The sequence below is a fragment of the Pagrus pagrus genome, assembly GCF_965226575.1.
Source record: "Pagrus pagrus genome assembly, chromosome: 13".
Taxonomy (NCBI): Eukaryota; Metazoa; Chordata; class Actinopteri; order Spariformes; family Sparidae; genus Pagrus; species Pagrus pagrus.
This window is the reverse complement of record NC_140197.1, coordinates 2,173,625-2,295,520: the sequence shown is the minus strand read 5'-3', so window position 1 is coordinate 2,295,520 and position 121,896 is coordinate 2,173,625. Positions and strand designations below refer to the sequence as shown.

The window sequence follows — 121,896 nt, the reverse complement described above, 5'->3', positions numbered from 1 at the left end:
TCCATTTTGCTGGTTTTACAGTTAAATTATTACTGATAAATTCTGGTGATATGTGCTCTCCTTGGGACTGAAGTTATGTTGCCATTTAGGCAATTGCTGTGTTTGGATTATTGCCTTGCATGGTTTATAGTTACTTGGTGGTAAACTACTATAGTAGTAAAGGCTAACATTGGTGATGTGGGTGTCGTAATCCTGATGTGGCTCTTTTATGAATATTCTGCCTAATTTGCTCAGCTTTGTCTGGCTGGCAGACAAATATCTCCCCCAATATCTAGACTCTAAGCCAGACACACAGACCAACAGTCCCTATCATTGGCTACTGATATCAGCGGAGAAAAGTGCTGTATCATAGCTGCACCCACTGTTGAGGCTGACTATAATGGAACGTATATTATGATATGATAGACTAAAACTAATGTCTGTAAGGTCCATGTAAATACAACAGAAATATAGAATACTATTCAGTACTTTTATATTTCATGTGATGTGTCACTAAAATGAACAGCAGATGTTTAACATTAATCCATTATTGTAGTACTATCAGCCTACACAGGGCTTAAAGTGACCGATGTAGAAGTTGAATGCACAGCCCATTACTGTGGTTATAAACAATATAAGTGATCATATCATTTGGTCATTGGAGAACACAAGCCCACAAAGACAACACAGTCCCACCACTGCAAGCACAGAGAGTCCCCCTGTACATAGAACTCTGAAAATTTGACTTTTCCAGACCATTTCTGCCAACTCTAACAACCTCCACATTCAGGACCTGTTTTGCAAGTTACCTTTGATCCTCTCCCATAACGTTCAATCCTGTTGACACCTACTGCACATGTGCTGCACAGGAAAAAGCCCCTATCATCATGTATCCCTGTGACAAAAGACAGGAGGCGTCATGTTCGATATATGGCATAGTTTTACTTTCACATTTTTCCATTACAGAGTAACTCTTAATTCTAACACAGGTATTGGACATGTTTTAACACCGATACATGAGGCTGCATTAGCTAGTGGATACTGCATGGACAAACACAAACTCACATACACACACTCACAGAATGACAAAATGACTACATTTTCCACTATCAAGTTCAATGTCCTGTGATTGCTGTGCAGCCACAGAATCTAATGTGACCATGTATTAGAAATGTCTTTAGGCTCTTTTTTTCCTGCTTACAACCACACCCACATTCACACATATATACTGAGTCCCCTGTAGTTGTAATGGACATCTGAAGTCATACATCCTGTTCTCTTCCATGACATCAGCACTTGCGTGTGAGGAAGCCTGGGAAGAGTTAGTGATTTCAAACTACCTTAAAATGCTTTGTTTTCTAAACATTTAGTGTAGTGGTTGTGTGTGAATCAGTCTTGTTGGCATTGATCTCTTCTGTAAAGGCTTAGGAGGAGCAGGAATATAAATGTGTACATATGTATATCAGACTCTGGTCAGCCTGGGATGAAATGAGATCATACATATGTTGGTGCTGGATTTAGCTGCTGCAGCAGCAATTGTTAGAGCTTCACTGTCTGTTACAAAATGGTTTCATCCTTTAGACGATTATGGATTTTCTATTTGCGCAATATCCTAAACATAGCTAAGGCTGTGCACATCTCCATAAAGAAAATCAATAGAACTCTATATAGACAGTGGTACAGCAACCTAAGCCAGTAGCAGCATCCTCTGCAGCCATGATGCCTTTAATATGTAGGTGCTTCCCATTGAAAAACTACAGGAAGCAGCTGTGTACTGGTCTTTATCAAAGGTTGGGAACTTAATCAGACAGATTTATACGTCCTCATCACTGAAGTTTTCTCATATGTAAATGTTAAGCATGCTGCTTGGAAATGCTTATAATAAAGCATAAATCTCAACCTTTCCTGTCCTTGAAAAATGATGGACTTAAAAAACTTACTTGGACACACTGCACAAAGGTAAAATTTATGTTTTATCATCAGTGTTTTCAAAAAGAATGTTCCAGTTTTACAAAAGAAAAGCTACAGCTGTATGGTTGGCTTGCCAAGTGTACATCAAGGTTTCTAAAGTGTACAACTTGCCCACCTCTACACATTTCACAGATGCTTCTGTAAGCTTTTCAATGGCTAGCAGTCAAAACCATCTCTCTGTCACTGGATGAGACAGACTCAACGGGTCTGAAAGACTGTTTGAACGCGGAAATTCTAATCCCTGTACCCGTCAACTACAGAGTGTCCATTCTGTGCCATCCTCCTACTCAGGCGGCTTGGGTTAGAAAATCACAGGTGTTCCAAACAAGCAAGATGAGAATGACTTAGAAAGCAATAAAGTAATACACTGCACATATTTACATACACATCAATAACATAAATGAGTGTATGAGTTCATTGAAATTAAGGGCTTCTTACAGGGCTTCAGGAAAGTCAAATCATACAGATACAGTAAGGAGGTTTATACTGGAGGGCCTTGAAGAGGATCCCAATGCCTTAAGTGCATTTTCACTGGGAATGCTTGATAGAAGCGGCAGAGATCTGAGTACTGGACCATCAGGCCATACTTCATCAGTCGGTTCCACCAGAACCGCAAGGAATCGTGGAGGCTATACACGTGTGTGTGTGTGTGTGTGTGTGTGTGTGTGTGTGTAGTGAGGGGATGAGTGCTATAAACAGCTTTGACAATTTTACTTTCAGGAATGTTCTACCAATTCAAATAAAATCTCACACACACACACACAGACACACACACACACAGACACACACACACACACAGCATCAGTAATTCAGAGGAGTCAGGTAGGAGCAGAATGGGACCCCAGCACAACCATAGGACACACACACACACACACACACGCACACACACACACACACACACACACACACACACACAAATATACACCAACAAATTTAAGAATGTAGCATCATGTTAATTAAGATGAACTGGAATCAGAATATGGGACAAGAAGAATGACAATAATATTGCCGCTGCTGCTGCTAGCAGTGACTACTTTTTCCCTTATGTAGGTTACAACTTTTTTTACTCAAAGATTCTTTGTTGGAGGGAGGAGGAAAAGTGTGGCAGGAGGGCTGGAGGGAGAAGTCGCTGGTGGGGATGGTGGGAGTACTGGTCATGGTAGAGGTCTGTACTCTAGAACTGTTCGGCCAGCAGCTCGCATAGACGCCTGGACACAGAGTCCTTGCTGCAGCGCAGAGTCAGACGGTACATCTGTAAACAAACACAAACACAGGAGTTAGGAGAGCCATTCATTCCAAGCCAAATATATGAATATGCACTGTGTTAACTTACTGCAAACTGAACATTTCCTACTGCTGCAGCTTCATAACAAAAGCATTAAATTGGCAAAACGCATGTTGACTTTTATTTTGAAGTACGGCAGTCACAGGATATGTATTGTATTAAGTGAGTTTCCGCTATCGTTCATCATAGATGTGTCTACAGGAGTTGTTACATGAAGAACTGCAGGTGACAGGCTGCATACCTTCAGATTCTCACTAAGGAATCCAACTCCTTTTCCCTCATTAACATTATCAGGTTGCCTGTTACCACAGAGTTTAGATCAGAAATATTGCCAAATAAACACTTTTCTTTTTCACTTTGACAACAAATCCTCTACCGTCACTTGTCAGTCAACTCTCAAATGTCACTCCTGCTACTCTACTACAACTCTGCTGCTGGCACTACAGAGCAGATGAGTTTGTATTTCTAACGCACATCATCCAATTAGGTATTGATTAATAGGCAAAATAATGGTGGGGGCAGTGGGCAAATAAAGATACGGTGTATGTTCAAACACCGATACACCAACTACTGCCGATCTGATCGGCTATATCGGATCGGCCTTTATTTTGCATTTTATGCAATTTGTGAGATCGGCTGTAATGTCTTTAAGGAACTTGGGCAGGATTTGTGAAAAAATAAACATGCATTTTAAGTTTTTTAATGCTAATGGGCAATGAAGCGTTCAAAACCAAAAAGAATGAGCCCACCCACGTATCTCTCCATTGCCCTGAATAGGCTGTGTGCTGCATAATGTACTGCACTTCGTGGTCCGAATTTCCCGCGCCGTCTTGCGGACGTGACGTCCGATAAAGCTGAATGCGCACCCTTGGATACAGGAAGAAGACAAGCGCGATGGATATTGCTACGGCCAGCAAACAACCCACTACCACTCAAAAAGTCCACTAATAAGTCACACTAAGAAGAAAATGAAGGCTTTATCAGTGGCATGTCGTGAGTCAAAAAGAAATTACGACCAAAGCCAGGCTGTCACCTGAATAAACATTGGATACGCGTTCGGCTCATGGAGGCAGCTTCAACTTGAATTGGGACTGAAAACAGATGCTGACATGGCTCATTTCTTAGTAACCAGGTAAGAAAACATTACAGGTCATGTTTAGAGCTTGATGTGAAAATCATATGAGATCACCGAGGACTCGGAGTGACCTAACGTGCAAAGTAGCATTATCTCCAACATGAAACTTAGTCCATCGCTGTGTAACACTGAATAGTTACAGACTGCGCATTTTCCACGCTCCTTTAGTCTGAAACTGAATAGTTAGAAATATGTCCCTTTATATATGGGACCGAAAGCCCAACCTGTTATCCGGGAGGTGACGTTAGCAGCTGGCTGTAGCCACAGGCTAACGGTATGTTTGTGTTTGTGTAGTAACATTAGCCGCTTACACACAGCAATCCCGTATCAGAGACGATATTTCTGTCCCCCAATATGCCGTCTTTGCTTTTCCCTGTGCCTTTCAGACTGCATCAACCGTAACGGTAAATTGCCGTGCTTGTGTGTCGCTACACACAGCGAGCGATGTGTGTAGGGGATAAGGCATCAGCTGCACTGCTGTGAAGAGTTCATGCACGCTCTCCAACAGCTTGGCTGTTGGCTGCAGTAACCCTAACGGCCGCAATGGCCGTCGTGTCACTACTGAGTCTTATTTCTTGATCCTGCCCCAAGTTCCTTTAATTCGCTGACGTCATTGTCGTGTTGAAAGTTTTTGCAGATGCTCCCGTTGCATAGATTGCAGATGGCTTGTGGTTTTATCCGTCTCATTTACTCCGAAGAAGTTCCACACCACCGACATGTTTGTTTGAATCCGACAGCTAGTTTTGAGCCCTGTCACATGACGGACAATAAAGTTTTCTGAATCTTGAATCATTAGCTGTCGGATTCAAACAAACATGTCGGTGGTGTGGGACTTCTTCAAAGTGAATGAGACGGATACAACTCAAGCTATTTACAATCTGTGAAACACTAGAGTACCTCGTGGGGGAGCATCTGCAAAATGTTTCAACTAGACAAATTTAATCAGGCACCTGGATAAGGAACACAAGGAGGAGCATGCCGAGTTCAAGAAATGTAGCGTGGAAAAAGAAAAACAAACACCGAAACGGATGCTAAAGCAAACTACTTTAGACAGTACCCGTCCGTATAGCCGTGACAGTGAGAAGGCAAGGGGTGGCACAAGGAAACTTGTGGAGTTTATTCATGCTGGACGACCTGCCATTTAATATTGTGGAGAACCCTGCATTTCAACGTTTGCTGGCATACTTTGATCCATGCTACCTCCTCCCAGGGCACACATACTGTGGCGATACCAGTCTAAATGAGCTACACCGGGATGTGTATTCGCACGTCAAGAGCCTCCTGAAAGAAGACAGTCCTTCCTGTTAATTTCATGGAGTTATATGAATGTTTGAGGCAGCATCACTGCCCTTTATTTGCAGTATTTACTTGTTACTGTAAAGTAATTTAATTACAATAAAGTCATTTATTTACAGTAAGTTGTTGCGCCCATTATTTCTGTCTCAAGTTATTTTGGTTTGACCTGACTGAACTTTGAACCTATGTCTGGCCAGTCCTTGAATGCCCTCTAGAGGTCATTGATGTTTTACCCTTGCATCTCTGTCAGTTTGGGGCATGGCAAAGATTGTTAAACATTGGCAAAAATGCTTGAGAATACAACTACTGTTGATACTCAAGTAAACAGTACATAAGTATATACAGTAAATTAATACAGTAACTTATCCACTTCAATCAGACCACACTGAATCACATTTAACAGCCACTTCATTCCGGCATGTGTAAGGACCCAAAACTGGTCTACATGTATTGATTGTAGGAGGGATACTGAGCCATAATTATTCATCCATTCCAAACTTCTAGCAGTAACTTTCCAGTGAGTCTGTGTGTTGTACCTGTGCCTGGGCATTTGGCTCGAGTCTTAGCAGACAGCCAACCTGCTGGCCCTTGGTCTGGATCACTCCAGCACACACATAGTTCTCTGGATTTGGATCAACGTTGTCCAGCAGGGCCGTTCCTAGTCCCAGTAGCTACACACAAACATATCACAACAGTATAAGAACAGCTTTTGTTAGTTTATTTTTAATTTTGAATGAAAAGACAACATTATCAGCATTGCTTTAGCAAAGATAACATCTTTTCTGTTTTTTTCCTTGGCTGATTGGTAAAAAAAAAAAAAAATTAAGAAAGATATTAAAATGTAAAGGTAAACTTTCACATCACAAACAAATCTCTGGTTTTAGCCAAGTGTGCTGAAGTGTTGGCACACAGGCAGTTCCAGCTTATATTGTGGAGACCGATAAACATCATTAGCTTAGTGACACTAAAGGTTGCAATCAGGAGAATAAGCAGTTAAATGAAGACGTACCTTAGCCTTTAGTACTTCAGTGTCCATGCTGTTGTTGGCCTTGAATATCTTTTGTGCTTCTTGCTGTGGCCTAAGAAGAGGAGACAGGAGACTTGAGCCTTACAGGGAATCTAAATGCAATGACAAAACCCACAACACATACACGTACTGGCTCAGCTGTTTCCATCGCTGGAAGAAGTCATGTGATGTCATCTCAGTTGGCTGGAAGAACTTGTTGATGGTGACAGGCAGCTTGAGGGTCAGGTTCTGCAGAGCTCCACCATATCTTAAGTACACACACACATTTCAAATAATAGCATCTGAATTAAGTTGATCTAATATTAAAAACGCCACACCTATCTTTCTCACTTAAGACTTTGGAGTCGCTCTGTGTCACAGACAGAAACACTTAATTTCAAAACATGATATTTTACCAAATCTACTTGTGGACCACCTCGACAGAGTACAGGTGCTCGTGTTTAGGAAACATTTAACAACTACGTTTTTTTGTTGAAAGAGAAAGTGGTGTTACAGCCGTGGTCAAAAAGTTTAAAAGGCATGGTGGTTGTAATATTGTGCTGTAGCACTGTTTTGCTGCCAGAGGATCTGGTGTTTTAAAGAAAGTAAATGGTATAATGAAGAAGGATGGGTGTTTAAACAGGACAATAATACCAAATCCGGATCAAATGTGATAAAGGAATGGCTAAATTAGGCTGGAATTAAGGTTTTGGAATGGATTTCCCAAAAGACTTGAACCCATCAAGAACATGTGGACCGTGCTGAAGAAACAAGTTTGTGCCAGGAAGCCAACAAATTTTGTTGAACTTCACCGATTCTGTCAAGAGGAGTGGTTAAAAATGTAGCCAGACGACTAACAAAAGCTTGTGGATGGCGTTCAAAAGCACCTATTTGAGGTGAAAATGGCCAAAGGACATGTAACCAAATATTAGGATTACTGTATATATATTTTTGACCCAGCAGATTTGGTCACATTTTCAGAAGACCTATAATTAATTAATTATTGAACCAAACTTGTGTTTGTGTTCCATTCATTCCATCTCAGAAAAATGAGTTGTTGAAATCACTGGAACTCAAGACTGCCATGATATACATGCTCTTCACAAGTGTATGTAAACTTTTGACCACGACTGTATATTCTTCTAAACTTGAGTACTTGAATCAAGATCAAAGTTTAGAATGGTAGCCCGTCCTTGAGCAATCCTACTTGAGAATCCATGTAGTGACAAAAAAACAATTTACCTACTATTTATCTACTAATTAATGAGTCTCAATTTATAGTTTTTAGTGAATTTACCTGAACTTGATGTTGAGCAGTGGGGCATCAGAGAAGTCAGTCAGACACTCTATGTTGAGGACCTGTTGGATCTGGGCTCCACCCTCTACCAGTGGTTCCACTGGTTTGGTCTGAACATTGAGCTGTGGCCTGTTGTCAAGGACCATCAAGACATCACACACACTGACTTCCAAACACCTCCAACTGTGAGTAGTGCTCACACCTCACAGTGACAGTGTAGTTATAAGGTAACATTACAATGATTAATATAATTTACATGAATTTTAACATACATAGACAGCTATAAGCAGTTGATTGCACAGTTACAATAATTAGTCCTCCATTTTGTATTCCCTGGTATAATACAATTGTGAAAAACAGACATGTTTTTTCTTTCGTGTTTTCCACCATTGATGATTTGAATTGTAGATTCCTCTATTTAACTAGCTTTTTTGATCGTCATCTTCCAAAGCAAGCTGAACTTTAGCAATCCTCATAATAGAAGTGCAAAGTAACAGTGAAGCAAGACTTCCACTGATGAAACTTTGTCATGGATGGCAGCAAGGATCAACAGTGTTTAAAAATAAATGTAGTTGCCTCTCCATTATTATGTGTAAAGAGGACAAGGTGAGAAGTGAGTTACACAGACAAGCTGCTAAAATTGAGCAGTAATATAAATCAAAAATCTTTATAAGGTTCTCATAAATAAACAATTTTGACCAAGACACTGGACAGGGCATTTTTAAGTTCAAGAATAACACAGTTTCAAAACATACACTATATGGACAAAACTATTGGACCACCTACACATTACACCTACAGGAGCTTTAATGACATCCCATTCTAAATCTATAGGCTTTATTATGGAGTTGGTCCCCCCTTTGCAGCTATAACAGCTTCCACTCTACTGGGAAGGCTTTCTACAAGTCTTTGGAGTGTGTCTGTGGGAATTTTTACTAATTCGTCCAGAAGAGCATTTGTGAGGTCAGACACTGATGTTGGAGGAGAGGGTCTGGCTTGCAATCTCCGTTCTAGTTCATCCAAAAGGTCTTCAATGGGGTTGAGGTCAGTGCTCTGTGTGGGCCAGTCAAGTTCTTCCACACCAAACTCATCCAACTATGCCTTTATGGACCTTGCTTTGTACACTTGGGCACAGTCATGCTGAAACAGAAATGTGCCTTCCCCAAATTGTTCCCAAATAGATGGAAGCACAGAATTGTCTAATATGTCTTGGTAAACTGAAGCATTAAGATTTCCCTTCACTGAGTCTAATGCTATGGGGTTGGCCTAGGCCCCAACCAACCCCAGAAAAACAACCCCATAGCATTATCTCTCCTCCACACAAACTTTACAGTTGGCCCAATGCAGTCAGGCGGGTAACGTTCTCCTGGCATTTGCCAAACCCAGACTCGTACGATTCGTACGAGCACGATTCGTCACTCGACAGAACACATTTTCACTGCTCCAGCGTCCAGTGGTGGCACGCAAGGCTTGCATGCAGCTGCTCGGTCATGGAAACCATGCCATGAAGGTCCCGGTGCACAGTTTTGGTGCTGATGTTAATGCCAGAGGTTGTTTGGAACTCTGTTATTGTCAGCAGAGTGTTGGCAGCTTTTACACACTATGCGCCTCTGTACTCTTGGACCCCGCTCTATAAGGGAAGACATTTTATGGACTGACTTGTTGCAACGGTGGCATCCTATTGCAGTACCACCCTCGAATTCAGTGAGCTCTTTAGAATGACCTCTTTCATAAATGTTTGTAAAGGCAGACTGCATTGCTAGGTGCTTGATTTTATACACCTGTGGCAATGGGACTGAATGAAACACCTGAATTCAATGATTAAGAGGTGTGTCCCAAAACTGTTGCCCATATAGTGTATCTTCTTTATCTCACTTTCTTGTCATTCATTGGCTGATATATACTGTACTACTGACATACTTGCAATGAGCTAGTGTGACCTTAGTCGAGCCAGGCTCTACTTTGAACCCAGAGAGACTTTATAATGGCTAAATACCATGCTGTGTCCCAGTTATCTGATTGGAAGCTTTGGTGGTTTCTAAACATACTGAAACATAACTGCACAGAAAGGATATGAGACTGCAGCTCCCCAGGACAGCTGACTGTGGTGGTGAAGCTGGCAAACTGCACCGACGTCTTGTTACCGTAGAATAAGTACATTCTCCCTGAGATAGACATATACAATTGTTAAAGATTTAAGAAATGTACTTGGCTTGTAGTTTATAGAATACTCAATAAATAGTAAAGGTATCAAAATATCCTGTCACATCCACATGGCAACAAATGGAAACAAACAGAATGTCAGGACAGTGCGCAGGAGGTTTCCAGTGAATTCATCAGAATTGCTCAAAGTGTTATTCAGTGAATATGTGATAGGCGACACTTTTGTGCACCAATTAATATGGCGCTTCAGATTTTGGTTAACACTTGCCCCAGAACATAGACACCAACATTGGTGAAATTCTGTCCACTGGATTTTGAGGTATTTGTGGCGTCAACCTATGGGTCGGGCTCAAAATGTTCTACCTAATTCCAGCTCATAGCATTTCGAGTTGCTGCATAATACAAAAAAGATATCATGTTTGGTTTGAAATCAAAACCATCTAAATACTGTATGTAATAAGACTGGATGAAATATGCACATAAAGAAGCTATGGTGACTAAATATGTTTGAATGTGTAACTGTGAGACTGTGATCAAGGCAGGCATAATACCTGGAGGAGGGTATAAATACACTGGCAAGCTTTGGTATGCTCTACTCTTCTCCAACGTAAACAGGAACATTCACATATGATTACAGATGTAATATACCGAATTTCACGATAAAATAATGCTGCGATACTGTTGTGGGACTGTGACTATAACCACCAACCTATTATGTGGCTAACAAGGGAAATTGGTATGTATGCATCCTACTATCTCTCCTTGTCATTGTACTGTTCTGTTTAAACAGCAGAGGGTGCAGTCATACTGCTCAAGAAGACAGACTCATTCTCGTAAGACCCACCCTACTCCGCCTCCTCCTCTGATTGGTCTGCTTCGTTCTCAATGCTTAACCCAAACTGTTATCTCACACAGATGCTCTGTTCATTTCCGTTTTTTGGGGGCGATTGAGCTGTAGTAACACTGAACCTCTTCACACCGATCTCTTTACTTATATTCTGGAGCCACTTTTCACTGCAAGAGTGTCTCTAGGCACGTTAGGTGCAGCAAGCAGGCCAGCTGTCCGTCTGCTTCATTTACGAGCCCAAAGACACTGCAGATGTGACAGCCAGGTGGTGTGTTTACTGGTGAGGAAACTATGGCTCACAAACTGCTGTATCAGCTCTGTGCTGGCTGTTTGTTTTTACAAACCAACTGCAAGAAAAATACAACGTCAATCCATTAACGCCAGACAATTACTGAACATAAAGTTAGGAAATAATAATGTCAGTTATGTTAACAGAAATTTTCTTGGCTGTGGTGGTCCGCTGGACTGCAAGAGGGAGGGAGATTGGTCAGAATCGTGGCTGAGTGCCTGCTCTTTTAATGTCATTGTAAGCTTGTATTGGTAAAAGAAATTTAATTTTAAATTTTGATTGGAAATGGGCCTCAGTAACAACTTTTGCCAAAAGATGCCCATGTGCAAATAAAACCCACCAAGCCACAGCTGCTTTTCTATGAAGACAACTTACCCAGATTCTGACGATACTCTGACTTGATGCCAATCTGTAGCAGCTGATTCTCAAAGAGAACCCCGTTGTTCTTGCATACAAACCTATAGCATGAAGGTGTTTAAAGGGTTAGTCAAAACACTGAACTGTCACTTTTGCTGTCCTATCACACAATGAAAACAAGTAAAAGAAACAATACAACATTTTATATCACTTATTTTCCAGTACAGTCTTTGTTAGTGTTCCTAGGTAGGTCTAAGGTACTGAGTGGTATAAATGACAGATTGTCTGCAACTTTTCCACAGCGCTGTTTTAAGAACTCACCCCCCCCCCCCAGGGTTCGTCATTAATTAATTAAGCATAAACATGCAAGAAGCTGCTGTCCAAGAACCATCCATCCATCGTCCTGAAAAACTAGAAGGGATGCACTGATTTATCAGCCTAACATCGGTATCTGCTGATATGCGCATGGTTGATTGACATCAGCTTATCGGCAAATAACATAAGATGGCCTTCATCAATATCATTGGCTGATGTTAACTATTCATTTTGCGCTGGCTACACACACACACACACACACAGTGAACCGCAGCCATTTTTTTCTCCACAACTCTGGCAACATGCTGTGTGCACGTGCTGTATGTACATGTGGTTTGATTTCAAACAAAAGTAAAAGAAAATGACGGCTGTGTGGGAGTATTATAGGCTACTGTCTTGGATAAAGATCAGCGAATTACAGTCTGCAAGACAATCCAGTGGCCTGTTCTGGCATGATCTCCTTGGTGAGAGAACTGATACGTCTTTTAAATGGACGCGGACACAGACCATTGTGTTAAAACAACAAAGATGGCGTTATTAGTAAAGAAACACTGCACCGCAACATCACTGAATCCCAGATATAAAGACCGCTACTTTGATGTGGATGTTAAACAAGCACAGCAACAGATATATATAGGCCTGCTGCGGAAGCCAGAGATGAGACGGATATGAGACTCACGGCAGAGAGAGAGCTGCTCACCCAAAGAGAAAGAGGGCATGAATGGACAGGGGACATTCCACTGTGCACGACATGTTAATGGAGATTCTGGAGCACAACGGACAAGAAAGCCAAGTAGGAGGGCGTCACAGCAACTTAAGGTTTTCTATATTTTATTGATTTTCTATTTCTCATCATCTTCTTCATTTACATCTAATTACATTAATTTATGTGACACAAAGAGAATGTTTTTGATGGGCTAAATGCTGTAAACTCTCCTCATTGAGTTGTATAGCAGCATAACAAGGCTTCTAAATTAGTTATTTTTTTGGTGAGAAAGGAGGTTGTATTAAAGGTTGAGTTATAAATGTGTATGATCGACTTCCCTGCAAACAAAGTGAGAATAAATTACAACAAGAACAAAAATGGAAAAATAACAGTGTTTTAAATATCGGTATCGGTGCATCCCTAAAAACTAGCATAACCGTCACTAGGTACTGTTAAAAATTAAACTTAGGGTAGAAGGAATAGCAAAGACTAGCCCATCATTGGCAATAATTGGTACTTGTAGCAACTATGGGACTCCTAGTTATACGATCAATCAAATTATATTATTACGATGGACACTAGTTTAGTATAGAATTGTCGATTATATCATGTTTTGACTGAAATCACTAAATTGTCTCTCATACTATGCTGAAATGACTGGTTATCTTAACAATAAGTTTAGTGAATTTTGATGACATCAAGGTAATTTATCAAGTCCAGTCACTGTTTGCAGCTTCGTTACAATGAGGATGTGCACTTTTCGGTTTTTCTCTCACTCTTTCTCTCCCATGTCTGCCCACCTAGAGTCCTGGGCTGCCTGTTAAAAGGCAGGTTTTTTCATCAAACAAAACATAATTGATCAATACAATGAATCACTTTTGAACTAAGCATATATAATATTTTATTAATTTCTTTAATAACTTATTTCAGAGTTTCAGAGTACAGAGTCCAACTATGTAAACAACATGGCTAACAGAGGAGGCAAAAATGGTGGATTTTTGCAGCTTCTCTTATGAGAAAGCTTTTATCAAAAACAGGAAACCATCACTCAAGTTATTACAGGACTATGTTCGTCAGATGGCTGCACTCCACAAAAACGTAAAGCAGTGGATGGTGCTTATTCCCAGTTTACTGAAAGTGCTTCTCTTTCTTGACACATGACAAAGCTTACACACAGAGAAAGACCTTACTTGTTCAGAAGTTCGTCTGCCTCAGACAGAGGAGGAGCAGGATCCTCAGAGGGAGGAGCAGAGCTGAGAGACCACAGGACAGCGCAGGGATGAAGAGAGCCCACAGGACAGAGGAGGGATGGATACAGATATGTAGGCAACAGGACAAAAAAGAAGTAGAGCAGAAATGGGAGGTGAAAAAGCCAACAATTCAACACAGGGCACAGCCACAGTATGATTTAGATTGGTTAAGGGAAACATGAGAGAAGAAGAAAGAAGGATAAAAAGATAAAAATGCAGAGGTTAGTAAAAGCAGTTTATATTAAAATGATAACATTACACCATGAAAGGTTTCTGATTTCCGTGTAACAAATACAGATCCAGTGCAGTCAGTACTGTATGTATTTTGACATTTTCTATTGTTTTGGTTCTATACTCAAGCACACTGAATAAGATTGAAAATACAGCTGTTAGGCCAAAGGTCATACTTTGAGCTTTGATTTCGCAGTGCTTGTTTTCATACTGGGTAAATATGCCATTGCTCTACTGCAGTATTCAAAAATTAGGCAAAAAAATAGAATGGGCCACAACTGAAACTAATATCATGCAGCAAGAATTTTGAAGCCCTTAAGAAACTAAACCAGTGTTTCCCATACATACAGTTTACTTGGGTGGGCCGCCCAGGTATATTTGCGAACCCATTTAAGCATTTTATAGGCTACTTTTATTTTTTTTATGTGTTCAATTCTGTTTGGTGTACGTTGGTTTTGATCGGCTACATAAATAACAAGCAGCTTCCTCCACATGCGGCTGACCTGTGGTTGTGACAATGGAATCGCAGGTGAAAAAAATCCTAGACAGGAGGTGTGTTTTTGGTCGACTTACTGCTGAAGAAGAAAACAGATATGGTTGCTGGTACAGAGAAAATAGAAAGGCATGTGCAAAATCTTTAAGCTATTCTGCACAAAGTAGATTTTTGAGTCTCATTCTCAAGTCTCAGCCATTCTGTGGGAAACACTGTTAAGGTAGCACTCTCACATTAGAAAGTGGTTCATTGAATGCCTGTTAGAAAACTGCTATAGTATAGAGCCAAAACAACTGAAAATTATTCACTGTCCAAATGCCTACAGACTGCACTCTACTTCAAGACACTGTACATGTTAAAAGCACATACATAGTCTACACGTAAAGCTTGATGCAATGAACATTTTGGGTGAGAAAAGTGTGTGTGTGTGTACACAACATTTACTCCACTTTACAACAGGAACAGTACAGCAAAGAGATTTTGCCTTGGATTTTAAGGTCGCAGCTTGGTATTACATTTGTTGAACTATTACAATGAGCTTACGTAGATCCACAATTAGACCATGCATGATGTCCGGTCCTAAGTATAGTTACTAGTCAGTAGGTGTGTTTCTATCCACTTTTTTATCTGCATTTTCAATTGGTGCAACAAAAAAGTAAAGCAAAAAGTAGAGATGCAGAAAATTCGAAAAAACTTGACATATTGCTGAAAGGTTTTTATGTTTGGCAGGTACATAAGGTTGGTGTACTGAAAAGCTAAATCAACAATGTGCAATGGAAACAGTCTTAGCAAATAAATCATGACATACAAAAGCATGTGACTTACATGGCCACTGAAGCTTCTCTTCCAGTGCACAGACAAAAAATAACGGCTGACGAAAAACATTAAAAAAATGCACTTCAATTTACTGACCTGCAGTAATTAGGCAGAAACTAGTTAGGAATTAAGCTGTAACAACTCACTTCAACTTAATGGCGTGCTGAGGGGAAGTCAGACAGTACAGTAGTAGGAAGCTTCCTCAAAATGTGTTGAAAATAAATACCAGCTATTTATTGACTTCTTAATGGACAGTAATAGATTATTATTAAACCATGTTGAGAAATTTCAAATATGTTATCTGGTTATTACTACCTACATGAAATGAAATGCATGACTTTTCTGGACCTGTAAAAATGAAGTGTTACCCTGGAGCTATGAGGAAATTGTAACCTTCCTCAAAATATTGAATGGAACACCTCTTCAACAACGGTTTAAATTGCAGACTAAAAATTAGTTCAACCAGCCTTTTATGTTGCTCAGTTTGTAATAGTATTGACCTAACAGTAGTTAATAGAAACAAATTTTGTTTTGCATTTCCTGTTGCTGGTTTCCTGAAAATTCTGTAGTGAGGTAAAATGTGTTTGCATGGTAGTTTTTCTTTTTGAAATATGGTTAAGCCAGTCCTTTCTCCAACTTGCATTGGAACTTGAGTTTTCAGTTCAGTTGGTCACACCTCTGCAGTGCTGCCTGTTTCTATTTCGTGCAAATGTCCACATGCAGTGCCCTTAATGTGATGTTCAAAAGTATTCCTGAGTAAACAAATCTGTATTGCTGAATCCATAATCATGGCTGTTATATCCAGTTTGCAATTTATACTGCTCACACCAATCTGGCAACTTAATTAACTTTGTCATTGTCAGTGCCTTTTAGCTGCTCCATACAAGAGGCAGAAGAATCCTTCTCTTCAGATGGTGTGATTGGTAAACTTTAGCAGCTCAGACTACTTAACATTAGTTTGACCGCAAGCAGGTCACAATCAGCTATGGATGGCAGTGGATATGCTGTCACACTTGCTTGTTTAACTCCAATGACATCTGTCAGTTCCCATTTTCACCCCACTGCACTCTTTCCACACATGTAAGTTGTGAGTATGCTTGATATATTTTCTATCCAAGAAATGTGTGTTGTATTGTTGTCTGGCTTTATATATTATACAAAAAAACATAAAACAGGGCAAATGTATTGGTAGTAGTTCTGCCTTATTCTACTGTATTCATTTCATCAGTGATTGTATTCATGTTTCAGTTCCAAAATTGTTAAAAAGGCACTGATGTATATATAGAGCAAGTTAGGTGCTTTTGTGTAAAGATAAATGGCTCATGTGCATCAAGCTACCCACTTGGTGTAGAGTATATTACCAATGGCATGTTCAATTTAAGATAAAAAGGCTGTTCTAGAAAATCTATGTGGAGATGCCATATTTGTATTGTTCTAGCTGATTCTGTAGTTTACTACTGGGCCCTTACTCCAAGTCACCAGAACCCTCCACCAATAGGGAATCAGAGGTCTCGGTGGGCTGTTCCAGATCTCTGTCAGTGTCCAATCACGGTAGAGACAGACACACATTCAAATCAAAACACACAATATGCACACACACACCCAAACACACACAAACAGAGGGGAAATGGAGAAAAGGGAAGGAGAGAAAAAGACGAAAGACAGTCACATACACAGCAAGATAAAAAGAACAGACAAGTGTAGCAGACCTGCCAACCGTGAAGAAAACTCTACACCGTCTCCTTTTGCTTTCATGGTCGACCCTTCAGTTTGCCTTGGAGCAGCCTATGCCAAGCCAACACAAACTGACCGTGTTTCCCTCCTTTCAGTCTTACAGCAGCCAGGATACCAGGGGGCCTGTTCCATATAGCATGCTACAAAAAGTGGAGAGTCCAATGCCTGACTTGAACGAACCTAACAAATCAGTTGGGGGTAATGGGGGTTCCATAATGGCCAATCCAAGTTTACACAACCAGACTAATTTAACACAGGTTCAAGTAGTCATTGTGTGTGCATGCTATTCACAAGCAGCCTATGAGGTCAGACACAGATCAAACCAATCCACCATGGCAAAAAACGGTGTTAAAGAGCGAGCAGCAATGTTTACAACCATGCAACAGTGCAAACTTACAAAGAATTTAAACATTTAATCACAAAAAAGGGAAAATTGTTGATAATAAATCCAAGAGGAAGGTGGGTGAGAAATCGCTGGCTGACTGAAAGCGTAGGTAGCAACTAAGTTAAAATTTGATTAACTATTTGTGTGCCCTGGTCGCTCATTTGGTGGAGTGTGTGAGCCCTCATAAGGGACTCAGTTGCAACTTGTGGCCCTTTGCTTATTGGAGAAAAGGAAAGTGCCAGCAGTTGGAATTCAATTTAGTTATATTATATCATTCAGTATGATAAGTATGCCTATAGGCTGCATAAGCAATTATGTAGCCATACTATTTTTGTCTATTGACAGAATACCTTGTCTTATTGCTAGAAGATAAGTAAGTAACATAGTAATAAAAATTAAAAAAAACATACACCCACTAAACACATCTAATTTTACTTGTCTGACATTGTTTTAAATGTATTAGCCAATACAATAATCAATACATTTTTTAACATGGTTTCCTAACAGGAAAAATACAGGATAGAGGCAAATGGATTTAGACACTACATTTCTGGTCAAATTTGAAGTTGCACTACCATTATTGCAAGTTTGATGACATCTCTTAGAGGTATGTTGTAGTATCCTATCAGCTAAAGCTTGCTGCACATAAACGTACTTAATTATACAATCACAGTTTATCCTGAACTTGGCATGTCATACAATAACCTAAATACTGACCTAAACAATGAGCTTCAACATAGTTTGCCTTGTGCCAGCACTGTTACTATATTTTTAAAAAGCATGCAGTATCCGCTACACGTCTCCAGGTTGACAGGTCCATATCAGACAAAGATAAAGCAAAGAAAGACAAAGCCAACTGAGCAACAACCAGCATGGACACATTACATTTACAGTAGCTGCTTAGCGCAAGCACACAACAAACCCCACAACTATTTACAATAAACAGTTTTAGACAGGATACATAAAAATTAAACATTAGAATTCATGGTGCTTCCCCATTAAGGTCCAAGACCAGTTTTGCCCAGTCCAGCATTAGTCGCCTTTGTTTGAATGGATTTGAATTTTGGAGTTTTGATGAAAGAAAAAATCATTACACAAAGCAATGCATCCAAGTATTTAAAATTGTTCCATCTAAAGTCTGTCTGAAACAGAAACTAACAAAGTAGCCTCTAGAAGTCTAAATAACCACTAAGAATTTGGCTTTGTTAAATGTTATACACATTTGTGTACATCTGTTTGTCTGTCCGTCCATCCGTCTGTCTGTCTGTCCATCCTTGCCTACGCAGTCAATCTGCTCTGACATCCCACCACTCAGGTTTCTTGAGTAACCTGGTTACTTGAGTGCATGTAAACGCATTGAGTAGAGGAGCAATACAGTAGAAATAAGATAGGTATCAGGGCTGATCAAGTAATTGTTCTAATTGATTGGTAATGGCTTAGCTTGCTGCTGCAGTGTGGCGCTCCTTTACCACAGCGACTCTACAATGCAGTATTCCCCCGAGGTGAAAAGTGTAGTCACGAGTGTAGCCAAACAATGTTTAACATTCCAAGCTCTGAGTTCAGACAGTAAGGTTTACAAAATTCAGTCTCCAACTGTACCTCTCAGCAAAGAGCAGTGCATGTCAATTTCAGGAGTGGCATCCTCCTAGTAATCTCACATTCATATCATATCATTGGAAAATAGTTTTGAGCCAGGACTGTTAGTATTTGGATCAAGTATTTTTTGAAAAATAAGGTTTGTGAGATTAGGTAGGCTACAGGTGTTATTTCAATGTGTCACAATCAGATACAGCTTTAATAAAATATTGGATTAGATGTACAGTTTGTGTAAACATATTCTAATGCATTTGGGGTTTTTTCCCTGTTGTACCACTCATACTTAACCAGGCTATGAGCCGAACTGTGACTTCTGTGTACCATTACACCTCTAAAAGATACCAAATGTTTAAAAGACATCCTTTGTAGAAATTGAGCTCACCTGGTCAATAAAGTCACAAACTGATGTTTTAATGGTTGCACTTGGGCCCAAAAGTGTTTGATTTACTTCTTTTGTTTTCCTTACTCTTCTCATTTCATAGATGCATAAGTCTAAGACAGGACTTGATTTTGTCTTCCTATTTCATTTCTACAGTACTGCTGTCGCAAACCAGTCAGTCTCTTTCCTCTGGCAGCTAGGCAGCCTCAGGTTATGGTGGATTCCTACATCTGCTAATCAAGAGATTACTTTTTACCTTAGGAAGCCGTCGTCATTCACAGCAGCAGAAGGTGCAGCAGGCCCTGCCTCAGAGAACACATCTACCAATAGGCTGCCAACGCTGGCCGGAGCAGCACCAATCGGAGCTGCAGAACGAATCCCAAGGAGGTCTGCTGATGGTGATGGGGTGGACTGGAAAACAAATGAAATTTGCAGTAGGGCCAAAAAAAAATCAGTACTTTTGTTACAGCTGCTGGTATGCATAAAGGCAGCCCAGCAATTATGTTTGTTTGTGAATACAGAGTCTGCTTACAGCATTGGAGGCAGCCATGGCTGCTGTGTCTTGCCCCCGGTCGCCCCCTCCATTTAATTCCCCACCCTCCCTTTTGCTGTCTTCCAGCTCTGTCACAGACACAGCACCAGGCCCCTTCTTCTTCTTCAGCTTAGCCAGGATTGACGACTCCCTCTCTGGGAAAGGAGGCATCTCCTCCAAGACAGTGGCCTAAAGCAACAGAGAGGACACTCATGCTGTGGGTTTGGATAGAAAGAGCTGCCAACATCTGACACACAACACAGTTTCTGGACATCATGTTCAACAAGAACATAACTGCAGGGCTTCTGTCTGTGTCCATATTTGGAGGCAGTGTATTGGAAATGTATTCTATGTAAATTAGTTCTCCCAACAAATTATATGTGCGTATTAATTACTGGACCTGTGTTGAGTTTGGTCTAATAGGCTCAAAACTAACCAGGACATCAGTGCTAGCAATGGAAGAGAGCTTCAGATACTCGACAGCACGCTGCTGCAGCTCCACGTCTGAGTTGCGGATCTGGCTATCGCAGCGCAAAACCTCTTGGATGGTGGCCTTTGTCTCTGGGAACAGGTTGATAAACTTGATGTAGGCTGACAGAAGAAGGGCACGAGTGGGAACGGAACACAGATGGAACTTGGAGTGCAGAAGGTTGAACTGGACCAGGGGGCTGGAGGACAGGACAGCAAAGTTAACATTTATGGTTTCAACTTTTACCTTGGTGCCCTAGCAGCCAAAAAACCAACATACCTGGAGCGTGGATCACCAGCAATAAGGTTACCAAACTCTCCCAGAATGTAGCCTCCAACCTTCACCATGTTCTCATGGCAGGCAGGGGCCTGCAAGGCCTGGAGGAGACAATAATTCAGCTTAGTGTTTTCTAAATACAGCAATGCTAAAGACACATTTAATATCCTAGTTTCTTAGGAAATTTACTGCTTCACTTTATATACTACATGCCATGATGAGCAGCAATCCTTCAAGCAAGAGACAAGCAGAGAAGCTTCTGGAGTGTTTGTTTCTCATTAATTAGTGAAGTAAAAGAATAATATTTCCTATTGGTTGGGACATTTTCTCACCATTCTCATTGCTTAAATCTGGGATCACAGTGACTTCACCAGAGGTTTCAAACCCACTTTACTACAGTGTCCACTTGGTCAAGCAACACTAATGTTGATACAACTATGCATTTTAAAATATAATGCCCAGAGTAAATAAATAGACTACTTAAATCATAAGTGAACACAGTCAACACAAACCATGATAATCTTTTAATTGATGGTAAAATATGGACAAATTCTGGAACAACGGCAGTTTAAAGCTGCTGTGTGTCATTGTTTTTCCTGTCTATTTCGCAGAAATAGCAGCAAACAGGAGGATCCCACTCTCTACGCTTTCACAGGCACACAGGACCGCCTCATTATAGAGTTCTCTGTCGTGATTGGATAAAGTATACTGCATGACCAGGGGGAGGAGACATGGATTACTGACCAAATACTCCATTTTACTTACTACATTTTCAAACAAAACCCATCATATCATAACAATATTGCAACTTCAAATCTTGGATCTTAATGTAAACATGCATGTTACACGCTGTGATCCTACCCTCTCACTCAACTTACATGTGCAGAAACAAATGTGGTCAGAGTGGCTGTAATACCATTCACCCTATTACAAGACACTGTGCCATAAAAATGATTGTCAAAGCTTTGAGAATTTTGAGATAAAAAGTTAAATAACGTCTAATGCTGTGTGTTGTCGAGTCACTGTGTCCCTCAGGTATGAAGATGGGGAGTTCATGCTATATCATTCAATAAGAATGATATACAAAAATAGGACCCAGGGTCAAAAAAAAAAAGAAGGCTGAAAATTGCGTTTTTGAAACTGAAATGTTTCTCTGCAAACCCCTTTTTCTTATACAATAAGCCAATGTTCTTAAACTTTAAGCCATACAAGATCTGTGTAAATAAAAAAACTGTCTAAAACTGACAACATTTTGATTTACAGAATGAACTACCTGATCAAGTGAGTCAACAAGACTGAATCTGAGCAGACATTCTGTGGCAACTTTCAGTACTTAACAATTTTGATGCAGATATACACTAGTGACATCATAGGTATTCCTCAAAAAGTGGTCTGAAAACCATCCTATCAATCTCAATCAATATGTTCCTCATTTAAATCTACTGCTGCCTTTAAATAGCTACATTATAAGATTTTATGTGGTGGCACCTCAAAGACTGTCTTTGCGGCGTAGCCCTGCACGTCGTCTCGGTTGATGACGATCTGAATGACACGATACCAAACCTCTTCGCTGACGTAGTCACCAGCAATGCGGATGAGGTTGAGAATGGTGTCCACGTACCAGGAGTAATCCACGGCATACTTTTCTGCCAGTATGGCCACTTTCAGCACCTGAATCAGGAAGGCATCAGTTGGTATGCAATATTAAAAAAATTATCCGCAATAAATCAGATAAGATATGTTGCCGAGTTGAAGACTTAAAGTTAACTCAAGTGTTTAGTTTGTAGATTTCTAGTTGAGTGGTGCCGTGTAAAGACGGAGTGTTGTTGCGCTTCTCACAAGAAATACAGAAACAATCATATTGCTCTTTTTTGTGCATTACCGTCTTTAGAGCCGTTTCTATAGGTCTGAAACAAAGTTTTGAATTATTTGGTTTGACAAAAAGCACACTTTACAGGAGGAACTTTTTAAGTGCTTGAAACAAGATGTTAATCATTGGCATCTTTTGGGAATGTACTGTGACAAGTTATTTCTGGTCAGAGACATAAAATATTGGAAACATATTAAGCAAAATTCCATTCCAGTTTACCTATTTTCTCTTAAGAAAAGTTGACTTTTGTTCAGGACACTTAAATGAATATCTATTTGGAGTTCTGACCTCTGCCTGCAAGAAAGCCATCACTAAGCACTTGCTGCATCCTGACTCCTTCACAATAGAGGAATGGAAAGACATAGTTTATGAAATAAACATAATGGAAAATATTACTTGCTTAGCCTACAATTAAACACATTTTCTAAGTTATGGTCTAAATGGGTTTCACTTCCCTTATTAGGGGATCTTCTCTGGTTATGGGTTTGCTTGTTTGTTTTTGTGTGAGTGTAAAATTGTGTTATTGTTGTCCTAACTGTTATTTTTCTTAAATTAGATAATTTACTGGATTATCTTCCAATACGATCATACGCATCTTCTTAACTAAACATCCCCTTCTTTTTTTCCCCCTTATTTTCCTTGTTTATAAAGTAGTTAATGGAAATGTAGGATATAGGATACACATTGTCTAAAATAATAAAGTTTATTATATTTTTTAATTCAAATTGTTATTTTATTCTTTTCAGTATCTCTCTATTATTGTCTATTTTTTTAGACTTACTCTTGTGCTGCTATTTATTTCCCTCTGTTCTGCTGTGTTACCTGCAAATTTCTCCCAAGAGGGATCAATAAAGGAACATCATAATCTTAATCTTAAAGAAGGAGCGATTAATGTGTCAAAGTCATACTGCTAATTTATTGCAGACTTTTAATGCCCTGTTCATGCAAGACTGTTTTTGTTTGTAGTTGGTGAAAACCTCTATAATATTTTAAATAAAGAATTGAAAAAAAATATTTGGTTTGTCATACAGTTTGTGATACAGTTTCTGAAGACTGCTGGTTTGTTGTGGTGGAAAAAAGCATCACCAATTCTCACTTGACATTTAAGAAAGAAACAAACGCTTTCTTGGCACACCAACACCCACCATCTCCTCTCTGATGGAGTAGTCTGCTGTCTCAAGGTAGCTGAGCATCTCGGCTACGATCTGCTTGGCATTGCTGCGATCACACATGGCATACAACAGATCAGCTGCCCTCTGCCGAACGCTTACATCCCTCTCAGTCTGCAGAGACACAGAGACAAACACTTATGAAATGGAAGAAAGAAGATGTGACAGAGGTAGAAACAGACCTACAAACAAGTGTAGAACTATGCGTGGATTGTCATGTGCGACTTGTTAAGTGTAATATACAGGGGATCAATGGAGGTGGGTAAGAAGTCCTTCTTACCTAATCATTTATTAATTTAAGCAAAATATTGCCTGAGCCTGATGTCTGATGAGTAATTGTATTTAGTTCAAAGTGTGAGGCACCACCTTTAGGGCATTGATGACGGTCTCAATGTGCGTCTTGACAGCTTCATGGGAAAACTCAGAGCTAGCCAGCGTACACATGCTCTCCAGAGCCAGGTAGCGCAGGTTAGTCTCTCTGTGCTGCAGGAACTGTCCAAGCTGGTTACAGGCTCGCACCAGAAGGTTTGGCTCACTGCAGAACACAAATTAAAATTTACTTCTATGGTAGCATCAACAAATTTTGAAGAAACATTATAGTAGGTCACAGTTAGGACTTAGCATTGCTTACTGAAATTAATAAAAATAAAAACAAAATTACACTCCTCAAAATTAGTTAGAGATATTTAGAGATTATCGTGTTTCACTTGAATGTTTTATCAATTGTTTATTCCAGAACATTTTATTTTGTGAATATTTTTGGTCCCCAAAAATAATGTGACACGTTTCATTTGACTTTTATTGCATATCCATACACATGCATTTATGCACCCATATTCCAATATCCCCAACTCATTTTGAGTCGTGTAAATACAGCAAAAGATCTGGAAAAAGAATCAATGAGGGACATGATGTCCATCATGTTTGTCATACTGAATACTAACTACTCATACTAACCCTATTTGGCAATATTCTGCAGTCATAAAAGTGTAAACATGCATGTGGGTTAAACTACTATAACCAACCAGAAAGATTTTTTTATAGTTTTATCAAGTGTAAATTGAATAGTCTTCATAAATATCTGTTTCCCCCCTTTAATTAAGATGCTAATTTCTTCTGAGATTAGACCCACATGCAGCCTGACATAATATTGAAGGTCATGTTGTTGCCAAGAATGCTCACCTGTCATAGTGGATGATAAGTGATATAGCCTCAAACAAGATGGCATTCTTGGCATTGGAGTGCTGCACCTTCTTGGACTTTGGTGGTTCCTGGGCCTTATTGAGGATGGTCTCCAGACACTCTACCAGGCGCCCTTTGACAGCCCCATCTTCTGGTGGTGGGTAGCACTGCAACAGGCGCAGCAGCTTGCAGGAGAGCCACGGTGCTGGGACAAAGTAGTAGGTGTAATCCTGGAGGTCAGTGGAAGCCGACGACACAATCTGGAGACCCAACACAATTTTCCTGAAGACTTACTCTGGTAAGTCAAAACTGAACGTGTGCAAGACATTGCCTAACAGACTCAATCACAGACTCACACAGTGCAGCTAACTGTATATGGGAAGCCCAGATATAAGCAGTTATGTTCAGTTACAGAAACATATGAGTTGAGTCAGGTTTCAAATGTTAAACTAGACTGCACAGATAAGACTGTATTGGAAAGGAGCTCATCAGTGGTCTATTCAGCCACCTGGGAACATAATTTACAACACTGATTAAAAACAAAGTTAAAGCAAGTCCACACACACACACACACCCTGCTGAGTCTAGAAACGGCCAGGGAAACACAGGTCTTGAACTCATCTGGATTCTTCTGGCTCAGACAGGTGATGAGAGAGATGGCTGCCGTCACCACACCCTAAACCCGAGGCACACATGCGGAAAAAAAGACAATTAATAATCTCACTCATTCAACAGCCTAGTGAATACCAGTGAAACTGGCTTCACCATTTCATAATCTTGTTGGATGGGAAACTTCTAATTTTGATTGGACTTTAAAAGCTTACAATTTTAACTAATTAAAAGTTTGTAAGCTAATCTACGCCAGTCATCATAATACAGATACCATTTTATCTTTTACAAAACTCTATTTAATATGGAGGTCTGGATTGTGCTTTCACCATGTGTTGGTCGTTGAGCAGGTGCACGACGCGTGATGTCCACTCGCCCATCAGCACCAAGTCAGGAGAGGTCTTATAGAGGCGCAGCAGACACAGGGCAGCTGACTGTTTCACACTATCCATCGTATCACTGTGGTGCATCACATTCACATTACCAGCAGCTAAGTGAAGTCACAGTGATGTAACTCTAGTAACAGTTTTTAGCTTTGTCATTCACAGCAAAACATAAGTAACAGAAAAAGGAAAAATTTGATTTTTTTCATTTTACGTCCTCAACCTTCCAAAGCAGAGGTCAGACTCACCCAGCCACCAGGATTCGAGGGATCTCACTGGCAAAAGCCTCAGCCATTTCACGGCTTCCCACATTTGCGATACAATGAAGTGCCAAGCACATGAAGGTGGGGTTGCGGCTGGACAAGTCGTTCTTGATGGCGTTGTTGATCAGACGGATCAACTCACTGTTGCTGTTTACCAGCACTGAGATGAACAGGTAGCCCTTGAGGAACAGATGACACCATAAAGATTTTTTAAACTGTGGAGGCATTAAAAAAAAAGAAAAAGAAATCAAGTGTCCAGTGGATGTTGAACATGGTCTAATCTGCCCCAAACTTCACACATTTGTTAAGAGTCCTAACCTGAAGAGATTGATATTTATGACTTGAAGACCTGTAGTGTGAAAGGAACAGCAATGGAATATTGAGCAGAAATCCACAAAAGCCAATGAGAGCAAGGTAACTGGTTAGGGTTACACTCATCACCCAGATGTTCCAAACTTGCGAAAGAACATAAACATGGCTGCCAAGAGCACGAGTATGACTTGTCTCCCATGCCAGGTGGACAGTAAAATACTGATTTGATTTTTTATTCGAATTGATGCTTACATGTATGTAAATTGTTTTTTGGAACAAAACGTAGTACGAACATTTGCAACCAGCTGATGACAACATTCCCCTCCATGTTTGTTTTTTTTCTTAAGTAGGGTTGAGTACAGGTTGATGCCATCGCCAGCCACCCCCTACCGAGTTCTGACCATCATAACGTCATGATTTAAAAGCTGCCCCACCAGAGAGCATAATAAGGTGGCATATCCCCTCAGAGTTGCCATAAGGCGAGAGTTGTTGTTTGTGACATGTGGGAGAGAAAATGAAAAGAAGTTTGTCCCTGCTCTGTCCCTTTTTTTTTTTTTTTTTTACTCAGTTAAGTAAACCCAAGAAACTCTTAAATGTGTTGCAGTGGTGCTTCTTATCTGCAGGCAGCTGTTAATGTGCTTCTTTTAACCATGCTGGGTTTTTATTCGCATTTTCTTGGCAAAGCTTCATCAGTATAGCTAGCTGGCTAACTTTGTTTCAAGCTTCTGTGGCTGAACACAGCTAAGTTACAGACATGTGGGGCGAATCCTGGCTACGTTAGGAGACGTGCGATTGGTGACATTTTCTAAGGTTCGGGAGGCTCCATCCTGCAATAAAGCCATTCGGCCATTTGGTCTTCTTGAGTCTTTTGATGTCTTCAGAAGTTCTGATCTGTTTGGAGTCAAATGTATTGTCAGGCTGGCTGAGAGGTTTCTCAGTCCACATACCAAATTAAAACAGGGTCAATAATCCAACAAACGTCCTGCATCTTGACTGAACAGTCTGGTGTATTCATTCTCACATTTAAAATAAATAAGTTAAGATTTGAAAATCTTCTAGTGTGCAACAGGAGTTATTGAACAGCCCTGTATAAAATCCTACCTTCATGAAGGTTCTAATGTGTAGTTCTTGCTGAAACTGCTTTGAAGAGTTAGTTGAGGGAAAATGCCCATTTTGGTAACTGTAGTTTATGCCACTGTTTAACTGTACTTACCAATAGTCAGAAGTTTATATTTTTCCAATACTTACCATAGTTAACTATCACTTATATTATGGGCAGACTAAACCACCCAGACTCCAGGCATATATACAGAAACCCCAAGTCCCTACAGTTCCCACATGATGAACCTATTCTGGCTTGATGCAGGTCGGAATACGTTCAGTAAGTGGTTATTGTGATAAGTGGAATTAACCAATTACACATCACGCTGCAGAGCCATTAAGTATTTAAGTCTGTTGCTAATTGTTTTCTTTCCTTTAAAAAGGTGCGTTTCTGGACATTTGAGCCCACATATATATCGTACATATTGATCAAGTCAGGGTTTTGGTATTTCCTTTTCTCTCTCTTAGGATGTACAGTAAACGTAATGTTTAAACATAAACATTATCAAATTAATACAATAATATTCATATTTTAGGGCCAGCACTATAGTATGTAGTTTTAGTATTTTACATCGTATTTCCGTTCTAAAAGTAAACTAAAAACTAAACTTGTATATCAATTCATGGATTTTAGACTACCCCAATAATATTTTAGGTTGATTTATCACTTTTAACATTATTTCTTAAATGACTGAGGTTACTGTTTTATCTTGTTGTGCGTGTGTGCTGTGATTTAAATGAAGGAAAAAAAAAATTTGTCTGCACCTTTATTCATGGCTACAATATTTACACAATGTGTTAAGCAAGACAGCAAGTTAAAATCAGGGCTGCACATTTAATCGCAATATTATCAAAATCGCAATATAGCAAAGTGTAATATTGCAGGTGTGGCAATTTTTTTGATAAAGGCAAACTGCCTATAAATCTTGTTCTCCAGATGTAAAAAAACATGTTTGTTTGGTACAGACTCCAACAAATGTCACATCATCATGATTTTAATGAATTACTCAGTTAAAAAGGAAAATTGTGCTGCCAAAATTATCATTCCCAATTATCGTGAACTAGGGGTGTCAACGTTTACAATTTTTTCTACATGTGTACACTGGGCTTCTAACTGACGTGTACCCGGTTACACGTTGGAGATTTATGATCTCTTTCTATCGCAGTTGCGCTTCATAACCACTAGAGGGTTCTGTCTCCATTCAACCGCCTCCTAATCATTAAATCAAAGCCATTCCAGTAGTTATCAGACAAAAACGTTTATTCAACGTTATTCTTGTAGACCTATTTCAAATAGGTACTAAATTAAAGCCAACATAACAGATAAATCACAGAGCTTCATTTAACATTTTAGGGCTTAGGCCTACTTATGACTTATGAAAGTAAAATGAGTTGAAAATCATCATTTTGACAGACAAGAAAACGTGAGTGAAAGCTGAAAAAGGTTTAACCTTCTTTTTTAATCATTGTTTTAACTATTTCTCACAGTTGTACAATTTGTTTTTAAAGTTATAGTTCAAACTGCATCCCTCTCTCGCAACGGGAGCTGCGTCTGAATTTTAATATACGTATCATAGTAAAAGTAATCTAGAATTGGCGAAAGAAAGAAACTAAAAAAGAAGAAGCATGCTGAAGTGAGAGGAAAAAACTTCACCTTTATATCCACAAAGCTAAAAAAGTAGAGGGGGAATCTCACAATTATTCACTAAAACTGTCGGGAAAAAAATGTTTTTTTCCTCCTCTTTAGATGTGAGGATATGTGATCAGGTCGTAAAAAGCCGACACAGAACACCAATCAACAATATAGTGTACAACAACACGTAACAATAAAGGCTAAAATAACAAGCCATTAACAGTCTTTGTTTTGAGCAGGACGACATTTGCGCATGGAGAAGATGATGAGCGCCACGCTCTTCTCAAGTCCTCCGCAGCCTATTCTACACAGCAGCTGTCTTGCCTTTAAGTGGTCTCGCTGGTCTGAAAAACACAAATGGCTGTGGCCACGGGTTTTTTTATATATCAACATAACATTGTGCCCCATGCATCTATTATGTATCTGGATAACTGCGGTGGGAACATTTAATTGTATAGTTAGTTAATGTTATTATCTGAAGCTTTCAGGCAACATTATCACCCCTAAAAATACTATAGGTCTATATATTGGTGAGAAATAAATGAGGAGGAGAAAAAATGACGTGTAAACGGTTATTGATTTTTCTAAACGGTTATGATTTATTATCCGTGTACCCGTTTACACGTGTAGATGTTGACACCCCTATCGTGAACCATATTGCAATCGTCAATCTGTCAAAATAATCGCAATATACTATCTTCTTAAAATGAATTGGGTGCAACTAAATTATCTGCTGGTGCACCTAAATTGAAAAGCTAGGCACACCCAGGCAACAAGTGTAAACAGTTAGTCTAGAGGCCTGGCGTGGACAAAATATTAGAAACACTAAGTATACCACAAGAAACTACAGCCTCAACAGTGACCTTAAAGTTAAATCAATACCTTTCTAAATCAGATTCGACAAAAACTGAGCATTACAACCTTTATGGTTAGACTGTATTAGTCTTTCCCCCTGTCATCTATCTTTAGACAGAAGACAGATGATAGGAAATGAGTGTGAGAGAGAGATGCAGCAAAGGTCCCTGGCCAGGCTCAAAACAGGGATGTTTCATGGTACTTGGAGTGTCTTGGAGTTTTCTTGTAAAAAATGTTTTTAACTAAAAAGTTTGAAGCCTCTACTGTCCATGTTTACCATCAAGCAATTTTCTTTTTTTGTTTTATTGCAATATTGGTCAAAGAAATTCTAAACTGAAGACAAGCCACAATGCCAAATTGGTGAGTACGGTAAAATGGAAAACATAACATGAGAAGTTATTTGGCAAAACAAGTGAACTGTGCTGGATCTAGGGATGGGCATGATTAATCAACTATCGATTAATTGATCATTAAGAATTTCGTCGATGACGTTAATTTTTTATCGATAAAACTAATGCAGGTTCTGTTGGGTAGTGTGAGTCTTGAGGAATGCAATGAATTTCGCTCTGTGGCAGCAATTAAACATTTTACCACACGGGGGCAATATTTGAAAAAAATGCCACAGGCCTACTCAGTTACCTGCGAGTTTCCGTGTATTTCAAAAGTAATCATGAAGAGGTCACAGCTTAGTGTAGTTCACTGCCAACACTAGGAAGCTGTGTATAAGTACAACTTGTCCACGACTCAAATGATGTACCACTTTAACAATGCGCATCCAACACTGGTTAGTGGCGGTGCATCCTGCTCTCAGTCTCAACCTAGCATCAACTCAGTGTTAGCACGGACACTGAGGAGCTGCGATGCACAACGAGCAGACCTGTGCATCACGACAACGTCGGTCCCCTCAGAGTGGGTGTTTTCGGCGGCTGGACTGGCGGTCACCAGGCTGCGGTTGCGTCTGACCCCAGAGCATGTTAACATGCTCATCTTTCTCAACAAAAAACAGTAGACTGGTGCTGAAGTTGTATGTGAGTTACTGGTTATTTTTTATGAAGCTTTCTTAATAAGCCTAATTCATTGTTAGGTAGGCTAATCTCTCTCTCACCCTCTTTTTGACTCGGTTATTGTTTAACATGATTGTTTTTTTATATTATTATTATTATTTTGGGGAAAAAAACAAGGGTCAGTTGTGTTTATGAGCACTGGCTTCTAGCTGTAGGCTCCGCTGCTTTAGAGCACAGCAGTGCATATCTTCAAGTGTAACCATTGAACGGATCCGGTTTAACTGCCACAAGAGTTGTAATTTTAATATAAAAATATTAATGATTAATCGAAAATCGATCGTTAATTCTCCCGACGATCGATTAAGACAATTTAATCGAATGCCCATCCCTAGCTAGATCTACACAATATGCCAAGCCAGGGTCTGTCCCTGCCTGTCTAACTCAAAAGCAGGCCATAATTGTATTGTTGGGAACAGTCTTTGAGGAAAATTCCCACAACACAAGAAATGTTTTGGACACAGAAATGATTGTGCCTTTTATCAGCAACTGCTTTGATTCCAAGCATGTGCACATTATAAATGGCACTTGACTGTGGTGGCATTAGAGGAATTGCACGTAACTTGACTCTCAGCTGAACTTTATTTATATAGCACCTTGTGCAATATAAACATTATAACACTGTTACCTAGTGCTTTACAAACAAAACAGTTAAAAATAATAAAAGAAGGCAGAGTAAGTAACAGTACTTTTATATAAGGGAAAAGAAAGTGATACGTAAAAAGCAAACTAGAAATTATAATAGCAAAATTGGTTAATTATTCAATAGCAATATGTATTGGCGATAAATACTTTTTCTAGTTTCATGTGTATGCATTAAACGCAAACCAAGGGAAAGCACATAAAGAATACGCCCCAGCTCATATGCAGCCTGTCATATTCCTTGATAATGGGAGCATGCTACGATAGGGCTGGGCGATATCTCGAATATACTCGATGTATCGCGGCTTGTTCTCTATGGGATGTAGAAAATGACTATATCGTGAATATTCGAGTATACATTCAATTGTCACGCAGTTGCTTTTAGTCGCAGGCATTGAACTACAGGTTTCTCTCACTCTTTCTCATCTCTCCACACAGGGAGTTAAAACAAGCGCACCTAGTTACGTACATCACATTCTGTCGTGCGTACAACGTCATACGCCCGGCAGCATGTAGCAGCAGAGATCTCAGGTAGCGGCAGCAGCAGGTGCTATGACAAATGGCGGTGGTTTGGGTACAAGAGGGAGGACGTTGAACAAATAACCGTAATATGTAAAGTATGCCGCAAAAGCGTCGCCACAAAAGGTGGTAGTACAACGAACTTATATTACCATTGGAGAACCACCCGCTAGAAAACGACGAGTGCTTGAGACTCCTCCGGCCAGTGCCATATCGAAGAAAGTGCCGAAGCAACCAGCACTGACGCAGTTGAGTCTGGCGTTACTTTTTCCAGAACAACACCATAGGACAAAAATAGTCAAAAACAGAAGTAGATCACGTCCGCAGTAACCCACCACATAGCAAAAGACATGGCCCCAGTGAGTGTGATTGAAAAGCCCGTATTCAGAAAGCTCATCAACACACTTGACCCAAGATATAAAATACCTAGTTGAGAATATTTTGCAGAGAAAGCTCTGCCTGAGTTGCACATTAAAGTGAGAGAAGGGCTGGCCAATACATTTCATACAGAAGAAACCAAAACTAAAGCTGTGAACTTTTCATTTTCACCATTTGATTTCCTATTATGCAGCTTGTTTATATTTTACTGTTGTTTGAAATAACCTGTGTGACATCCTGCACAAAAGTGCATGTATTTCTTTTAAAATATCCTAGTGGCATTATGCACAAAATGTGCACTTTAATTTAGTGTTATTTTGATACGTCATATTAGTTACATCATGCATTAAAGGCACTTTATTTGTTTTGAAATGCCATGGTGTTTGTGCCACTGCTTAATAACTATTTAATAAATACAGTTTTGATAAATTTGTTCAGTTGTGATTTCACCCTTTTGGCATGAATGTTTAAAATCAGCATATATTAATGCAGTATGAACAAGAATGTTTTAATGTAGACACGTAGAATCATCATACTGGCATGATTGTATGTATTAAAGTGTTATCGAGATATATATTGTGTATTGTGACATGGCCTAAAAATATCGGGATATTAGTAAAAGGCCATATCGCCCAGCCCTATGCTACGAGTTACATGCTAACAGCCAATCGTTTAACAGGTGTGTAAATCAGTTGCACCATCCCCATGTTACTGACAACAGAAAAGTGTGGAGTGAGGTGTGATTATAGATCCCAATGGCGTTCTCAAAAGACCAGCCCTTTTCGGGTGCTTTTGTTGCGGTTTGATACAGTGGTGTACGAGTATGTAGTTTTGTTGGTAAACATACCGATCTCGGCTGCCTCTTCCAGGGCTGCTCTTCGCTGCAGGAGCTTCTCTAGGCTACCCTGGCTAGTATTAACAAGTGCTGATAACATTCTCTCTTTTTTTTTTTTTTTTTTTTTTTTTTTACAAAAGTAATGTACAACATTAAACATTATATAGTTGACCTGTTTCAGCTCACTTCTCTCATGTCTTGTCCCACTGAACCATAAACAACAATTTCGCATTGTGGCTGGTGTGATCCCTTTGCAAGACAGTTCCTAGCCTGACCTTATGTCTTAAAATGGACAGGAATGATTGAAACTAGGATACAATGATGAATTGTATGTACAATTGTATGTACAATACAATGTGAGCTAGCTCCTTTACTCTTACACAGTGTCCCTATTTCAAGGCATTAACAATCTGAAGGAACTTTTCTGAGGGTAGTTCTGCTGCTTTTGAATGTATGGGATTCAATCCTCAAACCACTTGAAATACAGATTCCGACTCAACATTATTCTGCTTACTCAACATTTCCTGAGAAAACAGCCCACAATAAAAAAAAATTAAAAATCAGGAACTAGTCACAGTGGCGGTGCTTTAATGTTTAGAGTAGTTAGGTTACAAAAATAGCTAATACCTATCATGGTACTTGGGTTTGTGATTCTGGCCACCATGTGAGTGATGACAGACTGGTCATTGATCTCTCGTTCTGTCAACACTGACAGTCAGCACACCTTAGCTCTTGTGAGGTTCAATAGAGCAGGAATGGTGTTTGATATGCTGTCGTAACAATGACTCCACCATGATCACATAATTTGGGACAAGGGTTCTTTGAGTACCAGCTGAACTGAAGCCTGTCAGTATCAAAGTATCACAATTTGGCAATGAATGCATGGCCAGATTGTTCACCCACTTTGAAATCTGCACTATTAGTTGGCTTCATCTACTTGTTAAATTAATTAATTTTAAGCATAGGCCTTTATTACGCAAATGTTCTACAATGATTCAGTTTGAACTTGCGATACTACCAATTTAGGATAGAAGAAAACATGTACAAAACAACAAAAACACATACAACATAACCAGTGGAAGACTTACAATCTGTTTCTCTGTGTACTTGTTGGAGCTCAGCAGGTTGACTGCCTCCATGTGTCCAAAGTCAATGTCATGGCCAAGCAGAAAAATGAAGAGCAGCTTGCAGACATACTTCTTCTTGCTGTACCCATCCAGAGCCTTGTCCCCTTTAAACTTGGAGCGTATGTTGGCCAGCTCCTTGTTGATACGTTTGATCTCAGCTTCCTTGCTCTTACCTGATGGAAAAGGAAGTAGTACAATGCCAGCATTTACAACATGGACATGATGGACCTAGGTAGTGCTTGAATTGAGTTTATGTTCTTTGATATATTTTCTTTTAAAAATCCAGTGTATTCGTCTAATTCTGTTATCATAGCAGTACCCCTAAATCCCCAAGTTTCTTCACAGCTTCAAATTCAAATGATGTGCATTGAAATAAAAAAATTGTTAGGAGCACAGCAGGAGTGCATGACTCTCTGATATAGAGAAATCATGCGTGGCCCCGTGGGAAGAAGCATTCAACTGTAATACGTTTCATTTTTGGATACCGTTTCTGGTACAGTGAATTTTGCTCTTAGTTTAAAACGCAGCATTTTTTGTCAGCAAGTGTGTTCTGTGCCCAGTTACACTGGTGCATCTGTTAGTTTGGAGTCAATGGCAGGCCTCTATGTTGACAATAAGTCAGAATACATGATTTTGGATAAATGTTGTCACAAAAGAATAATAGCACAAGTAGTGATGCACGCGTAAATAAGCAAAACATTTATAATAGACCTGAAAACGACCTAAAGACAGTCATATCAACATCATACCAGCATTTGACTACAGTTTTAATGTCTGTATCTGTAGGATATGTCACAGACATGAAGAGAATACACACAAAAGGTGAAGGGCAGTTTTATTTCCTGTGCACTCCCTTTTTCTTTCTCTCCCTCCCTCTCTTTACCCCTCCCACTTTCTCACTCTTTCAACAGGGGTAAAGGAAAATTACATCATCATTTTTAGTGATAATTATCAAAGACAAACTCCATGTAAGCAGATAGGGTAGGCAGGAACCCCGCTGCAGCAGCAACGTGTGGACACACACACACACACACACACACACACACACACACACACACACACACACACACACACACACACACACACACACACACACACACACACACACACACACACACACACACACACGAGTGAGCAGCATCAGCTCAGCAACGCAGCTGCCACGCACAACATAAGTATCAAATGTGGCCAGCCTGTTAGTATGTGATGGGCCCCGTGACAATTGACAGAATCCCTCATAGATATTAATGATTATTATTCATAATTATTCATAAAAGATCATCATTAAAGTATGCTATTTTGTCATTGAAAAGGACGTTAAATTAAATTAACACTAATAATACAACACTGTGGTGATGCAAGTAAATTCTAGAAAAAAGGAGAGTTAAAAATTAATAATCCAAGAATAACTGACAACTAGCTTACTTTTGGTGTCCAACTCAGGAGTTCATCTACTTGTGCCCTCCAAAGTTGATATTAAAATTTTCACCCCAGCAGGTTTGTATTTTCAGATGAGTAAAAAAAGTCTGGCTCATTACACCTAATGTGCGCTTTACAGCCAACTTTTCAAACGTACAAAAAAACATTTGCATGCGTGACACCTCTGCTGCTACAACTTAATCAAAGGAGAAACACTGGACACACAATTGAAGAATTACCATTTATGTTTCAAAAACTACTAGCATATATCAAGTGGCACTTGTCTGACATTCCTAAGCAAAATGTCAAAAGGTCACTAAATCTCCAGTAATAGCCAGTCTTATTTCAACTGGAAAATGACAGAACAGATGTAGTTTACAACTGCTCACACCTCAATTTTTTTATGCAAAATCAAATAACTTCTGGGTCCAATAGAAGTATAGCTGGGTAATATATACAATATATATAAGTATCGCAATATGATACTATATCTCATCTTGGATATACAGACATTAGATATTATACGATAATATGGCATAAGTGTTGTCTTTTTCTGGTTTTTAAAGGCTGCATTATATTAAAGTGATTTCATCTAAACTTACCAGACTGTTCTATTTGTTCTAATACTTTACCCAGTTAGTCATTATATGCCCATTTTTGATGACTATTTATCAGAAAGCATGCACACACATATATATATAATATACATATATATATATATATATATATATATATATATATATATATATAAAATATACATATATATATATATAATATACATATATATAATATACATATATATATATATATACATATATATAATATACATATATATATATATACATATACACACATATATATATACACACATATACATATATACATATATATATATATATACATATACATATATATATATATATATACATATACACATATATATACACACATATACATATATATATATATATATACATATACATATACATATATATATATATGTATATACATACACACACACATACATACATATATATACATACACACACACACACACACACACTACACAGAATGCAAATTTGGTTGCAACAAAGTGAAGAATAGAATACACATATCAAGAATAACAGAATTGATAAAAAATCTAGCTCTAAGGCCAAAACATCAAAAAATCAAAAGCAAAAAAAAGTGTTTGGAGTACATCTGTAGGACTGGAAAGTTTACTAGAGGTTTTTGATAAAATCCATGACATGCACTGAGCGGGTCTTGGTGAGCTGGCTTGGAATGGTCCAAACACTTTTGTCAGCTGCCAGAGATTTTGCCATATAATTTCTACTAGGCATCTTACCCTGTCTCTGTGTATTTTATCATTGTGGGCAATATTGTAAATCAAAATATATCATTTTGTATCAGGTATTTTATTCAATGCACTAGCCAATCTTTTTAATTTATCCCTCAACATTTTCTCACTAGATTTCCCAGAAATCTATTCTATTCTGTACTATATAAAAAATGTTAAACAGTAGCCACAATCTTTATTCACTAAGGGGTATATTTGGCTTATATTAGTAACAAGCCTCTGAGTCTAATTTCAATTGTTTCCTATACAAACTCACAACAGGTCCAGGTAATTCCACCTCCCTCAGTGTTTTCTTACCAAGCCTTTATCCGCGACCAGCCCTTCATTATATTGGCCAGTATTTGAATACTGGTTTATATTGAAAAAATTCATTGGATATCAGTATCGCAATATAAAATGACACATACCTTGATAGAAGATTTTATGTACAACATAGAGGATGGAGAGTTTCATGAAGAGATCAGCTGATTGAATCATACCAATTTACTTCAGTTGGAATCTCTTAATTAAACATTTATGCATAAATGATCAATCATTTGGTTTATCGGCTTAATAGTTCTAAACTTTCTCTATAGCAACTAGGTCTGGCCAACACAGAGGAGTATCTAATATTGCAAATGCATGCACACGTATTTAATCATTAACTTTAAGAGAAGCACTAATGACTATTTCTACAGCTATGCCTTATTTACTTGATATTGGCAGCTGGTTTGTGCTTATTGGTGGATTATGACAGGGAGTTCAGTCCGAAGACATGTAAAGTTGAAGTCCTCCTTCCTGTATTCTCCTGTTAAGCAGCCACAGTTATGGAGCTGTGTGGACTGTCTGGTGTCAACCTAGTATAATAACAAACACAGCTTTCCAACTTTTAAATTAAGCTCCATTTTCTCAATTAGTGTAACATTAGAGACCAGGGTTTCTAGTATTGTACAGATGTTTGTGGACTAAGTTTGACCAAAGCAACAGCCAAGACTGAAAAACAAAAGGCCTCGTTTTCTGCATCCAAGCATCAGTCCATTTTTTCTGTTGCAGTATATACTGGTAAAACCGCCATGTTACAGGCAAAATCTTGAAGTACGAATTGTTACATTACTGAGTAGACAGCGGTTAATAAAAACTACAAGTGTTACAGGCGAGTATCGCCCTCCCTTTGTACCCCCACGTCATTACAACACGCTAAAGGGCACGGTCAGCAACAACTCAGTTATGTCAAATGATGCTAGTGGCATCTAATTAACGTCAAACAAATAAGTAAGTACATTGAGTGAAAATGTTACTTACAATTTCTAATGTCCGAAATGAAAACAGCTAATCCACGCATTCCATCTCCTTTCGATACAGCCGGCATTTTTGCAGGTTTCTGTCCTCACTCCGGCCTTATTCGTAAAAATGAACTGACGTCGGTCAGCTTTTCACACTGGACTGAAGTGGAAGATGGCCAACTTCACGTTTGGTAGTAGCTAGCTACTTCGCAGGTCCGGTCGTCCACTATAATTGTATGATAGACTGTTATCTACCTAGTTCACTGTAGGCTAAGCCTGTAGGTGACTAGCTCCTATTGCACTTGCTAGATTAGCTGTATAGCGGTGGATCAACCAGCAGCAGGATAAGTTAACGTTATCCCTGTTAACTGGCTCGTTTCCGCTGGCTATGCCAAGCTAACGTTATTTCATTCAATCCTTATCTAGCTAGGACGAGGACCTCCGCGCATAACACCTACAGTAATAATTCACTTCAGTTAAAACCACCCAGTATTTGAATGTCTAATGCAATCAGATGTGCTAATGAAAACAACGTCCGAGAATATAACGTTAAGTTACTTCGAGTCACGCACCGTAAAGCTAGCTTAACAGCTAGCTAGCTAGCTGGCTAGCAGTATCGTTCAAATACTGGAATACATCACCGGTTGACCGGAATAACTCAGCGGGGAGCCTTAACTGCCAACCAGCGATATGCAATAACTGCACTTTTCTCTTTATCGCGCACTAAATTTGCTGAATAAGAAGTCCTGTATAATTGATGTCCGTTCTAATTCTCCACCTTCCAGTCCGCGGCTTGGATAAAGCTCGTGACAGAGGAACCAACAGCGTGACCGCGCTACGTAACCGTGCACGCGCACGCTCCTGTCCCTCGTGTGCATTTCTGGTCCAACAATAATACAGCTATGATAACGGCCCAAACTCACTGCGCCTAAAACCTGCTCATGCACGAAATCCTGTCTTTTGAAAGATAAGCGATTTAGCACTGGGCAGACAGGGCTATAAGTCATGTAGCGAGGAGGTGGCGTCTTTGGAGAAGGTACAGTTTCAACCAACATTGGCTGTGATATTGGTCATTTCCTGTCGACATGCATCATTATTAGAGTGATAGCTATTGCAGTAATTGCTACTTGTGTCTTTGACCTTACCAAACGAATGATGCTTTCAGATGAGGATAACATGCCACAGTGGTGTGATTAATTTGTGCATTTACATCTGAACTGCCATGCGTTTTTTAAAGGTGCACTATGTAGTTTTGGGGAATACATTTTAATCAGAATAGAAAGATCTTCCTAGTTTGCATTATATGGCCCGACATATACAATTATCTAATTGAGAAGCCTAGTGTGTACACCAAGGACAGTTTGCGTGCATACAAATCTTTAGACGCGTATAATTATGTACTTTGTGGTCATGTGCAAAACTTAAAATTTTATGACACAAGTTCAGGGTTTTGCGCTTTGAGGGCAGGTGTCCTGCCCAGCCAGAGACAGGGAGTAAAGGCAAAACCTTGTGATGCCTGGGTGTAGCTACGTGCACTGGACCCACAATCTTCTTCTTCTCTTGGCAAAAGGATGAGATCCCCTCGGGATATTAAACAGTTTCCATCCATCCTTTTGCCGATTCGTGCAGTTTACAGCACAACAGCTCCTTGTCATTTTCTTTCTCCGCTGACTCCACTGGTAAACAAATGAGACATGCTCCGCTTTCTGCCCCCTGGCTGCGCGCGCATATGTGCGATGACGTTGCACAGAAACCCGTCTATACAGAACCCACTAAAAGTCATCGCAACAATGTTTAAAAGAAATCAGGAGCTACGTAATACAGAACCCCCTAAGGGTCATGGCAAGATTTAATTTAGGACCACTCCAGGATCATGGGGAGAACTACTTTTCTTCACCTGGCAAATGTTTTGCGTTCCCTCGCAAAAAAAATGTTACCTCGGAGGTAGGGCCTATGTATTAAATTGTTCTGGTTGGATTTAGAATATTTCTTTACAACATTAACTGGCTCAGTTATTAAGTTAAAAAGAGAGGCTTTTTTTCTGAGTGTAAAAGATTGTTTATTTTGAACCTCTTGAGTTAATTCATTAGAGTTACCAGACTCAGAAACCACAAATTAACATCACCTCAGATTAGAGCCCACATAAATGCCTCACAGAGTTCAAGTAGCAGACACATCTCAACATCAACTGTTCAGAGGAGACTGTGTGAATCAGGCCTTCATGGTCGAATTGCTGCAAAGAAGCCACTACTGAGGAAGAACAACAAGAAGAAGAGAAGTGCTTGGGCCAAGAAACACAAGGAATGGACATTAGACCAGTGGAAATCTGTACTTTGGTCTGATGAGTCCAAATTTGAGATTTTTGGTTCCACCCACCATGTCTTTGTGAGATGCAGAAAAGGTGAGGGGATGATTTCTACATGTGTGGTTCCCACCGTGAAGCATGGAGGAGGAGGTGTGATGGTGTGGGGGTGCTTGATGGTGACACTTTTGGTGATTATTCAAAATTCAAGGCACACTTCACCAGCATGGCTACCACAGCATTCTGCAGCGACATGCCATCCCATCTGGTTTGTGCATAGTGGGACCATCATTTGTTTTTCAACAGGACAATGACCCCTAAAACACCTCCAGGCTTTTTAATGGCTATCTGACCAAGTAGGAGAGTGATGGAGTGCTGCGTCAGATGACCTGGCCTCCACAATCACCCAACCTAAACCCAGTTGAGATGGTTTGGGATGAGTTGGACCACAGAGTGAAGGCAAAGCAGCCAACAAGTGCTCAGCAGCTCTGGGAACTCCTTCAAGACTGTTGGAAAACCATTCCAGGTGACTACCTCATGAATCTGATTTAGAGAATGCCAAGAGTGAGCAAAGCTGTCATCAAAGCAAAAGGTGGTTACTCTGAAGAATATAAAATATAAATCATATTCTGGTTTGTTTAACCCTTTTCCCATATGTGTTCCTTCATAGTTTGGATGTCTTCAGTATTGATCTATAATGTTAAAAAGTAAGAAAAATAAAGACAAAACCATTGATTGAAAAGGTGTGTCCAGACATTTGACTGGTAGTGTATATCTCCTCTAGTTTTCACTTTGTGGCAACCAAATTTAGATTCTGTATAGCCTTCATTTACTCTATCACATGTAGAAGTTATTCTGTGCTTGAATGCCTTGCCAAATATAGCTTCAGAGCTGAAAACCCACTTTTAAACATATTTTGACTTTAGATTTTCCCAAGGAGGATTATTTAAATTTCCTTGAAACTTTTTAGTTTTGTTAATATTCATTGCATATATGCCTGTATGAAAAATTAAAAGGCGTAATATTACTTCATCCTTAACAATTTGGTGAAAAAAGCTATTTTTTTGTACTTTTCTGGCTATAAAATTACATGAATTCAATTTATATTCTATAGGTACATGTTTGGACTTTATTGAATTCAAGGTTTTCTATCTGTGTGATACCCAGATTAACTGGTTTTCACTGGGTTCACAAAATTTGCAAGATACAGCTTGTCATGGCATGGTTTGTTGCATACTAGATTATGTCATCTTGTTCTCTGTGGACAAAATATTCATCTTAGTTCCTTAGTTAAGTACAGATATATTATTTTACAATATCAAACCTTTGTGAACTGATTTCTGTCATCATCAACTCAGCCAAACTTGAAAAATCAACTTTTCCATTTGTGTAGGCTGTCTTGTTAGCTATTTCTCCTAGGCCAGGGGTGCCCAATACGACGATCACGATCGACCGGTAGATCGCAATGGTAGTGCAGGTAGATCGTGTGACATTAAAACATTTTTTTTAAATTAAGCGGCAGAAAATGAATGAATGTATGAATCTCCGAAAAGCGAAATTGAATCTATGCCGCCTGATTGACTTAAAGGGCGGCCAGTCTGAGATCTCTTCTTGTACAGGTCAGGCGTCACGTGTGATTTGGATTTTGCAGGGAATGTAGGAAGGTAAGGGGGTTGTGATCAGTATAAACCACTAGAGGCTCCACTCCACCCCCCACATAAACCTTGAAATTCTGCAAGGCCCAGATTAAAAGCTAATGCCTCCTTCTCCACGATGGAATAATTCAACTGAATTGAACTTGCGTGAAAAGAAACAGACTGGATGGTCAACGCCATCATCCCCAGTTTGAGAAAGTACTGCCCCAGCACCTAACTTGCTAGCATCCACCTGCAACTTAAACAGCTTTCCTAAACTGGGAGCAGCCAAAACAGGGGCAGAAGAAATCAAGGCCTTGACTTCTTCAAATGCCTGCTGACCTGGTGGAGTCCACTCAAACTTCACCTTTGAACCGAGCAGGTTTGTAAGGGGAGCAGCTACAGCAGAAAAGTTTCTGCAAAATGCTCGATAATAACCTGCCATACCCAAAAAACGCATGACTTCCTTTTTAGTAGTTGGCTGGGGAAACTCAATAGCCAGGACTTTTGCCCTCACAGGACAGACTTGCCCCTGACCAACTACCTTACCCAAATACGTCACAACAGCCCTAGCAAAGTCACACTTAGCCAGATTTATAGTTATATTGGCCCATGCCAGTTGGTCAAACAGTGCCTTAATGTGCTGTACATGGTCTTCCCATGTATCACTATAGATGACCACATCATCCAGATATACAGCACAGCCTTCAAGACCATCAACCACCCTATTCATCAGTCTCTGAAAAGTGGCAGGGGCGTTTTGTAAACCAAATGGCATCACTTTGTAAGAGTAAAGGCCTGAAGGAGTTCTAAAGGAGGCAACTTCCTGAGCACGTTTGGACAAAAGTTCAAATTTACTGACAAACTTTGCCGAACCAACCTGATCTACACAATCATCCATACGTGGCAACAGAAAGGAGTCTGGTTTGGTGATCTTATTCAATTTTCGAAAGTCAGTACATGGCCTAAAGGTGTGGTCTGGTTTTGTCACTAACAAACACGGTGAGGCCCAACTTGAACATGAAGGAACTGCAATGTTATGTTCTAAAATGTACTTCACCTCCGATTCCAGCTGGTCACGTTTTTCTGGTGAAACACGATAGAACCGTTGCCGAATGGGTTGAGCATCTCCTACATCAATGTCATGTTCCAACAAATGAGTGCAAGAAGGAGTGTCTGAAAACAAGGAAGGGAAAGACAATATCAACTTGCTCAGCTGCATCCTCCTAGACTCAGACAAATGATGAAGCAACAGGTCCAGTTGACTGAGAGACTCTGAGTTCCTGAGTCGGCCCTGCATGATGCAGTCATCAGGGACATTCACATCCTCATTTACACTCAGTGCTGGCAAAACCAGACTAGCTAGATCTTCCACAGGGGCCGCCACTGCCACTGGCTTACCCTCCCCTACACAGCTGGGCACAGAAGGTGGTGAATAATAAGGCTTCAACAGATTTATATGACATTTATTATGAAGTTGTGATTTTCTCCGACGATCAGGAGTAGAAATCACATAATTTTGATCAGAAACCCACTTAAGAATGTCATAAGGCCCTGCAAATTTGGCATGAAAAGGAGAGCCCACTAAAGGAAGAAGTGCCAACACTTGATCACCCACACTAAAGATACACTCTTCTGCTCTACGATCAAACAAACTTTTCATCTTTTTCTGGGACTTTCCTAGCTTTTCCCCTGCCAGTTTACCAGCCTCATACAGTCGTCTTCTGAAACCATTCACATAGTCAATAAGGTTCGTTGGAGGAGGCGTTTTCTTCCAGTCATCCTGTAGAACAGCAAGTGGACCACGCACAGTATGCCCAAACACAAGATCAATTGGGCTAAAACCCGTACTCTCATGAATGACTTCTCTAGCAGCCAGCATAAGCCAGGGCAAACCCTCTTCCCAGTCACGGTTAAGCTCTGTGCAATAAGAGCGTAGCTGTGATTTTAGAGTTTGGTGGAATCGTTCAATAGCTCCTTGGCTTTGTGGATGGTAAGGAGTGGATTTGGCATGTTTGACATCTCAAGATTTCTGCAAACATGTTCGAAGTGAAATTTGTTCTTTGGTCACTTTGAATGACCTTTGGAATGCCAAAAACAGAAATTAACTGAGACAAGGCTTTGACAACAGATTTTGTGGTGATGTTGCGCAAAGGGAAAGCTGCAGGATAGCGTGTACTTAAACACATCACAGTTAGCAGATACATGCTACCAGCTTTAGACTTAAAAGGTTGAGTGACTGCTGGTATAGGACACAAAGGTGAAGGCTTAATGGCCTGATTTCGCTTTCCTGTGACCTGACAGGTATGACAGGTCTTGATGTAAGCTAAAATGTCCCTTTTTAGCTTTGGCCAATAGAAATAACGAAGAACTCTGTCATACGTTTTCTTTACCCCTAAATGTCCTGCCACTGCATTGTGAGCTGTCTGCAACACGGCATGTCTAAGTTTATTTGGAAGCACAATTTGAAAAACTGCATCCCCAACAAAATTTTCACCCTGAGGAACCCACTTTCTCACCAACAAGCCATCTTCTCAGAAGTACCCTTGAGCAGCACTCTCAGAGTCATCAGCTGGACAGACCCGATGGAACAATTCTTTCAGGGAAGAGTCTTTTTCCTGTTCCTGTATCAACTCGCTGCGAGTGACAGATAGCAAAAAGTCAGGCAATGGAAAACACACCCTTGATGAGCTTTTAAACTCGTCTTTCACACCTTTACCGGTAGGATTGTCAGCACAGCTTTGAGACCTTGTAACTACACATGCTGGAGAAACGGTTGACTTTGTCTGCCCCCCAGAACAGACGACGCCAGTAGAGGACATGGACACAGCCACCGGGGACGAAGGTGAAACATCAAACCTAGACGCACCGGCCAAATTATTTCCCAAGATTACCTGTATGCCCCGAACCGGCAGATTAGAACACACACCAAGCGAAACTTCATCTTCCACTAGGTCTAAAGACAAAAAGAGGTTATGTAGAGGGACAGTCAAAACTTTGAGACCCATTCCCTGGACCATGGCACAATCTCCAGTGTCGCTGTCTGAGGAAAATGGTAACACAGACTGTAGAACAAATGAGTCCAAAGCACCTGAATCCCTGAGGATGTTAACAGGCACCTTTTCATCACTCCCTGTAGCACCCTATAATGTAATAATTTCCTGATAATGTAATAACGCCTGAAAATGTAATAAAATTTGCACTTAACTCAATTGAAAATGTAATAAAACCCAATAATGTAATAACTTCACCAATAATGTAATAAAATAATCTGACTGATATTGTAATAACATTTTTACCGATAATGTAATACCTTATTACATCATTGGGAATTTATTACATTTTCAGGAGGTTTTTTTTTCTTCAAAACTGATAATGTAATACTTGACAGATAATGTAATATATATGTTCATTTTCAGTCCAGAGTTCTACATTTTGTGATTTAAGAATCTAAGAATGTTATATACATGGGATTTGAAACAACAGAATGACTATTGCTTCCCTAGATGTACCTCTTCACTTCACAGATTTCCAACAAATCACTACCTCATGAAAACAACCACAAACCAACAAAACAACTTTCAGTAACACTTCATTTGAAGAGGGTATACATAAGCATTCATACTGTAACACCTGCATACACATTACATGACACCTGGCATAAACATAGGCCTACATATCCACTTGTAAATGGTTATTAAATCACTTTCGATGTCAAATGGACATCTAACTCTATGTCAAGTGGCATAGTGGTCAGCTGACATACTGTCATACTGATAGTATATTATGAGATTTACCTGTATAAATAAAGGTTAATAAAAATGTCAGCATCAAAATGACAAAACTTGATGACAACTGGCATCCTTTTTGGGGGTTATACAGGGTTTCTGAAGTTGTATGATGTTTCTATGATAGTACAATTCAAATTTGGTGAAAGTAATTGTCTAAAGGTATTACGTCCATTTAAATCCTGTTTTATTGAAGTGACGTCATTTATGCAACGCCATCTGCTGGTAATGTCACTTACATATATGTGTGTGTATATATATATATATATATATATATATATATATATATATATATATATATGTACAGACCCTTTCCAAAAAATTAGAATATCATGGAAAAGTTTATTTATTTCCATAATTCCATTCAAAAAGTTAAACTTTCATAGATTTCATAGATTTTCAAGTATTTATTTGTTTATTTGTACATAATTTGGGCTTCCAGCTCATAAAACCCACGAAAACAGGAATTAAAAAAATTAGAATACTGTGAAGAAATCAGCCCAATTTACTTCTCAGTTTTTGCAGAAAAAAAAGAGAGAAATTAGGATCACATCAAATCAATCAAAATATGGTACTTTCAAAACGATATGTCAATCTTCAATACTTGGTTGGGAATCCCTTTGCCTTAATCACTACCTCGATGCGCTGTGGCATTGAGGCAATCAGCCTGTGGCATTGCCTGGGAGTTATGGAAGCCCAGATTTCCTTGATGCTTGCTGTCAGCTCTTCTTTGTTTTTGGGTCTGGTGCCCCTCATTTTCCTCTTGATAATACCCCATAGATTCTCAATGGGATTTAGGTCCGGCAAGTTGGCTGGCCAGTCAAGCACTGTGATGGCATGGGCATCAAACCAGGTTTTGGTGCTTCTGGCGGTATGGGCAGGGGCCAGGTCCTGCTGGAAGATGAAATCTGCATCTCCATACAGATCCTCAGCAGAAGGAATCATGAAGTCCTCTAAAACATTCTGGTAGACTGTTGCGGTGACCTTGGATTTAAGAAAGCAGAGTTTACCAACACCTGCACTGGACATGGCACCCCAAATCATTACTGACTGTGGATATTTCACACTGGACCTCAAGCAGCTTGGGTTCTGTTCCTCACCCGTCTTCCTCCAAGAGCCAACAGTCCAGTCCTTCTTCTCCTTGGCCCAGTTGAGACGCTTCCTACGTTGGCTCAGGCTCAGAAGTGGCTTGACCCGAGGAACCCGACAGTTGTAGCCCATCTCCCGGATGCGTCTGAATGTGGTGGTTTTTGAAGCTGTGACTCCCGCCTCATTCCACTCTTTCTGGATCTCTGCCAGATTCTTGAATCTTCTCTGTTTGATAATCGGCTGAAGCCCACGATCATCTCTTCTGCTGGTGCATCTTCTCCTGCCACATTTTGCCCTTCCACTAGACTTTCCATTGATATGCTTGGACACAGCACTCTGTGAACAGTCAGCCTCCTTAGCTATGAACTTTTGTGGCTGTCAATCATTCCTAAACCTAAATTAAATTATAACTCATTTGAAAGCCTTGTTCTGAGTCTTTCACATCCAACGTGGAAAACTTTACAGCCAGTTCTATTTGTTGTAGTGTATCGAGCACCTGGTCCTTACTCAGAATTTTTATCTGAATTCTCTGAGTTTTTATCAAGTCTAGTCCTCAAATCAGATAAAGTAATTATTGTAGGTGATTTTAATATTCATGTGGATGTCGTTAATGATAGCCTTAGTACTGCATTTATCTCATTATTAGAATCTATTGGCTTCTCTCAGTGTGTACATAAACCAACTCACTGTTTTGACCACACCCTTGACCTTGTTCTAGCTTATGGTATCGAGATTGAAAATCTAACAGTTTCTCCACAGAATCCTCTTTTATCAGACCATCACTTAATAACTTTTGAAGTTCTATTACTGGACTACACACCATTAGGCAAAAACTCCTTCACTAGATGTCTATCTGATAGTGCTGTAGCTAAATTTAAGGAAATTATACCGCTGGCACTAAACTCAATGCCATGTCTCAATATAATAGAGGACTCCTCCACTAACCTCAGTTCCTCACAAATCGATCATCTTGTTGATAGCACTGCAGGCTCATTGCGAACAACACTGGACTCTATTGCCCCCCTGAAAAGGAAACCTATAAAGCACAGGAGGTTAGCACCCTGGTATAACTCGGATACCCGCAAATTGAAGCAAACATCACGGAAATTTGAAAGGAAATGGCGTTCCACCAACTTGGAAGAATCCCGCTTAGCCTGGAAAGATAGCCTTAAAACATATAGGAAGGCCCTCCGCAATGCCAGAGCAAGCTATTACTCGTCATTAATAGAGGAAAACAAAAACAACACCAGGTTTCTTTTCAGCACTGTAGCCAGGCTGACAGAAAGTCACAGCTCTACTGAACCATGTATTCCTACAACGCTCAGTAGTAATGACTTCATGAGCTTCTTCAATGATAAAATTTTAACTATTAGAGACAAAATCCATCATCGCTTGCCCTCAACTGGCACTATTGTATCTTTAAACACAGGAACCTCAGAAACAGTTGTAAATTCTGACTTATATTTAGACTGCTTCTCTCCCATTGACCTCCACCAACTAACTTCGATGGTTTCTTCATCTAGGCCAACAACTTGTCTCCTAGACCCCATCCCAACTAGGCTGCTGAAAGAAACTTTACCTTTAATTAGCACATCTTTACTAGAAATGATCAACCTGTCTCTATTAACAGGATACGTACCACAATCCTTTAAACTAGCTGTAATTAGACCGCTCCTTAAAAAGCCTAATCTTGATCCAGAAACTTTAGCCAACTATAGACCTATATCCAACCTCCCTTTCCTCTCCAAGATCCTTGAGAAAGCAGTCGCCAACCAGCTATGTGACTTTCTTCATAAAAATAGTTTATATGAGGATTTTCAATCAGGTTTTAGAGCACATCATAGCACAGAGACGGCACTGGTGAAAGTTACAAATGACCTCCTAATCGCCTCTGACAAAGGACTTGTCTCTGTCCTGGTCTTACTAGATCTTAGTGCTGCATTTGATACCATTGATCATCACATTCTACTACAGAGACTGGAACACTTAATTGGCATTAAAGGACCCGCATTAAACTGGTTTAAGTCCTATTTATCGGATCGATTTCAGTTTGTACATGTTAATGATGAGTCATCCCTGTATACCAAGGTTAGTCATGGTGTTCCTCAAGGCTCCGTGCTTGGACCCATACTATTCACCTTATATATGCTCCCTCTAGGAAATATAATTCGGAAACACTCCATAAACTTTCATTGTTATGCAGATGATACACAGTTATACCTATCAATAAAGCCAAATGAAACTAATCAGCTTACTAAACTCCATGCATGTCTCAAGGACATCAAGACCTGGATGACCTGCAATTTTCTGCTGTTAAACTCAGATAAAACCGAAGTTATAGTACTTGGTCCTAAACACCTTAGAGATGCATTATCTAATGATATAGCGAGTTTGGATGGCATTAACTTGGCCTCCAGCACCACCGTCAGGAATCTGGGAGTTATCTTTGATCAAGATATGTCCTTCAACTCCCACATAAAACAAATTTCAAGGTCTGCATTTTTTCATCTACGTAACATTGCAAAAATCAGGCCCATCCTGTCTCAAAAAGACGCAGAAAAGCTAGTCCATGCATTTGTTACTTCCAGACTGGACTATTGTAATTCTCTATTATCAGGCTGCCCTAACAAGTCTCTAAAGAGTCTCCAGCTGGTCCAGAATGCTGCAGCACGTGTACTGACAGGAACTAAGAAAAGAGATCATATTACTCCTGTACTGGCCTCTCTGCACTGGCTCCCTGTAAAATCAAGAATAGAGTTTAAAATCCTTCTCCTCACTTACAAAGCTGTTAATGGTCAGGCACCATCATATCTCCAGGAGCTCATATTACCCTATCACCCAACTAGAGCATTACGCTCCCAGAACGCAGGATTACTTGTAGTTCCTAAAGTCTCCAAAAGTAGAATGGGAGCCAGAGCCTTCAGTTATCAAGCTCCTCTTCTGTGGAACCATCTTCCTGTTTTGGTCCGGGAGGCGGACACCCTCTCTACCTTTAAGAGTAGACTTAAGACCTTCCTCTTCGATAGAGCTTATAGTTAGGGCTGGTCCAGGACAGGCTCTTAGTTATGCTGCTATAGGCCTAGTCCGGGGGACAATGACACACTGAGCTTCTCTCTCCTCCCCTCTCCTCTCCTCTCCTCTCCATCTGTATACATTATGCCTGTATACATGCCCCATCTCTGCATGTCACTGACTTGCTTCTTCCCCGGAGTCCTTGTGCTTTCTAGTCCTACAGGCTCCCTTGGATCCTGGCCGCGCCCGGGTCGTGGATCGTGGATGCGCCCACTGCTATGGCCCTGCCTGATCGTGGATGCGCCCACTGCTATGGCCCTGCCTGATCGTGGATGCGCCTACTGCTATGGCCCTGCCTGATCGTGGATGCACCTACTGCCATGACCCTGCCTGACACCCACCACTACTGTCGCTAATATTAGTCACATCTCTGTTACATACGTTCCACTACTATTATCATACTGCATTGCTACATACCATCCTTGCCATTGATCATTACTACTGTTATCACTAGTAATCACATTTCCATGTGCATTTCATCATTATTGCTGTAATACATCTTTGTGTACTTTCACTCCTGTCAACCATCGCTTATAATTGAATACATTGTGATCTCGTTGATCTGCTCTGTACATGCGACATCTATTGCACGTCTGTCCGTCCTGGGAGAGGGATCCCTCCTCTGTGGCTCTCCCTGAGGTTTCTTCCGCATTTTTTCCCTGTTAAAAGGGCCTTTTTTGGGGCAAGTTTTTCCTCACTCGAATCGAGGGTCGAAGGACAGAGGGTGTCGTCTCTGTACAGATTGTAAAGCCCTCTGAGGCAAACTGTGATTTGTGAATTTGGGCTATACAAATAAAATTTGATTTGATTTGATTTGATTTGCTTAGCCATCCTATGGAGGGTATCAATGATGGTCTTCTGGCCAGTTGTCAAGTCTGCAGTCTTCCCCATATTGAACCGAACTGAGACAATTGAACCAAAGTGAAGCAATTTAATGACACCTGGGGAAACCTGTGCAGGTGCTTTGAGTTTAAAAGATGATTAGTGTGTGACACTCAGTTTAAAACATTCATGCCCTGCATAATTTGGGCTGATTTCTTCACAGTATTCTAATTTTTTTAATTCCTGTTTTCGTGGGTTTTATGAGCTGGAAGCCCAAATCATGTACAAATAAACAAGTAAATACTTGAAATCATTTAAATTGTGGGCCCTGAATCTATAATCTATGAAAGTTTACCTTTTTGAATGGAATTATGGAAATAAATAAACTTTTCCATGATATTCTAATTTTTTGGAAAGGGTCTGTACATATACATATATAGTTTTGATGCCTTTTTTTTCTTGAGCACCTGCCCCTCCAAAGGTCTCTGCACGGGCCTGTTGCAGGCCCTCTAGTGGCAGCCCATCTGCTGGTAAGTAACATTACCAGCAAATGGCATTGCATAAATGACGTCACTTCAATAAAACAGGATTTAAATGGACGTAATACCTTTAGACAATTACTTTCACCAAATTTGAATTGTACTATCATAGAAACATCATACAACTTCAGAAACCCTGTATAACCCCCAAAAAGGATGCCAGTTGTCATCAAGTTTTGTCATTTTGATGCTGACATTTTTATTAACCTTTATTTATACAGGTAAATCTTACAATATACTATCAGTATGACAGTATGTCAGCTGACCACTATGCCACTTGACATAGAGTTAGATGTCCATTTGACATCGAAAGTGATTTAATAACCATTTACAAGTGGATATGTAGGCCTATGTTTATGCCAGGTGTCATGTAATGTGTATGCAGGTGTTACAGTATGAATGCTTATGTATACCCTCTTCAAATGAAGTGTTACTGAAAGTTGTTTTGTTGGTTTGTGGTTGTTTTCATGAGGTAGTGATTTGTTGGAAATCTGTGAAGTGAAGAGGTACATCTAGGGAAGCAATAGTCATTCTGTTGTTTCAAATCCAGTGTATATAACATTCTTAGATTCTCAAATCACAAAATGTAGAACTCTGGACTGAAAATGAACATATATATTACATTATCTGTCAAGTATTACATTATCAGTTTTGAAGAAAAAAAACCTCCTGAAAATGTAATAAATTCCCAATAATGTAATAAGGTATTACATTATCGGTAAAAATGTTATTACAATATCGGTCAGATTATTTTATTACATTATTGGTGAAGTTATTACATTATTGGGTTTTATTACATTTTCAATTGAGTTAAGTGCAAATTTTATTACATTTTCAGGCGTTATTACATTATCAGGAAATTATTACATTATAGGGTGCTACAGGGCAATTCACCAATTTTGACATATTATTTGACATCTTCATTTTTATGGAGGTATGTGAGCCTATTGTGATGCTGTTCATTGTTCTTGCTGTGATGGATATTGATGGGGTTATTAAAATGCTAATGATTAGCCTCCTGTTATTGTGTAGGTATACATTAAAATAGCTAGCTAAATTCACTTAGAAAGGTTTAAGATTGTAAAAAGTATCACTAGTTGCACATTTGACCACTCCTGTAACCTTTTACACTTTGATAGCAAGCACATTTATCATCAACATTCCTTGACTTTTATTCAATATTCTACAGGCTCATAACGAGGAAATGAGATTATTGGTTTGGATTTTCAGGTTTTTCAGGTTTCATGTCTAAATGGGTAATTTGACAATTGTTGAAGGCCTACCAGTTAGTAACCACTGAAAAGATGTCCATGTTCCAGAAGAGGCTGAAATTGTTAATAAAATACATGCTGTTGGGGCTGCATGCAGGCGAGAGCATGACGAGTAATGATGAGGAAGAGTGGCTGAGATTCTGGTGTGACTCCTCACAGGGCTGGTCTGGGCCCTAACAAAAGTTTGATATCAAAGGGATTGTGTTGTTAGTCCAGGAGAGGTCCTCTGTGATGACGCCCAGACATTTGGTGCTGCTGACTCTCTCCACAGCAGAACCATTGATGGTCAGTGGGGGGTGTTAGGCGTGTGCTTTCCGTAAGTCACTGACCAACTCCTTTGTTTTCCCCACATGACACAGCCTGGGCATTAACAGTTTTACCTTTAGGTAAAACTGTTAATGCCCAGGCTGTGTCCAAAAGAAACAGACAGGAGATGATGGTTCTATAAAGACTCAGATTAGACCAAACAGGAATAAATAAAACATTGTTTTTGATAGGGAAAAGTATATCAAATGTCTGGAATGTAGAATTACAGAGAATGCAGAACATATACTAATGCAGCGTAGAATATATATTGAACAATGAATGAGACCATCTCAAAGGACAGATAAGGCAGGAAGACAATGGAGCCTTGTAAGGTATCCTGGAACAGCAGGAGAGAGGTTAAAGGACAGACAGAAACCCGTTGTAGGAGGAGATATAATTCATAGAATTTGGGGATTTTTTTCCCCTTTTGTTTAGTCGGTTAGTTTGCTTGTTTGAAATAATTAATTTACTTTTCTATGATGTAGTTTCACATAGCCCCATGCTACATACTCCGGTACAGTAGATGGCGGTATGCACCTTAAAAGTCATGGTCGCAATCCGCCATAAAAACAAAAGAAGAAGAAAGACGACGCGGAAGAAGAAGAAGAAGACGAAGAAGAAGAAGAAGAAGAAGAAGAGAAGAGGCAGCAGCAGCAGCAGCAGCAGATCGAAATGGCCGCGCCTGCAGAGAGGATGGAGGTAAGATCTTACAATGCAGTAAACTCCTCTTAGCCAACGTGGCAAACTACAGATGCCTATTTTTATTGCGCAAGGAAAGATGCTTCAGATATTTATACTATCTAAAAATACGCGTTTTCTCATTACTTCGCTCTGAAACAGATAATGATGCATCCATTTTAGCGATAACTCGTGTGGTGTATCTGCCGTTGCCGCTCATTCATTCAGCGGCAACGGAGGATAAACTATCTGGCACACCTTATATTTAATTTAAGCTATTGAAATATGTTATATGTATATGAAAATCGAAGTTGATGGCCAACATTTCACATTTGAGTGACTGCATGAAAGTTTTAGTTGGTGCGACAGGCGGCCGGTTGTGAGTCGAAGACCCTGTGGGACCGCATGGGAATGTAGCTTCTCAGCTAATTAGCTAGCTAGCGAGCTAGCCACTTCAGGCATGGATGCTGCCTATTTCTCTGCGCTATTATGAGCTTGTTTTAACAGAACAACATCGTTTTGCAGAAATAGTTCCCTTGATATATTAGTTTATTAGTGGCATCCACATCCAGTTTTGACCTTGTTACGATAGGATTTCTTGCTGGTCGGCTAAGTAGTAAGCTAACAAAGCTCGTTGAAGCGAAGCGGCTTGTAACGCCAACTCTAATCCCACAGTTGGCTAAACTGAATGTAAAGGCCTGGCAGTTACATCCGGTGATTAACTGTACTTTTGAAACCCTGTTTGAATCGGTAGTTGACCAGGTTGTGTTTTAAGAAATAGTGTTTGGCAAAACTGGAGGAAGGCCATGGTCGTATCACACGGAGTACTATAAACCATGTGCTCGCATCTATTTCATTCCGGGGGAGGCTGGCCCAGTCTCTGTTAACCAGGGCAGTGTAAAACGCTGTGCATATTTAGGCAGGTATTTGGGCAAAAGCATTATCAAACTATTGCATAGTTTATATAAAGTTTGCATTTATCTTTTCATATTGTAATTAGTTATCGGTAAAACTAGTACCCATGTGTAGGCAGTGGAGGTTGCTGTGAATGTGACGGTTTTGCATTGCTTAGATGACCATTTTTCAACGTAATCCAAACCTGTATAGATTGCACACAGTACAGACTGCCCTCAGTTTCTTGTAATGGGTAATCAACCACAAATAACTCTTCAGTTTTTTTTAAAGGGGCTTCGTCAATGCAACTATTCTTTTGCGTTTGTCCAAGGAAGCTCCAATAAAAAATGTGATGGCTGATTCAACTGTAGAGAATCACTGCTGTGAGAATCCCCGGTTGCATTACCACATATTGACTAAGAAAATTGCCACACTTGGATAACTCATTACTTTCTAACACGATTGCTATATTTCTAGTGTTCACCTGACCTCAGTGTGTCAAACAATAAATTGTCACCAGTGCAGTGTTTGATAAGCCTTTAATCACAAACACAGCGCAGTATTAGTTGGGATCTATTAGCTTTTATGCGGGAAGGGGTGTTTGTCACATTTCTGAGTTGAGAATACAATTAATTACACTATACCTACACACACTTAGTTTTGTACTTTGATAAGACTTAATATACAAACAGGGGAATGAAGCCCAAGTCTACTCCAGGTTGTAAGTGTGTGTGTCTTTGTTGAGGTTTCTCAGGGGGAGAGCTCAGCCAAGCCAGCAGCGGAGGATATGACATCAAAGGATTACTACTTTGACTCATATGCCCACTTTGGCATCCATGAGGTAAATTCTTTACACACTGCAGTATCACGTTTTGTCCCTGTCTCACAAGATCTTAACCCTTCTCCTTGTATTGTCCCTTTTTACTGCCCCTGTAGGAGATGCTGAAAGATGAGGTTCGCACCCTCACCTACCGCAATTCCATGTTCCACAACAAGCATCTTTTTAAGGATAAGGTGGTGCTGGACGTGGGCAGTGGGACAGGCATCCTCTGCATGTTTGCTGCCAAAGCAGGAGCCAAGAAGGTTATAGGGGTATGTGTTCGGCTATTTCATAACAATTTCATTTTGTAGATTGGCTGGACTTGGTAATTGGAACATTAGTTGATAGGGTTTGACCAATGGCAATGTCCAAAATTACTTTTTTAAACTCATCAAATAAGGGACAGGTACATGAGAAGATTTGTGAAATACTGTTTTAAGTGCTTTTCATTGAGATTATAAGGTATTATGTTGAATAAGAATTTGAATAGGACTGAATAAAACTTGTGCAGAGCACGGATCAACAACGTCTTGTCACACCGAGAGAGACGGAATACAAATGTCTACCAGTCGTGGTACATCTAGATAAACTGTACAATCAGGCTACTTGGTTGATATTTTGGGGTCCTATCCAGCCAATCTGCCACCAATTTTCTGTGACACATATAAGATAATGGATTTCACCATGTGTGATGTCTGTGCCGGTGTTCATGTTTTTTCAAGTATCCCAAGCCTCTTAAAAACGGTTTTCCCAGGAGAATAAAACATTAAGGTTCTTTGCTCTCTTGGTGCATTGGGCCTAACAAGTGCAGCACACTGCTGCTGTGCTCCATTTTTATTTTTTAATAAATCAACATATCTTATTAAAGCTATGTCAAATCAAATCTTCCACCATTGCTCATTATGGCACTTCTTAACATCAGGTGTGCATAAACTACAGGTTATGAACTTCTTTTTAACATAAAGTGAAAATATCAGTTATCTTATTGGTTTCGGCTATGATGAACAGATAATCAGTAATGGCGTCTATCGGCAGCATAAATTGGACATTTGTGAATTGAATTTTTTTTTTTTTTTGCATTGTCTTCATAGATAGAGTGCAGTAGCATCTCGGACTATGCTGTAAAGATTGTCAAGGCCAACAAGCTGGATGATGGTAAGTAAATAGAATCCAATCATGTGGTGATGCATCAAGCGCTTCACGACTTTACAATATATCTGGGTCATGTGAGGATGGAGTCGAATTCCTTTTGTACCAAATGACCCCTTCTTGTGTCTCCAGTTGTGACAATCATCAAGGGAAAGGTGGAAGAGGTGGAGCTGCCTGTAGAGGGAGTAGACATCATCATATCAGAGTGGATGGGCTACTGCCTCTTCTATGAGTCTATGCTCAATACAGTCATATATGCCAGAGACAAATGGCTGGTATGTATGAGTGTTTGTTTGTCTCCCTTGATAGGTTTGGGAAGTAGGTGGAACTGCTGGTTCCTGAAATATTTTTTCTATCCTCTGGTTTCTAATTTCTAATAATCCCTCAATGGTCTTAAACGGAAACATTAGGGAGACAAATATGCTGTTTAATAGCAGTGTGGCTATTCATTTGAATGATTTAATCTTTTGTAACTGAATAATCCAAAACAGCCACAATATTAAGACTGAACTGATTTTACCAGCCATATGAAGTTAACAAAATCTCAATTTGAGGAGTCCAGATATTAACCAGATACTCACACAATACTTTGGCTCTGAGTATTTGGTAGTTAATGGCTGTTGTACAGACTGGGGAGTCTCCTTCATACACCTGTGAGTCTGAGTCTTTTTTTCTCCGACAGAAGCCAGATGGACTAATTTTTCCGGACAGGGCAACACTTTATGTCACTGCCATTGAAGACCGGCAGTACAAGGACTACAAAATCCACTGTGAGTAGTCTGTCATCTGAGCCAACCTAAGGCTGAGATTCCAATAGGTTGGATGTCATCTGTGATACTGGGATTTGATGAAACCTGAAGTAGTCCACTTGTGTCCAGCTACATTCTGTGGAAGCATTCAAAGGGGGGAACTAATTGAGTTGAATGACTGTTGGTTAGAATTGTTAACATGAACACCACTGGCTGTTATCCACATGTATTGTATGCATTGCTCTGAGTGAAGTTAAACTGGGCTGTGTGCCTGTGTTTGTGCCTCTGTCAGGGTGGGAGAATGTGTATGGTTTTGATATGTCGTGCATCAAGGAGGTGGCAATTAAGGAACCTCTGGTTGATGTTGTGGATCCCAAGCAGCTAGTCAGCAGTGCATGTCTCATCAAGGTGGGTGGATGAATAACTTGTTTGATATTGTTATACTTTTCAAGTGTTCTAAAACAGAGGTGTATCAATGGAGGTGTCAGCTCTGTTTCCTGAAATAGAAATTCTGAAATTTAACAACTTTGGTCTGATGCTCTTATTTGGTTGTTGTTGTTAAGGAGGTGGACATCTACACGGTAAAGTTGGAGGACCTGTCCTTCACCTCACCATTTTGCCTGCAGGTGAAGAGGAATGACTACATCCATGCTCTGGTCACTTACTTCAACATTGAGTTCACACGCTGTCACAAGAGGACCGGCTTCTCCACCAGTCAGTCTGCCTTCACACACACACACACACAAATATACCTGTAGTCTTTACATAGTAGATAGACGAGTGTTTAGGGTGGATTTGACCCATCAAGCATTATTAACCTGTCTTCATTAGTCAGTGGTGTATGCCTGTCCATAACTTGGATTGTGTAGCCTGCCTGTTATTGTAGTAACTAAAGAGCAATGTGCCTAAGTTGTGATACTATCATTATCCTCAGAAACTATAAATTGATGTATCATCGATAAATGATAATATTGTACATTTTTATTGTTTAGAAAATTGAATAATGTGGAGCCTTTTATAATGGTAACCCTTGACCCTACAGCTAACACTACATAATAATTTAGATTCAACAACAACATATTGTAGAATTGGTAAATTCTTTGGGACTTTGAAACTGAGACTAACCTGCTCTACCAACAGTACATTGAGACAAGCACATAATCCCTTGTCGTCAGGTTTTTGTTGGTAGCTTTTAGGAGGATTCACATTAAATAACATTTTTTTGTTTTACACAAATACTGTTGATTAAATTTATTCTTGATGATGAATCCTTCCCTAAGATTAGTGTTGGGCTATTCCTTTATGTGACATTTTAGTGGAGGTGTGAATCTTTTGCGATTCTCGATGCATCTCAGTGTATGGCATCCTCAGTGAGCTATATTACTGTACATGGCTACTCTTCATCATTTAAATTCCCCTTTTTATTCTGAAATTCCTTCCAATAATCAGACTACAGCAGTCTACAGTATAAAAGCTGCATTTTCAATACATAAACATTACAAAAACAAAACATTTATCCATCTACAGTGTAATCCACAAAAATATTGTTTTCACATGGCAGCTTTGTGTTGCTGCAGCTACTTAATTTTCTCACGTGTCAAAAGCAAAACTCCCAACATATCTGGCTAATGGCAACCACAAGAGGATATGCTAGCTCTAATACAGAAACGCGTCTAATAAACAGGAGAATCTGTTGCAGTACATCACTGCCATCTATTGACTCATTTGATTTTGTATTAAACAGTTTGTTCCAAAGTGACTTATTGTTGTGAATTGGTACTATATACATGAAATTGACATGATTTATTCAATTCTAAATGTTGTTTAAATTTGAGTATATAGTCTTAGTGTGACATGTTTAAAAAATATGGTTATCACATCTTTTTTTAAAGAATGTAAATGTCATTTGTCAGGGCATACAACCAATCATCTATTGAAATTGACCAATCAAGACGCAATAGTCTAACAGTGGCATAGCTGTCAGTGCTGAAAGAAAAATTGTTGACTTGAATCATTAACTTAAGGGAGAAAAATAAGCAGTTAGACTTTCAGTAATGGACATGGTAAGTAAATTGAGACTGCTTTAACACAAATGATGGATGGTTAGTGATGAAATGCATATGGATATTGTGGCTTGGACTATCGACTCGCAAGAAAATTTCTTTAACCTGTTTTGTTGGTTTCTTTTTTGGTTTGTGTGCATTTGATTAAAATTAGCTTGTTATGGGAACAGGCTCATGTCCTGTTAAGATTTTCGCAGGTCCGAGTCCAGTTTCAAGTGACCAGTTCGATTCCAGCACGTAATAGGAACAGTTTAGTTGATTGCTTGTTGGGTCCAGCCGTGTTTATAGGCTGGTGGTTTGAGTACACCACTTTGTGGTTGCCAAAGGTCATGGTCATTCCGACCTCATGACACCCCATTCTTGTAACGGTGATATCTTGGAAACATCTTGAGGGAATTTCTTCGAATTTTGGTCATTGTTCACTTGGACTCAATAATAAGATTTTGTCAAGCTCACTATGACCTCATAGCGTCTCATTCTTACAACGCCGTAGCTTGTGAATGCATTGAAGGGAATTTCTTCAAATGTAGTACAAATATCCATTATGACTCAACAATGGACAATTAAAATTTGGTGGTCAGAGGTCACTGACCTCATAAAACACATTTTTGGCCACAGTTCAAGGGTTAATGATTATTACAATAAAACATACAAATGTCTCACAGCATAAAATGATAGTTATGACATCTGATATCTAAAAGGTCAGAGGTTAAATGCACTGATATGCATAATATTATGCAAAAAATGTTATGTCATTATCCCATGCTGCAGCTCTAGAACAGCAACATGACTGGTGCGCGGAGGCATATGACCCGATGGTGTAATTCTAGTTCAGTCCGTTAAAGGAACTGTTGGCGCCCAATTTTAAAGGGCTATGACTTAAATTATTGTACCTGGAGTTACAAGAAATTTAATTGATCTCAACTTACCTGCTGTAGCCGTGCCAGAAACCTTTGCGCTTGCTTGAGCGTAGCCATAACATAAAATGGCAGATTAATTCATAGCCGTAAATTAACATTATAGGCTCTACTATCATGTAACAATTTGGCCACAATTGACCCAGTAATCCTTTGTCTTTGTTCAGACAAGTGCATCTCTTTGTCTCTCTGTCTCTCTCTGTGTATGAGCTCTCCTTGACTCGAAGACATTTTGAACTTGTGAAAGGAGTGGAACAGTTGCCTGCATAAAAAGCTGATGTCTTCGTAAAAAACAGGCACTTAACACAGTTTACACTAGGCATGGGACAATTTCTCATGGCAGGAATGTCGTCGGTGACGGGCTCAGGCAAATGAAAATAAATCAGGAGGCCAGTATAGGGCTGTACGAACGCCAGCTAGACAACTTTTTCCAAATCATTCATGTGAGGATTGTGTTTTAATCATAATCCACGATAAAATCTTTTATTGTCCCATCCCTAGATTGCACCTGCAAACTGAAATGAATTGATTTGATTAAATACCTTTTTTCTTTTTTTTTTTCTTCTTTTTATCAGGCCCAGAGTCTCCCTACACTCATTGGAAGCAGACTGTCTTCTACCTGGATGACTACCTGACTGTCAAGACTGGCGAGGAGATCTTCGGCACCATCAGCATGAAGCCAAATGTCAAGAACAATGTAAGCAGAGCTCTATTCCAAAGAGACAACATTTCCTACTTGCTGTGACTGATTTATGTACGTGTTGCTTCATCATTCCGTTGCCTTTTGTGTCTGACTTGTTGCTGTTGGTTTGCAGAGAGACCTGGACTTCACTGTAGACATCGACTTCAAGGGTCAGCTGTGTGAGATGTCTAAGACGTCAGAGTACAGGATGCGTTAGAAGTCTCTTCTCTGTTTGTCTTTAGTAGAGGACAGATTATACTGTGTGTCTGTACAATAGTTTGATGCTCCCCTGCAGCAACATTTTAAGACTCCTTTTTTCTTTTTGGTTTTCTCCCTCATTCAAACATTAACTGTATTTAAAATGCTTTCATGTCATGGGTTAAAGTGCATTGGCATGGTGATTCATTGTGCTGTAGTCACTCAGCAAAATGTGTTTGACAAATGCCTGATAGTGTCCAACATCTTATTGGGTTTTGATTTTGGGTTCTTGTCTTTTGCATGGGCGAGGTCCATATAGACATTAACGCAATGGTTCTGCTGACATGTCTGCATAGTATTACTGTTCAGTCACCTGGTCCTCTGTATGGTCATTACATGACCAAGCTATACTGGTCTCCCCTTATTTTTGATTCTGTTGACAGTTGTTGAAGTATGTATTTGGGTTTCGGTCACAAGAAACCCTCTTTCCTCCATTTGTATACAAGTTGATAGAAACCATATGTAACTGACAAGAGAGCTGCTCCCCAAACTGCTCTGTTCAGACAAAACATAGCCCTATGTGTTTTTTTTTTTTGTTTGTTTTTTTTAATTGGTTCTGTTTGTTCCAGTGAGGGGAAGTTCACTTAAAGTCATTTTAAGACTCTGAGGCACAGCAGGTAATTCTCTGAAGTTATCACAGCAGAATCTTGGTGCTTGTGAGGTACACAGTATAATTGGTAAAATAATGCACAGTACGCACTCAATGGTCTTAGACCAGGAATGTGTGTATTTACTTAGTCAGCACAGTGTTGCTGAATAGCAATAGACTGTGCTGAATCAAAAACTAGGACTGTATCTTTTATTTTTTGCTCAATAACTGGGGTTTTGCTGGAGCTGTCAGCAGTGACACCCCCACTGCTTACTTAAATATAACCAGTGCTCCATATGACAGGGTTGTTAAAGCGAGGGATAAAAAAAGTTATCCCCTCTCGAAATGAAATTTTGGACTGTAATAAATACAAATAAACTAAGTCAATTTTTTTTTTTTTTTTTTTGTGCCCAGAAATGTCTAAGCATGTGGTGCACAAAGTATCAATATATTATCATTTTATACCAACAGGAAATGATAGAATATGTTAAATGCAAAGTTTTTTTCCAAATATTAAACATTTTGTTTCCCAAGATTTGTTTGGAGCTGTCTCACCACCAATTCATCGTTATGTTTTTCAGCTGTGAGCAGCGTCTCCATTTCCTTTGTTTCTGTCACTGGCCTAGGATCTGTGTGTTTGTCTTGATACAATGTGTCTGAAGAGGTTTGAGTCAATCTGAACAGTAGTAACCATGTTGGCACTGTGTAGAGATGGCTTCGACTCACCACACTTCAATTTTTTTATTTGTTTTTTTCTTTTTTTTAATAAATAAACTAAATGTAACTCTTCTTGGCTGGTCTTCAAAGTGTTCTGAGCTGTGTGGTGTTTACCAAGCAGCATTTTTCTCTAAGGATTCTCACCACATACTAGTCATGGGGACGTTATGAAATTTTCATGTCACAATTAACCTGGCTAAATTGTCATTCACAATATTATCCTGATAATCAAAATATGTACTTTTAATCATGCTGGAGTCTCTTGGAATAACATATTTGATTGCATATCAGATTTAGTGAGCACCCTTTTTATTGTGAAAAGCAATCTTAAAAATGGTAGCTGTAAATCATTAGGGTCCCCCTGCATAAAACAAATTGTTATCCACAGAATTTCCACACATCTCCCATCTCAGCCATGGTGATGAGCTTTGGATATTCGGAATAACTAATGCAGGCTTATCCTCGTGGCAATTCAAATTAAATCCACAAATCAATGTGACTGAATTTTGAGCTAGAAAGCTTTTTCATGTCACTGATGTGAATATATTCATGATTATCCCAATCAGTGTTCAAGTCTTGTATCCTTGCAGTCATACCATTTTCATTGCCTCATTGAGTTTTTTACCCACCCTAACGTTTAGCAACACTGATGCATACTATCAACTTGACAAGAGACTAACAAACATAACATGGGAGCCAGGAGTTGTCACAGTGCCTATAAAAGTAGCCCTGCCACTTCAGGGTTTTATCAAAAATCAAAACTGAATCACTGCATATCTAATTAGGATGTGACACTGGTGTAAACTGTATACATATATCATTAAGACATCTTGACAAAAAGAGCAATAAATGAACAGACTGCATATGTTTCTCCCCTCTCAAGTCAATATTATGATTCAAAAAATGGCTAATCTGAAATATAAGAAAGAAGAAAATGGTATAACAGTCCATTACATTCATATGTATTTTTATTTACTGTGTGCACTTGATTTTAGCTTCATCACACAAAAGTTATTTCAATTAGTTAAAGGGTAACTACCGTTTTTTACAACCTGGACCTTATTTCTAGCATAAAATACGATGATTTACTCACCCAGATAACTTTGGTGTCATTTGGAGTCGTTCGGACGAAATTAGATCCAGTGGAGCGCCGCGTATATCCATATAATGCGAGTGATCCGGGCACCGAAGCGCAGCCTCTATGAGCATTATTTGCCGCGAAACTAGTTCATTTCACCAATATTTTGTCATGATACACTAGTGCTATTCCCCTCTGAGTCCGCCTGTTGCCAGACCCTTTAAGTTAGTTTGAGGTTTACTAGTGGCCGGTGACCTTGACTACTCCTGCTCCAATGGCAATGTGTAATGCAGCCAAAACCCCTACTTCTGACACAACTACACTTTGAGCAGCATGGTTTATTTCCAGTCCGGTCTCATTCCCCGGGCTTCGAATACCAACTTTTTGTCAAGTCCCTGAGCATCTCATACATACAGGTCCCCTATAGTGAATTTCTATGTAAATGGCCGAATGAGGTGGTGTGTAATTTTGATGTCCAAAGCCCTTCACTGTAGAAAAAACAAAAACAAAACAATTTGTCTTTACAAAAAGTGTTTGGGCTGCCTAAAAAAATTAAGTTGAATGAATTTCTTTCAACTGGAATTAAAAAGCTGTTTCAGTCTACCTAAAATACATATTTTACCTGACTTTGCAGTAGCTGCTGCTGTTGGAGATCTCATTTCGTTTCAGCATTGGTACAAAGAAGAAAACACTCCTGGTTAATTCCTTAAAAGTATACAAGGGTGGTTTGCAATTTCAATGTTAAAGGATAATTTAATTGTCATTTTACAACACTAGGTTTGTAGAACTAAATTTCAGTTGAAGTCCCTTTATGCTATATAAGAAAAACAAACTACTTTATAGAGTGGCATGGGCAGGATAAAATGAGGAGTCTCACAGCCTGAGGAAAGAAGCTGCTCTCTAGTATGGTGGTACAGCGGACACCTCTATCTTTTGTGAGATGGCAGCAGGATGAATAGACTGTGGCTGGACTAGATGCTGTCTTTTGAATCAAGGGTCTAAGGACAGAGGATGACGTTCACTGTACAGATTGTAAAGCCCATTGAAGCAATGTGATTGTGATTTTGGGCTATATTTGATTTGATTTTAGTATGAGTTCTGGGCAGACATGTCACTTCATCAATATCACTGTTTTCATTATTGTAAAAATAAATAACCATGACTTATCTCAAAATGTGTGGAAGACACGAGTTCCATCACAAATACTTTCTTTTTTGTAATCAATAAAACATATATTTAAGTTACATTAATGAGAAAAGATTAGTTGATCTAACATGACTTTTATTATGAAATTATTTTGTTATAAAAACGCCTTTATTAAGGGTATGACAAACTTTAGTCACATAATGCTCTACTGGATAACTGTCACCTCATGGTGAAATGTCAAAACAAAATGTGTTAAGAATCAAATGAAACTGAAATGTCTGCCTGGCATTATTGTATTTGTGTTGCCAACGATATTCCCAAAAAATCAACATCCAGCTCCATTGTTATACTTGGGAATGGTGGTGGACTGGCCATCTGGCACGCCAGGGCATGTTCAAACTAAGTGGAGGGGAGTTGGCAGGCTTTTAAACTCTGTGGGGAGTGTTCTTACAGAGTCGTTAAGGACACGCCTTCAAAAGGCCAGTTTGACTAACGACCCACAAGTGGCCCTAACCATAGATATATATATAAAGGCTAGATGTCTCGTCCGCGTTGCTGGCCAACGGAGTCGAACGTCCGCACAGGTCGGCCATCTTGGTACAGGTAGCTCGCTCACCCATAACATTGTGTTGGTAATGAAACATGTACTTTTTAAATAACCATAACTTGCTCAATTTTCAACCGATTTTCAAACGGTTTGGTTTGTTATAAACGTCAAAGATGTAGTTATGACACTGCATACTTATGAATAATTATGTTATGTTCTAAAAAATAGAATAATGTTCTAAAATAGGTAGACTACAATAGACTATACATCAAGAAATGCTGCATGTTGAAATCCCCACCCTGTACAGAGATGTGTTTATGACACTGCATACTTATGAATAATTGAGGCCTTGAGACGAATAACCATACAAGTCCATATTTCCAATTTTGAATGAAAATATTTTAACACAAGAAGAGGTTGAAAGTGGATGAGTTTTGAAGAGGATTTGAGGATTTTACATTTGCTTCCATATTACTATTATTTTTGCAAAAGCTTAATATTTGAAAAACTTGAAAAGTTAAAAGCTGAACAGTTCAAGGCTGAACGAGCTTAAAAAGCTCAACATTTTGATAGTTGAACGGTTTCTATAGCTGAACGTGCTGAAGCAGTAGTAAAATGAAATTTGAAAAATTCCCCATAAGGATGAATGAGAAAACACCTCCCAAACACCTGCAGGTCTAGACAAAAGTGTAATGGTTATGGCCAAAATATGTATACAGTGAGTAACAGGAGACATTGCTGAACCTGTGATGTGTTTTTTATTTCTGAAGAGTGAAAAATGAGGGCACAAGAGCGAGAGACAAAACCGGTACCGTCTGCTCCACTCCAGAGATTTAGGCTCAAAGTTAACACTGCGGCTTATGGGGGAGTTGCTGGAGTGCTTGTCGCTCGAGGGCTTCTACAGCCAAAGGTTCAAGTCCTACATCTGAAATAAGACCATCATCTGAAAGCCAACAAGATTTCCTACATTTCTATGTATATATTGTCTATGTGAAGTAAAAGATGTGGGACCCAAATCAAGCTGAAGAGAGTTTTTTCTAAAGTTTTTGCAGCTGCTCTCCACTCTAGCGATGATGTCACCCACTCTAGCTCACGCAATACACACCCATTATAAACCCAGAAGACGAGCTAAAACTCCTTCAAACTAAAACTGTGATGATTTCTTCAAAGAGAAAAGATGCGATTTCAACATGTTTAAGCATCCAGAATTATAACCACGTTAATGACGTTTGTAAGAAACCAAACTGTTTGTAAATCCGTCAGGGTTTCAGCGAGATAAGAGTCTAAGTGTTTGTGCAGATCACTGACTTTACCTCAGGTTCCACAGATCAAGCCAGAGAGCTAACCTGTACCAAGATGGCCGACCTGTGAGGACGTTCTAGACTCCGCCGTAAGACATCTAGCCTTTATATATATATCTATGGCCCTAACAGCTCTGACACTCAGAGCTCACACATGTCCTTAACGACTCTGTAAGGACAGTCCCAATCAGAGTTTAAAAGCCTGCCAACTCCCCTCCAGTTAGTTAAAACTGAAGAAGCCTCTTGGATGAGAGGTGAAAGGCTTCAAGAAACTGAACCAAGTCCAGTTGCCTACGATACTTACAATAAGTGTAAGTTTTGTCGTCTGCTTCTATTATAGTAACAAGAGTTAGGTGTAGTTACCCTTAATGTGATTTTACATTGTGTAGATTAGCATCATTTCATGTAAGGTTAACTAATGATAGTACATGATATAATCTAACTGTTTCCATAGGGAAATACGCAGCTAAACGATGGGTAATCCATGTGCATTGATATAGCTATGAAAATACGTGTCTAACTTGGTCTGGCTTTTACATTTGTGGGCATTGGCAAAGAAGGGCCGAGGCCAACATCGCTTTCCTTTGGAGGCCGCAGCCATCATCCACCAAATATCGCAAATTTTTTGCTTCAGCAACAAGAATTACCAATCCCTCCAGCCATGTTGGCAGGTACTTTTTAGCAAGGTTCCATAAAAAATAAAGGCACACTTGAGGAACTACTGCACAGTTTGGAAAAATATTCCTTATCTACAGTGTGTGCTGTTATCTTGAGATAACCTGACGTAGGTCTGCGTACCTAAAAGTTGTCATTAAACTTATTTGCAAGTGAAGTGGAGGAGGTTTTTTTTCCTGATTTTGTCAGGCCATGGTCTTCTCCTACACACCTGTCATCCTCAGGTCAGGTGTGCAAAAGCTGTACTCTGTGAACAATATGTTTTCAGAAAATAGTCCCTTCCAACCACAAGAGAGACAGAGTGCCTGTGTGACATCATGCAGAAGACAGACAGCTTTGTTGGGAAAAGGACTGTGGCCACACAACTGTCTAAAAGGACACTAAGCACCAGGAAGAATACAGGGGTTTTCAGCTATGTATTTGTGAATGTCTATTCACAGGCAGATTTTAGGTATGCAAAATACAGTTCTTGAAAAAACACTCCTGAAATTTGCACCTGTCAAATACAGGATAAATGTCAGCTGTGGCAGGTCAAAATTTAAAATTTTCATGTACTAGTGAATCAGTGTTTTTAATTCTAAAGTGTTCTACATAGATTTCAGAAGTGGCAGACTACATAAATGCATGGCCTGTAGAAATGTTTGGTGTCCTGCAGCAGAGGCAGGTGGGTAAAAATGCATTCAGTACATACTGAACATAAATAGTAAGTAATGCAGTTTATAGATTTCCAGGATGCAAATGTTATGAAAGTGCAAGAGAGGATGTCATGCAGGGTGTACGAAATCATAGAAATTTAAAAATTGAAAGATGGAAATAAATACAACAAGTCTGTTTTAAGTCCACTTCTCATACACATACACTGATCAGGCATAACATTATGACCACCTGCCTAATATAAAGAAATAGGTCAAAGGAAGTAAAGTGATGTCATCGGTGTGATTTTTATTTCAACATAATAGACTTTTTTTCACACAGTAACACCAGTGACGCGACACCAGGGGACGATTACTTTCATTAAATATTTTCCTAATATATATTTGGAATTTTATGATTTATTTAATTTCTATCATGTATTTGATAGGTATGTACACACTATTTACTTTTAAATGGTAGAAATGGTTTTGAACTTAAAATACAGCATTTTCCTTCTATATATGAAATGTTAAATGACTGATAAAAATAATATTGCAAAACTGATGGCCATAGGGGCAGTTATTGTTCGAATAAGCTATTGTTTGCTTATAAAATATTTTTACAAATTTTGTTTTTCAGGTGTAATTTTCTGTTATGGTTAGGGACAGAAAAATGTCCATAGAATGACCCACGTGAAAATTGAACTTTGCCGATGGCCAAACAGCTTTGTATCACTATAATTTTGGTAGTAAATGCAGATGAATGTTGTGCCATTGTATGCATACATTCATGGTCACAAAGAGACCTCAAGAGAGAGCCACTGCTCTCTTTCTCTCTCTTTTGATTCGATATTACATTATATACATATTTTAGCTACTACTTTATAGTAGTAGCTAAACTTTGCATTAACTAAACTTACTTTCTAGCTGCAATAGAAAAAAAGACTGAACTGGAATTGGCTACCATATTGTTTCTGCACTGTCAAAATGGAAGCTTAATAACAGATATTCTCTTATCAAACTTACACAGCTCTTTCCTTCATCTCCAGTGGCTAGGGCATTCTGCAGGGAGTAGGGTTTCAGGCAGACAGACTCGAAGCCGGGATGAAGAGTCACATCAATTGTGAACTTGTTCAAGCAACTAGATCTAGTACTGTATTGGTTGTGGATTCATAATTTTAATGATCATTTTTAGAAGATGCTTACGTTTTATCTTTAAATACAGCATTAACCTCTTTGCAGCAGACATTCTCATGCCCTGTGGGCATCATCCTACATTCTCAACAGGTACACCTGTACGAGTACAGTGTAATTCACAGTGTGACTAAAGATACTGTCGGCCATGTCAGTTGTCAATTCTATATTATGAACAATTGCATAGTAAAGCTATCTGCACAGTTTCGATAAGAGATTTTCAAAGTGTGGAACAGGCCTCCTTGTGAGGCTCCAAACAGACCTGGTTGTGCTTTCCCCATTATCCCAGCACCAGGAAACAAAATATACGTAGGCCAGGTAGCGAGCCAAAAAAACTAAAAATGTGATGTTTTCATATTTATCTAGGTTTGTTTACCGCGGTAAAGTGAGCCGCTGTTTGCGACCGAGTGGTAAAGTGAGCCGTTGTTTGATTTTCGTTGCGCCCGAACTAGAGTAACTACGGTAGGCACGGTCCTTGAGCAAAGTGAAGGTCCTAAAAGATACATAAAGCCTGCGTGCTTTTACTAAAGAAATGTGAAGGTCCTAAAAGATACATAAAGCCTGCGTGCTTTTACTAAAGAAATGTGGAGAAAAATCATCTCCAAGATGAGTCAAGTTATATTAGTTATATTTTATATATTATATTATACATTATTAGTTATATTTCACTGCCGTAATGTAGAGAAAAATCAGATTGAAACCACCCTCATGATTAAAAAATCACTTTAAAAATCCCACCCATAATGACTCAACTCCATTTACAGTATGCTGACCTTTGACCTTACGTCACATCAAGTCCTTCATACATGTGCTCCTCATTTCTTTTGCATATTGTTCCTGGGGTCTTACTCTACTTCTGGTATCATTTTGGTGACATTTTACTGTCGCAATATGGAGACAAAACACTTTAAAATCCCACCCATAATGACTCAAGTCCATTTACAGTATGCTGACCTTTGACCTTACGTCACATCAATTCCTTCATACATGTGCTCCTTATGTCTTTTGCATATTGTTCCTGGGGTCTTACTCTACGTCTGGTATCATTTTGGTGACATTTTACTGTAGCAATATGGAGACAAAACACTTTAAAATCCCACCCATAATGACTCAACTCCATTTACAGTATGCTGACCTTTGACCTTACGTCACATCAAGTCCTTCATACATGTGCTCCTCATTTCTTTTGCATATTGTTCCTGGGGTCTTACTCTACTTCTGGTATCATTTTGGTGACATTTTACTGTAGCAATATGGAGAAAAATCACTTTAAAATCCCACCCTCATGATTAACTCCATTTACAGTATGCTGACCTTTGACCTTACGTCACATCAATTCCTTCATACATGTGATCCTTATGTCTTTTGCATATTGTTCCTGGGGTCTTACTCTACTTCTGGTATCATTTTGGTGACATTTTACTGTAGCAATATGGAGACAAAACACTTTAAAAATCCCACCCATAATGACTCAACTCCATTTACAGTATGCTGAACTCTGACCTTACGTCACATCTCACATTTCACTGTAGCAATGTGAAGGCAGAACAGGTATTTAACTATTAATCAAAAAACAATAGGTAATTAATACTTTTTGACAGGTGATATTCCAGCCCCTGCCATTCCTGTGTTCGGCCCCTTAAAAAAAAGTATTTTTGGTTTGTTTGTTTGTTCTTAAGTGGATTGTGCACTTTCAACTATTTGTACATATGATTCAAACTTAGATTTAAAACCTAGATTATTTAAACCTAGATTCTGCAGCAATGCCATTCTAAATTTTTTTTAGGTTGCTTTGAGCAAAACGAAAAGTAGCGAGACCACTTTTGAGTGTTTGTTCTCATATTTTAATTCAGCCTTAAAAATTCAATGGCAAGTGTTGCTCAGCAGGTGTCGTTTTAGCACAAAGTGCACTTCCATTTTTTTTTCTCTGCCTCCTCAAACTGCTACGTATCCATTTGCAGGCAGTGACAATGGAACCACAGAGAACAGGCGTCACACTGAATCTGTAAAAATAAAAATGGGACATTGTTATCACGTGACTGTGGTCAAACATGTGACCATTAAAGTTATTATCTACCTACTGTATGTCTAGGCTTCAGAACAACTTAATGTGTTCTTTTAAATTAGTTTAGCCCTATTCCACCACCTCTTATTTATCTTTCCAGTGTTTGCCTAACATCAGTAGGAAAGGTATTCCTTACTAATAACTGTTCCCATACATTTTTTTGCAATGGTATCCCAAGAGAAAGTGATGAACAGCAAAGGAATATTTTTAATATTTAGCTTTAGTCAAAAATTTGGCACATCAAAATGTAATAATCTCTGAAATCTTAAAAAAAGGGGGAAAAAAGGCAATAATAAAAACACCACCAGACCGCTGAATTACCAATCACCAAACAGCGCATCAATGTAAATACTTATTGTCATCATACAAGGGAAAGCTGTTTGTCTGCTGAATTACATTACATCAATCATCTCTCTTTACCCTGGTTTCAGATGCTCTGTGTTGACATCACTAATTGTCCATAGAATCATATCAATCAGTCAGCAAACACAAATATCCACATTGTTAGTGGGGCTGCTGGGGATGCAGCATTAACACATTTGCTCAATGGTTGGTTTGCTGCCATTTATTCTCCCACTGACTATTGATGACAGGCATTCCATATATTTTTTGATTTTACCCAGTTTCTATGTGTTGCGGTTCACTGCGGTCATAGGTCACATCACACATCACCAAAGAGCACATTATTTACCTTTGACAACTTCTGCCGCCTGACTACATCTCTCTTACCAAAGAGGATCACCCCAGCTGTGTAGTAACTCATTATGTAGATGTCACTCCCCAAATTCAGCTTAGTTACAAAGTGGTGTAACAGGCACTCTATGATCTAAAAAGATATTCGACACACAGACAGTATGTCAAACTTATACATCCATTTATACTTACTTATACTTACATTTATATAAACTAAAACATTATTCATTGTTGTGTAATAAGGCAAAAAAAAAGTTAGATTTGGTTTCAGCCTTTAATATAACTGACGCTTATCTCCTGGTTTGTATCTGAAAAATTAACATTACAAATGAAATTGAGGATGCATGTAAACAGACATCTTTGCAAATACTTGAGGGTAGTGTAGCATGGGTATGCCATTCATTTGTTGACTGATTTGACATTCGATACATGTTGCTAGATTTATTACATCAATTTTATATTTCTTTATGTTTTCATGATCATACTTCTATTGGTATGGATAACATACCTCTCCTGTTAGCCAGTTGTGTGGTATGAGTGATCGGAGCTCACTGTGGTGGATTACAAAACTGTTGCTTCTGATTTGTGATGGGACCACAGAAACAACCACTTCTGTATCCGGTTTCTTCCACAATGCAGCAACTAGCTGAGGGTCAACAAAAAGTTAAGTTTTCTTTTTGGTTATATATAAAAAGACTACTTGACAGAAAAAGAATTAAACATAGACAGTTGCAATTTATAATTCATGTCATTACCTTTAAGTAATTATACTGGCTTTGTATTAGCATTTTCCTTGTATCATAAGCTTCAAAACCATGATTCCTGTCATAGCAAATGTTGTCCAGAGTACATAATTTTCTTCAAATTATTTATGTATTTGCTTTAGTAGTGATTATGTCTCACCCTCACTGCTTATCTTCCTGTCATTGCACACACTTTTATTTATGTTAGTTCCCACATTCTTCTCTCTATATATTTGTGTCTATTTTTTGGCTGGGCATAGCCCAGTGGTATCTAGATAATGTATATACAGTGGGTACGGAAAGTATTCAGACCCCCTTGAATTTTTCACTCTTTCTTTCAGTGCAGCCATTTGCTAAAATCATTTAAGTTCATTCATTTCTCATTAATGTACACTCATCACCCCATCTTGACAGAAAAAAACAGAAATGTAGAATGTTTTGCAAATTTATTAATAAAGAAAAACTGAAATATCACATGGTCATGGTCTTTTTTTGGGGTCACTTATTCATGACCTTTTCTTCATCTATTTTTACTATGATGTAACCCTTTTTAGTTATACTGTATGACAGAAACATTGGGGAAAAATATAATTTGAATATTAAATAATAAATAATTATGTCATATATTTTCATTTTAACACATCCAATATATTACTGCATTAACTTAATTGATTATACTTAATAGTACATAGAATCACCTCTGATGTTGAATCCTTGGAAAATGGAGGTGTACTTTCCTGTGTGGCCTTCTTGTTACTCAATGTTGTACCAGATGTGGATGGAGAATCTGATGTGACGTCATGTTGTAAGTTCTGTAAATAAAAATTTTACTCATTGTGACATTTTACATGATTGTCTAATAAATATTTAAACAGGATATCAGTCTTATTGATGCTAATGGTGATGAGTGTTGTCTCATATTTCCCAGCGTAGTCATAAGGCACTTGCTAAGTCAGGTGAACAGCATTATTTGGCTCTCTTTTATAAATGTAAAAAAATAGTGACAGTTATCACACAAAACAATTAATAACATTTGACAACTAAGGTGCCAAAAATTGCTTTAGGATTGTTGGTTTGTGGAATTTAGGAAGCCAATTACATCTTTTAAAAAAATGAGTTTGTGTATTAAATATACATCAATAAACATATGTGCACAGTATATATCTTTCACATATATTTCATGGCGACATCATTTAAAATTTAAACATTTCATATTAGTCCTACCTGAAGGGAAACTAAAGTAGTATGTGTTTTCTTTTTACTTACATCTGTGCTTTCATCTGGCAATTGATTGGATAGTAACTTCTTGCAGGCCCTCTCCATTTCCTTCACTGTTTTCTCATCGTTATTCACAAAGTGAATTTTGAAGGGTGGAGATCTTGTCTTCTTCTGACCTATGTGATCTTTGACTGCACTGACGATAACATCGGCACATACTGCCAAGGGAAAGTTGTAAATGCCTGAACTGACTGCTGGAATTGCAACTGAAGACAGACTATGTTCTTCAGCTCTTTTCAGGACATTCACAATGCCAGTGGTCAGAAAGGGTTTTGCTGTGGAGACCATGTGCTTGGTGGGTTTTTTCCTCATGCATGGACCCACCACATAAATAATTTTTTTGCATGGGAGGTTTCCTGCACCGGTCACAACTGCTTGTCCAGTTTCCAAAGGCCCATTCTTTGCAATATATGCATTGCTTTCACGTTGAATTTGAGGTCCACCAACATCCAGCAGTGCCTTTGCAAGTCCACCATTATGGGCAAGATTGGCATTTGCTGCATTCACCACTGCATCCACCTTGAAATGTGTTAAGTCACCTCCTCCAAACAGCAACAGTTACATCCTTCAACTTTGTTGACATTATCTCTGTAGAGGTGTCGGTTTGTTTGACAACATTCTGTTATAAGAGACTATGTGTGAGTTACATCTTACTAAAGTCAATTATCACATTGGCTAAGTTTAATTACCATAAATCATGACCAATTTTAATGAAGTCCTTGAGGACAATTACATAAATAATACATTCATCAATACATATACCTGCTTGTCCTGGCCTTTGAATGTGAAAGGCTTTGCAAGTGGGGAAACATATACTCCTCTTGACCTCTGACGTCTCTGTTTCCACTTTTCTTTCTCCACTCGAAAGCTCTAAAAAATGTGATTTAATATTTTAGAAATTTAATTCAGTTCGTATTGGTCTGTATGTAACCATACCAACATGCACACACACACACACACACACACACACACACACACACACACACACACACACACACACTTTTTATTTTTAATTACCTTTTTGGAGACACGCTCTGTGTCACTGTATTCGCGCAGCAAGGCATCATGCATTTTTTGGTACCGCTGCACAAAGTCGTCCAACCTGGTAACCTTTCTTCGATGGAACCTTATGCTTTTAAGGTCCCACTGACTTTTTTCCATGATGCCTTGTGTTTTGTTGTCCTGAGTGAAGTTCTGCAAAATAATACGGATTATAAACATAATTAACAATATATTTCTTTTAAATTTTTATAACATCTCTGCACTACATCAGAAAATGGGTTGAAGACTACTTCATAGAAAAAAACACATTGAATATGTGTTGTGGCATCAGGACCCTAACTGATTACAAACAAAGCCAGGCCATCCTCATAACTGCCAGGCCAGCTTAACAGATTCTTCACTAGTTTGTGTAGACATTTAGTATACCTACAATAACAGGTGCAACATCCACCACACAGGTAAACGTAACAGGTGACCAAAAAATTATCACATTGTTCTGTAATTGCTTTGCAACACCAAGTTGTGTAAGAGAGGCCGTAGTATTGTATCAATACTAATTTAGTTTATCTTTTACCTGTGTTTTCAATTGACTGACACTTTTATACATCCTGCTGAAATGTTGGTAAGCAGATCCAGAACTATGTCGTCCAATGTCCCCTAAAAAACAAACAAACATATATATGAAAACACAGAAAGCAAAAAAACAAAAAACAAAACATGGACTTGATTTTTGTTGGCATTTTTGCTTTCCTTTTTTTGTTAACTGGCTGGAGTTTTAGATTTTTATTACTTCACTGGTTTTTACATGTAATATACTGAGTGATTTTCATACCTAGCATCATAGCAGACCAAAGAGGAGCATGGGGGAGGAAGTATTTGGCCAATGAATAATATGGATTAGGATCACCATCCACCTCAAGACAAGCATTGCTGATTATACGCTGAAAGTGAGTCTGTAGTGGTGTGCTTCCAACATCATTCTGTAATGGATAATAATGTCATTAGTATATTATCAGGTGCTTGGTTGAGATAAGTGTATTATCAAATGTAAATGAACCCAAGTAATTTATAGAATATGCACTCTTGGTAACAAAAGGAGGAATTTGGGCAGGGCATATGTCATTTACTTTACTTTCCAGTTGTTGGTTTTCTTTGTATGACCACTATAATTGTATACAATGAATCTATAATCAGCAATCTAATCATAATAACAATAAAAACAAAATCACAAGATTTTTAACTTCACCTTGTAGTCCTCTTCAGTTAGTTTGTCCATGTCAAAAGTCCCCTTTTTCAACATATGTTGTTGGAGGTTGTTGAAGTGTTTGTTCACTTTTGGCCCCATGCATGGACTCGAAAATTGCACGGTAGCACTGTCAATGATGTCATCCATCTCTGGCAGGGAGGCACAACTGGCAAGAAGCCCAAATGTATGCATGGACAGTCTGTAGTGCTTTTGGACACTAAGGGCAAACACAGAAAAATCATTAGATCATATTCATACTTTTACTTATGAAAAGACATTTTGATTTTAACAATTGTTTTCATTACCGATTAAACTGTCGATTATATTAATGATCAATCGATTAGTTGTTTAGTCAATAAAATGTTAAAAAATGTTGAAAAATATCAATCAGTGTTTCCCAAACGACAAGATGACGTCCTCAAATCACTTGTTTTGTCCACAAACCAAAGAGATACTCAGTTTATTGTCATAAAGGAACAAAGAAACATTTAGCTTTTAAGAAGCTGAAATCAGAGAATTTTGACTTTTTTTCTTAAAAACCTACTCAGACCGATTATTCAATTATCACAATAGTTGCCGATTAATTTAGTAATCGATTATTGTTTGATTAATCGATTAATTGTTGCAGCTCTAACAGAATCAATGTTTTGTTTATTAAAAAAATGAAAGTAGCTATTTATAAGTTACACTTTTATTGATATTATTACATCTAACCTTTTGTATTTGGTTTGATTGTTTCAGGTTTATGACCTGTGGTCATTTTGTTATAAAAATAAAAAGAAGACCAAGGACAAACACGAGTTATAGCTTTTGTGTGCTTCCTGTCAAGCCTTTTCGGAGGGCTAAAATATTAAAACTCTGAACATGTATTAATAGATAAATAAAAAATATATATTACCTTTTCTTGCACAGGTCTTTGGCGTTCTTCATTATGTGGCTGAGACACCTATGAAGAATAGGAATGTCAACTCTTTCCCTGGTGGATTGACCTGTGATTATCTCATAGTATTGCTGTATGAGATCTTCCAGGTTGAGCTGGCAGAAAGTCCAAGAAATTGCCCGAAGCAGTACAGGGGAGCCATCATACACTATCATCACCGGTCTTTCGGATGATTTCTTGCCATACATTTTCGAGTGGTCTGTCATGAATGCCTGTAGGAAATAAAGGACCGAGGCTGTTGTGTGGTCACAAGTCACATACGTGGCAACAGGTAGAGGTGACGCGCCCTTTTCAGGATTCCTGACGACCAACTCGTAAACATAGAACGGTGCCGAACTTGCACTGTCCTTTTGCACAATGCTTCCCGTAGCATCCAAGTAGGCAATGTCTGTTTTGCAGTGCTTGTTAAAGACAGACATTGTCTCTTTTGACCGGAGCATAACGCCTTTTGGGTGCATGAGGACCTTCTGCAGCACTTCATTGTCATGTTCACTTTTTGAGGTCAACATTTTCTGAAGGCTGAGAAGTTCATTTTGATGACACCTTTTCAGCTTACTTTCACTACAGGAAAGGTTCTTCAGAACCTTGGGATTTGGAGCTTCATCCCTACAACCAGATTCCATAACTGTCTCTGGGAGCTTTTGAAGCGACTCCAAATACACCGCCTGGGAAGCTTGCTTTCAAGTGTAACCCCGAAAGATGAGCGGGCATCCGCACGCAAAGGTCTAGTTTTTAGCTCTTTATGGTGATGGCAAACTTCTCCTCCAGTAAAGAACACACAGGCTTTCAAGGTTGATTCATCGGACACTTCAACTTTGACTTGAACCTGACAGTCTTTGAACCTGCAGTTGCCATTGGTTGTGAAGATTGGTCTTTTCCTTAATGATCCTTGGACCTTCACTTTGTGTCGTTTGAAGGCAATACTGCAGTAAGGATGGACAGATCTGATGCCTTTGGAGATGACATTTGTCCATTCTAACCCAGTGAAATGTTGTGCAACCTGACTGTTCCTCAGACTTTGCCACTCCATTTTTTCTATAAAAAAATAACAAGGCTGCTGTGGCAAACTTGCTTTGAAAAAAGACACTTCTTTCTCACTGCTTTGTGTTGAGGTGTCTGTCTTCGATCTGTCTTCAAATTCATGCTTTAAAAAGATTTCGAAAGACAAAAAAAAGTATTAGTAGTAGTAGTAGTAGCAGTTTATTGTCCCCAGTAATTGTGAGCCCCCAACATCTGTACTTTCATATTAGTTTATATATGTATATAAAGGACCATTGTACCTTGTCAGAGGTGACTGATGAATTGCTATCACTGTTACTGTTTCGAATGTCCCCCTCACTCAGTGTTGAAACACAAGGGTTGGCCTCGTCATCACTGTTTTCTGTTGTGATGTTGATGTTTGAGGTGTCCTGCAAAATCATATGCATACAATATAGTTACAAAAGTAGCAGAGACCAAGGATCGTTCAAAGTCACTGTCAATAAAGATCTCTCTTTTAAAAGGCCAAGTTCCAATTCATGAGAATGCTGCCTGAGTATTAGATGTTAATGCCAAGGCTCCAGAAAAAAGAAAAAAAAAATACCTTTAAATAAAAGTTGGAGGAATTATTAATCAGAATTGCTTTGAAGTGCTTGAGCAATACCAAAAAAGTATTCCTCTTGCATCCTCCAAGACTAATTAGTTACACAAATACAGCCAATACTGCCAATGCTGACTAAGATAGATTTTAACTTTTGTGGGAAATATGAAAAATGCTGACATAAACGATTTTTTAACGAGAAATTCACAGAGTTACAGTCATCTCATGTCACAACTGTCCGAGGTCTCTTTAACAGGAGAGAGATATGATAGAGGTTTAATCTCTCTTTATTTCTGAAAACAAATCAAGGCGGCCTTACAGGGAAGTTGACAAACCCATCCTACTTTACTGTGTTGAGGGTCGTCCTCATTCTGTGATGACAGGTTAATGGTGGTTCCATCACCACTCTCGTCTGGACTCTGAGTTCGGACTGTTGCATCTGTTTGTTAACAAAGGAAATCACAAAATGGTCCAAAAAAACTAAAATGATATTTTTTCTATCAATCAATAAATCTTCGTTTTTATAGTGCCAATTCATAACATAAGTCACATGGTATTTTACACATAAATTATATCTACCAATCAAGATTGACAGACAGACAAACATATCAACAAAAAGACATGGAAATGTATGTATTTATTAATATGTCAGCTACACAAATTTACCTTTGACCACTGTTCATATGACCTCTTAATCTTCAGCCTATTGAGGCGAGAATTAGGAATTTGTAGGTCTTGACAGATATCGGCCCAGAAACCACTAACAGCATGGCAGCTGTGCTGTGTCACAATGGCCCCAAGTCCCACACGTTTTTCTATGCATGCTAGAATTTCTTGGACTGTCCTTGAAGTTTTCCGAGCCTTAAAAAAATGTTACAGAAATACAAACATGTGTCACAACACATTTAAATCAGGAGGTAGACTGACAGTAAAATGTTATTGCAAAGAAATTTCACAAATGAATAGAGATTTTTTTTTTTTACACCCCATACAAACCTTTCCAAAGCTTGAGAAAGTGCACAGTCTGAAATGTAAAGAAAATGTAAAGAAAGATACTCATGAATAAGAAAACACAAAATATTAACTTACACATATTTATATTAACCCTCTGGGTTTTAGGCATTATGTAGGCAATGATTTACGAGAGATTTAATGATCATACACAGCAACAGAGCAACCATCTTGATGTAAATAAACGATCTTTGGCCGCTAACAGCTTTTTTCTTTTATTTAATCACTACTAACAAATAAGCTTGCTAAGCTACGAAAATGCCGATGGAAAAAAACTGTTTCCTCTCAGGTGTGTGTGTGTGTGAGAGAGAGAGAGAGAGAGAGAGAGAGAGAGAGAGAGAGAGAGAGAGAGAGAGTGAGAGAGGGGTGGGGGGGAACTCACAGACTTGTCATTGTTTTATTAAAATATAGCTATGCACAAATGAAAATCAAAGTCGTGCAATGAATGGCAGTTTGCGGTTCAAGTGTATCATTTAGCTCTCATTTTCCGTTCTGGAAATAGATGCGAAACAGTACGACTATACCCTGGCGGCCATAATGCCGCCAACCCCGCCCTAGACCAGATAACTATTATGCAATATCTACACCGGTATTTGGTCTGGTTATATGGACAAACAGCCTAGCAAATGAATGAATTATGAATGTTAAGTTAAAAGGGGTATTGTAATTACAAAAGTATATGATAATAAAAAGTGATTATATTTTTTTCAACGTCAATGATCAAAAAGCATTGTAATCAATGTTGAAAAATATCATTTGTATAGCCTATATCAGGTTGTTCTCATGTATAGAATATTAAAATAGGCAATTAGGGTAGTTGTCTTAACCCTTGTGCCCTCCTTTAATTTACTACCCCTTGGACACCTTCGTGGCAAAAATGTACACACACAGAAAAACTGCTATAAAATCATCATACATCGATATTTCTTTCTACTTTTTTTTTCATAAATCACTTAAACAACTTCCCACTTATTCAAAACTACCAAACATTCAATCATTTTAAGGATTATCAGTAGTGATATTTAACATTTTAACTGTATTCCACCAGATTCAACAATTTTCCTATTGTAGGCCGAGGCACGAAATTCTTGTATTTTTGCTTTGTTATATTATGGAGTCGTGTGACTACCAGGGGGCCCCAAGAGTGATTTTTGTGTGTGTGTGTGGGCGTGTGTGTGTGTGTGTCTGTGTGTGTGTGATTTCTGCTGCAGCATGTGACCTGGTGCTCTCTACCTGTTGTGTATGTGTGTGTGTGTGTGTGTGTGTGTGTGTGTGTGTGTGTGTGTGTGTGTGTGTGTGTGTCTGTGTGTGTCTGTGTGTGTGTGTGATTTCTGCTGCAGCATGTGACCTGGTGCTCTCTACAAATGCACCTGTTACACTTGGTGCAGGTGGTAGAAGGCCTCTTTCTTAGGCCTGTGCACAACCAGTGCACACCTCTCCTTCTGGTCAAGCTGGTGGCAGCAGTAGCAATGGCGGTGTCGGTGGTTTCTCATTTTGTCATTTGCAAAATCAGCTGGATCATGTCAGGAGTGAAGAAAAGGGTCAAAAGAGGATGCCAGATCGTGGATTATTGATATGGCATTTCTCGTGGGCCCTGGCATCATGCCAGTGGGTGCCTGAATGTAGCGTAGCGTCACGGCATGAGGTGGAGACCAGACTTGCCCATTCTTCGCTGTGCACTCACTGTTAGGATGGGTAGGAGCTTCAGTGTCCTCTTCACTTTCCACTTTCAGAGGACGGGTCAGAGGCACTCACAGAAGTGGAGGACTCCAGTGAGCATTCTGTGTCAGACTCCCCCTTGGAGCTTGTGTCTTCTTCAGATGAGTCCTGCAGCTCGCTGGAAGATAAAGGCTGCATGACCATTTCTAAAGCCTCTTCATTTTTGCTCCTTCTCTGCTCACTAATGAAATGACCCCTCAGCCAAGCTGCATGTTTATCTTTGGCTGTGAAAGCAGCCAGGTGCATAAACACACTAACAGTTGTTTTTGCTTTGTTTTTGAGTACAGCAAAGGCAAGAGGCCATGTTTTCACTCAAGCACCTCTTCAAAGACACAACACACACACACACACACACACACACACACACACACACACACACACACACACACACACACACACACACACACACCAGGTAGAGAGCACCAGGTCACATGCTGCAGGACCTGCTGGTCTGCTGCTGGAAATCAGTGTGTGCCTACAGATTCAAACACACAGTGGGAAGTTGTTTAAGTGATTTATGAAAAAAAAAAAAAGTAGAAAAGAATATCGATGTATGATGATTTTATAGCAGTTTTTCTGTGCGTGTACATTTTTGCCACAAAGGTGTCCAAGGGGTAGTAAATGCATAAATAGAGTATAAAAGACATGTGAGAGTAAAATACATTGGATTTCAAAAATTTAACTAAAATGAAAAGTTCTTGCAAAAATTCATGCCAAAAGCTGCAACACAGCCAAAATGATCACCAAATCAAAAAAAAAAAATGAGAAAAATGTACAAAAATGCCCAAGGAGGGCACAAGGGTTAAAGATGGTTGTTTACACTACTTACCCCTGCCATCCTCTTGCGTCTTGGATATTATAAAGATGCGATGGCACTGTTCTCTCCTTATTCATCAACATGACAATTTTTCGCCGAATACCAAATGGCAAAAAGTTAGCGGACACGAAGCTTAGCAGCAAGCGACGTTCGCTATCGGTATCCCAGCAGCAATGCGCACCTCACCCCTGCACGTGACCATCTACCTATGTCTGAAGATCTCAACGTACATATCATTGCAAACTGAACAACACGTACCTCATAAGTACCTAAACTAACGTAACTGCAGAGGGGATTTTAATACAAAACAATTAAATATTCTTTTTTGGCACTTTTGTCTTTCTTAATCAAGTGTGTTTGAGAGAAACAGGAGAGGGGAAGAAAATAATATAAAGAGATTTTATTTATTTATTTATTTATTAATGTATTTAAAAATTATATGTTTTATGTTGGCAGTAGAGAAGGCCTACTGTCATCAAAATCTTGGGTGTAAACTAAAAAATTTATTCACGAGTGTACTGTAACTGAAATAAATCCTTTATTAAGTATTAAGAGGGATTCCCATCTCATTGTACTTGTAATAACAAAATTAAGGTGTATGTCTCAATTTAACTGAAATACTTTAACTAGTGTTTTGATAGACTGACAACTGATATTCAGCATTTTTATTATGAAGCTACTTATTTTTCTATGTAGTGACAAGGATCTTCTCAACATCAGTGCTGAGTAAGGGTGGGTAAGACACCAGGAACAATATGCAAAAGACATAAGGATCACATGTATGAAGGAATTGATGTGACGTATGGTCAAAGTTCAGCATACTGTAAATGGAGTTGAGTCATTATGGGTGGGATTTTAAAGTGTTTTGTCTCCATATTGCTACAGTAAAATGTCACCAAAATGATACCAGAAGTAGAGTAAGACCCCAGTAACAATATGCAAAAGAAATGAGGAGCACATGTATGAAGGAATTGATGTGACGTATGGTCAAAGTTCAGCATACTGTAAATGGAGTTGAGTCATTATGGGTGGGATTTTAAAGTGTTTTGTCTCCATATTGCTACAGTAAAATGTCACCAAAATGATACCAGAAGTAGAGTAAGACCCCAGAAACAATATGCAAAAGAAATGAGGAGCACATGTATGAAGGACTTGATGTGACGTAAGGTCAAAGGTCAGCATACTGTAAATGGAGTTAATCATGAGGGTGGGATTTTAAAGTAGTTTTTTCTCTACATTGCTACAGTACAATGCCACCAGAATGATACCAGAAGTAGAGTAAGACCCCAGGAACAATATGCAAAAGAAATGAGGAGCACATATATGAAGGAATTTTTTTTACATAAGGCCAAAGGTCAGCATACTGTAAATGGAGTTAATCATGAGGGTGGTTTTAATCAGATTTTTCTCTACATTATGGCAGTAAAATATAACTAATATAACTTGACTTGGAGGTGATTTTTCTCCACATTTCTTTAGTAAAAGCACGCAGGCTTTATGTATCTTTTAGGACCTTCACTTTGCTCAAGGACCATGCCTACCGTAGTTACTCTAGTTCGGGCGCAACGAAAATCAAACAACGGCTCACTTTACCACTCGGTCGCAAACAGCGGCTCACTTTACCGCGGTGTTTGCTTGGGGTAGGTGGTCTTCTATCTGATAATTGCAGCCCTGTGCAGCTGTCTTTCATTCTTAAATATTTAAATCAGTTGTCTTAGTAGAAGAACCCCTCTGAAATGGCTGCTGATTAATGAGAAACTTTAAAGAAGATACTCATATTGATAAGAACCAAGGAATCAGACGGAGTATCTCAGAGTAAGTAAAAGTCAGATAGTGTACGCCAAGGGTACATGGAACACAATTGAGCAAGATAATGAAGAAGAACACTCACAAATGCAGGGGTGATTACCCCAGCAAAGCTAATTATATTCAGATCAGACCCTACAGACAGCAGAATGGCAACAATAGGGGTGCCCAGAGGGGGATAGGATGCTACCATCTCAAAGCATCCTCAAGAAGAACCCACCATACCAGTAGTAATTGATCATCAAGAACATTGGTTTATGGTGGACACAGGTGCATGCTACTCATGCATTGGCAATAAAGGCTCACATCTCCCCTCTCACAATAATCTGCTTCTTCTGGAAACTTCAACTGGTGCCCATACCAATTGGTGCAAAAAAGTGGTTACGCTGTTACTCTACTCAGCTCACTCCCCAATAAATCTCCTGGGCAGAGACTTACTTACTGTGTTCACTGAAAGCTAAGATAGTGGGAATTTATGTGAACTTCCTGATCCAAGAAGAAATTACACAGTGGAAACAATTATGTACATGCTGCCCCCAGTCAAGAATCAATAGCTACACCAACCAGTGGCATACTGGATTCACCTGACACCACAAGAGTCAATGCTGAAAGGCCATGGGTTCAGACCCGATTGGAAGGGCTGTCAGATTCAAGACAACCCCTGTATTGTGTCATAGCCCTGGCTCAGAGAGCAAGACAAAGTGGGAGACCACACACCTTTAAAGTAACTTAACTGAAATTTATTTATAAATGTTACCCAAAACAACATAATAAAGAAGTCTGTAATCTGTAGAGTCAGTAATGTATGCAGTGTTGTTTGTAATTGAAGTGTGGTGATGATAACACACAAACCAAACAGGCAGCAAGTGTTCAGAGAGAGAGAGACAATGGGAATGAGGAGCCAGCTAAATAACCTGGGCCCAGGCTGCCCAGGTGAATCTCATCCAATCAGCAGCTCCACCCATCTACCTGAAATGAGCCTGCAAGAAAAAACAAACAAAGGACGACCAGGAGAGGGCAGGGTCGTCACACCCCCCCCCTTAAGAGCGGAGACCCACTAGGTACTCTGCGAAAACATATCAATTATTTACAAAATACAGTGATCACATCAAAAACAGAATGGACAATAGCCACATTTTTTCACTTTACAGTATTGACAGAATGACACGACCTTCCGCAGTTGGTTGAGAGTAACAAAACAATTCATACCTTCTACTGATCCCTCAGGACCATCTCACCCCCTCCGCAACCTGGGTACCTACAGGAGCATTTTTAAGAGAGCCGGACAGCCCAAAATGAACACAGACAAAAGGCAGAAATATGGTAGCATTAACCATTACTCCTAACAACTAGAAGGCGCGAGAAAGGGCATCAGCCATTACATTTTCCCTGCCTTTTATATAGCGAATATCCAAATGATAAGGCTGCAAAAACAATGCCCACCTCATCAACCTCTGGTTAGGATTTTGCAAAGAACGCAAGAAGATAAGGGGATTATGGTCTGTGTACACTACAAGAGGGGTTCCTGAACTCGTATACACATCAAAATGCTGTAATCCCCAAATTAACGCCAGGGCCTCTTTCTCAATAACTGAATAGTTTAACTGATAGGAATTGAACTTTTTTGAGAAGAACCCAACTGGTCTCTCTACCCCCGCAACATCAACTTGTAACAGGACTGCACCAGCCCCCACATGACTGGCATCAACCTGCAATGTAAAAGGCTTATCAAACTGTGGTGCTGTCAACACAGGAGAGGAACAGAGGAGAGCTTTAACATTTTCAAAAGCAAGCTGAGCCTTATCTGACCAGACAAACTTCACCTTAGACTTCAGAAGATCTGTAAGGGGTGCCACAACTGATGAGAAATTCTTACAGAAACTTCTGTAATATCCCACCATGCCCAGAAACCGCATCAAGTCTTTCTTGGTTACAGGAGGTGAAAAATTCTTAATGGCTTCCACTTTAGCCTCAACAGGGCGAACCTCCCCTTGCCCCACCACTTTGCCTAAATAGGTAACTGTGGCTCTAGCAAAATCACACTTAGCCAAATTCACTGTTAACTGTGCCCATACCAATCTGTCAAACAATGCAGTGATCCTCTGCAGATGGTCCTCCCAAGTATCACTGAACACAACGACATCATCAAGGTACACAGCGCAACCAACAAGCCCATTTACCACCCTATTCATGAGCCGTTGGAATGTGGCCGGGGCATTTCGTAAACCAAAGGGCATGACTTTATAGGAATACAAACCGGTAGAAGTTATAAAAGCGCTTATCTCCTGGGCCTGTGGAGACAGTGGGACCTGCCAGTATCCTTTTAACAGATCAAACTTGCTCACAAATGTGGCTGCACCTACTTGGTCAACGCAATCCTCCATTCGTGGTAAAGGAAATGAATCAGGTTTTGTGACACTGTTTACTTTCCTGAAGTCAGTGCATGGTCGAAAAGTCGAATCAGGTTTTTTCACAAGTAAACACGGAGATGCCCAGCTAGAGTTGGAAGGCTCTGCCAGGTTATTATCTAGCATATACTGAACCTCTCTGTCCAAATGCATCTTCTTGTCTGGTGAAACACGATAAAAGCGCTGTTTAATTGGTTGAGCATCACCCACATCTATATCGTGTTCAATAAGATGTGTTTGCGATGGCGTATCTGAAAACAGCTCGGGGTACTTGTTTATCAATGAAAGTAATTCATTGCGCTTACACTCATCCAAATGACCAAGTACTGATGGCAAAGACTTTAATGCGTCCGAGTTTTTTAAACGTACCTGCAGCACTCCCTCATCTATCGGCCATTCCCCCTCCCCCATAACTGCCCCCCCTGAAAAAGACATCTCCGTGTCCACACACAAGGCAGGTTTCACACATGGGGCCTCCTTGGAGCTAGGAGATGACGACATACGGGCATAATAAGGCTTTAACAAATTTACATGACACAACCTAGATTTTCCAGTTGGCATTGAAATCAAATAATTCTGTTCGGAAACTTGTTTTTTAACTGTGAATGGACCAGCAAATTTCGCCTGGAATGGCGAACCCACAACCGGCAGCAGAAACATGACCTGATCACCAGGACTGAACTGCCGCTGTTTTGCTTTACGGTCAAACAGTGATTTCATCTTCTTTTGTGATTTTTCTAGCCTGTGTTTTGCCATTTTCCCCGCGATATATAGTCTATGTCTAAAACCATTCACGTAGTCAACCAAGTTTGATGGTGGCTCCGACTGTTGGCAACCACTGTGCAAAACCGCCATGGGACCTCGCACTGAATGCCCAAAAACCAGGTCATTTGGACTAAAACCAGTGCTCACCTGAACCACCTCTCTTGCAGCCAGCAACAACCAAGGCAAACCCTCCTCCCAATCACGATCAAACTCTGTGCAGTAGGCCCGCAAGAGTGACTTCAGAGTTTGATGAAATCGCTCCAAGGCACCTTGACTTTGAGGATGATAAGCTGATGACAGGTTATGTTTAATCTGGAGCTGCTGCAAAACCTGTGAAAACAGTTTAGAGCGAAAGTTGGAGCCTTGGTCAGTTTGAATAACTTTGGGGATGCCAAACACAGAAACAAACTGTGACAATGCCTTCACTACCGACTTTGTTGTTAAAGAACGCAAGGGATAAGCTGCCGGATACCTAGTAGCCTGGCACATCACCGTCAACAAATATTTGTTACCAGATTTGGAAGGAGGCAGCGGACCTACACAGTCCATGATCAAGTACTCAAAAGGCTGATCTAATGCTGGTACAGGATACAGTGGTGCTGGACTTATAGTCTGATTTGGCTTACCCGTCAACTGGCAAGTGTGGCACGTCTTTATGAAAACAGATACATCCCTTTTCAACCGAGGCCAAACAAAATGACGCAAGATCCGATGGTATGTTTTTTGAACCCCCATGTGTCCCGCTACATCATCATGAGAGGCTTTCATCACCATCTCTCTAAATTTGGCAGGCACCACAATTTGCAAAACTGGTTTTCCCACAAAATTGTCTGTCTGTGGACACCATTTACGCACAAGGACATTGTTTTTCACAAAATAACCCTGAGCTGTAGTTTCCATGTCCTCCACAGGAGACGCCAGCTCAAATAATGCCTTTATCGAGGGATCAGACTTCTGTCCCTCAATTAACTCTCCACGAGAGATGGACTCGAGAGGCACAGGAATAACCATTGCTGTAGATTCAGCTACTTCCTGCTTTTCAGCCTCATCTTTGCCCCATCCCATGGCTCGAGTTACTGCACACACTGGAAACAACTCCACCTCAGGCAAAACCTCAGCTGATTCTACCACCTCTGTCTGTAATGGTGGCAGTACAGGAACCTGAGTGATAACGTAAGGTGGTGGAACCTCAGCCCAAACTCTATTTCCTGCCATATCATTACCAAGAATCATGTCAATGCCTTCCACAGGCAAGGCCGGACGGACCCCAACTGCCACCTCCCCAGTGACCAAACCACAAGCCAACTCCATTTTATGAACTGGCACTGGAATAATAGACATGCCCATTCCTCGCATCAAAATGAAATTTCCAGTATGTGAATCTGCGGAGAAAGGAAGGACAGACTCACGGACAAAACTATGCTTTGCCCCAGTGTCTCTCAAAATTTTAACTGCCACCTTCTCCCCAGACAAGGAGACATAACCATCAGAAATGAACGGTGCAAAGTCATCATCCCCTTTGGACTCATCCACAGGACAGAGGTCATCAGAAGGACTGTTTATCTGGAGCGCCAACTGAGCTGAAGGAACAGATGCAGCCAAAGCAGCTGGTTTTACCTGTGAACTACCTGAGAACTTTGATCTCCCTTTGAGCACAGGACAGTCACTTTTCCAGTGCCCTTTCTGCTGGCAGTATTTGCAAATCGTACTGGGATCACTTTTCGTCCAGCTACGATCATATCTAAAGGAACTAGAGTCCCCATGTAGCAAAAACGATTTGTCTGTGCGTGCTGAAGTATTCTGCGCATCAACTCTGCCGTTACCAAATGTACTTTTATGAGTCAGGATGTACTCATCGGCCAGCACTGCAGCTTCCTGGGGTGTTTTAACTTTTCGTTCATTTAAGTAAGTAACAACACTCTCTGGCACACAGTTTTTAAATTGTTCAATTGCTACCAAATCACAAAGCTGTTGAAAAGTACCAACTTCTGATGCTGAACACCAACGATTAAACTGGAGTACCATATCCCTTACAAATTCAACATAAGTCTGGTGCTCCCTCTTTCTCAAACTCCTGAAACGTTGCCGATAGGCTTCAGGTACCAGCTCATAGGCTTTTAGCACAGCAGCTTTCACTTTATCATACACTTTGCTATCTGCCGAACTTAATGCAGAATATGCTTCCTGTGCTTTTCCAGTAAAAACACATTGAAGCAACAAGGTACGTTCAGCGTCATGCCACTCACAAGTTTCTGCAACCCGCTCGAACAAGGAAAAAAAGGTATCTGGATCTCTCTCACAAAATTTTGGCACCAACCTCAACTTTGTGCTTATGTCACATCTAGGAAAAGTTTCACTAGACCCCTCACTGTCCCCGGCCACGTTCCTGCCTGAACCATCAATAAGCTTGCCCTCCTTAATCAGATTTAGCTTATAATGTTCCAACTCTAATCTAGTCTGTTCTGTTCTGAATTTCATTTTTTCAAGTTCCAATTGTATTTCAAGTTCCTTTTGTTGTTTAAGTTTCTCATGTTCCAATTGCATTGTTAACAACTCTTTCTGTTGTTCAAAACTCAACGATGCATTGGTCACCTTGGGCTGAAACTCCTCCCTTTTAAGGACTCCAGCCTCCACCAAGTTTGCTTTCAAAATGGCTCTAACATTTTCTTTCAACCGTTTATCACCAATCTCAATGTCATAATGCTCAGCTATTTTTAAAAGCTGATCTTTAGTGTATTGACTGAGAAGATGTTCTAATGGGGAGTGAAAAAACTCATCCACCGAAGCCATTATCAAAACCCTGATTTTAAGGTAAGAATTAAGCAAACAACACAAAATCCACAATATATTTCCCCAATTACTTTACGCAGACCAGCATTTAGAGAAACCAAAAAAATCATAAGGAGAGTTCCCCCCTAACCTTACCTAACAAAAACAAAAAAAATCTTACCTAACCAACTCAACCCTAGTCTTCTGGCAGTCACATGTGGGGGGTACTTATGCACGCTAAACCAGTGGAGTGAAGAAAACAACCAGCAATTTGGCCACTTTCCCACAGCCACGGAGATGCTCCCGAGCTTTGCTCTACCCACGTTCACCACCGGCCTAAAAATTGAGAAAGATGAACCCCCTAAACAGGACTCACCCCTTTTCCTACCCGGGGAAAAACTCCTAGAACAGTGGCTCTCCTCTTGCCAGTCCACACCAAAGAAAATCTGGAAAATACCTTAGTGGATCAACACAATCAAAAAGGACCAAACTCCCTTAACCAATCACCAAAAACCTCAAACCAATCATACATGTGTGGATCTCCCAACCATTTTACCAGTAACAAAACAGAGCAGCAACTTGAAAATCTACCACCCTGAACAACAATCCCTAAGGAAAACAATAAACTGGCACAAACTGACTGAAACCTACTAAACAGTAAGTCTAATTCCACTCAATAGATCGACGAGCCCCCATTTTGTCATAGCCCTGGCTCAGAGAGCAAGACAAAGTGGGAGACCACACACCTTTAAAGTAACTTAACTGAAATTTATTTATAAATGTTACCCAAAACAACATAATAAAGAAGTCTGTAATCTGTAGAGTCAGTAATGTATGCAGTGTTGTTTGTAATTGAAGTGTGGTGATGATAACACACAAACCAAACAGGCAGCAAGTGTTCAGAGAGAGAGAGACAATGGGAATGAGGAGCCAGCTAAATAACCTGGGCCCAGGCTGCCCAGGTGAATCTCATCCAATCAGCAGCTCCACCCATCTACCTGAAATGAGCCTGCAAGAAAAAACAAACAAAGGACGACCAGGAGAGGGCAGGGTCGTCACAATTGCACACTGAAATTTTATGAGTATAAATCAGACAAAGACTATGAAGATTGTTGGGACGATCATATCAACAGTCTGTTCTATATCACAGAGAAGACATCTATATTAGGCCACAAGTTGGTGCAGCAGCTGTCACGCTGCCAGCCCAGCTACAGCAATGGCTCAAAGTCAAAGATTCCACACCACATGTGACCTTGATGATTGTAGATGGATATAAATCACATGAATTAGGGCCAGTGATAAAGAAGGCTCTACAGGTGCAGGAAGGGAGACCTATGATCAGTACACAGCTGAAAAGGTGTAGTTAGATGACAGAGAAACTACACAGATGGTACTCACAACTGAACACACACAGTTATTGCAGCAAGTACCAGACAGCCTATGGTCAACATACATGATTTAGGCCTAGTGAAATAAGCGCAATCAATGCGCATTAAACTAAAGCCAGGGATAAACCTACCCTACAAAAAGCCCTCTTACACCGCAGGCAATTGAGGGGATAAAACCCCTCTAGAAGGTTTATTGTATCCCTTAAGATAAAGAAGTATACTTCAAGTTTATTTTATCAAGTAAACTTAAGTAAAGTTCAAGTATATTTCCCAAGTGTGGTGTTTAAAAGAACCAAAGCAAGACAAAAAAGTATAACAGTGAGAAGAAGGTACTTTTGTACTGTGTTACCACTGATGTTCACAGGGTGCTGTGTTGTAACCTGTTCATGCCTATAGGGGGCGCTTAGAGACCACACAGGGCTCATGAGAGAGAGTTAACAAGAAGCTGTGTATGCTGATGGCGGTGTTTTTCTCAGCAGTCAGTCAATAAAGAAGCTTACGTTCGCTAGCCTGGATTCTCTGTCGTTTTTCACCCGAGGTAAAGCCCAGTCTAGGAAAGGTAACAGGAATTAAAGCTAAACTCCATGTCATGGCGGGAGCTGTTCCTAAGTTTTGCAAACCACGCTCTGTGCCGTATGCACTTAGGGAGGCGGTTGAAGCCCAACTAAATAAGATGGAGTTTGATGGGGTTATTACACCTGTTAGTTACAGCGAATGGGCTTCGCCAACTGTAAACATCCCTAAAATGGATCAGTCAGTAAGGATCTGTGGGGACTATAAAGTGTCCATCAATCCCTGGCTTGAGGTAGATCAGTACCCCATACCGAAACCACAGGACTTGTTCACAAAACTAGCAGGAGGTGAGAAATTCACCAAGCTTGACTTGTCCCAAGCCTATCAACAAGTAGAACTAGAAGAGAGTTCTAAACAGTACTTGACCATAAACACACACAAAGGGCTGTACCGAGTAAACCGGCTTCTCCGAGTAAGTCCTTAGCCAAGAACAGAGCAGTTGGTGGCATGTCATTGCAGCATTGTATTGCTAATTTTCTGTTTAGCTACAGAAATACACCACATACAGTTACCAAGCACACGCCAGCAGAGCTGTTTATGAACAGACTTGTCCGCACTAGACTGTCTCTAGTGAAACCAAAAGTGTCCCTGTTCAAACAGATAGTTTTCCAAACCAGTCAGGCAGTAAGAGGAAGCTCAGATCCTCAGGCAGTGCTTGTAAAGAACTACAGGGGAGGGGAGAAGTGGTTGGATGGTGTAATAACTGATGTTTTGGGTCCGGTAACATACTTGGTGTCTGTAAATGGAACATGTGTAAAAAGACATGTAAATCAGATGCTGGATGCAAAGAGAAAGAATGTGACTCCAGAACAAACTGGGACTAACACTGAAGGAGTCTGGGATTACCCCATTGATCCTGGAGATGAAATAAAGGACACTGAGACTGTCACTGTGGTCTGTGAGCAGACACCTGAGGATCACCACAGCTCAGTGGAGACTGATCGAGCTCTGAAGGATTCCTCAAGCTCAGGATGCATGGAGCGCCCTAAAAGAAATGTGCGCCGTCCTCAACGTTTGGACTTAAAATGGACTTACAGAAAGGGACTCAAAGTCTCTTATTATGGACATGGATCATATTTCACACAAGGTGGTTAAGTTGGAGACCTTGTAAGTCTCTGAGGTTTGCATTGTTGTTTTTACTTTGTACGGTGAACCTTGTTCAAAAGAAGGGAACTTTAAAAGGGAAAAAAAATGTGTTAAGTTTAAGCTACAGGGGAGGAGCTGTGGTGTTTAAAAGAACCAAAGCAAGATAAAAAAGTATAACAGTGAGAAGAAGGTACTTTTGTTACCACTGACGTTCACAGGGTGCTGTGTTGTAACCTGTTCATGCCTATAGGGGGCGCTTAGAGACCACACAGGGCTCATGAGAGAGAGTTAACAAGAAGCTGTGTATGCTGATGGCGGTGTTTTTCTCAGCAGTTGGTCAATAAAGAAGCTAACGTTATACTTTATCTACTAAGTACACTAATAACAATGTACTAACAATTGTTTAATCAGCTACTGTCTCTCCCACAGTCTTTTTAGTGTCTACACTCTCAGATCAATACAGCCCACCTCCAGCAATATCAGCAGCAGCAGCCTCCTCACCAACCCCCTCAACAGAAGCTGTTCAATGTACCCCATCAGGTAAAACAGAGACTAATTTTGCTTTGCACCGGCCTCTTAACAAATATATGAGGTGTGGACAATGATATGGTATGTTGTGATTCCATGTTACATTCTTTATGAATATGGGTTGCAACCATTCAACCGGTTATATTGCAAGGTATGTTTCTGTATGGTGTTTCAAATTCCTGCTCCATGTGCCCCCTTTAAATTTGGGCACCTGCCCCTCCAAAGGTCTCTGCACGGTCCTGACTATACTGTATCTGCAGACATGAACAGCTTTCATACTAAGCTTCAGGTTGGCTGATAAGGTCCGTTATTTCTTGGAAGTAGTTTAAATTAAAATCATAAACTAAGCAGCTAGACGACCGGTTAACATGTACAGTATGCTAAATCAGTAGACTGTACAAGTGTTCTAAGCAAAACAAATGAACACTGAACGTGAACAGGTAATCACGTGTTAAACTTTCCTGTTCGCCTCCCAGACCGTAGTGGCAGAGCGCAGGGGAGTCCGTTTTCCTCCTGGGCTGAAGCCGGTTAGCTTCAGGGCTAACACCCTTCACTTCACTTCGCTGCCAGACAGCAGTTGGTAAAACAACAGGAGAGACATTACGTGGTCTGGAGAAGCTTGTGCGTTTATTTGGCCACATACTGAACTGCACATGCACGGCTAACCTCTTCCTCTGCTCTGCTAATGTCTGCTCCAACCTCACCTGCCGCTCGCTTCACTACACACACACAGACCCTACGCGCACACGCACTGCTCCTCTTCATCATGTAATATTACACTGTGCTACTGAAGCACATACACACAGGAGTAACGCTGCCGCTACCAAGAGCAGTAATAACAGGTTAACTTACAGTTACAGTAGCTGTAAGACTGACGTTAGCTAACGTTAACGTTGGTTATCTGGCTAGCTACAATGACAGAAGTTGCTGAAACCTGTCATGACTCGCCAACGAAATCATAAAATTAGCCGGTGTGATGAATGGAAATATAAAATGTATGACCATTCGATCAGAAAATAAAAACATTGAATGTACTTACTGTGAATCAGAAGTAGGCTTGTGCTTGCTTCGCTTCGCGATGGAGACTTTAGCAGGTCAATGTCATTCAACAGCAACATGACCAGAATGAAGCGCCGTGAATGGTGGAGCTCAAAGAGGCGGAGCTGAGCGCAATGCGCTGATTGGACGGCAAAGATGCAAACGTTGCTATTTGAATTAGGCGCCTTTCTTTCCAGGGTCTGTACTATAGACTGTATATAAAAAGGGTCTGTGCTATAGTTGGTTTTCAGGGCGCGGCATCACCGCGTCATCAAACCGGAAGTCGCCATATTGGGGGTACTCAGCAGGTAAGCGCACGCACTCAATCAGATCCCGAACGTCGAACGAAAGGAAATTGTGAATTATTGCCGTGTTTTTGGCTGTACCAATCGATCAGACTGTGAAAAACATTTGGAGTTTTATAGACTGCCAAAAGTTATAACAAATCAGGGAGAACAATGTCAGAAGTTATTAGATGAAAGGAGGCGCTTGTGGTTAACGAAGCTAAACCAGGATCTACGAGGCAAAAATCTGGACACATCCGAATTTGTTCGGCCCATCTCTTGTCAGGTAAGTGAATTGTTGATAGCAGCAGCTCTTAACTGATTTTCTAGTGTGATGATAATAATATAATTCATATCAAGCTACTGCATGTGGCATTATTGACTTAATATAATCGCATTTAATAGCCTGCTACAGTAGCAACACAGTTCTTAAAATGTAGAGCTAAAATGTGCTGTATTTCATTGTATTCCAGGTAAAAGGTCTGACCTTTATCAAAAGGATGACCCAGATTGGGTGCCATCTGTTAGAATGACAGGTCAGCAAAGGTCACCTGAAGAAACAGGGACATCACGCTACAAACATCGTTTGAATAGAACCCAGCAGAGACTGAAGGATGAAGCTGCTGCTCCTGCCGTTGCTCCTGCTGCTGGGACTGATGACCCTGAGACTGATGACCCTATGACAAGTGATTATGTCAGCAGTAATTTGTGCAGCACAGGGACTCAAACTGATATGACTTGTGATTTCATTGAGGCTATGACAAGTGAACTTCAAAGTCTTAGAAATGTCATTTGCGCTCTGATGTGGCACATTTGTCCACTTCGTACGACCAAAGTGCATTTGTTGATAAGGATTAAAAGGTTTTATTTTTCAATGGCCTACCTACAGTACATACCAGATACTGTTGGTTCTCTTCACATTCCTTAGTCCCCACCTCCCTGTGAAGAAGTCACTTGATAAGTTTAAGCAGTTGATGCTGACACTGATGCGCCTTAGACTTAATGTTTCCACAACCTTCCTGTCATATGCATTTAACATATCAATAGTCACTGCTTCTAGGATAGTCACTGATGTCATTGATGTCATGTTTATTCATATGAAGCCACTTATCATATGGCCAGAAAGAGAGCATTTGCAAAAAAACATGCCAATGCAATTCAGGAAACATTTTGGGAAAAAATTTGCTGTTATTATTGACTGTTTTGAAGTTTTTATAGAACGTCCGTCTAACCTTATAGCCAGAGCAAAAACATGGTCTTCCTACAAGCACCATAACGCAGTTAAATTCTTGATTGGTATTACACCACAGGGCACAGTGTCTTACATTTTTAAATGCATGGGGAGGAAGAGTAAGTGACAAATACATAACTGAAAACTGTGGCGTTTTAGACAACATAGTTCCTGGTGATCTTGTTCTGGCTGACCGTGGCTTTAATATTCAGGCCACTTTAGGTTGTAGAATGGCTCATGTAAAAATTCCAGCCTTCACTTGTGGAAAGTCCCAGTTAGCTCCTGTTAGGAAAATTGTCAGGATTCATGTTGAGCGTGTGATTGGTAGCGTGCGTCAGAAATATACTATTTTGGGGGGGATATTGCCAATTGATTTCTTGATGTGCAAAGATAGTGATGGTTATTGTACCATTGATAAGATTGGACTTGTCTGTTGTGCTCTGGTGAACCTTTGCCCATCAATTGCTGATTTTGACTAAAGTATATTTTAAGCACTGTCAATAAAAATATCAACCAGTCTGGACTATATTTATATAGCCTAAAATAATTTATAATTGACTGTTAATTTACAGTCTTTGTTAAGTCATTGTTATTGTATTGTTGTGGAAGAGAGCACACAGCATAACACTTGCATCAGAACACAGATTTAATAAAGGAAAACCACACAGTTATCAGAACACTTAGCTTATAAACTATACAGTACTATAAATTATAGCATATAGTATATACTATAGTACGATAAACTAACTGTAAACACAATTTTGTATGTAATGTGAGTTTGACAACTTTTTTTTGTCAGTATAGCATTACAATATCTCACTAACTCACCAACATTAAAACAAAGTGCCTGAAGTGCATAGCTTCAAAGCAGTCCACTAAAAAAATAAAGTTTTGTTTTTCACTTAGAAGGTTTCTTTCCCTTTTTTTGGCAGAAACTGAGGTAGCTTTTGGCACTTTTGGGCAATACCATTTTCCTTTTGGTGCAACCTTAACATTAATGCACGAGTAGTGAAACCACTTAATATGACATTTTGCATTGTCACACAGAATCATCCTTCCAAACTCAACCTGGCCACAGAAACACCAGGATTTTTCTTGGCCACTGGTACTTGCAGCACAATCAGAGCCATGTGATTCAGTCGAGGCAGATACTCCAGGTTGTGAGGACACATTGGCCATAGTAGATGAAAGCTTTGTGTAAAACTTGCTAACTAACTCTGGCATAATGGCTGTGTCAAAAATGTGCTTGCTTTTCTGGCATATCATGTCCCAGAATTCTTCATCAAATACAATTTGCTCAACATGCAAATCCTTTTCAAAATAGGCAGATTCCAGTTTGCACACCCCAAGTTGAGTTTGCACCTGGTAGAAATACTGATGGTTTTGGTTAAGTGTCAGTTTCCCTTCACTATCCTTCTCCAAATAGGATACACTGTCTACCTTGTCACTTTTCACACAAAATGGCGTTTCACTTCAATTATTGACACCACAACAATCACAAGAAACAAGGCCATCGGGAGAAGCACCCAAGAATGGCACACTTGGATTTATGAAGAAACCTGTGTCATGTACTTTAACATTTTCATGAGATTCCTTATGTACATCTATAAACATATCACGTGCAAATTTCTCATGATTATATCCCAAGGTAGTGGCTTTTGATGTGAATTTGTATGACTCGGGATAGCACACACTTTTGATGAAGCTCTGAGCTGGTTGTTTTGGATCAGTGCAACATGCAGTTTTCATTTTAGATGCTGTAATTCGACCGGCACGAAATCGAAACCACAGTTTAGCAGAAGCTTGATCCCTTGTAGCGGCTTCAACTGCTTTTGCTTGCTCTTCTGATACTGAAATTTCAACATCTTTGCACATTGACAATATATCACTATAGTCCATGTGAACTGCTTCATCGTTTTGCAGTTCAGTCAACACAGGAGGAACATTTTCTCCAATCACTTTGGGGACAAAACTGTCAGAGTAAGGCTCAATCAGGGACAAAATAGCTTTTGATCCAGTCGCACTAAGAGCACTGAATAATGATGACAGTTCATCACTGGTTGGCTGTTGTGTTTTCCCAACTGTAACAGTACAAAAATCACTAGTGCTTTGTTCCTCAAGTGACTGTCCATGAGCAGCACATTTCATCTTGCCAACTCTTTTACTTGAGATCTCTTTGTTACAGTGAAGTCAATCTTCCGGCATTCCCTGTATTCCACCTTTGACAGTGCAGTAGGTAACAGCCAATATGCCTTTTCTTGAATCACTGTCTTTGAGTCCCTCAACTTCACTGTTTCTTCAATGAGAAACAATAATGCAGCAACATGTGTGCACGTCTCTCTGAGGCCAGCCATATACGTGCAGTGGGCTCCAAATATCCGGCCAGACTTCTCAGCGATTATCTAGGGTTCCAGGGGTGTTTCTCGGATTGATTGAGAATGGAGTACCTGAATAAAAGACAAAGCAACAAAATAAGACTGTAAGAATAACAAAATAGTTTCTCACCATTTGACTTTAAAAAAATAAAAAAATAACAGGTAGCCTTATCTGCATCACTTGTTCACAATGTAAGGTCCAGGCCCCCCAGGGGTTTTAAACTCTGATAGTGATAAGTGCTCTGTAGTTTATAGTGTACAGTGTATATAGAAGACTATAGAAGACTGTGGTCTGTGGACTAATGCATATCAAACTGGAGGTCCTTGAAATGAAAAACTCTTGGCTAACGTTACACCCTGGGTATTCATGATATCATACAGTTAAGGTTAGGTTGATTAAAGACGTTATTGCATTACTTACTTTGGCCTTCAAAACACATCTGTCGTTGATGACTTGATACTGCATCTCCCTCACCCTTCCACACACCATCTGGTTATAGGCCTCCAAGCTTTTATAAGATTTAAGGTCTTCCGCTGTGTATGGGCTTGGCGAGAAAACCAGGTAGTTGACGATATCAGGATACGCAATAGACAGAAGACTCTTGGGGCCACCAATAAACTGTAACTTTTCCAAATATTGTGCCCTCTTCTGCGGACCAAGTCCTTCCCTGTATGCCTTTGCATCTATAACACATTTTGAGGAGCTTTTCTGTGGTTTCGGACATTTATCCATCGCAGTGTTTACCTCTGAGTGCCTCCAAAATGGCCACGCATCCGGGTTACTGCCCAGAATGTGACGTAGATGAAAACCCTCTATAGACTGTATATAAAAAGGGTCTGTACTCAAATGTGAAATGCATATATTAATTACAACCCGTTTAATTTCGCGACTTGCTACAAATTGTTGTCTGTTGAGACTGTTCCATGTTAATTTGACCTTTGTTGAACTGGATTTTAGATCCAATAGTGTGGGTCAAGGAATCGTAAACCTGTGAAGCTGTACATTACATGTCTTTGTTTTTATGGGACAGTAGTGGCAGAGTTCAAGGGAGACCTTGAAACTGTCACAAACTGCCTGTGTTCCCTCAGTTCCCACCATGACAGGCACCTGTTGGTCTTTGAAGTGTCATAATTAAATATTAGGAAAAAAACAATATTAGGAAAACAGAGTGGCCTACATTTAATAGCCACAAATTGTAAATATTTTTTTATCCAAAACATAAATGCAAAATATTCTATGTTAGCTGTTATATATTACGGCATATATCTGTTATGAACACAAGGTTAGTAAACTTAACAGTGACAAAATGTTTTTTGTTTTTTTTTTGTTTTTTTTTTACAAAAAATAGATGCAAAAATTACACTATTGACTGTAATGTAAATTACGGCATCTTTCTGTTATAAACAGAGTGCAGGAGTATATAACAGTGGAGCAATGTATTTTTTCCAGAAAAAAGAGTTTTGACTGATATATATAATTACGGTATTTCGCTGTTCTAAAAAATGTATCTAACCTTTTTAGAGTTTACTGGGGTTTTTTTACTATAGTAATTTTCAGTTTTTTTACCGTAAAATCTACTGACATTGTTTACAGTGTAGATCTGTCTACCTGCTTGCTACCTTTGTGCCAACCTACATTACACTGTGTACATATAAGATCAGTTTCAGTTCCACTTGTGTACTATTTACTCTAAGCTATTCCACCCCAAAGCTGATTTTTTACTATAAACTTTAACATAAGATAGTATGTAAAACATGCTGGAGTACTACCTCAAAGAAGCCAATATGTGTGCAAAAGTATTTAATAGGCTACTCTATCATAAGAGTAAGCACAACTACAAGCCAAGTATACTTAAACTTTCTACATAAGGCAAGAATACTTAATTATACTTTTATTAAGTATATCTCGATCAAAAGATTAAGTACAAGTATAGGCCAAATATACTTAGACTTTTCTGTGTACTTGTCAGTATAAGCCAAGTAAGTATAATTTTGTTAAGTATATCTCTGATAAGTACATGAAAAGTATACTGAAAGCTTTTTTAAGCATTTTTAGCTTAAAAGAAGTATACTAATAGCACACTTGGATGCTGGAGTTCTGATAAAAAAAGTCCATGCATTACAATCTTTCCCATCCAGAAACCTCTCTGAAAAGACTACAGGCTGGTTCATGATCTGATTGGTGTCATCCACCAATTGTGCCAGATCCACATACACTGTTGTCAAACATTCCACCAGAAACTCAATGGTACAGTGTTTGATTTGTGTTCAGCATTTTCCAGTGTGCCGTTGCACCCAGACTCCCGATACCTCTTAGCATTCACCTATCAAGGCTAACAATTCACATACACAAGACTGGCCCAAGAAAGCCTTTTGATGTTCAACAGTCATCATTTGAAAATTGACAGTACTTTGATCCAATATGGAGATGACCTGCTCATTTGCAGCCCCACAAAAGAACAATGTAAAAAAATGACACAGTGGCCATCTCAAAAAGTGAATAAGTAAGAAGTTGCAGTTATGCCAAAGGGAGGTAGAGTACCTGGGAAGGAAACTGTGTGTATGTTTCCTGCCTCAACACAGCACTAGCAACCCTGCATGTTCTGCCACATAAAAATTAAATGGTTTGCCGTAGTTTGGTGCCTAATGCAGGTGCTGATCGCCAAGGCCGGATTATCCATATCGGGCAAGTGCCCAGGGGCACCAACCATTGACAACCAGTGGGGGGGCACCTCATGATACAAGCTTTAAAAAACTTTTACATACATTTTTATATTATTCACTGGAAATTGTTGAAAGACCATACATTACTTGTTTATGAATATTAATTTCACAAAAATAACAACAATAATAATAAATCATGATTACATGACCCCTATGAGTGAGCGCGCAAATGTATCATTTATTAGCCTACAGAAAATTTCAAAATGGAGAGACATCAGTTGAGCGGTTCTGCGAAAAGAAAGTTAAAAAAAGACAAGGAATCAAGACGTATAGCTACCATTCAAAATGTTCCAGGAATTGACATAATTTTGTGAGGAGAACATTAGGAGGAGGAATAGCGGTCACTAGCAGAAGGTGCAGTGCTGACGAAGCTGAAGCTAACTGTGGAGACGGTACCACTAGCGGGGGAGATGCTGCGGCCCTTAGCGCTACTGCTAATGTTAGCCAAGGCGTCAGCGATGACCACCAGGACGAGGGTACACTCCATGGGGGAGATAGCAGCGAAGAAGACTGGGGGGAGGAAGAGGACATTGGAGATATGGTCGAAGTCGCTTATGAGAGTGCCCTCCAAGGAGACAGTGGCAAGGAAGACTCGGGGGAAGAGGACACTGGTGATGTCACCTCCAGGCCAGATGTGCAGCCGAAGCCAGGGGATCATTTTACCATCTCAACTGATTTGCACTACGGGGAGATCTAACAGAGCTAAAGAGAGAACTGGCTATTGCTAAAGGTTCCGCTGCTTTTCATAATCAGCGGATACCACAGTGTGGATACCTTACTCAGGCAACAGAGAGATGATGTGGGAAAGTATTGGAGAGAGGTTTTGCGGCGTGTTGTGGCTGTCATCAAATTCTTGAGTGTGAGAGGTTTAGCATTTAGAGGTGATGATGAACTTCTGGGCTCATCGAGTAATGGCAATTATCTCGGACTGTTAGAACTCATTGCTGAGTTTGATCCCTTCTTAAAAGAGCACTTGGAGAAGTACGGTCAAAAGGGAAGAGGCCCTACATCTTACCTGTCATCTACTGTGTGTGATGAGCTCATTTGTTTAATGGGTGAGAAAGTAAAGAGGAGGATTGCATCCGAACTACAGCATGCCAAATATTTTTCAATTAGCGTTGATTCGACACCCGACATGTTGCATACTGACCAGCTGACATTTATTTTCAGATGTGTCAGTGATGAAGGCGAAATAGTAGAGTGATCTGTTGGTTTCGAGCCTATATATAGTTACACGGGAGCAAGCCTTGGTGATTGTGTCATGAAAATGACAAGTGATATTGAGTTAGACCTGTCAAATTGCAGAGGCCAAAGTTATGACAACACCAGTAACATGTCCGGTAAATACAATGGCCTTCAGGCTCATCTAAAAAAAAAAAATCACCTGATTCATTATGTGCCCTGTGCTGCACATTCACTGAATCTTGTGGGGGTGAACAGCATAAACAGTTGCCCAGATGCAAGATTTTTTTTTTTACTTGCTTCAGTCTCTTTATGTTTTGTGGCCACACACCGCTGGGATAAAATATTTTGCAACACAGATGTGATCAGGACTTTTAAACCCCTATCCAATACCAGCTGGACATGCAGAGCGGACTCGACCAAGGCATCGAGGATAAACTACAAGGCCATCAGAGAGGCTTTGGGAAGATTTTCCAACGATCCGGAGGAGAAGGGTGACGTCAGACATGAGGCCACATCACTCTGCACTCAACTTGACAAGTTGGAGACTGCGATTATGGCAAATGTGTGGGATAGCATACTAACCAGGTTCAAGGCCACTACAGAGACTTTGCAAAAGCATGACATAACCTTGGACACCGTAGAACGTCTTTTGGAGTCACTGCATTCTTATGTGGCATCGCAGAGGGATCAGTTTGAGAAGTATGAAAATGCCGCTCGAGATATTGAAGGAGTTACTCGCTTATGAGCAGGAGACCAAAAGGGTCAAAAAACGAAAATGTTTTCCAGATGAGTCAGGAGAAAGCGATGCCAGCAAGGCCTGCATGGCAACTGACGATTCAAGGTGGAAACCTACTACGTCATCATAGACAAGTTGCTGTCTTGTCTTGCCAAACGTATCGGCGCGTACACAGAGTTGAATGAACTGTTTAGTGTTTTGTTTAACACTAACACAGACTGTGATAGTGTCCTTAAATGCGCTGCTGCACTCTCCTCCAAATACCCAGATGATCTGGACAAAGACTTTGGAGAAGAGCTCATCCAATTTAAGACTTTCATCCAGGAAAAAAAAACACGTTCTCCCAGGATAATGCTACAACTTCTTCAGAGACATGGCCTCCAAACCATGTTCCCAAGCGTATTTGTTGCGCTCAAGATATTCCTAACCCTGCCCATCCTGTCGTAACAAATGCTGAAGGCGAGAGGTCGTTCTCCCGATTGAAACAAGTGAAGAATGAGCTCAGGACGACAATGACACAGAAGCGGCTGACTGCACTGTCCCTGCTGACCATTGAATCGGAGTTGGTCAAAGAAATTGACTTTGGGGATATAGTTGACACCTTTGCTTGCGCAAAATCAAGGAAGAAGGAGTTCTGCTAAAGGTAAGAAACCTGTTTGATTTACTATTATTTTTTGGCAAACGTGAATTGAGGCTGTCAATTTACTGGCTTTGTTTGTCTGATCCTGTTTAGGCTCTGCTGCTGTTTGAAATTTTGATGCCCTGGGTCAGCTGTGCTGATGATAATGCATAAGGGAAATGTTAAGTTTTTGGTTTATTTTTTGGCTTGTCTGCTGGACTGATGTGTACACTGATGTGTATTGATTTTGACATTTTGAATTGAGTGCTTGTTGAATTGATAGACATTTTGAATTGAGACATTTGAATGTAGTGCTCACCGCTCATATGCCCACATGTATGATGGATTTATTGTTTCCAATAGTCTGTTCCATTGGCACTTACCAAGGGTCTCTGTTTTAAAATGTTGTGTTTGCTGAAAATGGGAAAATTGTCTGGGAAAAAATGAGATTTTGAATGTATTCAGAATACTGTAATACATTGATTCACATAGTTCTTGAGGTATAGTGCCCAGGGGCACCAAATGTGGTTAATATGGGCCTGCTGATCGGAAGTCTCCTTTCAATGCGGAAATGCATCCTCCACCTCCTTGTCTCATTGTAATTGGGCAGAGCTTGGCCTGCTGGTTTGAGAGCATAATCACAAGTCCACTGTCGTCTATAACCAGCCATTCCCAAGAGAGAAAGCAGCCATTGATATATTACAGCACCAAAATGGATGCTGTCGAACAAGGCTTGCCACCTTGCTGTAAGGGCCTGGCAGCAACAACATTTGTTTAACAAAAAGCCTGCACACTAACTATGGGTTACCCAGTAATCAGTCTTGTATAAAGTATCCAAAAGTCATACTTGAGTAAAAGTAAAGATAATGTATTAAAATACTACTGAAAAGTGACAGCCATATTTTATATGTAGCTCTTTAGTAGTCTATCTGATATTAAATGAACTTAAGTATCAAAATACATTTTGTGGCAATAAATGTACTTAAGTATCAAAAGTACAAGTAAAATTAAATTAAACATACATTTACATGAGTGTTTTTTTTTTTTTTTATCCAATCGCTGATCAAATAAACTGATTTAAAGATGATGCATTGTTTCACACAAGTTATCAAATCCAGGTACTTATGGGTGTCAAGCATGCCAGGCAGCTGAGTTTTTAAATAACTGCATGTCACAGCGACGCAGACCGATTTGACTGTGATTGCTAATAACTGGGACTGTGACCTGTAGAATCCCCAATAGACATACTGCAATCGTCGGCTGTCCCTCCTGACTGGCTGGCAGCTGCTCATCTTGGATCACCTTCCTCTACTCTTCCTTGCCAGAGTGTCTCTGAGTGAGAGAGCATGGACAGTCTGGCTCTCCGAAGGGCATGCTGCCCTTCAACAAGCAGCCAGGTGGCCGAAACCAAGTCGGTCAAGCTGGGTTTGTATGAAGAGGCAGCCCTCCCTGCAGACACTCTGCCTGTCAGCTTTTTCTAGCCCAGAGACAAAGCTGCAGGCCGAATGAGTCGATGTGTTTAAAGTAGCTATTCGTAATTCGCAGACACCTGCTTCAAATGAATGGGGGGCAGTATTTCCCCCTTCTCATTGTTTAGTTCAAACACTTTTAGTTATTTATTGTATATATTTCATTTATTTCTATGCAAATTCATTGTTGCAAGTTGTTAAAATTGTAAAGACTGTAATAATTACTTCTACGTGTGTATTATTCACCCATATATTTCTCAGTTGCATTGTTGCATTCATTTGTTACATAATAAGTGCTAATAAAACCTTCAGAGGTATATTTACATTGATACATAACAAACACAGGTCTGTATACTAAACACAGGCATACTAAACAACCATTGCAACTCACATATTAAGCCGGTGCAAAACCCTTTCCAGTAGGTTGGAATGGTTCATTTCAGTTCAGTTTCATGTTTCGCCATTTATGACAAAGTTTGCAAAATTTACAACAATATCAGAGCCACAGTGGACATATAAATGAATGAAGAACAGAAATATAGAATACAAAAAAACTATAAAAATAGAAGGAATTACTATAACAAATACTATAGCAGGTATTTATGTTTAAGACTCTTCATCGTGGGATGTGCAAAAGTTAGTGTGTTAGTAAGTGAGACCAGCTGCAGATGAGAATAAAGGGCAGGATGGTAATTCACCTCTGGGGGTGGCTGGACTGGAATTCTGGTTCTAAAAAACAAAGGTGAGTCAGGGCAATTAGTTTAGGTCAGACACATTGTTTTTATTAGAGCATGTTAGGGCTGTGTTTATTATATAGTGTGAATAGTAATATGATCAGGCTGAAATATATAGTGTGAATTCTGTGCTTGGAATGTTTTTTGTAAAGCTCTCTGTACATGTAAGATATGATTAGTAGGATCTTTAATTTTAATATTACAGACAGGATTTATTCATTATTTCACTCTGATGATGTTAGTACTTATAATACACACATCACAGTGCCACCTGCCCTCTTTTAGGAAGAAAGTAAGGAACAGTTGTGTACAAAACTTATGATTTTATATTGTCACATAGTGACACTATAACTATAACTCACTGTAAGTCACTATAACTTTGTCCAACGCTTGATACAGCAGGATCTTCCAGCTCTGCAGGCCTGGTCATTTCTTCATGGGGGTAGAAGCCGGAGCTGCTCCTTCTTCATACCTAGCAAGAAGTTCATGATTTACTAACTGTATGCAATATCTAACAGTGTCATTTCTACAGTGAGACATAAGTAATAAACCTTGTAATGTCTTCAAAAATGTATAGCAAAGTTTCCCAGCCTTAAATTTAGCTTAATCTAACAACAGCAATGCCAAGTCGTTACAATATTGTAACCAGGTGGTAAATCAGATTTCCCATTTAGGTTTAATATAGTTCTCAGAGTTCATTAAATGTTAAATACATGTGTTTTTGTTGTTTCATTTTGAGTGTAGCATCCTTTAAATGTGAGAAAGAGATGAAGTAGATTGTAAGTGCATTGGCACAGGCTTACCTGTTGTTGCGGATTATGGTCACAAGGTGACAGTATTGAGTAATATTATTGTTACCACGGCATGTGATACATGGTCTTTCTTCCTGTTTTATGTGTGGAGAACGTGGAGATATACAGCGTGGAGAACGGTGTTGAGGTCCCATAGTGTGAAGTAGTAGGCACTACTGGAGTTTGTGTCCTGGCGTTTTGAGCACTCGTCGCCGACAACTGTGTTCCATGTGCATGGTGACTAAGTGAGTGTGTTAAGTTGTGCAATCTCCAGGACGTTCCATGTGGCTTTGGTGAAACTAACGGGAATGTAAGTGTCCTGTAAAAATGTGTTGTACATTCTATGGTAATTTTGTGGGAGTATGGTTTATGCTGTAAAATATGTATTTGACAGGCTGTATTTTCTGTTTTCTGTCATTAGCCATAGCCCACTGCCGCATTTTGCGTATTTCTGTATTTTGTTAATTTTGCTTTAATTATTTTGGTAAAAGACTGCCACAAACTGTAACACTGTTAAAAGTGATCTGTCCCAATTGTTGGCAGCAATAAACTTGCAGCCGAATGGACCCCAGAAGTAAATGTGTCCTGTGTGGCATCTAATTCCACAGGCTACAATATGATGACTTGAACGATGATAGTGTTGGGAATTGATGGTAGGGCAGGTGTGGTTATTAGAAATTAATAATTATTGATAGAAATTATTAAATTAAGTTAATCAAAATTAATTACAATTAATAACCAAATCATTAAAATGGGGCACCACCCTGGAATCAGGGACCAATAACCACAGCAAAACAGTCTCACTTTAAATGTTAATATTTGTAAAGTAGAGAAATCAACAGTTTTATATGGAATAAGAAACCCCCCTAGAATTAAAAAACTTTTTACAGAGGCCAAAACACGTTGGAGGCATGGGACTGCCTAATTTTCAATATTATTACTGGGCCTGTAATGTTCTCGCTCTGTCTTTTTGGGGCCAGGCCCCTGAGACAAATGATCAAATTGCCTGGTTACAAATTGAGCATACCTCTTGCACACCACCATTTCCATCCTTGTAATAGTATTATGAAAATGAAGGATCTCTATATTACTGGTATGTTTCCCTCCTTTGCATTATAAATTCAATTTGCCTCAAAATAATTTCTCTCGATATTTACAAATTCCTAATTATATTCAATTCAAATTCAACAGTCTTTCCTAATGAATCTTGTTGGACTTGTTGTTCTCTGTTGATCCTTCACTTGGGGCATAATTTCGTATATCTATAACCATATGTCTAAACAATTAGATACATCTCTAGATGTTCTGAAATCTGCATCGGAAGAGGATTTGGGCACTGGTTTGACAGAGGAGCAGTGGATAAGGGCGCAAGAGGGGGTGCACTCAACATCTATTTGCACCAGGCATGGTCTCATACAATTCAATTAATCAATCAATCAATCAAAATGTAATTATGAAGCACATTTAAAAACATCAACAGCTGACCAAAGTGCTGTACAATAAAACTGAAATGGCTAACATAGTAAAAAACACAAAGACAAGTTAAGACAGACACAAGGAAAGACAGGGACCACTTTCATACTGAATTAAAAGCCAAAGAATAAAAATGAGTTTTGAGGCGAGATTTAAAAACAGGCAGTGTGGGGGCCAGCCTAACAACTAGAGGCAGCTAGTTCCAGAGTTTGGGGGCCACAGATGCAAAAGCACGATCTCCCCAGTGCTTCAGCTTTGAGCTTAGGACAACAAAGGTCAGCTGGTCGGCAGACCTGAGTGACCTTGATGGGACATAAGGTTTTAAAAGGTCAATAAGGTAGGCTGGAGCTAGCCAGTTTAGTGCTTTGTAAGCAAACAATAAAATCTTAAAATCAATCCTAAAAGGTACAGGGAGCCAGTGAAGGGAGGCCGGTATGGGTGAGATGTGCTCTTGCTTGTGTGTTCCAGTTAAAAGACGAGCTGCAGCATTTTGCACCAACTGCAAGCAAGAGAGGGAAGCCTTGCTAACACCATCATGAAGGGCATTACAATAGTCATGCCGGGAAGAGATAAAAGCATGTATAACCCTTTCCAAGTCTTGAAAAGATAAAAATGGCTTGACCTTAGATAAAAGCCTCAGCTGGAAAAAGCTAGATTTATCTTCTTGTCCAATTTAAAATCACTGTCCATTATCACACCCAGATTTGTCACGGCAGGTCTAACATATTTGACCCGTCACGAGAAAACCAGGAACAAGTCGGCCCAGCACAAGTCGGGAAAACAAAGAAAAATCGATTTTTTTAAAAAAAATGTGATTTTCGTTTTTTTGCAGAATATGTAAGTTGAAATCATGAAGAAGCCACTCCATGTTTCAAATAATAGTATTGGTGGTTTTAAAACCTTAAACTTTATATTTGAATTTGGATAGTTTTAGAGTAAATCCTCGCTGCAGCTGGGACCTACTTGGGAGGAGGGTGATCCCACAGTAAATTAGCATACTGGCTTTTCTTTGGCTGAAAAAAGAACAAAAGCACGTGAATAGCCAATCGGCTGCATGTTAAAAGGGTATCACATGGCTACTTATGCAGCCACTCAGCTTCATGTGTTCTCATCATTGAATGAAGATGGACCAAGAAAAACGCATTGCAGAAGAGCTAAATCGTGGCTGTTACATAGCAAATCTTTTTCAGTACTTCTTCAACAAGACAGATTCTTCTGGTTATGCCGATGCCGATTTCACTTCTGATTCTGAACCCGAACTAGAAGATGAAACTGAAGAAATCAACGAGAGCGACTGCATTACTTTGGAGAACATCCCTAATCTACAGTTGACTTTAGCCGAAGATGAAGACGACGAAGAATCCCTAGGCCTCACAGCGGAGGAGCTGGAGCGTAAGATATCAGAAGCTATATCTACTGTAACATTTGAAGGCGAAAAAGACAGAGAAATGGAGAAGATCCGTAACTTTGACTGCAAATGCTAAGAAAGGAGAATTCTGTCCTTGGGACACAGTCGTGTAGCCACAAACTTTCTCCAGAGCTTATGTACAACATACGGATGGATTCTTTAGCTGCCGAAAGAGAGTGGCAGGACATGAGAATAATTGGACACCTTGAGGCGAACAGACGTAAAGTAGTTACTTCGGAGATGACTACATCCACCAAGAAGCCCCTGACGAAAAGAAAGCACCCCCGGACCTCTTATTTAATCGGAGGCATTGGAGTCTGCAGGAATACTTTTCAGTTTCTTATGGGGTGAGTTTTCATTAACGTCCAATTTATCTACGTTACGTTATTGTTCATTCAAAGACACACACATGGATTACAAATGGGTTTTTTTCATGCTAGACACCATCTTTTAATAATCCACTGTGAGGGGCGAGTTTTCATTAACGTCTAAGTTACCTACGTTATGTAATGTTCATTCAAAGTCACATACAGGGATTACAAACTGTTTTATTTTTTCATGCTACGCCATCTTTTGATAATCCACTGTGAGTCCAAGTTATCTAGCCTACTTAATTTCATATGGTTATAAAATACATGTTAATAGCTAACTCAGTATTTTCATTTTAAAATGCAAATGATATGCACATCGAAACTTGTTACACCAGATAATCCTATTACAAGCTGTAATGTGAGCATCTGCTATTAATTTGAACAACACACCAGCCTGATGATGTGCTTGAATAAAGTGTGAATAACACACCTGTGGGTTCAATAACACACCTTTGGTTCATGAATAACACGCCCATGGGTGAATAAGACACGTTGGGTGCATGAATAAAGTATTGACTATGATGCTAATGGTTCAGGTGAGTCAGGTGACAAGATACCTGTTTACATGACCCATGATCTGAAACAATGGTTTTCTTTTTGTCTTTTTCAGAATTGGCAAAGACACTCTGACTGACATAATCAAACACTTTGATGAGAATGGGGCAAGACCACGGTTAAGGAAGAAGAGCTCACAGCCACGGCCAGCCAGGTTCATCAGCCGTGAACAAATTGACAGAGCTGTGGAATTTATAAAAAACTATGGAGAAGACAATGCCATCATGCTGCCTGGCCGACATCCTGGGCATAGGGATTGGCATGTGAAGTTGCTGCCAACCCATGTGTCTAAGGCCTCAGTGTGGCGTCTCTACATGAAGTCTGCTAAGGAGCTTGGTATGTGTAAAAATTAATTTCTATATAAGAGTTGAATGCTTCTAATGACTAGTAATATGAAGCACTATTAGCAATTAAAGTATACTTAAACACAAGTATCTGTTTTTTCGGGTGAGCGTGCAGTTTGTAAATCAAGCTTCAAAGCACTGTGGAACCAGCTCCTCCCACACATCAGAAGTTGCAGGCCAGGTACAGATCTCTGCTGGCAGTGCCAACACAATAACGAGCAGCTGGTAAGAAGTGCAAACCTCCCAGATGATAGAAAGTCTGAAGCGGTCAAGAAGCAACAAGATCATCTTGCCCTTGTGCAAAAAGAGACGGCTGTGTACAACGAGATGACTGCTGCCTGCAGAAATACATGTGCTGACTCTCAGTTGTCTTTTGGACCCTCCGCACCAGCAAGCAAGAAGATCAGGATGCATTACAGTTTTGATTTTGCACAGCAGGTACTATTTATCACACGTTATTTACCCTAAAGACAGAAAGTTTTTTATTTCTATAGTTTTTTTGTGTTTGATTTATTAGACTGTTATGAATAGACATGAACGGCTTTCATTTTATATCTAATCCTTTTTCCCTTTCTGTCTTCTTCAGATGCACTTTCCCTCAAACTCTCTTCAGCCTGGGCCAATGTACTTCCTGACTCCACGGAAATGTGGCCTTTTTGGCGTCTCCTGTGAGGGGCTGCAAAAACAGGTGAATTTCCTGATTGATGAAGGCATGTCGTCAAGTAAGGGGAGCAGTGAAGTCATCAGCTACATGCATCATTTCTTCAGCAACTTCGGAGTTGGAGAAACAGACGTGGATCTTCATTGTGACAACTGCAGTGGGCAAAACAAAAACAACTTCATGCTCTGGTACAGTGCCTGGCGGGTTGGACACAAGCTTCACTCCACACTTAGCATCCACTTCCTTATTGCTGGCCACACCAAATTTGCCCCTGACTGTGGCTTTGGACTAATCAAGCAAGCATTCATGAGGACCACTCATGAGGAGTCAACACTTTGGCAGACATAGCCAAGGTAAGTTTTTTTATTTGACTACTGTAAATGTGTAAAACATGCATTTTAAAAAAAAATCATGAAAAGTAATAGAATATTTCCATTGCGGTCCTTGCTGTCAACAGGTAGTGGAAAACAGCTCTCCTGAGAGTCACCTCAATATCCCACAGCTTGTTGGACTGGCAGATGGCAGAGTGATAGTCAAGACCTTCGACTGGCAGACACATCTGAGTCCCTACTTCCGAAAGCTCCCACAGATCAAGAGTTATCAGTACTTCAGGTATTTACCATATTGAAACTTCCACATTGTGTACATATAAAACATAATGTCATGGACATGATAGTGTTTAGAGAGAAAACAGTGAGCCATGTTTTAAATATCCTATTATGTGCTTATATTTTGTCACAGCTTTGATGCCAACAGACCAGGCGTGGTGCTTGCAAGAACTCACAGTGATGCAGAATCTGTCGAATTTCAACCAGGAGTTCTGCCCCCTATTGACAGTCTTCCTGTCCTGGCCCCACCTGGACTGAACATTGACAGGCAGAACTATCTTTTTGGAAAAATCAGGCCTTTCTGGGCTGACGAGGCAAAAGACATCACATGCCCAGCGCCAAGGGTCACAGGACAGAGGAGTACGCAGACGAGGATGCGGGTGTGATATCACCAAATATTGGACTCTCCTTCACACTCTCTCCACAATGTGCTGGCTGATCAGCCACAGCTCATTCAGCTTATATGTGTTTTATTCTATTTTATATTAGAAATAAGTATCTACATTTGCTAATACTAAAGTATATTGCATTTCTTATTTTTCTTTTTTTTTAACAACAGAATTTCCATTTCAATAAAGTACATTCTGATTCTGATCAGTCCACTAAAGTGTTTATGGAAAATAACACTACATGAACATTACTTACATTCATTCCTTTCTCTAGGAACCCCTCAGGGTCCCTAGACCTAGTTTCTTTCCTGCTGGTTAACAGTAGGGGGTTGGACTTAATGTAAATGAGATATAAATGAGCAGCATTTTGTGTTACCTGGCTCCCCAGGTAGGTGAGAATTCAGAATCTTTCAGGCTTGATTTCTCACTACACTAGTTTCAGGAATTCCTACATTCAAATTCTTCTTCAAATACTTTCAGATTTTCATGTGTTAGACATCGTTGGAAAGCTTTGAACCTACACTTTCAGAATCCGTCAATAACTCAAAATGCCCCTCAGGAGACTTGTTCCTGGGTTTTCCATGGCTGGCCACATATGGTTCCAGGGAACACAGGTGCATAAGAGGGGCATCACAGGCACCACTAGGTCCTAAAATCAGGACTTCAGTTTTACTTTCATTGAAGTTTAGAAAATTTAAGGCCGTCCAAGCTTTGATGTCTGTAAGACAATCAAACAGTAATTTGACAGAGTTTTCATCCTTCCATTTCAAAGGCAGGTAGATTTGAGTATCATCCGCATAACAGTGAAACGAGATGCCATATTTTCTGAAGATGGACCGTAGGGGAAGAAGGTAGAGGGAAAACATAATAGGTCCAAGAATAGGCCCCTGAGGGACTCCACAAGGAAGAGGTGCTGAGGAAGAGACAGATTCACAGAAAAGCTTCTGTCAGACAGGTAAGACCTGAACCATTCCAGAGCAGTGCCTTTAATGCCAATGCAGCACACCCAAATAGGGTGACCACATTTAGATGGTAAGATTAATTTATAGTATAGTATAGTATCACAATTATTTTGTCATGGTATATATTTATGTTTTCAATCAGAAGTCATAGACAAAAAGAAGTCTTGAGGTGCTACGTTTATATTGGAAATGGGGGGGGGATGTTTGTGTTCTCATGAGTTGCTCCAGGGAACGGTTAGGGAGCGCAACTGCTGCTGTTTCCTCAGAGGCAATCTGGAAAGGAAACAAGACAAACTGTGTCCTCATTCCTCTGCTTTACCTGCTATATACAGGTTACATATTTGTTACTGTGGTCTCCAATCCCAGGGACCCGTAACAAATCTTGGGGGCTCGTCCCGAATTGGCGCCACCTTGTGGTTCGGAGCTGATCCATTGATGACATCTGGGACCAAGAATGGAGCTGATGCTGGCAGAGAGAGCAGTTAGCTGGAACAGAGACTGAGCCATCGTCGAGCTGAGTGACCCATCGTGAGGGACAGGGAAGTGCTGCAGTCATGGCTGAGAGTGAGAGGAAGAGCCTAGTGTGGGACATTACGAGAAGCCTGTTCACCCTGTCAGCAGGAGAGCTCTTCCAGATTGCTAAAAGTGTGGGTCCAGTTGCAGGCCAGGACCAGTCTGAGCTTGAGGACGAAGATCAGGAAGGCTGCTTCGACTACATCAGTTCTTTTATGCGCAGTAAGCACCTGCTTGAGGAGTGTGGGATGGTGGAGTTGTAAATATTAAAGGACTGCACTGATGCTGTTATTAAGAACTGAGATGTACTGCTCTTACCTGAGGTTAGGGGTGATGCAGAATCACACACGACACACACATAACCACACAAACAGTGCATACTGCTCACAGCACAGGTGACATTGCCATCAGTCCACCTCAAACTGTTCCTGTGACTGTTACAGATGACACAGCCAGGCAGTCTCAAGCTGTATCAGACATCATAAATATTGAGTTACAGGAGATGCTAACTAGCTATGAGGACTTGGTAGAAAGCTTAGGCAGAGCATGACGGTACCTAGTGAAGAGTCAACACAACACTCTCCAGGGTTTCCATTCCAAGCTTGCAAGCCCCATAGTGACTTTTCCCAACACAATCCACTGAGTCAGTCTACAGTCCAACCTGACCGTGAGGGGACAAAACATAAGTTACAATATTACAATATTTGCAAGCAGGTAGATGAAGGGATCAGGGAAGCTTTTCATAACAGAAATAGTTTGGGGTGTGCTCAGAATAATAAAGCCTGGGACTTTCAAAGATATGTTAGTCAACAAAGATGACCTTACTGTGACAGAACTTAAGGGGTTACTCAAGGCTCACCTGAGAGACAAAAACAGTACAGAGTTATTCCAAGAGTTAATGTGTTCCAGACAGGATGAGCATGAGACACAGCAGTTCCTCTATCGGGTGATAGGGTTGAAGCAGCGAGTACTATTCACATACAAACTGTCAGATGCAGGCTTAAAGCACACTCCAGTTACTGTTTAAGATGTCTTCCTACACGCAGTTTACCAGGGGCTGGGTTACAAACACAGCGATATCCGGCAAGAGTTAAAGCCGCCACTGTCAGACTGTGAATTGAGCGATGAAACAATATGACATATATGTCAATATTGACAATATGTCATATAATGAGAATGACAAGTGAGGAAAGTAAGAGACAGAAGAGGATAGGTTCTTCTCATAGACAGAATACAACAAATGCACATTGTGCCCAGCTTGAGCGTAATGCAGTCCAAGTATAGTAGTAGAGTAGAGTAGTATAGTAGAGTATAGTAAGCCATAGAGCCCTTTTTTCAAAACCACGACAGACCCAATTAAAGAGCTTACAACCAAAGTGGATTAGCTCACGAGCCTGGTTGAGGCAATGAGACAGCAGAGTCAGCCGCGACCATCAGACCTAGTGAACCCATATGCTTAGAACAAGGTGAGAGTTAGAAGAGACAAACCCTATGGTTTTCCAACATGTGTTGAACAGAACCACCCAGACTGTTGTCATTGTTTCTCTTGTGGGGAAGAGGGGCACAGAGCTGTTGGTGAGCCACCTGCTCTGTCCAATGCTGGAGCATTGTGCGCTGAATGTGGGGTGGTTGCTAAGTTAATAGGAAGGAAGGCTCTGATACAATGTAACTTGAGTGGCTTGGCAGTGACTGCATTGCTGGACACAGGTGCACAAGTCAGCATCATAAGCCGTGACTGGAAAGAGAGATATCTGCCTGACCTTGTCATGCGACCACTGTCACAAATCATAGAGGAAGTGGATGAGTTGAACGTTTGCGCAGTCAATGGGGAACCCATCCCATTTGATGGCTGGATACCCATAAACTTACCTGGAAGTTTTTCCTCACTCGAATCGAGGGTCGAAGGACAGAGGGTGTCGTCTCTGTACAGATTGTAAAGCCCTCTGAGGCAAACTGTGATTTGTGAATTTGGGCTATACAAATAAAATTTGATTTGATTTGATTTGATTTGATTTGATTTGATTTGATTTGAAGTGAGGACCCCAGTCTCTCCATCAGCACTCCGGTCCTAGTCAGCAGTTTGCCCATGGACAAACCATTGGTTGGTTTCAATGTTCTGGAGCAAATTATTGAGGGGCAGCCGGAACAGTTAATACCTACACTGGTTACATTGCTCCGCAATGCCATTTGTGTTTCTCCTGAGAAAGCTAAAGCAATTGTGAGCTTCATTCAGACAGCAGAGCCAAACACGCCACAAGGCCGCTTAAGAACAGGTGAAAAGGACGTTGTCATCCCTGCTGGGCAAGTTACCTGGGTAAGGTGCCGGGTTGCACCAACCATGAACCTTTGTGACCGTCTGGTGCTGTTCGAGGCAGATGAGGGCAGTCAGTCCTTAGAGCAGCTGGATGTAGTGACAGGGTTGGTCGAGATACAGAATCCCGCCATGCCCTATGTCACGATTGCTGTTGGTAACAACATCAAACATGAAGTGACCCTACCAAGAAAGACGGCCCTAGGCACCTTACAGCCCATTGAGTGGATTGTGGATGCTGAACACCCAGACAAACACACACCTACCGTGACGGTCAATGAGGTTACTGCTGAACCGGCTGAACCGACTCCACCTCTATGGAATCCACTGGTGAACCTTGATCACTTGGAGGGGGAACAGCAGGAGGTTGTCAGGAGGATGTTGTATGAGGAGTCTAAGGCTTTTGCCAGGGATGAAAATGACATTGGATGTGACCCGAGCCTGCAAATGGTGATCAATCTAAAAGATGACATCCCAGTGCAGAGAGCGTACACCTCCTACCCGGGCCGCTTTTAAAGGAGCTTAAAGAGTACATCCAAGACCTTATTGTGAAGGGATGGATAGTCAAGTTGAAGTCCTCTTATTCTACTCCCATCGTGTGTGTGCACAAGAAAGACCGCACACTACGCCTCTGCATGGACTAATATCTATTGAACCAGAAAATGGTACCAGACAGACACCCACTGCCTCGAATACGGGAACTGCTCGATATTTTGGGGGGATACTCCTGGTTTAGCATCCTTGACCAAGGAAAAGCCTACCACCAGGGCTTTGTGGCTGAAGACTCACATCACCTCACTGCCTTCATCATGCCCTGGGGACTCTATGAGTGGGTGAGGATCCCATTTAGTCTCTCCAAAACACCTGCGGCCTTCCAGAGGAGCATGGAGGAGATGTTGAGTTTGCTGAGGGATGAGTGCTGCATACAACCAGAAGGTTGCTGGTTCGAATCCCGGCTCCCCTGGGCAGAACTGAGCTACATGCCGAAGCATCCTTGAGCAAGATGCTGAACCCCAAAATTGCTCCTGATGCGCAGTTGGCACCTTGCAAGGAAGCCTCTGCCATCAGCGGGCCCTGCGATGAGCTGGCGTCTCATCCAGGGGTGTACCCTGGCCTTCGCCCACTGAGAACTGGATTTGGCCCCAGTAGCCCCGCAACCCCCCGAAAGGGGGGATAAAGCGGCAACAACCTGCGACCCCAATAGGGATCAAGCGGACAAGAAAATGAGATGAGAGTGCTGCATACCATATCTTGACGACATTCTCTGCTACTCAAGGTCTTTTGAGGATCATATGGAGGTGGTCCGTAAGGTGCTTCGAGCCCTACAGTGTCAAGGGATGAAGCTTTGGCCTGAGTAGTGTAAGTTCTTCAAGGGGTTAGTATGAGTATGACTTACTCCAGCGGAAGTCCTCAACACTACAAGCCCACAGCTGACAGAGTAAAACCGAAGCACCCCCAGCTGCCATCTAAGGCGCCTGTAGAGTGGACTGCTGAGCATCAGAGTATACTCAAGATACTGGTCAATACATTAACTCATCCTCCAGTTCTAGGATACCCAGACTTTGACCAGCCATTTGTCCTGCATACGGATGCACCAGAGCGGGGCCTCAAGGCCGTTCTTTACCAGCAGCAGGGTGGAAAGCTACGAGTCATTGGTTATGGGTCACGGACCCTCACACCTGCAGAACACAACTACCACCTGCTGTAAGGGAAATTCTCCTTGTTGAGATAGAGAGTTGCTAATTCTCTGAAGAATTTCAGAATCAGTATCATGAATCAGATCTCTTTAAAGGTGTGTTCACACCGGACCTTTAAGGCCCGGTGCGTTCACACCGGACCTTTAAGTTTACATATTAAGTCAATGCAAACGAGCGACTGAGCGGTTAATCGCTCAGGCGAAATGTCGCTGGGGCTCTGAGCGACGGAGCGAAAAAACGCTCAATCGCTCTGTCGGTTGAGATGAGAAACCCCAAGTCTCTGGCCGTCAGTCGCTTGTCGCTCAGCGCTGACTGGCGCAACTACTGAAACCGTGGAAACATAATACAACTCCACCAGTCCGGAAGAGCAAAGACGGCTTTACGTTGACACACACACACCGGAGACAAATGGCCAGGCGCTCCTCAGCTGGGATGGAGCGCCTGTAGTTGGTGTCCAACCGGGCAATCCTGCCTCCGATTCTCGCCAACAGCTCGTCAAACTGGGCCATTGTCAGCCGCGCATACCGTTGAAAACGGGAAGAAATGAGCACCTCCGAGGGACGTGAAATTCACTGGAATCGCTTGAATGACGTTATCAGAGCGATCTGTTGAATTGTGCCGACGAACGACTGCAGCTGAGCAACAGAGCGACTTTTTTGGAGCGACACGAGCAACAGCGACAAAAATAAAAGGTCCGGTGTGAACGCACCTTAATACATGCTGCATGGAGAGAAGACCCGAAGTGTTCTCTCCAGTCTTCCAAATGTTTCTGACTTAAATACAAACAGAGTGGGGGGTTACAACATTTCTTCCCACAACAATGACCGCTTGATGTTTGGTTGATTGTATCTTTCCCAGGACAGTGAGCCTTTGATGCTTCATTAGAATGTAAATGTCATATACCATCTATCTTCCTGTAACACCTCAGGCAGAGGCAATTGTCTCTCATCTGACTTTATGACACTTACACCCAAAAGGATTCTCCCCTTTTGCTCTCACATCCTGATATGGTCTTTACAGTACATTGCTTACTGACTGGAGAACTATTTAATTTCTCACACTACACAGTGGCAAGTTAGAGTTTCTGGCTGTAAAGTGGGCAGTGTGCGAAAAGTTCAGAGATTATCTCTTCTATGCTCCACACTTCACCATCTACACCGACAACAACCCACTGACATACATCATGAGCACTGCCAAACTCAATGCAGTTAGTCATCGCTGGGTTGGATAACTGTCTGGCGCACCCCTCCAGGAAATAAAACATGATGACTTGGTTCAGGCTGTGAGAAATTAAATAGTTATCCATTCAGTAAGAAATATACTGTAAAGACCATATCAGGATGCTGTAAGTGTCATAAAGTCAGACGAGAGACAATTTATTTATTTATTTATTTTATTTTAAAGAGGACAGTGCACATTAATGAACATGACTGTAAAAGTGCCAGTGTTAGCCAGAGGCTAATTTCTGACTGTAGTCCTCTGGCAAGATTTTAAAGGCCTCTGCCTGAGGTGTTACAGGAAGATAGATGGTGTATGACATTTACATTCTATTGAAGCATCAAAGGCTCACTGTCCTGGGAAAGATACAATCCACCAAACACCAAGGGGTCATTGTTGTGGGAAGAAATGTTGTAACCCTCTACTCTGTATTTAAGTCAGAAACATTTGGAAGACTAGAGAGAAAACTTTGGGTCTTCTCTCCATGCAGCATGTATTAAAGAGATCTGATTCATGATACTGATTCTGAAGTTCTTCAGAGAATTAGCAACTCTCTACTTCAACAAGGAGAATTTCCCTTACAAGGCTCAAAGAGAAAGACCCCACAATTGGAGAGATCAAAAGACTCAACGAGTTCAAATGTGAAACTCACCGAAGACATCAGAGGTCTGTAACATTATCTGCTTGTAAGCTCCTCTGCAAGTGGGACCGGCTGCGCCTTGAAGATGGGTTCTTGTACAGACGAACACCAGAAAGAAAACAGCTAGTCCTACTTCTCAGATACCAGTCTGTTGTCTTGAAACACCTTCACGATCACATGGGCCACGTAGGTACAGAGAGAGTACTCCACCTCACCAGAGGAAGGTTGTATTGGCCTCACATGAAGATGTGTATAGAGGACTATGCGACTAAGAAATGCTGTTGCATAAAACAGAAGAAGCTGACAGTTCATGTGCGCACACCCATGAGCAGCTTGAAGTCCAACTCACCACTTGAACTAGTTTGTATTGATTACTTGCACCTTGAGAAGAGCAAAGGGGGGTACGTGTACATCTTGGTGGTAGTCGACCACTTTGCCCAGGCCTACCCGAATAAAAATAAGTCTGGGCGGATATACAATGACTTTGTACCTCTCTTTGGGTTCCCCAACAAACTCCATCACGACCAAGGGCAAGAGTTTGAGAATGAGCTTTTCCGAACTCTTGGGCAGCTCTCTGGGGTTGGTCACTCCCGAATGTCTCCATACCACCCCCAAAGTAATCCAGCTGAGCAGTTCAACCGAACGTTGCTACAAATGTTATGCATGCTGACAGACAAAGAAAAGGCAGCATGGAAAGACCATCTTCCACAGGTTATACATGCGTATAACTCCGCCCGGCATGAGTCCACTAGTTATTCGCCACACTTCTTGCTCTGTGGTCGACACCCTCGCCTCCCTGTGGATCTCTTGTTTAGTTTGGCAGAAGAGACTGACCCAGTGACACACAAAGGATATGCCGAGAAGTGGCGCAAAAGAATGACAGAAGCATATCATATTGCCAACAATAACAGCCTGTCATCCAGTGCCAAGGGCAAGTCTTACTATGATCAGAAAGTGAGAGGAGTGGTCCTGAAGCCAGGGGATAGAGTGTTGGTTAGGAGAGAGGTTTCCTCAGAGAGCATAGTGGGCCTGGCAAATTGCATTCCTACTGGCAGAAGAGGATATATGTGGTCAGGGAACAAGTTTCAGACAACCCAGTGTATGTCATCCATCCAGAGGGCGATAACAAGGGAAGAACTAGAACCCTCCACTGAAACCTGCTCTTGCTGGTCAATGATTTGCCAGTGGAACTCCCACCAGAGCCAATACAAAGACCAGGGAATGCACAGGCAAAAGTGACTGACAAGAGAGACCAGACAGTAGATGCTGAGACCTCTGATTCAGACGATGAGTCAGAAAGTGGTTACTGGCTGAGGATACCAACAAACTGGGGTGAGCCGAGAGAGGCGGTTACCCCTGAGAGTGTTGTGTCCTGTGATATTTTGGTGGGGGATTTTTGGTGCTTGGTGTGGTCTCTTCTTGTTTTGTGCTTGCAGAGGTGCTTGGAG

General features: G+C 40.2%; 2 protein-coding genes across 6 annotated transcripts; one reads left to right on the top strand and one right to left on the bottom strand.

The window, feature by feature from the left end:
• Positions 1 to 901: 901 nt before the first annotated feature.
• Positions 902 to 39,610, bottom strand: ap2a1 (adaptor related protein complex 2 subunit alpha 1). 4 transcript variants are annotated; one of them, XM_084372458.1, is made up of 22 exons: positions 38,804 to 39,609; positions 34,708 to 34,919; positions 26,269 to 26,462; positions 25,967 to 26,096; positions 25,603 to 25,704; positions 25,029 to 25,288; positions 24,213 to 24,381; positions 23,823 to 23,960; positions 22,296 to 22,478; positions 20,811 to 20,908; positions 20,499 to 20,730; positions 20,063 to 20,251; positions 19,787 to 19,941; positions 16,906 to 16,968; positions 13,837 to 13,899; positions 11,644 to 11,726; positions 10,034 to 10,134; positions 7,970 to 8,091; positions 6,824 to 6,940; positions 6,676 to 6,745; positions 6,203 to 6,337; positions 902 to 3,202 (listed from the first exon to the last, which is right to left on the bottom strand). In XM_084372458.1, exons 1-22 carry the CDS (start codon positions 38,868 to 38,870, stop codon positions 3,125 to 3,127), a joined length of 2,961 nt encoding a protein of 986 aa, XP_084228584.1. In that variant the 5' UTR covers positions 38,871 to 39,609; the 3' UTR covers positions 902 to 3,124. The 4 variants fall into 4 exon arrangements, with proteins under 4 accessions (XP_084228584.1, XP_084228585.1, XP_084228586.1 ...); XM_084372459.1 differs by lacking the exon at positions 16,906 to 16,968 and having other exon boundaries at positions 7,970 to 8,098; positions 10,050 to 10,134; XM_084372460.1 differs by lacking the exons at positions 13,837 to 13,899; positions 16,906 to 16,968 and having other exon boundaries at positions 7,970 to 8,098; positions 10,050 to 10,134.
• A 14,604-nt stretch (positions 39,611 to 54,214) lies between these two features.
• Positions 54,215 to 63,195, top strand: prmt1 (protein arginine methyltransferase 1). 2 transcript variants are annotated; one of them, XM_084370695.1, is made up of 10 exons: positions 54,215 to 54,306; positions 55,934 to 56,020; positions 56,116 to 56,271; positions 57,091 to 57,154; positions 57,281 to 57,423; positions 57,831 to 57,918; positions 58,190 to 58,305; positions 58,461 to 58,611; positions 61,453 to 61,574; positions 61,693 to 63,195. In XM_084370695.1, the coding sequence occupies exons 1-10, from the start codon at positions 54,280 to 54,282 to the stop codon at positions 61,774 to 61,776; spliced, it is 1,038 nt and encodes a 345-aa protein (XP_084226821.1). In that variant the 5' UTR covers positions 54,215 to 54,279; the 3' UTR covers positions 61,777 to 63,195. The 2 variants fall into 2 exon arrangements, with proteins under 2 accessions (XP_084226821.1, XP_084226820.1); XM_084370694.1 differs by having other exon boundaries at positions 55,925 to 56,020.
• Positions 63,196 to 121,896: the final 58,701 nt, after the last annotated feature.

Excerpts from the sequence above, each read along its gene's own strand:
- prmt1 (XM_084370694.1), top strand. The coding sequence starts at position 54,280 with ATGGCCGCGCCTGCAGAGAGGATGGAG. Across the intron at positions 57,919-58,189 it reads CAAGGACTACAAAATCCACT|GGTGGGAGAATGTGTATGGT; the intron begins GTGAGTAGTCTG and ends TGCCTCTGTCAG. Across the intron at positions 58,306-58,460 it reads GCAGTGCATGTCTCATCAAG|GAGGTGGACATCTACACGGT; the intron begins GTGGGTGGATGA and ends GTTGTTGTTAAG.
- ap2a1 (XM_084372458.1), bottom strand. The coding sequence starts at position 38,870 with ATGCCGGCTGTATCGAAAGGAGATGGAATGCGTGGATTAGCTGTTTTC. Across the intron at positions 26,097-26,268 it reads CCTCGAATCCTGGTGGCTGG|TGATACGATGGATAGTGTGA; the intron begins GTGAGTCTGACC and ends GATGCACCACAG. Across the intron at positions 22,479-23,822 it reads ACTCCATCAGAGAGGAGATG|GTGCTGAAAGTGGCCATACT; the intron begins GTGGGTGTTGGT and ends TTCCTGATTCAG.